Source organism: Tasmannia lanceolata, unplaced genomic scaffold (assembly GCF_043159265.1).
Source record: "Tasmannia lanceolata isolate RefF3 unplaced genomic scaffold, GAP_Taslan_0.1 ptg000003l, whole genome shotgun sequence".
NCBI classification, from domain to species: Eukaryota; Viridiplantae; Streptophyta; class Magnoliopsida; order Canellales; family Winteraceae; genus Tasmannia; species Tasmannia lanceolata.
Genome location: NW_027518680.1, coordinates 17,998,442 through 18,108,668, shown reverse-complemented (window position 1 = coordinate 18,108,668; position 110,227 = coordinate 17,998,442). Strand labels below are relative to the sequence as shown.

General features: G+C 38.8%; 2 protein-coding genes and 1 non-coding gene across 17 annotated transcripts; 1 reads left to right on the top strand and 2 right to left on the bottom strand.

Annotated features, from left to right (window-relative positions):
* Positions 1 to 3,726: 3,726 nt before the first annotated feature.
* LOC143853186 (uncharacterized) lies at positions 3,727 to 89,885 on the top strand. 15 transcript variants are annotated; one of them, XR_013237054.1, is made up of 8 exons: positions 3,727 to 3,943; positions 4,056 to 4,262; positions 4,392 to 4,500; positions 38,124 to 38,232; positions 42,116 to 42,193; positions 54,647 to 54,893; positions 87,338 to 87,441; positions 89,443 to 89,885. XR_013237054.1 is itself a non-coding variant. In XM_077362927.1 (7 exons), the coding sequence occupies exon 7, from the start codon at positions 44,699 to 44,701 to the stop codon at positions 45,821 to 45,823; it is 1,125 nt and encodes a 374-aa protein (XP_077219042.1). In that variant the 5' UTR covers positions 3,727 to 3,943; positions 4,056 to 4,262; positions 4,392 to 4,500; positions 38,124 to 38,232; positions 42,116 to 42,193; positions 43,526 to 44,094; positions 44,192 to 44,698; the 3' UTR covers positions 45,824 to 46,725. The 15 variants fall into 15 exon arrangements, 1 of the variants encoding a protein (XP_077219042.1); XR_013237050.1 differs by lacking the exons at positions 54,647 to 54,893; positions 87,338 to 87,441; positions 89,443 to 89,885 and adding exons at positions 43,526 to 44,094; positions 44,192 to 46,288; positions 46,376 to 46,725 and having other exon boundaries at positions 4,141 to 4,262; XR_013237045.1 differs by lacking the exons at positions 54,647 to 54,893; positions 87,338 to 87,441; positions 89,443 to 89,885 and adding exons at positions 43,526 to 44,094; positions 44,192 to 46,288; positions 46,376 to 46,725 and having other exon boundaries at positions 38,138 to 38,232.
* TRNAS-CGA (transfer RNA serine (anticodon CGA)) lies at positions 87,652 to 87,733 on the bottom strand. Its single transcript has one exon. It is a non-coding gene; the product is annotated as a tRNA-Ser (tRNA).
* LOC143853175 (putative beta-1,4-xylosyltransferase IRX9H) lies at positions 89,293 to 99,716 on the bottom strand. Its single transcript, XM_077362914.1, has 4 exons — positions 97,850 to 99,716; positions 91,037 to 91,283; positions 90,466 to 90,648; positions 89,293 to 89,709 (listed from the first exon to the last, which is right to left on the bottom strand). Exons 1-3 carry the CDS (start codon positions 98,755 to 98,757, stop codon positions 90,478 to 90,480), a joined length of 1,326 nt encoding a protein of 441 aa, XP_077219029.1. The 5' UTR covers positions 98,758 to 99,716; the 3' UTR covers positions 89,293 to 89,709; positions 90,466 to 90,477.
* Positions 99,717 to 110,227: the final 10,511 nt, after the last annotated feature.

Here is a 110,227-nt window from a genome sequence, read left to right as displayed (position 1 = left end):
GACCGAATGCCCCCACCCCCACCCCCACCCCCTCGCTTACCTAATTGTGAAACTCATCAATTAACTCCACGAATTCTCACAGGTAAGGCCTACTACAGTCCATCCATCTATTGTTGTTTAAGGAGTCTCCCTCAACTATTAGCATGTTCAAAACATTAGTTTCATAGTAATCATGATGCCCTAAAGAACCGCTCTCACATCTGCCTTGTTAGAGTCCTTGACTCCCAGTAGGGCCGAAAAAAAAAAAAACTCCTCTAGTCACTCCCTCCTCATCTCTAAGCATGCTTCTCCCCTTTCCGGCCCAGTGTCTCCAAGACTTGAACCATCAAAATTTAACTTATGACACTTTTTGCATTGTCATGACATAATGAATTTTCAAAACCTATCGCTTAAAGTAGAGACCGTCAAATTGATTTAATTTCTCAAACTCAACAGTAGGAAGCTTCACATTGCTTGTTGCCATTGAAATTCAAAAGTCTATTGTCTTAAAATTGTTAGGGAGGCTAAGCGGTGAACGAATTTGAAAATGATCGTGATGGAAAGAATAAAATATAATAATAATAGTAATAATAATAATAGTAATAATAATAATAATAATAATAAAGAACAAGACGCATCACTTAAGTTATTGTCTTTAAGACAATTGATTCCTCTACAGTCAGATAATGCCCAAAAATAAAGTTCAGGTGACTCTCTACGCTTAGGATACAATGCTAGACACTCTTTATGAAATCAATGGCTACAATCTGTTGAATTCATAATTAATTAAGCGCCCAAAATAAGTAAAAAGAATAATAGTACAGGACAAGGTAAATCAGTGCGCTTGAAATAAGGAGAGAATTAGAGAGGTTGCACAATTATTTTTAAGTATTTTCTTCTCCTCTTTAATTATTTAAACTCTATACTGTTTATAGAGTTAGAGTGCGTCAACACCCACCAATTTCTACATCATTTTTCCAATAGATGTATCTTTTAAGACACAATTCTCTTTCTACTCTTTTCATCCAATGAATGTGTCTCTTCATGAGTTCTCTCTATCCTAATCACCTACTACCATTTACCTTTTTTGAAATTTTGTGGTGTCTCTTTTATAAGAAACGAGATGCAGCTGTTATTGTTAGTTCTAGTCTTTTGGGAGACTTATTTTCTACCATTGAATGAATTTTCTCATCGATGGTTGAGATCAACCCACAATGAGAAGACATATAAAGGAACAAAACCTTTTAGGAGCCTCAATCTCAACCATCAGATTATAAATGATTGAGATCAACCCGTAATGAGGAGACACGCAACATAAACATAAAAAAATAATGCTCTAGAGACTTGAGCCCATAATCTATTCTCAACTCAACTCAACAAAGCCTTTGTCCCAAACTAGTTGAGGTCGGCTAAATGAATTCTTCAGAAAAATTTCATGAAAAAGGTGAAAGGAATCTACCCGGCTCTAATCCTGGCTCTAGTTGGGTTCGTCTACGTGAATCATTTTCTTCTATTCTATCATATCCAAGGTCATGTTCATTGTTATGTTCCTAGCTATCAAGTCTTTCCTCACTGTTTCTACCCAAGTTGTTTTCGGTCTGCCCCTACCTCTTTTTACTCCATCAACTTGGCACGAGTCGCCTCTTCTCACTGGAGCATCCAAAGGCCTACGTTGGATGTGTTCAAACCATCTTAAGCGGTGCTCTCTCATCTTCTCCTCAATTGGTGCCACCCCCACCTTTTTATGAATGTCTTCATTTTTTATTCTATCTAACCGTGTGTGGCCACACATCCATCTAAGCATTCACATCTCCACGACACTCATCTTATGCACATGTTGCTTCTTAGTGGCCTAACATTTTGAGCCGTACAGCATTGCTAGCTTCACAGCTATCTTATAAAACTTTGCCTTCAACTTGGTAGCCCATAACCTATAATATAGAAAACCAAATTACTTATCAATATTCTCAAATGTCTTTTCATGAAAATAAACAGATACTATTAATTTTAAAATGATTGTTTTAAAATACACTAACAGAGCTTACATAGTTGATCAGAGCCTTCATGCTCTACATGTTAGTGTGTGTGCCCTAAAATCTAGTAGATTTATTGCATTGTAATTCATTTATCTATAAAAGGTTTATTTCATAACATCTACTGGGTATTTACATTTGAATGTGTATGATGTGATTACTTTGTGACACATGTTCTACCATAGGCAGCAAAGTAGGAATACCATGCTCATGGATTCACAGATCCTAAGGGCAGGGGAGATATGATATTCCAGCTCTTTGCAGGCCTTAAAAGTTCCTAGTTAGGGTTGAGATTGGACATCTCTTCCTGTACACCACTAGCATCAGATCTGCCTCCACATGCAAATTAGAGTGGCTTATCTCGGACACTGGGATAGTAGACCCTAAGCATGTAGAATGGGTGTAGTGAATGATTCATGTACTAAATGGGATCATTACAAAAAAAAATAGCTTTTGGACTGGAATAATGATAAGGCTATTCTTCCCAGAGGGGACCCTTTATATGTCCTTCGACCTGAGAGGTCATGTTGGTCTGTGGGCCCACTATATGGCTTTGGTCTATCTTATAGTTGCTCTGGGTTCGGCGTCACATTCGGGTGGTATTGGGTAATAGGGTAACCTACGACGTCAATAGGGATGACCGATATGGAATCATTTCCTCTCATCCACAGTTTCAGTCACAACAGGGGGGCTTTAAAAGTACCTGGCCAAGCAGTTTGATATATGATTTATCAAAGGTTTTCCAAAATACTTGTGTGTGTTTTTTAAAGGCTTTGCAAATGAATTTGTTGTCCCTGGCTGTAAGATTGGAAGGTATAGCTTTGGGTGGGCCTAGAGGGCAGTGTTTGACCCCCCCCCCCCTGGTAGGACCCAGCCTGGTATATGAGGATTAGAGGAAGGGCATACACATAAAATATGATCAGGGGCATTGGATGATCTGACAGTCATCTTCAAGGTTATGTACTGGTAGGGTCCACTTGCCCAATGCGACTGTAGTGTGACTACAAAGCGAGGTCAGAGTGGGGGCCCATCTTGGGCTCTATAAGATCAATTGTCGGATCCCTATGGCGATCCCACTCATAATTCGCTTGACTCATTACGATCCTTAGAGGATCAGGGTCCTGAATTTATAGATTACACGGACAGATGAGATCTGTTGTATCAGATACATGGATAGGGGCGGAGCCAAGAATTTACACTTGGCCGCAGGGGGGGGGGGGGGGGGGGGCTGGACTAATTTACACTTTGCCGACATAGGAATTGGGGGGGCGCTTACTATTACCAGCGTTCCTGAACGCCGGTAAAACCAATATGTATTGTAGGGTATTAAAGGGATTTTGCAAATCAATGGGGGGGGGGGGGGGGGGGGGGTCTCGTGGCCCCCCTCGTGCTATATGTGGCTCCGCCCCTGTACATGGAGGATTTACACCTTATATATTGTGTATGCACTATTGTGCATGTACGAAGTATACTATCTAATTAATTAGTGTGATTAATTAATTAATTAATTAGTAATAGATAATGGAGATGCTTTATTATGATTGGTTGATTTAAAGGAAGAGAGAAAATTTCCAAGGACTCTTTTCATAGATAATTATATAATCATTTTTAAATAAGGAAATAAGTGGTAGAGAAGAAAGAGGACACTTGGACGTCCAAAACTCCATATATATAAGGATTCTCAAATTCGTTTTACACAAGATTTTTACAATTAGTGCCAAAACATCCAAGAGTTATTTCTCTCTTCTCCATCTCAAAAACCCTAGAATTTCTTATCTTCCCTCTTTCATCTTCTCCATCTCCTTGTTATAGTTTTGAAGTAGAAGTTGAAGAATAGTTCTTCAATCCTCCATCTGTGGCAGTCAGTAGATGAAGCAGAAGCTAAGCAATGAGTAGATCAAGCAGAAGTTGTCAGTTCGGACAACTCTTAGGTATAATATTTGATCTTTGTGTTTTTATTTATGTATCCATCGACCATCGAGTAACTAGGATCTTGGGAAACGAATTGAAGGGACTGAAATTTTTGTTATTCGTTCCTCCTAGGCATCCTGATGTGCCTGAAAAATCCCTCTGATCCACCTAATAACCAACACTACATGCTTGGGCTAACTCTTCTACATAACACTAGGAGTTCGACCAACTACTCTCTACGAGTAGGGTGGCATTAGTTTTATGGGCCTTTATGCTGCCATGGACTAGATTTTCTGAGGGCATGTTGCTAGTCTTTGTAGCATCTGACCTATCTAGGAGGTACACACTTTTTTCTCTCTTTGCTCCATTTTTTTGCCTTTGAATTTCTTATTTCTACTTTCTTATTCTTTGGGCAAGTTTGGGTCATTTTGTATTTTAGCTTTAGAGATCCCTCTTTGAAAAATCTAGGACAACGTCCTTTTATGTGGATGAATCGATGTGGTCCCCAACGGATGATCCGTGAAGTATGTATGAATCTTGAAGATAAGCGATGGGCATCGATCAACTAACCGAGAAGGTATGTTTCTTTTGCCTTTTGCTTCTTTTGTTTTATGATCACAATTAATGTGCTTTATTGATCTAGAATGGTTGCTTTCTCATATATTGAGATTGGTTCTCTCATGGAGATCTCCATTCATGGCCTTTCTTGTGTGACTATCTCGTCATTAAACCTCCAAGGATAGTGAGAGGTTGAATTTCCTAGGCCTATGATCTCATGATTTCCTTTTCCTCCCAATGTTCATTATACTAGTTGCAGACCTGTGTGATGCACGGGGCGGCCCAAAAAATAATGCTTTCTTATTTTTAGAAAAAGAAAAAAAAGAAAAAGAAGAAACATTCATAAGGAAGATTTATTTGTAAATATAGATATTAGAAATCAAGGAAAACTTGGTAAACTGAGTAGTGATTCAAGAGGGAAAAAGAGAGGTGGCCACCAAACATACACATACTAAATGGGCACCCAAAACTAATCCTATGAAGAAAAATGAAAAAACCCAATTTAGGAAAAAAATTACCCGTTTCAGAAAAACCAAAGCCCAACAGAAGAAGTTGTCCGTCTAAAGCCCTTCTTTTTAATAATAAATCTAGCTCCAATAATAAAACTCATCTTTTCCAAAGATTTCGTGACTCTTGAAAAGTGGGGAAAGATGAAGAGACACGTTTTTAGAAAAAGTGAAGATCGTTGAGGGCGTGTTTTAAGTACTTAGAATGTGGAGGTGGCTTGGATTTTGTCATTATCGGTTTGGAAGGTGCTATTTTCTCTAGAGGGTACAGTTGTCAGTTACGTTTTTTAAATAAGGCAATACAAACGTTTTGGAAAACTAAAATATGGGAATAAATGGTGGAAAGATGGGTGCCACGTGGCACAACCCCAGAGTCCCACATTCTGTTATATATATATATATATATATATATATATATATATATATATATATATATATATACTAGTTGCAGTCCCGTGCGATGCACGGGGCGAAGAAAAAATTATGATCTTACGGATTTGTACAAATCAATTTAGAAACGTTCCTATTTTTATGGGATTCTTTATTGGGAAACTTTATTGCGTTAAATATTTATTGGAAAACTTTATTGCGTTAAATGTTTATTGGAAAAAGATACTTTATTAAGGTTTTGTGTGATAGAGGAATACGTATAGATATTTTGCTGGAAAGAAATTTTGGAATTCCAAAAGTGTAAAACGGTGTTCAACAACCCCTTCAAGCGTTTTTAAATTTCGGAATGCAGTGGGGGTGCCACGTGGCACCACTCCAGCTTACCACATTCAGCTTTATATATATATATATATATATATATATATATATACACACACACACACACACTAGTAAAAAAACCTTGTCCGATGCACGGGCCAACAAAGAACTGTACGGACCACATCATAGGAACCGTCCATGTGATGGAACATAATATAAATAGGTTGTGCCCCAAAAATCATTTCCATAAGCTGATCCTAGCCCTCCAATCTATAGAGGTTTCCATAATATGTTGTTCCTCTTAAATCGGATAGTTAAGATCACCCTATAGATTTTTTATTAAAAAAGCATAAAGGAGGGGGGGGGGGGGTAAGATTGAAATTATGTGGCTTTAATGGGTGCCTTTGTAAAAAAGTATAAAGGAGGGGCTATGATTGAAAATATGTGGGTTAAATGGGTGCCTTTGTAAAAAAAAGTCAAAAAAAGTGATGTGTAATTTCTCGTAGAATTTTCAAATAATTCAAAAAATCCTTTCTTTTCTCTTCTCATATATATATATATATATATATATATATATATATATATATATATATATATTAGCAAAAAACCCCGTGCGATGCACGGGCCCACAAAGAATTGTACAGACCACATCATAGGTTGATCTAAACCGTCCATGTGATGGAATACAACATAAATAGGTTGTGCCCGTAAAATAATTTCCATAGGCTGATCCTAGCGCTCCAATCTATAGAGGTTTCGATAATTGTTGTTCCTCTTATGCTGCCCAGAATTTGTCAATATTTTTCCAGGTGTCCTACATTCGTAATATCAAACTTTCCGTAATTTGACGCGCACATAGTGAATAAGGAAAAATAGTTCCCGATTCCCAGCCTGACTGGGTTCAACCCGACCCAACCCGATTTGCAATTTCCTCAACCCGACCCAAATTTCCAATTCGGGTTGGGTTGGGTCGGGTTGACCCGATTTGATATGGTACCAATTGTTGGCCACCAGAACTCAAGCCGGGTTGTTTTGGATTTTGAGAACCAATAGTGAGTCACCAATAATCAGTTTTTAACTCACAATCGGTTCTCAAAATCCAAACCAAACAGGGACTAACAATTAACAAAGGGAAATGTTATCCGCACTACTATATTTTGATAATCACACTCCTCACTTTATTAAAGTACGGTATGGCCCGCACCATAGGATTATCCAAACCGTCCATTGTGGACTGTGGAGACTATTTCAGTGTTGAAAAAGAAAAGCACATATACAGAAGTTCTTCATATGGAACCCAAATTCGGGTTTCGGTTCGGGTCAGGTTGCCCGACAGCCCAAGCCGACCCGACTCGTTTTCTAATTCGGGTTGATTTTTCCCAACCCAACCCAACCCGATTTGCAAAAAAGCTTAACCCAACCCAAATTCGGGTTGAACCACCTGACCCGCGTGGGAACATCCAAGTAACAACGATGGTTTCAAATTATATAGAGTGCTAATGTCCTCACTACCATATTTTAACTACTCACCGTATTTTGATGATCGCACTCCTCACTTTATTAAAATGTACGGTATGGCCCGTACCATAGGATGATCCAAATCATCCATTAGATGGGCCACTGCCTACATAGGTTGTGCCCCAAAAATAATTTTCATAGGTTGATCCGAACCCTCCGATCTATAGCGAGTTATATGTTGATCCAAACCGTCCATGTGATGGAACACAACATCAATCGGTTGTGCCCAACCTGATTTGCGAAAAAGATTTAACTCGACCCAACCCAAATTCGGGTTGAACTTGACCTGCGTGGGAACATCCAAGTAACAACGATGGTTTCAAATTAAATATAGTGCTAATGTCCTCACTACCATATTTTATAATGGCACTACTCACACCGTATTTTGATGATAGCACTCCTCACTTTATTAAAATGTACAGTATGGCCCGTACCATAGGATGATCCAAACCGTCCATTAGATGGGCCACTGCCTACATAGGTTGTGTCCGAAAAATAATTTTCATAGGTGGATCCGAACCCTCCGATCTATAGCGGGTTATAGGTTGATCCAAACCGTCCATGTGATGGAATACAACATCAATCGGTTGTGCTTGTAAATTCATTTCCATAGGTTGATCCTAGCCCTCCAATCGATATAGGCTGATCCTAGCCCTCCAATCGATAGAGGTTTCCATAATTATTGTTCCTCTTCAGGTGCCCGAAATCCGTCAATATTTTGCAAGTGTCCTGCATGAGTAATATAAAGTAGTTCTTTCGTCATTGTCATATGTCTTTACCTCTTCTTAGTAGTTGTTTTTCGTAATTGTCATAGACAGGTACCCTGGGTCGGTACTTTTAGTATGTAGATTACGATTTTACCCTCAAATAATTTCTCATAGAGATAGATGTTAGATATCAGCAAAGGGGTTGGTAAAAGAGTAATGCTGATGTGTAAATCTCACATAAAAAGAAAAGAAATTCCTTTTTTCTCTAGCTATATATATATATATATATATATATATATATATATATATATATATATATATACTAGTAAAAAACACCATGCGATGCACGGGCCGACAAAGAACTGTATGGACCACATCATAGGTTGATCCAAACCGTCCATGTGATGGAACACAACAACAATACGTTGTGCCCGTAAAATCATTTCCATAGGCTGATCCGAGCCCTCCAATTTAAAGAGGTTACCATAATATGTTGTTCCTCTTAAGGTGCCCAGAATTCGTAAATATTTTTAAAGATGTGCCGAATTGGTAATATCCTAAAAAATTACTAAGGAAAAGTAGTTTTTTCGGATTGTCATATTTAGATACATCTTCTTTGTAGTTTTTTCGTAATTATCATATACAGGTACCCGTTGTCCGTAATTTCCCTCCAAAACTTTACTACGTAATGATTATTATTGATAGCTTCTTTCGGTACTTATTATTGCTAGCCACCTTTCAAGAAAAAGTATTTCCGTGCAGTTTTTCACCATGTCTTAATAAGACAAATCTTTGAACACATACAATTGCAAAGGATGGGCGAGACGTAACCATTGGAGAAGGTGGCTAGAAAATAATGATTTGCTTTTTCAAATAATTCTGAAAATTTGTAGGATTGAAATTATGTGGCTCTAATGGGTGCCTTTGTTAAAAAGCATAAAGGAGCGGGTAGGATTGAAAATATGTGGGTTGAATGGCTGCCTTTGTTAAAAATAGTCAAAAAAGTGATGTGTAATTCTCATAGAATTTTGGGAGAAATTCAAATAATTCTCTCCTTTTCTCTTATGCTATATATATATATATATATATATATATATATATATATATATATTAGGAAACTGTTGGTGCGCTTAAGCTCACCAAACTTATGGTGAGCTTAAGCGCCCAATCACATGGGGGCCCACTTTGTTAGGATGATCCAAAGCATTCATTTGAAAGTCCCTTACATAGATGGGGGGTGTACCAAAAATCAGCTCCATAGGATCATCCTAACCCCTCCATTTGTGGAGGACAAAAATGGACAGACACAAATCTGCCCCATTTTTGTCCTCCACAAATGGAGGGGTTAGGATGATCCTATGGAGCTGATTTTTGGTACACCTCCTATCTATGATAAGGCCTTGCAAATGAATGGTTTGGATCACTCCCCAAAATGTGGGACCCATGTGATTGGAAAGCTTAAGCGCACCATAAGTTTGGTGCGCTTAAGCTCACCAACAGTTTCCTCTCTCTCTCTCTCTCTCTCTCTCTCTATATATATATATATATATATATATATATATATATATAATAGTAAAAAACCCTGTGCGATGCACGGGCCGACAAAGAACTGTACGGACCACATCATAGGTTGATCCAAACCGTCGATGTGATGGAACACAACATCAATAGGTTGTGCGCGTAAAATCATTTTCATAGGCTATCTTAGCCCTCCAATCTATAGAGGTTTCCATAATCTGTTGTTCGTCTGAAGGTGCCCGGAATTTGTAAATATTTTTACAGGTGTGCGGAATTTGTAATATCCTCAAAAAATTAATAAGGAAAAGTAGTTTTTCGTAATTGTCATATTTTGATACCTCTTCTTTGTAGTTTTTCCGTAATTGTCATATCCAAGTACCCGTTGTCCGTAACTTCCCTCCCAAACTTTACTACGTAATGATTATTATTGCTAGTTTCTTTCTTTACGTATTACTCCTAGCAACCTTTCAAGAAATAGTATTTCCGTGCAGTTTTTCATCACATCTAATAAGATAAATCTCTGAATACATACAATTGCAAAGGATGGGCGAGACATAGTGTTTGGAGAAGGTAGCTATTAAATCAAGATTCGAAATTACCAGCAAGGTGTTAATGCCACAAATTTTGCAAATAATTTCAAACATTCATACCTTTTTTACCCTCACATAGATAGTAGGTACAGATATGTGGGGAGGGCAAAAAAAGGTAAAAATCAGCCACATTGACGTGTTAAATGGACAAAATTCTCTCATTTTCTCTTCTGCTATATATATATATATATATATATATATATATATATATATATATATATATTTGAATGGGTGCCTTCCAAATGAATGCTTTGGATCACCCCAAAAAATGTGGGACCGATGTGTTTGTGGAACTCTAGCTCATATAAGCTTTGTGAGCTCAAGCTCACGAACCATTTTCCTATATATATATACACACATACATACTAGTAAAAAACCCCGTGCGATGCACGGGCCGACAAAGAACTGTACGGACCACATCATAGGTTGATCCAAACCGTCCTTGTGATGGAACACAACATCAATACATTGTGCCTATAAAATCATTTCCATAGGCTGATCCTAGCCCTCCAATCTATAGAGGTTTCCATAATATGTTGTTCCTCTTACGGTGCCCAAAATTCGTAAATATTTTTAAAGGTGTGCGGAATTCGTAATATTCTCAAAAAATTACTAAGGAAAAGTAGTCTTTTCGTAATTGTCATATTTCGATACCTCTTCTTTGTAGTTTTTCCCGTAATTGTCATATTCAAGTACTCGTTGTCCGTAATTTCCCTCCAAAACTATACTACGTAATGATTATTATTGCTAGCTTCTTTGGGTACTTATTATTGCTAGCCACCTTTCAAGAAATAGTATTTCCGTGCAGTTTTTCACCATGTCTAATAAGACAAATCTCTGAACACATACAATTGCAAAGGATGGGCGAGACGTAGCCTTTGGAGAAGGTGGCTAGCAAATCATGATTTGCTTATTCAAATAATCCCAAATGGGTAGGATTGAAATTATGTGGCTTTCAAGGGTACCTTTGTTAAAAAGCATAAAGGAGGGGGTAGGATTGAAAATATGTGGGTCGAATGGGTGCCTCTGTTAAAAAAGTCAAAAAAAGTGATGTGTAATTCTCATAGAATTTAGGGAGAAATTCAAATAATTCTCTCATTTTCTCTTCTGCTATATCTACTACTAGTAAGACCCGACGTGCGATGCACGACATGACAAGAAAAAGGAATATGATACAAAAAAAATAGTTAAAAATATGTACAAACAATAAGCAAAAAAAGTATCCATAACCACTTACCAAGTAGTGGAAAAAATACAAAAGAAACAGTTTTCTAGGCCGATAAAGAACTGTACGGACCACAATATAGGTTGATCCAAACTGTCGATGTGATGGAACAAAACATCAATCGGTTGTGCCCGTGAAATCATTTACATAGGTTGATCCTAGCCCTCCAATCGATGAACATGCCAACAAATAACTGTACGGACCACATTATAGGTTGATCCAAACCGTCCATGTGATGGAATACAACATCAATCGATTGTGCCAGTAAAATCATTTCTATAGGCTGATCCTAGCCCTCCAATCGATAGAGGTTTCCATAATTGTTGTTCCTCTTCAGGTGCTCGGAATCCGTCAATATTTTGCAAGTTGTGCAGCATGCGTAATATGAAGTAGCTTTTTGGTCATTGTCATATGTCTATACCTCTTCTTGGTAGTTTGTCCCGTAATTGTCATATACAGGCACCCTGTGTTGGTACTTTTCATATTGAATGACAAAGCAATTGACGAATTTACCCTCAAATAATTTCTCACAGATATAGATGTTAGATAGCAGCAAAGGGGTTAATGGTAAAAGAGTAATGCTGACGTGTAAAGGTAATAAGGATTTGAGGGCAGAGGGGGTATTTGAAACTTAGAGGCTTCGAGGCATGGGAATGTGAGGGCATATGAGGCATTTCTGTATTTTGGCTGAGGTGTAAATTCGACAGAATTTTGAGAAAATTCAAAAAGCCTTGGCTTTTCCTCCCAGCTTATTATAGTAGACTAGTATAGCACCCCGCGCGATGCGCGGGCTAGACAAAAAAATACTTAATGGTAAAAGGATGCCTTAATAGTTTTTTAAATTTTTTAAAAAGAAGAGTACTCCATAGGCACATGATCACAGCATAACAAAGCCTCTAAAATGGTAATACAAAACTAAGAAAATGAGTGGGATTGGAAATATCCCTCTAAATCTTGGAAAGAAAATTTTTTCCCATGAAATGTTTTTCCATCAGAAATGCTTTTCTTGCAATCCAAACAGGGCTGGAAAAGTTTGAAAAAGGAAAAAAAAGTTCATCAACAATTTCTCGGAAATTTATTTCGTGGCTGGCTTTTGCATGTGAGAACAACCACCTCAAATGAATTGAAAAAATTTGCCAAAAGGTCAACCTCTGTGTTTGTTCTCACATGCAAAAGCTAGCGGTGAAATAACCTGACAAATCCCTTTTTATACAAAAAAAAACATATATAACGTAACCATCCCTATTTACATAGTAGTTAGAGGGGCATTCAATTGAGGAAAATTTCATTCCAAATTAATCATAATCCTATCATTTTCCTTTGAATTTTGGAAAGAAGAAAATTTTCCAACATATTTTTTTTCATAAAAAATGTTTTTCTTGCGATCCAAAGGAAAACTAATTTCCTTGAACCATTCTTTCTTTAGCATTTTAGAGCAATTATAATTTTGGAAGAAAATTTTGCCATCAGAAATGTTTTTCTTGCAATCCAAACAGGGCTGGAAAAGTTTGGGGCAAAAAATTATTAAATTTTTTACTTTTTTACCCGCACAAAATTATAACCTGAACCACCCCTATTTACATATTAGTTAGAGGGATATTCAATTGAGGAAAATATCACTAATATACTCCACATTAATCATAATCTGATAATTTTCCTTTGAATTGTGGAAGGAAGAAAATTTTCAAAGAAAAATGTTTCAGCCGAAATGTTTTTCTTGCAATCTAGAAAGGAAAACTCATTTCCCCACAACCATTTTTACTTTAGCATTTTAAAGTAAATAGAGCATCTGGTTAACTATGTTTAAAGAAATAAAGGGAGATACTTTTTTCAGAAAATTGGAATCAATAACCAACATCTTACCTTTTTATTTCTTTTATGTAGCTTGTGACATGTGTTATGTCCTTTTAAGCATGCTTGGCACATGTTAATCCCTAACTCCCTCCATCTTCATCAAAGATAAACCGGATGATAGGTAAAGCTGCACATTCGAATGACCCCACCTACCTACTGCCATATGAAAAAACAAAAGAAGAAACAGAGGGATAATATCTCTTTTTAGGATTGAAACAGATGTGTAGAGCTTTCAGGGAGAAATTGAGCAACAAATCCTGTAAGAAAAAAAGATAAAGGGGATGGGCGAGAGTGATTTGGTAATAAAGAACCGGTGGAGTTTGGAAAGGGGGAAAAAGAAACCGGCAGAGAAAAGAGCGACGGAGGTAGAAGAAATCATCTCATAGAACGATCAAAATCGTCCATCTGATGAAAAGTGCATATATGGAAATCTATATAGATTGGAGGTCTACCATCATCGTATGGAAATTTTTTTGAAGGAGAACCTATTTATATTGTCAGTCATTATATGAACGGTTTGGATCATCCTATGATATGGTCCAATGGAATTCTTTTTGAAGAACACCCTATTTACATTGTCAGTCATTAGATGAACGGTTTGGATCATCCTATGATATGGTCCGTGTAAGATTTTTTTGGGAAATACGGTACTATAAGGGCTTACATCATCGCATTAGCGGGGATAGAGTCCAAATATCTGGAGAGAGAGAGAGAGAGATGTGTGCGTGTGGGACCCACCTTTTTTTTTTTTTTTGATGATTAAGCTGGGGTTAGGCAAGACCCCCACCAGATATATTAAAGAAATAGGAACCAATAAGTACAAGAGGTCCCCAGGGCACAGAATTAAACCCTTGGGTAGGGCTCGGAGAGCTTATAGAGACAGAAAAAAGCAAAATACAACAATAAATCAGTCCATTCTAAGAATACCCTGATAAACTACAGCCTTTGATAAATCTCGCCGGCTTGATCTCTGTATAGATTATCCATCAGAGGCAAAGGGATGGAATGGATGGGAATATTTTTGCCTTTGCATGGACAACTTCTTTTTGATAGATAGTCGGCTGCGGAGTTTCCTTCTCTCCAAATATGCGAGATCCTCCAATCAATACTATCGAGATAGCTCCATGCTTTCTTGATGTCCGGGAGATTTTTCCAAGGTGGATGGGATGATTTATCCATAGAAGCAACAACAAAGGTGGAGTCAGCTTCAATCCACAGTTTTGTGATCCCCAAAGCCATACAGCAGCGACCCCAGTACATATAGCATGAATTTCCAGAGAATAAATTTCGCCTTTTGGAATTGACAGGGAGAAACAGTAGATCGCATCCCCGTTTGAGTCCCTGATGATTCCTCCTATGCCACCTCCTTCGTCGGACAGAGATGCATCAGAATTGAGCTTAAATTCTCCCGGGATTGGCGGAATCCATCTGCAGAATCTGTCAATTTTACAATTCAGGAGAAATTTGCACCCGAAATTGTTAGCCATTAGAATATTTTTGTTAGCATGATCATCAGAGATATTGAGATTTCTCAATTTTATCTTGATATCACCCAGAATTTGATTGAGGACCTGTCTTTTGTGCGAAGCCTTTCCTTCAAAAATTCTGAGATTCCACTCTTTCCATATTCTGTAAATAGAGGCAGCAAATGCTACCTTAATGGCAAGAGTACTCTGTCTCTTTCTCTTCCAATTGTTCCTTATCCATTCTTCTTCGGTAGAGAGAGAACATTTGAGGGATCTTCGAGTTCCACAACGCCAAAGAATAGATTTCCAAATCCAAGCAGAATATTCACAGCGGAAAAATAAATGATTTATATTTTCCTTACCAGATTTACATAGTGGGCATCTGTCATCAATTGAAGAGTTGATGAATATTGGGTGATCTCTAGTGACGAGTTTGCTGTGAAGAGCTTTCCATACCGTGATTGCATGTCTTGGAACATGCCCAGGAAACCAGACAGTGGAGAACCAAGGTTTAACAAGATACTTAGCTTTAAGAAAATTCCAGGCACTTTTGACAGTAAACTTGCCATCCACAGAGGGCTTCCACACCACAGAGTTCATTGGTTCATCATGGAACAATGCTTTTTGTAAGATAATTTTTACATCACGGAAAGAAGGCTTGTCGAGGATGGGGTGCCAGGAGTCCCTGAGGCAGATTTCATTCAGAGTTTTGATGGGTGCCAGGGAGTAGTCCACCCTCGATTTCGAGATCAGTTTGTCAAAAGGACCCTCAGGGTGCCAAGGCTGACCCCACACATCAATCTCAGCTTCGGCACCAATAATGTAGCATATATTTCCTCTGATCATCTCTCTGGCTTTTAGAATACTTTTGAAAGCCCACGATGGTTTAGACGGAATGGGTATGGTCCAAATATTCTTATTTTTCAAATACTTAGCACAAACCAAAGAAGCCCATAGCGAATCATTCGGCTGAAGGAGCCTCCAAATGAGCTTACATTGGAGTGCATTGTTAATGTTGCTAAGATTGCGGATACCCAGACCTCCTTCTCTTTTTGATCTGCAGATGGTATCCTAGGCCACTGTATGCAACTTCTTTTTATTAACAGATCCAGCCCAGATGAAATCTCTGCACAACCTTTCAATTTTTTCCAAAGGGACTTTAGGAATATTGAAGGATGATGACCAATAAATCTGATAAGCATGAATAACCGATTTCACTAGTTTGATTCTGCCAGCATTTGAAAGGAAACGATTGTTCCAGGTGCTGATTCTCTTATTCACCTTGGAAATGATAGGAGAACAGTCGTTCAATGTGAGCCTGGAGGATGTGAGAGGGAGCCCAAGATATTTTATGGGGAGAGATCCTTCAGCTATATTCAACTTCTCAAGAATTCTTCTCCTATCAGCTTGCTTCTTTCCGGAAAAAAAACTTATCATTTGGCCAAATTAGCCTGGAGACCAGTGCATCGATGGAATCTTTTAAGACATGAAACAATTTCTTTAGCAGAGGAGAGCTTGCTTCAGTGAAGACCATAAGGTCATCAGCAAATAGAAGATGAGTGATTTCAACACCTCTATGTTTAAAAGGGGTTTTAATTTTATCTTTCTACAAAGCTCTATCAAAAATTCTGGATAACATTTCCATTGCTAAACAGAATAGAAGAGGAGAGATCGGGTCCCCTTGCCTAATACCATTGGAGGATGAGAAGTGGCCTTGAGGAGTCCCATTGACAAGGACTGAAAATGTTGGAGTTTCAATACACTCAGCGATCCAGTTGCACCATTTTAGATTAAACCCCTGTTTCTGCATAAAAGAGATTAAAGCACTTCTATTGACATTATCAAATGCCTTGGCAAGGTCAATTTTGAGGCACATGGAAGGGGGCGGTGACTGGTGATGGAAATTATGCAGGATTTCATGCGAAAGAAGAATATTGTCTTGGATTAATCTCCCTGAAATGAAGGCAGATTGCGCCGGATTTACTATTTTATTGATCACAGTTTTAAGTCTTGCTGTCAAAATTTTTGTAATGGTTTTGTAGATAAAAGAGCAGAGTGAAATTGGCCTGAATTTGCTAGGGGTAGAAGCATCGGGTCCCTTGGGCATGAGAGATATGAAGATGATGTTAACCTCTTTAAGTAGCTTACCTCTTGACAAGAAATTTTGGATGGCAGCAGTGAAGTCATCACCTACCAGATACCAATTTTTTTTGAAAAAGTTTCCATTGAAGCCGGCAAGACCAGGAGCTTTATTCCCATCAACAGAGAAGACTGCTTGCCCAAGTTCCTCCCTAGAGACCTCTCTGGTCAAGAACTCAGCTTCCTCCGGCGATAGCCTTTTATCAGGATTCCGAACAGTGAATTCAGGGGGGAGTCTTTTGTTCAGTAGGTACTGATAAAAATTAACAAGAATACTCGAAATCTCATTTGTATCATAAGTGATAGTGCCATCTTCTCGTTCCATCGCCATGATTTGATTCCGATGATATCTCGCCTTAATCGCCGCATGAAAGAATTTAGAATTAGTATCCCCTTCACATAGCTAGTCTACTCTTAATTTTTGCTGCATCATAGATTCCTCTTTTCGAGAAACATTCAGGAATTCCTCCCTCACCGCAATTTCTTCATTTCTAATATCTTGATCCGCAGCATTAATAGCCAGTCTGTTCTGCACATCCTGAAGACTTCTTCTTGCAATAGGAAGCATGATATCACCACGACCGAATATATCTTTATTCCAAATGCCAATAGCTCTTCTGACTTCTTTAAGCTTCTGAACTATTCTATACATGGGGTTGCCCACAATTTGGTAGCCCAAGCTCTCTCAACTTTAGGGCATAAGGAAGAATCAGCGAACCACATGTCCATAAATCAGAAGGGCTTAGGCCCAAGGCTGCTTTGTTCCTTGAGGCTAACAACGATAGGGCTGTGATCTGAAATTCCAGGAGCTCAGTATTTTGCAAATGCAAGGGGATAATCCTGAAGCCATAAATCATTGATGAGAGCTCAATCAATTCTAGCATACTTCCTTTCAGAGAGGGAGGCTCTATTACTCCAAGACAAGGGATGTCCAATAGAGCGGAGATTGGCCAAAGAGCAATTGTTGATGCGGCAATGAAAGTCGTCCATGTCACTCTGATTGATAATCATCCCTTTAGATTTCTCAGAGTGGTAACGGACCGCATTGAAGTCCCCTATCAGAATCCAAGGTTCTTGAATAGTACTGCTTAAGGTCTCCATGACTTGCCAGAGGATGTTATGATCGCCCCCCTAATTCCTCCCGTAGACATTAGTGAGAAGGAATGTCTGGTGAGTTTGAAGAAGAGTGACTCTAGCATGAATGAATTGACTAGAGTCATTAAGGATATCTAATTGCACACGATCCGGATCCCAGAGAGTCCAAACACGCTCTTTAATAACATGATTGTAGTTGCCAAAAAATTCCCAGGAGCTACATATATCATAGACATGATCTCTCATCATCTGTCTTCTGGCTTTAGTTTCCTAGAGACAGCAGATAGGAGCATTTGAGTTCATAATCAGGTTGTACACTTCACCTTTCTTACTCGCCGAGCAGATCCCTCTAATATTCCAGGAGGCAATAATCTTCATTAAGAACTGATGTTGAGGGAGGATACTGGGGCTATCAAAGGAGCATTTTCTTCAGTATCAGAAATCAGTGTTTCTTCCGGATAGTTTTGGCTGATTCCTTCTACTCTAGTATAAGAGAGCATACCTGACATAACTTCAATTTTGCTTCTTCGGGTTTGGATACCAGGAGACCACTTCTTCTTTAATACCAGGACCCACCTCTTTTATTCAACACGTTAAGAGATAAGAGTGAATAAGATAGACACGTAAAGCGATAAGAGTGAATAATATATATATATATATATATATATAATGAGAGAGAGAGATAGAGAGAGAGAGAGAGAGAGAGAGAGAGAGAGAGAGAGAGAGAGAGAGATGAACGTGCACAGCCAAGATACGTCATCATAGAAGTGGGACCCACAGGATGGAAACCATGGAAATTAAAACACGTATATAATCTATGATATATGCTAAGCACTTGTCTCAGGATGCAGGAAACCGTCAAAGGAGAGAGGAAAAATCCCATTTTGTCCAGCCACGTGTAAATACCAGTAGATGGGAATTTCTAAACTTCAGCGGGAGTCAATGCTCCCTTTTGACTCGAGAGTACACTCGGCTTACAACAAATCAGGATTAGACTATTTTACCCTTGTATATAGAGATAGATAGATTAGACAAAGTATAACATTACAGGGCTAAGAGGTAAAAAAATCAAACAAAGATGTGTAAATCTGAGAAAAATTTGCCTTTAGGCTAATCCTAGCCCTCCAATCTATAGAGGTTTCGACAATATGTTGTTCCTCCTAAATCCGATGGTTAAGATCACCCTTTAGATTATTTTTACCCGACCCGATTTCCAATTCAGGTTGATTTTTCCCAACCGTACCCAACCCGATTTGCAAAAAAGCTTAAACTGTATTTTGATGATCGCACTCCTCACTCTATTAAAATGTACGGTATGACCCATACTATAGGATGATCCAAACCGTCCATTAGATGGGCCACTGCCTACAGAGGTTGTGCCCCAAAAATAATTTACATAGGTTGATCCGAACCCTCCGATCTATAGAGGATTATAGGTTGATCTAAACCGTCCATGTGATGGAACACAACATCAATCAATTTGTGCCAGTAAAATGATTTCAATAGGTTGATCGTAGCCCTCCAAGATAGAGGTTTCCATAATTGTTGTTCCTCTTCAGGTGCCCGGAATCTGTCAATATTTTGCAAGTGTCCTTGTAGACACTCCATTTTGACCGTGCCCTACACCTCGATGTTTTTGTGCATAACCTTTTCAAATCAGTGTGTTAGGACCCCAAATTACACACTAGGCTAGCTTAGGGTCCCACCAAGGTCCCTGTGAAATTTTGTAAAGATCTGTGCACATTTGCCTAGCGAATGAGCTAAGACAGTGTCATTGTGCAAGTTCAGAAGGGGGGGGGGGGTGAAATACGTCATTTCCCATGTAAAAGAGGGCATTCCTGGGAATTCATGTTGCTTCTTTCACAAGCAATCTCTAAGAACCATTGGATTAAATCAGAAGGGTAGGATTGTGCAAAGCCAAAGGAATCTTTACCCCATTTTCTGCTTAGACCCCCCCTGCTAGCATAAAAAAATAGTTATATATACACTAAGGGGGGGTATCTTGGAAAAAGAGAGGGGGGCGAATTTATCATTTCCCCTTTTAAAATTCGACCGATTAGGGTTTTGAAGGAAAAACCCTCATTTTACAGAGAGGGAGAGATAGAGAGAGAGATGAAAAAAAAGAAAAAAAGATCTCTCTGCAGCCCACCATATCCATCTTCTTCTTCTTCTTCCGCACCTTCGACCATCATCTCCAACCTCCATTAAATCCGGCTTCCCAAGCTTCATTTCCACCCATTTCATTAACCCTAAACCCCATTCTCACTAGATCTAACCTAAACCCCATCTCTCATTTCTACAGGCCCTTTTCTCATTTACCCAAAACCCAAATCCATTGATTTCGAAAATCTTGCCGGAATCCGACCGATTGCCATTAAAACCGACCGGATACTCCTCCATTCATCTCAAGCCCACCTCTCATCACCACCATCTTCAATCTCCACCACCATTGACAGCCACCTCCACCACCATCACCATCCCTTTCTCTCCTCTAACCCACCTTCTTTAATGCCCTAACCCATCTCCTTAACCTAAGTCCTAATTCACCCAAACCCATCTCAGCCATTACAAACCCCAACCCCTTCCACCTTCTTCTCCACAATCTCAGCCATCTCCGACCACCACCACCATGTATTCCGACAAACCCCACCGGAATCTGAGCCACCATCTCTCTCCCTCCATCTTCATTTTCTTCCACCTTCACCACTACCATGCCTTTGCTCCATTAAATCCGACCCTCTACAACCATCTCCACCTTCTTCTTCATTTTCACCTTTCAAAACCCACCTCATCTTCAAACCCTACTCTATTTCCTCATCTCCGACCACTATCTCCACGGAATCCAACCATTTTCCCCTACAAACCCATCATCACCATCTGCCATTTCTTTACCCATTGGATCTAATACTCATAACCCATTTATCTTCTTTATCTTCATTGACGGCGGATCATCAGAAAGCGGTTCTGACGTGAAGGTGCCGGGAAATACCCTATAATTGCAACAGTCCACCTTCAAGTACAACACCAAATTCAGAAATTGAAGCATACTCACCTTTAGTTGGAATCCAGGTAAAATCCCCTCCTGTTATCTAGTGTCGCGTGAAATACAAAAATGATTCAATTGCAAAATTTTAGTGTCGTAGCCATTGATGATTTCACTTGCTGGTTAGTTTTCTTTTAAACATGGAAAATTGAAGCTAATCTGTCTGCATTTTCACTCATTTGTTCTTCTCTTCATTACTACTACTTTTGAGATATTTGATCTTCAAATTCTTAGGCTCCATGGCCTAATTTTCCAGATTTATGCTTGCTTCTGGGCTGATGATAAGCTTTTGATAAAAGCATAATTTTCTAGCTTGATTGTATTTTAGGGATTTGTAATCTCTGTTGTGGATATCAGACGGAAGGACAAATAAATTTCCGGATTTTTATTTGGATTTTGATTAGTGTCTTATAAGCTTGCTCATAATACAGGGTACTTTGATCTCTTCCTCTAGTCATTTGATTTGCATGTCGCACTTAGTTTCTGTAGACCCATTTCCTTCCCCGCGACATCTTTGTTTTCATCTTCATACATGTTTGGGTCATTTTCCCCAAGATAGCATTCGAATTTTGATGAGGGGTCGTGCCAGCATATGAAGATCAGGGCAAGATGTGAAAATCATTCTTACTAGGGTAGTACCCATACCAGTGCCTTGCTTCTCTTGCGCTCAAATTTAACATGAATGACTTCTAATTGCATTCGACACCAATTTTGTGCAGCTAGTCCTTATTCTTCGTGAAAATGATCTCTTCATCTCATTGTTTTCATGGTGGACTCAAAATCAGCCTAATTAATGATCTGTGACATTGGTGTCATTTGATCTTGGCATTGTTATAGGGTTGTGGACTGGGAAAGACACCTGGCATAGTTGATTTGGATTTGAATGTATTTTACTTTCTCGGATTTTTTGTTAACCCCTTTTCATGGTTGTGAAGAGGAATGCGTTTGTAAGTTGTTCCTGAATTTTAGCTTCCAGGTTTTGGATATGAATGCTTTTTGTTTGGCTTAGAGACCCATTTCATACCCAGCTCATTGTCGAAGGGAAAAGAGAATATTTGGAATTTTAGGTTCCTTTTGAAACTTTAAATGCTTTTCTCTTCTTTTTTTATGTTATTCTATGATTATTTGAGAAACCCAGTTCGTTCTTGCTGAGGAATAAGTGGTTTTGAGTTCTAGGACCTTGGTTTTGAATTTGGATCCTACACATTGAGATTTTGAAGAAAATTTTTAATGGGTATAGAGGAGGCTTAGATGGTTTTCAGTCCCATATCCTAGGTTTTGAATCTGAGTGTTTGGCATTGTCTAGAATTTTTTCTAAAGTGCTTCTTACAAAGATGGCAGTTTTTAGAGTTAGAAGGGTTGAGCACAGTTTTCACCCACGAATCAGCCCCAGTTTTGGCACGAATCTGTCCATAAATCAGTCCCTGTTTTGGCACAAGTTATACACACAAACCTGTCCCTGTTTTAAGCATAAATCTGTCCCTATTTTTAAGCACAAATCTGTCCCTGTTTGGCACAGTTCATGCACACAAACCCGTCCCTGTTTTGGCACAAAATACGTCCACAAATCTGTCCCTATTTTGGATTAAAATCTGTCCCTGTTTGGCACGAGTTCTGTCCACCAAATCTGTTCCTGTTTTGGATTAAAATCTGTTCCTGTTTTAGCACAAAATATGCACACAAACATGTCCCTGTTTTGGCACAAAATACGTCCACAAATATGTCCCTATTTTGGATTAAAATCTGTCCCTATTTTGGCACAAAATATGTCCACAAATCTGTCCCTGTTTTGGCACAAGTTCTACGCACAAATCTGTCCTCGTTTTAAGCACAAATCTGTCCCTGTTTTGGCACAAGTTCTATGCACAAACCTGTCCCTGTTTGGCACAAGTTCTGTCCGCAAAATCTACCCCTGTTTTGTATCTCCCCGGTTTGATAAGATAGATTTAAGTTGTCTCGATGTGTGGGCGATGAAGGCGTTAGCCCAAGCCCATCCTTATGGGACTTACTCAGTCCAAGTAGTGTTCCCCTCCTTTGTATAGTAGACTTGCCTAATCTTTTAGACGCCCTTTTAGATAGTTAGCTCCCTCATTGCTAGGGCAATGAAGAGCCATCTAGAGCTCCCATTATGAGACATACCTTGTCTCGTGAGGCAGTTCTTTTTGGGAGACAAGCCTCATTTAGAGCCCACTTTTGTGTCTATAAGGCATGCCTTGCCTCATTTGTAGATTCCCTCATTTAGGAGGCTTACCTAGCCGCATACTCCCCCCTCTCATAGAGTTGTTAGACACCATTTGTCTTGTCAGTACCTTTTTTTCAGCGTCATTGGATAGAAGTCTGCCATTGGGGTTAGAAGCTTTTCATCTGTCTTTTGTTTAGGGGGGAGACTGGCTAAGTCTCGTCAGCTTTTGGTCATCTCTTTGAGATTGTTTGCTCGCATCGAAATTTTAGTTCCCTCATTTGTTTTCTTTCCCCCTAGGTTTTAGAGATCCTGTTTCTCTCTTTAATACCCTACCGTGATATGGTGGGTATAGAGGCTCTTCTATCGGATTTCCTTTAGCTGAATGGTGTTAACACGCTTTTAAACACCAAAAATATAAAAACACTTCAAAACAACAATAAAACATCAAAAGCATCGGAAAAACTTCAAAGCATCTGAAAAGTTAAATTTTTAAGACCGTGGTAGGAAAGTTTGTTTCCGAACTACGTTGGCTTGATTCTCTTCCACGAGGTACGTAGTGCAGCTTGGGATCTTTATCCCAAGTCCAGCCAAACTTTTGTAAATAGCATTTTAAATCTTTTTTTTGAATAAACAACTTTAAAATCTTATTTTCAAAAAGTTATTCCTCTAGAGTTAGGAGTTTGTTCTAGAGTTAGGTGTTTGTCCTTGATTTGTTGTGTGCTTGTTGTGTGTTTGTGTTAGAGTTAGGAGTTTGTCCTAGCTAGGAGCGCCTCCATTTGGTCAATTGGCGATTCACATCGCCGACTGATGACTAGGTCTATGATGCATTAGTGATTCCATTGTTTTCCTTAGGACACACAGCCTGGTTACACATAGGTTGTAGGAACCACCTGCATTAGCTTAAGGCTAGCCTGCATTTAGTTTGGGCATATAGGGTGTCCTAAAATTCACAATCCACTGGGATTTAAATAATCGCATAAGAAGCTTTACTAACTAGTCTGGTCTTTTAGGTCGGGTCTAGGATAGAGGTCTAGATGTCTTAGGCATCATAGCTTAGAATAGGTGCGAAGAACTACGTTGCCTTGATTCTCGTTGAGGCGGGGATACATTGGCTTCTTTGGATGAACATCAGATCATCTAAAGACTCGGGCTTAAGCATTAGAGTCTTAGGGTCTGTTGTTAGTACTTTAGGGCTTGTATTTGTATATTGATGATGGTTTTTGCATAGGATCATGATAACATGTGTTCATTTCTTGGCTTTCGTACATGCTTATTCCTTTATCTGCCCGTATTTCTGTTTATTCTTTATTTCATTTACTGTATCTTAATCCATTTCGTGATTACTGCTAATTTTAGATTTCTCATCCTGTGCAGACCTTATACCTTTAGCTGTAGCATGCATATGTTTGCCTATCAGAATTTAGACACCTATTAGGAATGACACTCACAACCATGCGTAGGTGACACACTTCTTTTATTATTATGTATGTGCTTATTATCCCCGAGTCATGCATGTTTAGGTAGACATTTTTCTCGGGGATATTCATTCCCATTTCACATGATTTTCACCCAAAACTCTTCAAAGTTAATAAATAAATGGCATGCGAGACCAAGTGTTCGCACTCGGGCGAATTGGGGGTGCTCTTCGAACCTTCTCCATTCGTCACCAGACACGGACCTTTTGTATCTCTGGTTATCCATTGCAAACAGAGCATTTATTTTTTGTTCCATGGTGTATCCATGGATGGCGACTCTGAGTTATTTCAGGTACGTCTTGGTTTCGAGCCTTGGCTCTGGATCGAGAAGTATCTCATTCATTTTGTATCGCCACTCATGCTATGCTGTGAGGGTGACATCATTTCGAGAGTTACTTGGTAGAGCTCTCATTCACATTGTGGAGATCTTAGAGGATTGCAGGGGGATCTCGCATCCCTCAGCACCGATTCTCTCAGATCGGGGTCCACAGTCCTGCATGAGTAATATAAAGTAGCTTTGTCGTCATTGTCATATGTCGTTACCTGTTCTTGGTAGTTTTTTCCCATAATTGCCATAGATACGCACCCTGTGTCGGTACTTTTCGTACGTAGAATAGGATTTTACCCTCCTCGTAGAGATAGATGTTAGATATCAACGAGGAGTTAATGGTAAAAGAGTAATGGTGAAGTGTAAATCCTAGATAAAAAGAAAAGAAATTTCTTTTTCCTCATGCTGCCACCTAAGCAGCTAACAATAAACACCCCTCCCTCCTTATTATATTAGATAGATTAGATAGATATTAGATAGACTATATAGCAGAAGAGAAAAGGAGAGAATTTTGTCCATTTAACACGTCAATGTGGATGCTTTTACCCTTTTTTGCCCTCTCCACATATCTGTACATACTATCTATATGACGGTAAAAAAGGTATTTGCAGAGAGGTATGAATGTTCGGAATTATTTGCAAAATCTGTGGCATTAACACCTCGCTGGTAATTTTGAATCTTGATTTGCTAGCCACCTTCTCCAAACGCTATGTTTTGCCCATCCTTTGCAATTGTATGTATTCAGAGATTTGTCTTATTAGATGTGATGAAAAACTGCACGAAAATACTATTTCTTGAAAGGTTGTTAGCAATAATACATAAAGAAAGAAGCTAGCAATAATAATCATTACTTAGTAAAGTTTGGGAGGAAAATTACGGACAATGGGTACCTGGATATGACAAATTACGGACAATGGGTACCTGGATATGACAATTACGGAAAAAACTACAAAGAAATGTATCAAAATATGATAATTACGAAAAAACTATTTTTTCTTATTAATTTTTTGAGGATATTACGAATTCAGCACACCTGTAAAAATATTTACAAATTCCGGGCACCTTCAGACGAACAACAGATTATGGAAACCTCTATAGATTGGAGGGCTAGGATCAGCCTATGGAAATGATTTTACGGGCACAACCTATTGATGTTGTGTTCCATCACATGGACGGTTTGGATCAACCTATGATGTGGTCCGTACAGTTCTTTGTCGGCCCATGCATCGCATGGGGTTTTTTTGCTATATATATAGTAGAAGAGAAAATAAGGGAATTTTTTTGTAGAATTACACATCACTCTTTTTGACTTTTTTTAACAAAGGCACCCATTCAACACACATATTTTCAATCATACCCCCTCCTCTATGCTTTTTAACAAAGGCAACCATTAAAGCCAAATAATTTCAATCCTACCCCAGTCCTTTATGCCTTTTTAATAAAAAATCTATAGGGTGATCTTAACCATCTGATTTAAGAGGAACAACATATTATGGAAACCTCTATAGATTGGATGGCTAGGATCAGCCTATGGAAATGAGTTTTGGGGCACAACCTATTTATGTTGTGTTCCATCACATGGACGGTTTGGATCAACCTATGATGTGGTCCGTACAGTTCTTTGACGGCCCATGCATCGCACGGGGTTTTTTACTAGTATATATATATATATATATATAAAGCTGAATGTGGTACGTTGAGGGTGTGCCACGTGGCACGCCCTCTGTATGCACGAATTCCAAAAGTGTTTTACTTCCGTGTGATATTAGAGTTTCATTGGTGCAAAGAAGTGGGTCCAGCCAATATACATATTGAGAGATAAAGATGAATCTTGATTTGGTCTTTGCTCTAAATGTATCCAAAGACCTCGGATATTAATTTTGATTGAATCTAGCTGCTTATAACATTTTTTTAATGCTATTTAAAGCCGAAACATCAGTTTTAGACATGTCCTTTCTATTTCTCTCGAGTAACATACTATTCAATAAATTTGCTATAATTATCACAAAAACACAACTTCGTCCATAATTAGAAATCTCAAATATTCATTTCCACACCTTAATTAGAAGGGCATTGATAAATCGACTCCCAAATATCTTAAATTGACCCCCAGGTGTCTTTCTCTCTCTTGTTTCTCTCTCTAACCCATAAGAGAGAGAAAGATACAAGGGAAGTCGATTTAAGATATATGGGAGTTGATTTATCACTGCCCTAATTAGAATTATAACCTATTCATTTCCAGAAGACATAAGTCTCTCTCTCTCTCCCCCCTTAATATAAAAAAAGAACGTTTTATATTCTCTTTCCTTTTCCATCTATCACACTAACCTCTTTCACCTTCCTATTTATTCTAAAGAGATAGATACAAATCCTATTTATTAGGTAGCAAAGCCTTTAATAAGAGACGCTGAGAGTGTGCCACGTGGCACCCCTCTTTATCCAAGAGGAATTAGAAAAGTCGGATTTCCAAGAGTCATTTCCATTTGGAATTTCAAAAGCCTATGACTGTAGGATTTTTTCCATATATTAGTTCTCTCTCTCTACTACGCAGAATTTTCCTTCATTCACATATTTTCTACAACGTGGGTCTCTCTCATGTTGGGTATATAATATAACCCATGTATGTTCTAATATAAGCCCAATAAGACAATGGACCAGTATAGTGGGCCTATTTGGGCTAGAGCCCACTAACCTATTAAAACCCTAGTGTATCTAATATATATAGGGGCTGGAGGCAACAACCATGGTATTCCAAATTAGATACCTTGGGTGTAATGCTTCAAGCAACCTCTTGCTTGACCTAAGTACTCTAACAATCTTGAAGCAGCAACCCATAGAGGACGTCTCCTCTTCTCTCTCGATTTATTTTTATTGGATTCTCATATTCCATCGTTCTTGATTTGCGTGATCAAAGAATACTCGATTGCAGGCCTTTGGGTTTCTTGATCGAATTGCCCTTTGCTTTTCTTGCCTTGATTTTGGCCCTTGTCGGTGCAGTCATATTGGCCGAATCTTTTAGGCCTTCACCCCTGTAATCATCGTTGATGCCGATGACATCAAGCTGTTGCAATCCGAGCGGAATTGTAGCCCTTGAATTGGCGACGGGGTCTTATCAGCTCTCTTGTTCTTGAACCACATCATCTGTTCCTCTACCATCATCACAGAAGTAGAATTGAAGAAACATACTGCCTCTTTCATACCCAATCTGAAAGCATACCCAATCATGGGTTTAATTTCACACAGAAATTCTGTTTACTTATTTGAGCGTGGGTTTTGACTCCCTTAAAACCTTATTTTGGGTGTGAGTTTTCTTCACCCACAGAAATCGAGTGGCACTACTCAGGAGACATCTGTCTCTTTCTCTCTCTTCTACCTGGTGGTGGTTCTTGCTCAACACCATCTTGGTTGGTGCAAATTTTGGGCTTTCGGATATTTTTATCCCTTCACCTCTCTCACGCCGACTTTGGTACCCTTCTCACCCTTGTTCTTAGCAGCCGGTGGGTGCTATTTGGAGGTTAGGTGTTATTTGCATATGGAATTTGGTGGAATTTGGTGGCCGAATGCTAGCTTAGTCCCAGCAACTCTTGGTGGCCTAGAATATTTCTTGGTGGAGACCGAAACTTTGGAGAAATACTTGGTGCCGAATCTTGTTGGTGACATATATTGTGGCGAATTCTCTCCAATCAGGTGCACACTTCCCAATTTTTAATTTCATTTGACATACAATGGGAAAGAATTCTATTTTGTTTGAGAGGGTCAAACTTCAGTTCTTTGGTGGGTCTGAGTTTAATCCATGGAAGTGAAAGACTCAATTTGGTTTACAATATATGAATTATTTTACACCGTTTTGAGTACCTTTGCTGACTCGACTGAAGAAATTGATGAATCTCAATGGCATTCTTTTAAAACTGGAATGTATAGAAAAAAGGTGCAAGTGGGACTGAATGATCTTAGAAGATTCATTTGAATCTAAGATGAGCATCGAGCCAGGAATAACTTGGAGATGGTTAGACAGCAACAGACTGCTGATAACGCGGTATCAAATCCCAAGAAATTTCTGAAGAAATCCAAGTCACCTAAAAGTGACTATCCCAAGTTGGCGGCCAAAAAGACTATCTTTCAGAAAAAGAAGGGCAAGTGCCACAACTGTAGGAAATTTGGTCACTTTGCAACAGACTGTCGGCTACCTAAGAAGCCTAAATCTAACACACCATAGAAGGAAGCTCATATGATGGTGGGCAATGCTGAGCCTAAGAGTTTTGTTGCTATGTTGGGCAACGGTAAGGCCAATACTTCTTCAGATTGGTGGTTAGATTCAGGAGCCACGTGTCAAGTTTGCAACTCCAAGAAACTTTTAGTTGATGTTGCTGCCGCGAAAGAGACCGTTACAATTGCTAGTGCAGCTGAGGAGGAGGTGACTCACACTGGAACTGCGAACTTGGTCATTTCTTCAGATTAAATACTAACTTTAAAAAAATGTTAAAGTAGTTCCTGTTATTCAAAAGAATTTAATTTCTATTAGTCTTTTAGACAATGCTGGCATGTGTTCTTCTTTTCTGGGTGGTAGAGTAACTTTACTGTTAACTCTTTTTATTTTGGCTGTGCATTCTTGATCGATGGTATGTATAGATTGAGTATAGCAAATGATACATTTAGTCAGGTTAGTTCAACTTTGATTGATCCTAAGTTGTTACACAATAGATTGGGACATGTGAACTATAGGAAAATGGTTCAACTTGCTAAAACTTATAATATACCTTTAGATACATCGACTAGATTTGACAGATGTGAAGTATGTGCACAAACCAAGATCACTAGAAAACCTTTTCGTTCAGTTTCTAGGAGCATACAATTTCTCGAGTTAATACATTCTGACCTCTGTGACTTTAAAAGTTTCACTACTAGAGGTGGTCGGAAGTATTTAATCACTTCTATAGACGATTTTTCAAGATATTGTCATACTTATTTGTTAAAATCAAAAGATGAAGCTTTTGATAAGTTTAAAGTTTTCAAGAATCGAGTTGAATTGCAACTAAACTTGAAAATTAAGAGATTTAGGAGTGATAGAGAAGGAGAATACACAACGATAGGGTTCAAGGAATTCTGTGCCTCTCAGGGTGTAATCCTTGTAACTACTGCTCCTTACTTGCCTCAATCTAATAGTATAGCTGAACGTAGGAACATGTCGTTAACAGAAATATTAAACTCTATGTTATTGACCGCTAGCATGCCTAGATGTTATTGGGGAGAAGCAGTTTTGACTGCAAATCACATTCTGAATAGAGTGCCAAACTAAAAAATGCTCCTCTGCTTCTTATGTGTTATGGCATAAGTATCCTTGTAGATATGAAACTCTTAAGACTTGGGGTAGTATTGCTTATGTTAGGATACAAGACCCTAGGAGACCTAAAGTGGGAACTAGAATAAACACTTGTGTTTATCTAGAAGGTACAGAAGATAGTTCTACTGATCGATTTTTGGATCTATCAACCAATATGATTATAGAATCTCGAGATGCAGTTTTCTTTGAGAATAAATTTCTCAGAGATCAGGGTTTGACCATACCAGGCGATACAGAATTGCTGGTTGAGTCTGAACTAGTTACTTCTAACACTAGTCCCAATATGATTTCTGAATCAGTTCCTTTAAGGTATCTGCAAGAGATAGAGTACCCCAAAATTTTGGTAAGGACTTTGTGACCCACTGTGGGACCCGATCCCGCGAGAGGGGAATGGCCCGCGAGCCGCCACGCTCTCTCCTTTTCTCTCGTACCCACGCGATTGGCGTGTCTCTTTTATTATTATTGATTTTAATTACCCAATCAAGCAAGGAGCAACCAGGCCATAGGGTGCAAACAAACGTGCAACCCAATACCCATAAGGGCAGGGGTAAGCCGCCGAGCCTAGCAATGTGTGATTTAACTCATCCTTTCCATGAACTTGGGATCACTAAGGCAATCCGAATTCCACGCAAAAGAGAGTGACAGAGTCGCCACCTAGATGAGGGATCTAGGACCCATAATTGACCAAAAATCTAGACTCGTTACCTGATTACGAGAATGGAAGGTATGGGGAGTTACCACCACATGCACCATTCTTGCCCGATAATCGATCTTCAATTCCAAAAGTTAACTCTTTTGAATTTTTTTTAAATGGCTCACTTAACTCAATATTAATATGCGAACTATGCGACATGCATCCTAAAATTTAATTTTAATGTAATTCCTATATGTGTATCTTGATTTTCTTAATTTGTTTGAATTCAATCTAAGTGAAAGTTCTCATAAAATTCTAATTTCTTGGCTAGTCCTAAGTGATTTAATTACTTTTAATTTAAGGATTAATATACAAAACCTCACCGCTTATGTGTGGAGCCGACTCGGGCTTGGTATGCCACTCAAGTATCCAAGTTGCCTATGTATCCCGGCCTCACTGGAATAAGAGTCGATCTTAGTTCGATGCACTTAAACTAAGCTACTTATGCCTAACTCATCTAGGATACCGATCTAGACTGGGTTGACTGTTTCAACAGTTTTAAGAGAAATTATTTAGTTCAAGTTGAAGATTTTATTATCCTAGGACTTCATCTAAGATGCTATATGGTCCTAGCTAAGTGCAAGACGTCCCTTTGACTAATGCAGATGAACCTACATCCTAGGTAACTAGGCCTGTCTTATGGGAAAATTGGGTTACTAGTGTAACTAGATCTATGGCACGGTTGCTATCCATAGCAAACGGCCGTGATGAGGCTGGACTCCTAACTCGAGGCCTCTCTAAAACTTAGGACACAACATGATGTAAGTGTTCCTAAGGGGCCCTAAAGGTTCTTACGATGGGAAACCACAATCCAACGGTCCCAAGGACAAGGATTAAATCAATTCAGTTTGCCGAAGTTAATGATTTTTAATTCTTAAATTTTTTTCGATTCCTAAGCTCTATGGAATACCAAAGGCTCTAGGGCTTGATTAGTTTCAACCTTAGATTGCATCCATGGAAGGGAATCGTGCTCTCTACCCTTGCATAATTTAGCACATAAGTTATAGTATATTATTGACTGGCATGTTCTCAGGATTTTCGTGGACAGGAGACCTTGGAGCCAACAACATACCATAATTTAAATGCTCAAATTATCCAGGATCGATTGCAATTAGTATACGATTATGAATGCGATCTCGGCAGTTAAACTATCACAGTATAGCAAATTTACAAAGGAAATCTATGACCCCTAAGGTTTCTGTTTCAAACGGCTTAAAGATTGAATTCATGATGAAAAGTTAGAGTTTTTTGAAAGTTTTCAATGATTTTTATATTAATTTGCTATTAAGTTCTGATTTAATCATATTAAGACCAAATTGTTAGAATTGAAAAGAAACCCTTAGCAATCGAACTCCAAATTATTTGAAAGTTTTACAGTAATAAGATATGGATGATTGTAACTTACTGAGAAAATTTCATAAATTTTGAATACGATTTACTACCAATTTTCCATTTGTAAAGATTCAAGTCAGATTATGGATTTACACAACAACCTATAACAAAAAGATTCCAAAGTAACTCAAACTTTTACGGTATCGAGATAATCATGATAGTAAGCTATTGTAAAAATTTCATGAATTGTTATTATGATATTTTATCAATTAAAAATCACACAAAAACATGATGAATTTGAAGAATCAATCAAAAGGCATGCTTAATGATGTTCTAAAAATAAAGAGAAAATTACAGTAGGCATAATATACATCATGATATTTTTTCTACAAATTTCATAACTTGAAAATCGAAATTTCTCCATGAAACCCAATTTTCAAAGAAGAGATCACTCGTTTCCTAGAAAATCAAAATCCGCTTTATTAAAAATAAAATTAAAAACCATATTAAATCTTTATAAAAATTCATAATAATTTTTCTAAGACATACCAATATTATATATTACTGGTTTGTAATGAAAAATTTTAGAATTAATTGATTTTATCATAAGAAATAATTATGGCACGGTAAACGAAGCTTGGGTTGGAAAACCAGGAATAAAACAAATTTTTCAAAATTTTCTTTTATAACACATTCTACTTATATATAAACATAACATTTGAAAAGTTTCATGAGTTTTTAAAATGTTTTGATATTTATTAAAATAGCCGAAATTTGAAATAATTTAAAATTGGATTAAATAAATTCTAAAAAATCCGAAATATTTTGAGTGATCTGGAAATCCAAAACTCGGTTTAGAAACAAATTGGCTTCGAATGTGGACTTGATTTGACCCGTTTTCTATTTTATTCTTTAAAAATTACCCTTTGCTGAGTTATCTTTCAAAAACTAAAACGGAAAATAAAACGATCAAACCATGGTAAAAAATTATACTTTCTAGTAGTTTTTAACTTTTTATTAATCTCAAAAAATATTAGATTTTGGAAAACACAACGATTTGCTCGACTTGCTTTGAAAATCCCATTCGGAAACCCATATTGAAGAAAAACCGAAGGAGATTAATATTTTAATGAAGGAAAATCAACTTTCCAGCAAAAATATGGAAAATAAAATATCATGGTTTATATTTTATCATACTAAAATTTCATCCCAGAATTCCATCGTTTCGATCATATTTGAAAACTAAACCCTAAAACGACCTAAACATAATTTCTAAACAAAAATCGGAAAGAAAAACGAAAAAACGCTTATCGTTGATCGCGATCCTTGTCTCTAGGGTTGGTGATCCAAGATATACGCTTTGTCCAACCCTTTTATACGCTCAAAAAGATCCAAAGAACACTCCAATAATCCTTGATTGTGTGATGCCTTGGAGAAGAAGAAGGAATTTAAGAATCCCTTTTGTGAAGAACACTTGAGAGAGAGATGAACACCAAAGCAACAAAAGAGAGGAATGAATTCCAAGAAGGAAGAGAGAAAGAGATGAATTTTCTCCAAAGAGGCCAAAAGTTGTGCTTGCTTTATTTTTATAGAAAATGTTAGGGTTAGATTGGATTTGGAAGTTTCCAATGTGAGAACTCCTACCTTTAGTTAGTTTCCAATTCTCACCTATGCCTTACTTTTCTCTTATCTTCTAAATTGGATTTACTTCTAATATTGATTTCTTGCAAGCCAAGCAATGCTAAATTACACAATGGATATCCTTCAAGATCAATCTAGAAACCTTCTCACATAGAAAACTAGCTTTTATGAATGATTTTCGTCCAAAAAGGGCTACCCGACGTTTGACCTCCTTTTTGACTAATTTAGAGGCTGATTCAGGAAAATTCATAAACTAAAAAGTTGTAGATCTTTTCAAAACGTTCAAAACAAGTATAATGATAAATTTGTTAGACAAGAAGGTAAAAATTTATGGCCATTTTACTAATCTGACCTTACAAGCCCTTTCTAATTATAACTCTTCATTTCTTTATTATTTTTTCAAAACAAATATGATGTCACCAACCACCCTATCACATGTTGGACGTTTTTGGATGTGGCCTCCTCATGTGGGGCACCCACTTATGTGGCCGACCTACATGGGCGGGTCCACATGGACCCCGACCTTGTGGACTTTAGCCCATTGGGCCCTCTCACATGGGTTTTAGGTTTTTTTCATAAAAATTTAATAAAACTCTTTTAAATTCTATATTTTATGGATTGACCTAACCCATGTGACCTTTATAGTGCACCCCTAACATATGGTTGAACCATCCCCTTTAAAGAAATAAATTTTTTGGACCAAAACACCCCTATTTGACCATTACCCACCAAAATGCGACCAAAATGCCCTCAAATTGGTTTATTTTTTAAAGAGGAAAGTAAAAAATGGAAAGTTTTCGTAGTCAAACTTCAAAAATAGAAAGTTTTTAAGTTTGCTTTTTTTGGTGGGTAATATCAAACAGGATCATTTGGCATTCCCTCAAAATGCCCTCAACACTCTAAATTTCCAAATCGAGGTTTAAATTTAGCAGGCTTTTCAAAATTTATGGAATCACTCAAGATTTTTTAGACACAACCCGGGGGTGAAATGAAACACATAAAAAATTACCAAATTACCCCTGTGGTGCAAAAATTGATGAAATTAGGGAAAACCCTGAGAAATTCCAAAAATAACTGGTTTTCTTACTTGATTGGAAACTTGAATTCTAATCTTCCAGAGACTAATGGAATTCCCTAGAGACTTTCAGGATCACGAATCAACTTCAAAACTTCTATAATGAGACAAAACTTATCCTAAAAATGCAAAAATGCAGAAGACTGACTCAAGACTCAATGACACTACCGAATCGTTTGCTTTTTAAAGTGTAGCAAAATGGGGGTGTCTACACCCACCATTTAGAGAATGATCCATCATCCTATACGGAAGCGATGAGATCTAAGGACTCTTTTTTGTGGGTAGAAGCCATTGATGTTGAAATGAGCTCTCTGTTTGAAATCTAACTTGACAGCTAGTCGATTTGTAAAAAAGAGCCAAGACTATGAGCTGTAAGTAGATATTTGTATGTGATTATACAAACTTTTGTTGGGTCTTAAACAAGCACCTAAATTGTGACATTAAAATTTGACAAAGTAGTAAAGAGCTTGGGGTTTTCTGATCAATCACTCGGATAAATGCCTTTACTATCGTTTTGTGTCGAATAAGGTTATGATTATTTGCTTGTATGTAGATGTTGATTCTTGTTTCCAATCTCTCTGTGGTGAGTTATGTGAAACTAACCTTGGGTAAAGCATTCGACATGAACGGACCTGGGTGTTGTAAACACCATTCTTGGTACGAAAGTAAGTTTTTGAAAGGCAAGGAATCACCCTTGGCCTAGCTCATTATATGAAGTACTACTTTTCATTTTGAGGATGCAGTGAGTGCAAATCGATTGAGACACCATTTTGATTATACGAACAAGCTGATCTGTAAGAGACAGTGTGAGTCAGTTCAATTATTCTAAACTGATTGGTAGTCTCATGTATGTTTAGTGTTGCATTAGGCCAGACATAGCCTTTATAGTTGGCATGCTGAGTTGTTTTGCTAGCAATCCTTGCCATGAGCATAGAAATGCCCTTATGAGGCTGATGAGATACCTTTTGTGTACTCAAGAGTATGCTCTGAACTATGGTTGCCATCCACGTGTTGTGGAAGAATATTCTGATGCGTCATGGGGATCAGAATTAGGGGATAACAAATCTACTGCTGTTGTGTGAAAGTCGAATTGGAACTTTATGCTCTAACTTCAGTTGCAAATGAAGTAGAAGAGAAAAAGAATCTAATTATGGTTATGGACATTCCACTGACCCGCTTAAGGATTAGAACCTTCAGTGTGTTCTGTGATATTCAAGCTACAACTATGGTTGTGAAGAACTCACTCTTTCATGGTAAGTGGAGATATCTTGGGCTGAAAATACCATGCTGAATTATCTCAAGAACACGAGATTATCACTTTGATTGATACGAAATCAAAGGATAATATGGCCGATGTTCTTATATAGGGGCTCTAAAGATCGAATATTCAAAACTGTGGGGGAGATGCGGTTAAAGTCTGTATAGACAGGACTTAACCTACATCCATGTTATTTTGAATCTTCGAATCTCTGTTTTGGTCAAGATAGGCACTTGATATGTTTCGATGATGTTTATAGTTATTGTATGTCATTCCACATTTGATGGCATGTCCTTTTTTGGAAAAGGTTGTACATTCCAAACTTGATGATACAACTTAACTCAAATATGGATAAGATGACTGTAACATTCCAAAAAGAAACATGAAATGGTTCTTTACAAAAGAAACTATTTGGTCTTGTTCTTTATTGAAACTTGACAATTAGGAATTGTTATTTGCAAAAGAAGCTATTTAGGTCTTGTTCTTTATTGAAACTTGACAATGATGCTTATGGTGAGAGTGATACTGATACTTTTTCAGTCATTTTGGAATTGTACTAAGTTCTTCTTCAGGTAGAACTAGATACTTTAGTGTTTTACACAAATGATTGGATTCATTTTCATGAAATCCATATTTAGAAATTCACAGGGATTGGCGAAAAAGGAGGAGGTTGTCTTGATTTGGACTTTGATGAAGATGACTTACTTAAATCTTCTAAAGTCATAAAGACTATGCTTTTATTTCAGTATGTATAGAGTTCACTTTTTTGTGGAACCTTATTTTGGATCTCGATGAGAATCATACCCCATGAATGAATTCCTCTAAGATCAGTGGGGTTCACTTATATGTGAAACTACCTTTTGGTTGAGTTTAGCTTGTTGTATATCTAAAACTCTTGGTTTGTCATAAAAGGATTCGTATTTTCAGTTGGATTACAGATCTTTTATGATATAGATCATACGGTGATGGTGATGATTCAATATTTTGTTTTGAACATTACACTATCTATCTATTGGATCGTGCTATATGTAGAACATAGGAGGAGATTGTTGGGTATATAATATAACCCATGTATATTCTAATATAAGCCCAATAAGATAATGGACCGGTGTAGTGGGCCTATTTGGGCTAGAGCCCACTAACCTATTAAAACCTTAGTGTATCTAATATATATAGGGGCTGGAGGCAACAAACTTGGTATTCCAAATTAGATACCTTGGGTGTAATGCTTCAAGCAACCTTTTGCTTGACCTAAGTACTCTAACATCTCATACTTACCCACAAAAACTCTCTCTCTCTCTCTCTCTGGCCTCATACTCGCTTCACCTTTTGCAAAACCCTCTTCCAAACGCTCTCTCTCTCTCTGGCCTACTTTTGAGGTTTCCTTCGTGGAGATCAAAAGACACGTGGACAGCATAGATTGGAAGGAACATTGACACTCCGTGCTCTGTAACAGGACGAATTCGAAGAGGTATTTCCTTTCTCTTTTCTCAATTGATTATTTTAAGACCCTGTTCGTATAAGATTATGACGACCGATTGCGGCTGCTTAACCATTTAGATTTGATTCACACTCATGATCTATTGTCATAATCTTAAACTAACAAGGTCTAAGGGAAATGATGTATTCGCTTCGGTTTTACTCGCTGACTTTAATTTAATTTCATTTTCACTTTAATTTTATTTCATTTTTGAAAGATCATAAGTTTCTGCATTTTATAGGATGATCAAATCGTTATCATCTATGCTATACTTTATGGAATTGAAGAATAAAGAAAAGATAGAACTGGTAGGGAATGACTTATAAAATAGTGTTTATTTCCATTTCTCTCTTATTCTTTTTCCATATTGAATTATTTGTGGTTTGATGTAGAGAGATTTAATTAGGTCAATATATTTTGCAATTGTAGCAATCTAAAACTACATTTCCTTTTCGATACATTGTCAGTGACATCTTTGCAGAGAGCAATGGCATTCCACTGGTACAAATGATTATTTCTCTACTCTTTTTGACGTCAAATCATGTTAAAAGTGGGGGCGCCTCCCTCCTACAGCGGGTAAAAAGTCGTCGCCCTTTTTTTTTCTTTGATTCATTTTGTTGTTTTGTTACAATAGATATTTATATTTTTAGGCAAAAAAACTCTATAACAACTCCTTCCTTCTGAGGTGCTTAAATTTATGTTTTTCACGATGTGGTTTCTTGGAGTGAGGGAATAACTTCTGATTTTTTCATAGTTCGCTTCATTTGATTCTTTGTTTTTCTTTATTTTTCGTTCCCGTGCAACACAGGTTTGCAACTAGTAATTTAAGATGGCCCAAAAACTTGCCTAAATCCCCTTTGATTTTCATCCAACATCCTTTAATTTCTCAAAATTCTCTAGATTTCCTGAAGTTTCTCCCAAAATCATTGATGCAGCACTAAATAAACTCTTAAAGTCGATTTTGGCTAACACCAAAAATATGTGAGGATGATGATTTCCTCCAAAAATTTCTCCAATTCTTAGCTATAGAACTTCTTAACTTTTCTATGGTTTTGATTGGTCAAAAATCAAAGGCTTTATAGTTTTTAGAAAACTCCTTCACCTAACATTCCAATTTAAAAAAGAATTTTACAAGATTCCACCAATTAAAATCAAGATATTGATTTGGGTTAAATCCTCAGGTGCCAGTGGGACTGGTTGTCACAAAGCTTCATCTCCTTGTTCGACCATGCATTTAGGGGCCGTTTGGATACGTGGATTTTAGAATCCAGGGTTTTAGTTTGAAAACAATGTAAAAGAAGGTTTATGATCAAGCTGTTGTACGCTGTCCTGTGTCATGGGCCTAATGTTTGAGCATCAGAATAACTCGTGCAGTGCCCCAACATGCATGAATGCTAGTGCAAGCCTTTAATCGTGCAAGGCTCTGAAGGCCCTACATGCCAACACCCCTTGATGCTTCGGATGTGCACACGGTCTCTAAGTTGTTCAACATGCTACTTGGCTCGGATCTTGACATGCGCTTCTAGATAACCACTCTCATGATCAGCCTGCATCATGAGTATATCAAACATCAGGCCTTGGAGCCCAATGCAAAGTCCATCGAGTACGAGGCATGACGATGCCATGCACCAATCTGCCAAGCGCCGGGGCTTGGTCATCCAAGAAGCAAGATGCCCCATGGACTGATCTGCAAGGTATACACCTCGTGAGGGCAACCGAGGTCGCCCCGGCACGAACTCATGGGAGACCTAGAGATTGGCATGTCCACAAGACATACCGCGGTGCAGGATGCAAACAGTATAGCTAGCCCCTTGTACTGGTCCGTACGAGCAATGCATGTGGGAACCCAACCCAACATGCAATGTCTTTGGCCCCCATCCTCTACCAAATAAACTGGAGCATCCCTGTGGATAGCTCACAGTCTCCAAAGCTCCCTTAAGGCACGCCTACGAGTTGTAGTATGATTTCCTGCTGTGTGCGTCACATGCACAAGCAAGTCCTCTTGCAACCCATGAGCAAACCGCCAAGGTTCCGACCCACACCTGCTAGGCCTAACGGGGGAGGAGTCAACAGGTCATGGGGCCAACTCTCCCTATAGAGTTTGGCCAACTAACCCTCTCAACCAGGAGTGGCAACCAAAGGTGCTATAAAATACGACTTCTCAAGACGCAACGAGACGAGGTACGTTTGGATTTAAATACTGGTTGACTCCTGAACTGTTTCCCTGTGACACCTGATAGCGTTTCTTGGATTTAAGTAAGAAAACCAGGTTTTAGGAATCTCAGGAGGGGGGAGCAATTTCTAAAACCTGATTTCTTACATAAAATCCAAGAAATGCTGCCAGGACAGCATACAACAACTTGATCATGAACCATCTTTTACACTGTTTTCAAATTAAAAACCTGGATTCTAAACTCGGCGTATCCAAACGGCCCCTTAGTATCACATAAAAACGGAGAGATAGAGAAAGACCATTCTGGAAGTGTCTGAAAGCTTTTTTCTAACTCTCACTTCATTTAAAATAACTTTAATCGCCCATTTAGAGGGTTGGGATATGCTTGTAGCTTGGCATGCATTCCAGAGTAGAAGATTTGGGTGTTCAGCAAGTGCAAGTAAGAAGTTTGGAACCAGATACAAGTTTTTATGTAATTATTATGTCTGTGCTGTGTTAAATGTATCACAGTTGTTGTCATATTTTATTTTACCATTTTTTCCTGTTCCTATTTTTATCCAGTTTTTGTTTTTTTGTTTAAGGAGCATTCTCCTTTCTTCTTTTTGCGTTCCCATGCGTGGCTTATCCATATATACATAATCTTTTTGGAATTTAGACAAATTTTTTCTTTGGGTTGTCCTGTATTTCTTTTTTATTTATCTTTTTTGATGCACCAACAAACGCCAAAGTCCATCTACTCAAATCACCTACTACATCTGCAGGATCAGATTTTAGGTGCAAAATTTTAGAAATTTTTATGTATCTTTCGCTATCTTTTAGTCCTATCTATCTATATCTATAAAGCTGAACGTGGTAAGCCGGGATGTCACCACGTGGCACCCTCACGTGGGACCCCAGAATTTAAAAACGCTTGCATTCCCTTATTTAGCACCCCACGTGGCACCCCGAAATTTAAGAACGCTTGCATTCCCTTATTTTAAAAAATGTCTTTTTCTAAGGATAATACCGCAGGGAATTCAAAAAGTTACTCTTTCCAAATTACATGGCATGTTTCTTAATGCCTTAATCAATAAATTATCGATATTTATATTGTTGATAATTTATCTTTGATTGATTTGGTTAGACGACCCATCTTATTTTTCTCCATTACCGTCTCAAACACGTTTCATATTCCTAAGTAAGAGTCAAAATCCAAACGACACTTCTCTTTCTCTCTATCTCAACGAATATGCCCCGTGCATCGCACGGGACTGCAACTAGTATATATGTAAAGCTGAATGTGGTAAGCTGAGGCTGTGCCACGTGGCACCCTCTCTGTATCCACCGAATTTCAAAACTTTTTTTTTAATTTCGTGTGTATCTATTCTTTTCCATAAATAATCTCCATATATCTGCCAAATCACATCTCTTCCCTAAATAAGTGCGAGGGAATAAATAATCTCCATAAATATAGCGAAATTCCAAGAGTCAATTACGTATTCTAAAAAACTATCTATAAAGCTGAATGTGGTAAATTGATGCTGTGCCACATGGCACCCTCTCTCTATCCACGGAATTTCAAAACTTTTTTTTAATTCCATGTGTATCTATTCTCTTCCCTAAATATTCTCCATATATCTGCCAAATCACATCTCTTCCCTAAATAAGTGCGAGGGAATAAATAACCTCCATAAATATAGCGAAATTCCAAGAGTCAATTACGTATTCTAAAAACTCTATGTATTCTAATTTTAAAAAGCTGGAATTCCCAAAGTCTTCTCAACTTTCTCAAAAAAAATATTTTCGTTACGAGATCCCTAGCAAATCTTCGTCCATTTTAAAGGCAATTAAATTTGGCATTCTTAGATATTTCATCCTTTCCTTTCTCAAACGCATATCTTTTATAGATTTTAGTACTTTCCTTAATTTCTGAAACTGAGGTTACCAGATCCTTGGTTCCCATTTATTTTTCTACGTCCCATTTTTATAACCACATTCTGCTATTTGTATTAGTGATAAAAACTTCCCATCCCTTGAATTCCTCTTTAAAACGCCTCTTTCCAAAATACACCTTGGATTATTGTTGATTGGTACTACCTTTTCGTTTCGGCCTTCCTCTATAACATTTCCACCTCCAAAAGGGTTTTTGATTATCTTACTTTCTTATGGCACGAGATCGGAAGAGATGGTGAGTTTTCTATTCATTTCTCATCTATTTTATTTCTGTTCTCTGTTTTTTTTTGTTTGCTTGATTGATTTGTAGTTCACGGTTCTATTTTGTTGTTGTAAATGAGGTTTCCGCTGCAGTTTCAGATACATAAGTCATGGTGAAAGTTTAAAATCATGCAGCTATGGTTTTTATAGAAACGACAACCCCTTTGTTCGGTATGTATACCCCATCACAATTTTAAAATAGTAACTTTGGTGCCCTCCATGTATGATATTGTTATTTTACTATGACACCGATTAAATTCCTAGAAAAACATCTCGGATTAAAATGTATTCTTAAGAAAATTCTTCTTTTCAGCCCATCTCTTTTATGTTGAAAAATCCAATGCTTCTCTATTATACAAAGTAATAGAAAATCTTTTTTTGTTGGCTTATGTAAATATTGATATAAAGCCATAAAGGTTTGGTTGGGTGTACTTCCTTTTTATTTCATATTCTATACATTTACACTGCAATTTAAGAGGAAACAAATCTTTATTGAGATTTACAATTTTTTTTGGATCAATTACCAAAGGGGGACAAAAATTAGGCAGAATTATCAACTGGACCCAGGCTTTTCAGAAATTACGAATGGGGGACAAAATCTGTACGGATGGAAAAATGTGGTCCAAAATGCCCTTTTCTTTTCTTAAAGACCACGTTCCTTTTTACTTTTCTACTTTTCCCTTTTCCCTTTTCTTTACTGTTTCATTTTCTACTTTGGGGGTTTTTTAACCTAGCATTGGACGTGGGAAAACTCAACAAACACGTGAGTAGTTTTTTTGCAATGTTTTTGTTTTCTCAATATCTGTATTATCTTGTTTAGGGTTTTGTATTTTGTTCATCTCTAATGATTTCTGGTGGATAACCCTATTTTGAGAGTTGAAAACCCGATTTCAGGTGGATACCCTATTTTGAGGTTTTGTTTTGAGAGTTGGAAACCCTGTTTAGATATTTAGTAAGCCCCATTTAGATACTTGAAAACCCCTCTTTTATAGGCCTTAAAGCCTTTAACAACCCCCTTTTGGAGAGTTAAAAACCCCTCTCTTATAGATTTTAGAAGCTTTGAAAACCCCCTCCTAGAGAGTTGAAAACCCTGCTTATACATAATCCAATTTAGATAATGGATAACTCCCTTCATTGATTTGAAAAGCCCCCTTCTATAGTCTTGAAACCCATCTAGATACTTGATACCCCCAATTAATCACATGATAAGCCTTTTTGTCCTTGAAAACCCTACCTTAGATATCTGTTAACCCCAATTTAGGTACTTGATAATCCCTTTGGGACCTGAGAAGCCCTCTATAGACACTTGAAAACCCCAATTTAGTTACTTGATCAGCCCTATTTTAGACTTGAGCCGCCCTAGCCAACCATGTTTATTGACTTCATAACCCTCCTTCTTGAGACTTTAAAACCCCCATTTAGAGTGTTGACAACCCTGTTTAGAGATTTGAAAACTCCCCTTATTTCAACATTGTTCTTCTGACATCTTGTGTGTCTTTGCAGGTGTTTAAAAAAATGGCCGAAACAATGATTTCTCTTCTTTTACACTATGATGGAAAATTGAAGGATGAAGTTTCGTGGGAATATATCGGTGGAAGGAAGACATTCTTATCGATTGGACGACGAATCAATTTCCAACAATTTAAAGTTCTAATCCAGAAAAGAATCGGAACTATAGAAGGGCAGGTGATTGAATCCATAAAGTGTCGATACGTTGTTGATCCATATACATCCACTTTAATGGATGTCGATAATGATGATGCCTTCCAAACCATCATGAGGATGTTTGACAAAGATGTGTTTAATTCTATGATGATATACATATTTAAAAGCATTAGTGACAATGGTAGAAATTCATTGTATTCGTCAATGCTGCCTCCAAACAATGTTTCTATTACGGGACCCTCTAATAATGTAGCCATTCAGTCTACTTCGAATCCACCCCAAAATCTTCTTCGATAAGCAGAAAATGTCAATCGTCCCTCGCATTTTGAAGTGGATTTGCAAAGAGACTACGATGATGAACTTGATGGTACCAATATAGGAGGTGATTCAACACAACCGACTCTAAGGTATTGTACTTCTTTACCAATGGTTTTCCCCCTTCAATATTTGAAATTCAAAATTAATCAATCTACTAGCCTGATTATATATTGTTGAACTATGCAGGTCTCGCATTGTCCTAAATGAAGAATTTACACATCATTTGACGGATCATGCCACTGAAGATATCCACGACAGACAAAGTGATGGAGATTTGGAAATGCACTTCAATAATGAATTTCAAGATGATTTTTGTGTCATGAGTGGTTATTTTGAAGAAGATAGGAATGATGATGATGATGATCATAGTGACGATGACGAGGATCATCATGATGGCATTGATGATGATCATGATGTTGATGATGGAAATCTTGGTGTCCCTCATGACAATAGGCTACAAATGGAAGTAGATGATATGTTTGTTGGGAACATGAGGTAGATGCTGATAATGTTGAGCTTGAGAAGTTAACGTGTGGGGCAATGTTTGCAGATATGAAACAGTTCAAGCAGGTAGTTCGAGAGTATGCAATTCGGCAAGGATTTAAGTTTGTGAAATCAAAGTCAACACCATAAAAATATGCCGTTCGATGTAAAGAAGAAGGTTGCAAATGGCGTATATCTAACATTAATCATATGACTTATGTGTTAGTGAAGACGTTTGTTCCCGACCATACCTGCACAACTCAACTAAGGGGCAATGATCACCCTCTTGTAACATCAGCTTGGGTTGCTAAGACATGCTTATGCTTATTCGGTCGCCCAGAAGAGATCGGGACAAGGATCATAAGAGAATATATTAAGATGCATTGGGGTATAACTATAAGCTATCGAAAAGCGTACATTGCGATGAACATCATCCTTGAAATTAAGTGTGGGAATGTTGAGGACTCTTACTGCATATTGCCTGCACTTTCAGTTGAGATGATGAGAAGAAATTCTGGCTCCTATATGCGTGTTTTCCGTGGAAGAGATTTACCTCCAAGGGGAGATGATAGGTTTGTTCGCTTATTTTGGACATCTGGTCCCAGCATACGTTCCTTTAATCGAACACTCAAATCTATAGTTTTGGTCGATGGTACACATCTACGAGGAAAGTATCTAGGAATCTTATTGATTGCAGTCGGGGTTGACGGTAACAACGGATTATTTCCATTAGCGTTTGCAGTTGTCGAGACCGAGAACGAAGATAGTTGGAGGTGGTTTCTTAGGTTGGTGAGAGAAAACGTAATGTCAGCGGAGACGAACGTATTCACCATATGCTCTGATCGACAGAAGGGGTTGATGCAAGCAGTACCTATAGAATTACCTAATGCAAATCATAGTTATTGCATGCGTCACCTCGCCGCCAATTTCTATTCTGTGTTCGAAGATCTTTTACTAAAGAAATTGTTTTGGAGAGCTGCACGGGCATTAAGAGAGTGTGTTTTTAAAGAAACAATGGAGAAGATTAAGGAAATGAATGAAAATGCACACAAGTGGATAAGTGACATCCCCAAGGAACATTGGGCTAGTTTTTATTTTAAGGGGGATAGATATGATGTATTGACGACCAACAGGTCAGAGTGTTTCAATGCTGTCTTGAAGGATGCGAGAAAATTGCCGATTGCATCATTGGTAGAACACACTCGATGGAAGACTTCTTACTTCTTGCAGAAATGTCAAGAAATGGGTCAAGGTTGGGAGACAAAGTTGACCCATTACGCAGAAGAACATATGACATTGGCAAGGGAAGAAAGCCGCCAATATACAGCTTATTGAATAGGTGTTCATGATTATGAAGTAAAGTCCCTTGAAAATGTTGATGCTGTGAACCTACACCTGCAAACATGCACCTGTCATGCTTTCCAAACGATTGGACTACTGTGCGGACATGCCATGGCAGCTATTGGCATCACAGATTTTGATCTACGATTACTGCAAAGAATGGTATCATGTACAGAGGTATCGAGATACATACGATGAGGTGTTGCACCCTACACTTGATCGGACCCAATGGCAAGTTCCTCCAGAACCTTTAATGACACTATTACCACCACGTGCAAAGAGGCCACCTGGAAGGCCGCGTACGAGAAGAACAGATCGTGAATTGCAAAGCGGATTACATTACAATTGCACCACATGTGGACAACTTGGTCACAACAAAAGAAGTTGCAAAGAACCTCCCATCGTAAGACAACCTGTTGACGAAACTGCCATTGGACCTTTTGCACCTATTTTCAACAAGTACGTGGTACACATTATATGAATTATTCTTTTTCTAGAAAAAAATGTTTTTCAAGAATAATTAACTGTGGTGCTGGTATTTTTTAGGTTTGGTGTACCTTGTGAACCTCCTTTCTTCTTGTAAAGATGTGTTCCTGAGACAATGCATCGATGGCTTCACTCTCTTTTTTGAAACTCAAGTGGATTAGTTGTATATGATGGATGACTTCAGTCTATTTTTTTGGAAGACAATTGGATTAGTTGCATACGATGGATGATTTCAGTCTCTTTTTTTGGAAGACAAGTGGATTACTTTTAAATGATATGTTTTTGATGTACTTAACCAGATAAGGTGGCTACAAAAATATTTTTCTGGGTACTTAACCATTCTAATTTTTTTTGTACTAAATGAATTGGGATGTCATACATGAAGCACATTGAATGAATACAACATCCATTTCTTTGGATCCATATCTTTTATTATTCCATCATGAGTAGAATTGTAATTCCATTGGAGGATTATCAAGTTACTGGTAGAGGATTATCAAGTCTACAAAAAAGGGTTATGTGAAGCTGGGGGTTTTGAAGTCATCGGTTTTGGGGTCATCGGGTATAAAAAATGGGGTCACCAAAATCGAAATGGGATCATCAAGTCCATGTGTGTTGGCCAAAAGTTACTGGCCGATCCACATGGGGTTTTCAAGTCATGGGTTTTGGGGTCATCAGGTATAAAAAATGGGGTCACCAAAATCGAAATGGGATCATCAAGTCCATGTGTGTTGGGCAAAGTTACTGGCCGATCCACATGGGGTTTTCAAGTCATCGGTTTTGGGGTTATCGGGTATCAAAAATGGGGTCACCAAAATCGAAATAGGATCATCAAGTCCCTGTGTGTTGGCCAAAAGTTATTGGCCGATCCACATGGGGTTTTTAAGTCATCAGTTTTGGGGTCATCGGGTATCAAAAATGGGGTCACCAAAATTGAAATGGGATCATAAAGTCCATGTGTGTTGGCCAAAAGTTACTGGCCGATCCACATGGGGTTTTCAAGTCATTGGTTTTGGGGTCATGAGGTATAAAAAATGGGGTCACCAAAATCGAAATGGGATCATCAAGTCCATATGTGTTGGGCACAGTTACTGGCCCATCCACATGGGGTTTTCAAGTCATTGGTTTTGGGGTCATCAGGTATAAAAAATGGGGTCACCAAAATCAAAATGGGATCATCAAGTCCATGCGTGTTGGCCGAAGTTACTGGTCCATCCACATGGGGTTTTCAAATCCTCGATTTTGGGGTGATCAAGTATAAAAATAGGGTTACCAACTTAGAAATGAGACCATCAAGTCTGGTGAATGTGAGCGGTGTTCTGGAGTCTAAAAATAGGGTTACCAACTTAGAAACGCAGTATACAACCTGTTTACTCAACAACCTGTTTGCAGAACAACCCATTTACACAACAACCTGTTTACACAATAACCTGTTTTGAACAATAACCTGTTTACACAATCACATCATTTCTCCTATTGAAGTTCTGAACAACAAAGTATACAACCTGTTTACTCAACAAGCTGTTTGCAGAACAACACATTTACACAACAACCTGTTTACACAATAACCTGTTTTGAACAACAACCTGTTTACACAATCACATCATTTCTCCTATTGAAGTTCTGAACAACACAGTATACAACCTGTTTACAGAACAACCCATTTACACAATAACCTGTTTACACAATAACCTGTTTTGAACAACAACCTGTTTTGAACAACAACCTGTTTACACAATCACATCATTTCTCCTATTGAAGTTCTGAACAACACATACACATCATTTTAAGTTTTGAACAACGCAACAACTCAAACACAACAATCACATCCGTCCACAACATTTCTCCTATTGAAGTTCACATTTCCCAAACTCTCCTCGTATAAATCGTTGACATAGTTCCAGTCGCATCTGAGGAATGTCATCTGGACCAAAATTGAAAGCGACCCCACTATACATATGCTCGATCCCTTTGATCACAAATAGTCCAAAGTCAAATCTACAAAACAATAGGTAGTGTAAATGGAATAGGATTAAACTCTGAATGACATAAAAGCATTCACATCTAAAAGGTTTATAGGCTGCCTTACCCATTATCTTGTTGTGGGAAGTCTGCCACTTGGGCATATGGAAAGTGGTCTATGTCACAACCATGGGACTTGAAATATTCTTTTATCAAGGCTACCTGGAGATAAAATCAGAAATGAAATATAACTGTTTGACATATCTAAGAATCTTATACTATCACTGAAAATGTTAATGTAATTACCGTATGCCTTGCTAGTTCGTCGAATTTAAGCTATTTTGAGGAGTTGCACTCGAAGAAGGATTTTTTAACAATGTCAAGCACAAGCAGAACCTAGTGGTTGTTTTGACATAATGGGATCAAGACCATATTAATCTCTTCACACGGGATATCTATAAGTTTAGCATTCAATATCCCTTTCGCAAGTTCTAATATTTGAGCTTTGTTTTCTCATCCGTGGTCTCATCCATGGTACGAAGTCTAGAAATAAGATTTCCCTGTTCAAGGAAAGTCCTCGATTGTAAAAAAATGCTTCAACCACCAATGAAGGAAAACTAGCATTCTTAACGTAGAAAAATTTACTCACATGTACCAATGAAGGAACAAATATAATTTTGCCATGAGGACTTGTTGATCTGTCCTTGTAGGAGTTCTGAAGAAACTTTCTGTATACATCCAATACCTTCAATAAAAAAAAGTTCAAGAGAAGATTATTCCTATCGTTATTGACTTGCATATATTTTCTTAATCACCCTTAAACAAAAGTCACTTACATTATTACTGAGGTATCTTCTGCGCCTCCACAGGCATACCAAGTCGTCAACAAATATCGTTATACCTTCTTCCTTCATGATACAACGACTACAAAATGATATAATTGTTAGAAAATGACACAACTATAAGCAAAACAAGGTTATACATTTAGCATCTACTTGCCTTGTCTCATTCTTTAACAATTTTTTAATCAATTCAGTCCTCCTATCCTTCCCATTCTCCTCCTCTTCTTTCTCTTCTTTTTCCTCCTCTTTCTTCTCTTGTTTATTCTCCTCCATCTCCTTAACTTTCTCCTCATCTTTGTCCTCCTCTCTCACCTCCTCTTTCTTCCCATTCTTCTTCTTCCTTAGTAGCTTCCTCTTTTGGGGTAAAAGTGGTATGTAGGGGCTGATCACATTGTAGCTTGGTTTCCTATTGCGTTCCTCCATCTTCACGCATCTCTCAATGCTCCCTACTTCATTTTGTTGGTCAATGGTAACAGTACATGTTGTTTCTTTCCTCTCGTCCTCTTTTTTCTCTTCTACCTTCTTTTTCTCTTCCTCTTTGTCCTCTTCTTCCTTGTCTTTCTCCTCCACTGCCTCAAACCATTCGAAGTGCTCTGCGCCTATTTCTTCTTCGACTTCTTCAACTTTTTCGTCTTCTTCCAAAATAAGTGTTCTTACTTTTTCTAACCTTTTTCTCTATCTCTCCTTCTCCCTTTAAAAGTCCTCCCTCTCTTTTCTAAGTGCCTCCTTTGCCTTTCTTATCCTCATCCACGATCTCCTCTTCCTTTCATCCTCTCCACCCTCCTCATCCTGACTATCCCCATCTCTCTCTATGTCTTCATCCATATCAAGGTTGGGCAATGTTGAGGTTGTAGGGGAGTGACCTAATATTTCTTGGCCCTCTATTGAAGCCGTTTCCGCGGGTTCCTACCATACAAATAAAGCAAACGATGATGAGTTTTTAAACATTAATCAATAACAAAAATTGATATGCTCTATTGAGATACCTAATCGTTTATATATTCTACTTCCTCCTCTCCTAGCGTCAGTGCGACCACCACCTGATGATTGAATAAGTTAATTCCCCAATAAGAAATTACAATTGATATAATAGGGTATCTAGTTTTATGTCTCACCTGAGATTCCTCTATTTTTTTACTCTCGACAAGAGCATAGTTACTCGACTCCTTTGCTTTCCAATCCCATTTTAGCATACGAGGACGAGCATTTGGATCCTTCGGAACCCATAAGTTCGTATGCTCATATAACCACACCTGCATAGACAAGAGAAAGTTTCTTAATCATCGCAAAAATTACAAAGTTTAAATTTTAATGGGTTGAATCCATCATACATGCATTGCCAACGAGCACCCTCGAAGATATGTGCCGCCATGCAAGCTGACTTTGTTAAGATATCCTATCAACCAATCATAAACAGCTTGGCTCCAGTTGTAGTTACCAATATTTTTAAATCATCCACAAAGGGCCAGAACAACTGATCGACTCGATGGGCACTCTGAGTAAATAGGACAGTGGCAAATAGGTGTAAAAGTACATATGTTACGGTTTTGTTTATGTACTCTTCCTCGATTCTCCCAACTATTGCCTTGATTTCCTGTAGAATAACAGATGCTACAACATTTGCTTTACGAAATGGCCAGCCATCAACAAGAGGAGGAGGGTTTCTCTTGTTAGTTGATATAACCCTGTTCACATTTATTGCCTCCCCTCTGACTGGTAGGCCTAACGCCAACGCTACATTGTTGGCCTTAAAAGGAACTGAAATACAGCCTAATCTGAATGATTTAGTGGCAGGATCCCACTTATCATGTAGTGCTCTGATAAGGGGCTTGTGCATCACAATTTCTTCAAGGTGGATCAGATGTTTGAGCGGGGTCTTCTCTAGTGCCTCGTAATGGGGTTGCTGCAACCCCATCTTAGCCAATGCACTCTTGAAACATGAAGGCGAACATCTTGCAGGGACATAAGGAGCCTGCAAATCAATTAACATCATCAAAACATTAAATGGCATATGAAAACTGAATATATTGAAAACATAAATATGAAATACACTTACATGTTGCTTTCTCCCTTCAAAATTTCCCTTCCCCTTCCCCTTCCCCTTTTGCATTTTGCCCCTCCTCTTAAGAATCTTCCCCCTTTGAATCTTAGCCTTGCTCCCCCCTTTTTCTGTCACCTTTGCCATTTATCAAAACAGACACAATATATAGATCTGTGAAAAAACAAACAAGGTTATCAACTACATAATAAGGTTATCAAAACTCATTATTTTAAATCAAAGGCAAGAGAGGAAAGAAGACAAGGTTATCAACTACCATGTGATGACAAGAATGAACACAATTAGAAATTTTGAATTTAAAAAAAACCTATTTTTTAAGAGGTTTGCATTTCAAAAATAATCATATCATGATTAAGTTGTATCGGGGGCTATTGCTTTTGATATGACATGTATTCACTATTCTTTCTCTTCTATGCTTGCAAGTGCTGGAGAGGTTGGCTCTTTTTCATATATAACGTAATGGCAGATTGAAGCCATTTATGACCACTGCCTCAATATAACTTTCTTTCCTTTCTTATTCTTACTCCTTTTTTTTTCAAGGTGTGTGAGCAAGATATAGTAATTTCGTGGTAATGAAGTATACAACATCAAGGACGATATGGATTCAACTAGCCAAGGCAGTACAAGAGAAATATTTGAATGGCTGTTAATTTTATTCACAGAAAAAGACCAAGATGCTCAAGACAAGAGAATTAAATTTGTAGCACCCTTGAAAATCACAAAACAGTTCTATAGTGGAGTGTCTTGACCCACATATAAAACCTCCATTGCATTAAGGTCTGCCACTTCATTTGCGCTTATTCAAATGTGCACAAAGGATACATCCGTCTCATACGTGATTTCCAAAATAGTGTTCTCCAATATCTAGAGAGGCAAACTGGTTGGCTAGAGATGGAGTAGCGAGGGTTAGGATTGAGTTTTTTGGTCTTCTCCTTTGCCTATTGTCTTTGTTTGACCATCTCAGAGCTAGCTTCATGCAATCTATTGGTGAAACCTCTAGTTGGGAACAAGAGGAAGAGAAGAAGGAATTGGTTTGAGGACAAAAACCTCAGTCATAACCGGATTAGAAAGCATCATTTCCTAGTGGTTAAAATACTCTATAAAATGCTACCATAGTTCACAACCAAATTATAAGAAAAAGGCAAGCCTTAACAGTGTAAACACTAAAACACGAGTGTGATAATACCATTATTCACAAGAGATAGAACAAAGATTGGGTTGATGCCATTTCCTATTAACCAAATAACTAAAAAAACTATACATATAACAAGATTTAAGTGATGGAATCATTTCCCAAAGTAGAACAAGAATTATATAATTGGCAGAGCACAATTAGGAATAATGCCAACTTTAAGAGACTTAGAAAATTATGCTAGAAAGAATAAGAAAGCTAGCTAAGATATACACAATAGCAAGAGTATACATGAAGTTCTTTGAACCCCTTTTTTCTTTTTCTTTTTAAAATTAATAGCAACTCACATATTCCTCTATAAGTTAGACAATCCTAACACCAAACATCATGAGGAGACAACTAAAGTATTTAACTCTAACCAACCTTGAGAGGAAATCTTCATACAAATAAGCAAAATGAACACGTAGACCATTCAAATAACTGAAATAAAAGATCCGAAAATAAACATTACAATTTAGGATAAAAAACACTCTCACAAAATATGAAAATCAATTTTCACATCAAAGATCATTCAATCACTTTCATAGTCATCATTTTCCAAAATTGCTTCTGGAAGCTAGTGTCCTGTTTCAAACCCCTTCTAATACAAACTGAAATTTCTTCTTTTTTTTTTAACATCCATCGTAATCTAGCTTTAGTCTCTATATATATTTTCATTTCACACCTCATTTTTAAATACATTCAAATCATAGTAGGGAAAGGCACACACGCACCTTTTTTTTATACTAGTTTTCACATTTTTTTTTACTAGTGTCTTATTTATACATTCGAGTATGTTCGTTACAGCTCCAACCTATCAGTTCTACACCTTAGAACCAACCTAAATCCATATAAAGGCTCTATTTACTAGCTGACTAAAGAGGGGTTTTCAAGTCTCAAAACAAAACCTCAAAATATAGTTATCCACCTGAAATAGGGTTTCTAACTCAGGGTTTTCAAGTCTCTAAACAGGGTTTCCAAGTCTCTGAATGGGGCTTACCAAATATCTAAAGAGGGGTTTTCAAGTCTCTAAATGGGGCTTACCAAATATTTAAAGAGGGGTTTTCAAGTCTCAAAACAAAACCTCAAAATAGGGTTTTCCACCTGAAATCGGGTTTTCAACTCTCTAGGAGGGGGTTTTCAAAGCTTTTCAACTCTAGGAGGGGTTTTCAAATCTCTAGAAGGGGGTTATCAAAGGTTTTAAGGTCTATAAAAGAGGGGTTTTCAAGTCTCTAGATGAGGCTTACCAAATATTTAAAGAGGGGTTTTCAAGTCTCTAAATGGGGCTTACCAAATATTTAAAGAGGGGTTTTCAAGTCTCAAAATAAAACCTCAAAATAGGATTTTCAACTCTCTAGGAGAGGGTTTTCAAAGCTTCTAAAGTCTATAAGAGAGGGGTTTTCAAATCTCTAGAAGGGGGTTGTCAAAGGTTTTAAGGTCTATAAAAGAGGGGTTTTCAAGTATCTAAATGGGGCTTACAAAATATCTAAAGAGGGTTTCCAACTCTCAAAACAAAACCTCAAAATAGGGTATCCACCTAAAATCGGGTTTTCAACTCTCAAAATAGGGTAATCCACCAGAAATCATTAGAGAGGAACAAAATGCAAAACCCTAAACAAGATAAAACAGATATTGACAAAACAAAAGCATTGCAAAACCCTAAAAAAAATGAAAAATAAAACCGAGATAGAGAAAATGGGAAAAAAATACTCACGTGTTCGTCGACTTTTTCCGCCTCTAATGGTGGCTGCAAGTGAAGGAGATGACCGGTAGGTTAAAACCCCCAAAGTAAAAAAATGGAAACAATAAAGAAGAGGGAAGAGGGAAGAGGGAAGAGGGAAGAGTAAAAAAGTAAAAAGGAAAGTCGTCATTAGGAAAAGGGCATTTTGGACCACAATTTTCCATCCGTACATATTTTGTCCCCCATTCGTAATTTCTGAAAAGCCTGGGTCCAGTTGATAATTCTGCCTAATTTCTGTCCCCCTTTGGTAATTGATCCATTTTTTTTTACTCTAACAATCTCCCATATTTAGCAACAATTGCCCAGATTTGGAGGCTGTTATGTAAAGATTGTTTGTTTGATTCTATTTGTTAGGAGAGAGATTTAGCAGTCTTTTAATAGATTTGGAAACTGATATATAATCGATTCTAGGATTGATTCTTTTTTTCATATCTAGCATATGATCCAACGTGGCATCCTTTTTTTGTATATATTAAAAAAACTCATATTGTGGGAAGTGAGCATACTATGTGATTACTCCACAAAAAAAATCAATGATGACATCTCTCTCCATCAGGTTTTAATGAGAGACCTTTCTCTTGCTTTGACTGAGGGCTTTCTCTTCCCCATGATGCATGCGATTTCCTGCCTTTGGAAATAGAAAGTACGAGAGCTTCTAAGTTTTCTGGCCTTTTCTTATACTCTTTCTTTGTTGCTTGCTGCTGCTCTTTTTTTCCTTTGTGTTTTTTGTTTCATTTTTCTTGCAGTGCCATTCTCAGATCATTCATCTACATTGCCAGCAGCAAAAGCAGATAGTTAATCAGGTACTATTCCTTGAAAGTTTTTCCATGGAATATCACTCAATCATAATCCAAAGAAGTCACTTTGGATAAATCCAATGCCCTGTTCGTTTTGGATTTTTAGTCCAAATAATAATATTTGGCACCAGCTGAATGGCTTAGACTGATCAAGGTGAAAAAAATCATTTATTTCCCTTATCTACACCATTTACTCCACACACAGGAAGGTGAAATTTTGGTTGAACCAACAAAACTATCTGTAATGAAAGGATTAAAACACCCCTGAAAATAACGATAATGTTGTTGGGATTTTGTATGGCCTTGCAAGACCATTTCATTGCCACTAATCTAATTTCAACCTGGAATCTTGGAAAATCCCCTTAACCGGTTTGGACCTATATTTCCAAGGTGAGTGGGGTGTCAGGAATGCGTACTGACCTAGTTAGTGCTGGGACAAGACACGGAATACATCGGGCAGTGGTGATAGGACCATGGGACCTGCCGATGGAATTAAGCCCTGAACACGTACATGGAATGTTCCGCTAGGGTTTGTCTGAAAAGATCAGCTCCTGAGGACTGGTGGCCCTATGTGTTTGAGGAAACACGTGGATCGTGCGTTGGTGTGTCTCACACTAGAAAGTATTCACACAACATGTGGAAATATACACATGTGCGAGGGATCGGAAAGTAATTCGACTGAATTGGGCTAATGTACGTTTTTCTGGAATACATTCGAATTACGTGCGCTATATTACGATATTGTATATGCAGCATACTTAACTAGAGAAGCCTTTGTGGTGAACTCTTTGGTATGGGACATAGGACACTACACGGGACAAAGTGACGAATGCCCATGCTGGGACTCATTGCAATGTGCCAATCGAAGTTGAGGAATTAGCTATGGAATTCCCGGTTAAGTTATATTTAATTATATTCAATTTGAGTGTGTTTAGAGGCCTCAACAGATACACGATAACTGAATATAATTACCCTGATGGTACTTGACGATAGATTGAGCCAAATTGGAATTTTTATCGGAATGTATTTGATGAAAAATTAGCAACTTAATTTTTTCAATAATTATTATATTATTAAATATTTATTTTTTTGAAATAATTATGTCTCGGGAATTTACAAAAACGATTTACAATTTGGCTGATCAAGTCGAGAAACACTTTGAATTGAGGCAACCCGGAAATATACGGAGGAATTGGAAAAATGGAAAAATCCCATATTCACACTCGATTCAAAGTGGGAGGTTTAATAAGTATGATTGACCGAGAAACTATATCAGGGTGTGCACATTTTGGCTTTGTTTAATTACCGATTGATGATGGTTATATTGGTAATTATGTATTGGTGATGGGATGACCAATTTGCCCCTCACAAATTGGGAATTAACCAGGGAGACCTAACCCTAGGTTTTGGGTTTTAGTGAGGCCTGTAAAAGCCATGAGATCCCACTCCCTGGCAACGGTTTAAAACGTACAATCTCTGGAATTTAGAGATTGGAAGAGAGCACCATCGGACTCACAGTTGAACAGGGGTTGGATCAAAATTGGTCGGTACTTCACTTTCAGCAGGTTTGGGATGTGATAATTCCAAATCCAATGATAATATCATCCGCTGCACATGAATTGAGGTACGCTTTTTTGGATTCGGAAAAATAACATTGGTATGAGAGCAGAAGGTTTTGGATTTGGAGTTTTTTTTTAGATCTTGAAATTCGTGCCCTAATGGTGCTCTTGCGGGATCAAAGATTTTTGATAGGATTCCAAGTCATCTCTTGTTTTGCTGCTGAGTTGACTGGGTTATATTTGAGCCATTCAACTAGTTTCTGTTCGTCACCATTAAAGATAAAATTAGTTGGTTGGGTAGCAGTATCTAGGAAGAAATAAACTGATGGGACATAAATACGGCGCGACCCTCGAATCTCACCATGTGTCGCCCATGCACCGATGGAATCTAATCATAATTAAGTAGGGCGTTAATGAGCGACAAGACCACGTAATTCTGCAGCGTGTCACCCTCCCGCCGCTGAAATCTCATCATCACGCTTATGGGCGGGATTACACGGCAAAGCCACGCGCGCCGTCAAAACAGGGAGGCAGCCCAATCCTACGAGTGGAGGTCTCTATCTGAAATGATGAAAGGGTCTACATGGCCCCTCTTAAAAAGGATTCGCAAGTGAGATCAAACGGGAGAAAAAAAACAAAGGTAGGGAGGAGAGAAAAATCCCATCCCTCTCAAGGCTACCCAAAGGGAGGGGCAACTCTCTGAAAAACGAGGCGACGACAAAGGAAGTAGGGAGATTAATCTCGGGGAGAAAGGAGAAAGGTGCTGGACGCCCGGATTCCTTTCCCTCACTTTCCTTTTCTTCCTCTTCCCGCTCGATGCCTCCGACCCGTCCACTCATGCACCAAGAGAAGAACCCGCGTCTTGGCCTTGGTAAACCTGGTTGCACCTCAACCTTTTCTTGCTGTTCTTTATATTGTTGGTCCAGAATCTGACTTGGGTGTCGAAGTGGTCGTCTGGGACCTACTCCGGACCTCCCTGACCCCTCTGTTTGTGATCGCAGATCCCCGCGGCGGCTCTTTACCCACCACGCGGTCGCAGACCCGGATTCCAACGCCATCATATTGGCGCCATCTGTGGGACTCGTTGAGTTTGAACGCCTCGTGACGATGAGAAACCATGCCCAATAGCAGGAAACAGGGGTAGTGAGCAGGAGCCGGCCCAGCATGCACAAACCCATGCCTCAAATTCTCAGGAGCCGAACTCGCCGCTCTCGGGCTAGCATCGGCCCGCCTCCAGCACACCACAAATGGTCCCTACCATGGAAATGTTCAACGAATTCCGCCAAGAGCTACTCCAACGATTGCCTCCACCACCAGAGCCTCCAGCCCCGGGGATGCCCCCGGCAACACATGATCGCAGGGAAGCTTACGACGAAGGCTACGGGGAGTCGCCAGAGGAACATCATCCCCGGCGAAGGCGAGCGCCGATCCGGCGAACGCCCTCCCCTTCGACAAATAGCCCTTTACCTCCCCCAGTTGGGAGACGCCGGCCAAATAACAGGAGATTAGCTACCCTGAGCCACGCCCCCCTACCCGGATGGCTAGATTCCAAGAATTGCCCCCAACGCTGGTAGAGGAAGTAGCAACATCGGCGCAGCTTCCCGGGCTAGACTCACTGGCCGACTTACAGAGACAAATCCGAGAAGTCAAACGAGAAATGAAGAAACCTTACGCCCATGACATCCTCGACAAATGGGAAAGAGAGACAGCATCCCCGTTCACCTCAGAGATCTTAAAAACTCCTGTGGAAGCAAGAATAGATCTCTCCCGATTCGGTTTTTACGATGGAAGCACAGACCCTCTTGAGTTCCTCCAAACTTTCAGGAGGGTAATGGCGCTCTGAGGCGCGTCGGACGGATTTATGTGCAAAGCCTTTGCCTCCTTGCTAAGAAAGACCGCCAACGACTGGTACATGCGCCTGGAGCCAGACTCCATCTCATCTTTCCACGAATTTGGGAGGAAGTTCACCACAAGGTTCGCCAACAACCGCCTCCGCCACGATCCAGTGGACGCCCTCTTAGCCCTCCAACAGGGAAGAAACGAGGCCTTGAGAGACTCCATATTGAAATTCAAAGCCAAGCTGGCTCAACTTTCCAACATCGACATCCAAATAGCGGTCGCGGCACTAAAACACGCTACCATCGACCCGAATCTCAAACTACACCTCACCCTCAAGCCGCCACGGGACCTGCAGGATCTTGAATCCAAAGCTAACAAGTTCCTACGGGGAAAAAAGCGTGCGCGAGAGAGCGGAGCCGAGCTAGCCCCGAGGAAAGAAGGAAGGAAGATGACAGAGGGGCCATGAGGCCACGGGCCGAAGCAAATCGGAACCCCGTCCCCATATTTGAAAGGCTGGGAAGTGCCCCCTTGAAGGTTCCCCTCTCCCATTTCTTGTTCGCCATCAGAGATCAAGGTCTTCTGACCCCTCCCAGGAAAATGACCACAGACTCGAAGAAGCGGTCCACCGGAAAGTTCTGTGATTTCCATGGGGACCACGGCCACGAAACCGACCACTGTTTCCACCTCAGACTCCAGTTAGAGAAACTGGCCAAGGAGAGACATTTAAATCAATACCTTAAGAGCCCCGCGCCGATTGAACGCCCGCACGAAGTCCAACTCCATGTCTACGTGCCGAGAAGCAGGCACTGGTCCCGCAGCAGGCACCGGTCCCCTAGCAGGCACCGATCCCCCAGCAGGCACCGGTCCCTCAGTAGGCACCGATCCCGCAGCAAGCGCCGCTCGCGTAGCAAGCACGACACGTGCCACCTCCGATGCCCCAAAGGTGGAGAACCACCTCAATAGAATCCGACCCCCGAACAGCCGCCCACCATCGTCGGAAAAATCAACATCATCGCGGGAGGACCTGCGGCAGGAGGCCAACGACAGCCGGCTGGCGAGCATATGCGGAGCGGGTACTCTCCCTAGAAATACCCTCCTAAAGGGCCCGGACGAATCCCCACCAAGAAAACCAGATCATCACTTGCTCCTCCGAAGACCTCAACGGGCTACAAGTTCCACATGACGACGCGCTAGTAGTCAGGCTAATCATCGCCAACTTCGATATAGGAAAGATCTTGGTGGACACGGGGACCTCTCTCAATGTGTTGCACCTTCGAACCTTTGAAGAAATGAAGCTGGGCGAGGGAAGACTGGGGCCCATGGAGTACTCCATCTACGGTTTCTCTGGGGCATCATTGAGGGTCAGTGGCAAAATCGACTTACCGGTATCCTTTGGAACATACCCCTCCAAAAGACCATTATGACCACCTTCATGGTCATAGACATACCTTTCACTTACAGCGCCATCATAGGACGCCCTGCTCTGAGAGACTTGGGAGCAGTAGTTTCTACCCCCCACCTCAAAATGAAGTTCCCCACTCAAACCGGGATAGGAGAAGTCCGGGGACAACAGATGATGGCACGCCAATGCTACGCGGCAAGCTTGAGAGGAAGCAACGCCCCGGCCAAAAATTTCACGATTGGGAGAGAAGACCCCCTAGAGCGAGCCCATACAGTCAGAGGGGAGCCCACCGAGGAGCTAAACTCCATCCCTATATCCGAAGACCAGCCAGAGAAACAAGTCTGAGTTGGTTCCTTACTAAAAGGCGCCTTGCGAGACCAAATGATTAGTTTCCTCAGAGCCAACAAAGATGTATTCGCATGGTCCGCCTTGGACATGCCTGGTATACCTCCGGAAATGACCGTTCACAAGTTGAACGTAAATCCGACCCTCAAACCCGTCCGACAAAAGAAAAGGAACTTCGCGGCAGAACGACAAACTCACATCAAAGCAGAAATGGAGAAGTTGCTACAACCCGGATTTATCAGAGAAATCCGGTATCCCGAGTGGCTATCCAATGTGGTCATGGTAAAAAAAGCCAGCGGGGGTTGGCGAGCCTGTATAGATTTTACATATCTAAACCGAGCCTGCCCGAAAGACCCCTACCCCCTCCCACGCATAGACCAGCTCATCGATGCCACATTCGGGCACGAGCTCCTCACCTTCCTAGACGCCTTCTCCAGTTATAACCAGATAAAGATGCACGGGCCCGACACCGACTAGGGCATCTACGGCTACACTGTCATGCCCTTTGGGTTGAAAAATGCGGGGGCTACGTACCAGCGGCTCGTAAACAAACTATTCCAGAAGCAGATAGGCAGAAATATGGAAGTATACGTGGATGACATGCTGGTAAAGAGTTTAGAAGCCCCCGAACACATCTCCGACCTCCAAGAAACCTTTCCTGCGACAGGCCCGGATGAAACTCAATCCCGCAAAATGCGCCTTTGGGCTGACGTCCGAAAGTTCTTAGGATTCATGGTCAGCCAGAGAGGCATCGAAGCCAACCCCAAAAAAATCCAGGCCATCCTAGACATGGAGCCCCTGGCGACGGCAATAGAGGTGCAGCGACTTGCGGGGCGGATCACCGCCCTCAGCCGCTTTATGCCTAAGTCGGTGGAAAATGCCAGCCCTTCTTTAAGCAGCTAAAAAACATACGGGAGTTCGAATGGACCCCGGCCTGTCAAGAAGCTTTCGACGCCTTGAAACAGTACCTTCAAACATCACCCGTGCTGGCCAAGCCCGTGCCTGGGGAAGAATTGTTTCTGTATTTGGTCGTCAGCCCCACGACGGTAAGCGCGGTACTGGTTAAGCAGAACGACAAGCAGGAGCATCCGGTATACTACGTGAGCAGGATCCTCCATGGTGCAGAGATTCAGTACTTGGACATAGAAAAATTCGCCCATGCAGTTGTCAGCGCTTCCTAGAAGCTCTGCCCCTACTTCCAGGCCCACGCCATAATACTCTTAACTGACCAACCCCTTAGAAAAATTCTACAAAGACCGGAGACCTCGGGTAGAATGGTAAGCTGGGCCATCGAGTTAGGAGAATTCGACATACAGGTCCGTCCAAGGCCGGCCATCAAATCCCAGATCCTCGCCGATTTTATGGTGGAATTCACCGCCCCGGCCGCAGAACCAGCAGCGATGGAGGAAACCGGGGCCCCCAGTGGGCAAACGACCCACGAAGGCGAGCGCATGGGGCCCGAGTTGCTGGAAGAAGACAACGAGATCTACTGGACCTTTCACGTGGACGGATCAGCAAGTAAAGTAGGATGTGGGGCAGGAGTGGTCCTCCAGGGCCCAGATGGATTCATAGCAGAGTACGCCCTCCGACTAAACTTCAAAGCCTCCAATAACAAGGCTGAGTACGAGGCCTTATTGGCAGGGCTGAGTCTAGCCGCGGAGCTGAGCACGAGGAAGTTAAGAATCTACAGCGATTCGCAACTGGTGGTCGAGCAAGTGAACGGAGCGTATGAGAGCAAGGAACTCAGAATGAAAAGATACCTCCAGAAGGTAAGGGAAAAGCTTAAAGGAATGGGGGAAGTCGAGATTCTCCAGGTACCGCGAGGCATGAACGATCGCGCAGACGCCCTGTCCAAAATGGCCTCCGAAGAAACCCATGACTTTGGTGCTGTGCTCACGGAAATACTGCTTCACCCCAGCATCGACGAGGTACAAGTCTTGGAAATTCCACCAGGGCCTAACTGGATGGATCCAATAGTACAGTACCTGAAAGACGGAATACTGCCCGAGAACAAACTGGAAGCCCGACGCCTAACTGCGAAGGCCGCCCACTACGTGCTCAACGGACCCAAGCTGTACAAACGGTCATACACATGGCCATACCTCAGATGCCTGGTACCCTCCGAGTCGGAGTACGCACTAGGAGAGGTGCACGAGGGGATCTGCGGAGACCACGGAGGCGGGAGGACCCTAGCCCAAAAGATCGTAAGGCATGGCTATTTTTGGCCTACGATCCTCAGAGACGCCCAAGAATTTGTCAAAAAGTATAGCCCATGCCAGAAATTCGCCACCACCCCCCATCGACCGGCCACCCCCTACACCTCAGTAGAGGGGCCGCTGCCTTTCGCCATGTGGGGCATGGACCTGCTTGGGCCATTCCCGAAGGACCCGAGGGGGGGGGGCATACGATGTTATACGTCACCATCGATTATTTCACCAAGTGAGTCGAAGTTAAAGCCATAACGTGACCAAACTCTAAGGTAACAGAAAAGTTTTTCTATCATGACGTGGTTTGCTGCTTCTGCATTCCAAGAATCCTTGTAACAGACAACATACCCCAGTTCACGAGTGCTGAGTTCGGCAGGTTCTGTGATAACCTGATCATCGAGCACCGATTCGCCTCGGTAGAGCACCCCTAGGCCAACAAGCAGATGGAGGTAACTTATAGGATCTTACTCCAGAGTCTTAAGAAGCGGTTGGGAGAAGCCGGAAAGTGCTGGGTAGAAGCGCTCCCCAGCGTCCTCTGGGTGTACCGGACGACACCCCGGGCCGTAACAGGGGAGTCCCCTTTCTGTTTAACCTTCGGGGCCGAAGCGGTCATTCCAGTAGAAATCAGCCTCTCCAGCTTTCGCACGGAAAACTACGACGAACATGAAAATTCCGAGCTCCTCCGAAATGCCCTCGACCTCGAACTAGAAAAAAGAGAGCGAGCCCTCCTCCGGACCGCTGCTTACCAACAAAAGGTGGCGCTATACTACAACTCCCGCGTGAAGAAACACACGGTAAAACCCGGAGACCTAGTACTACGACGAGCGGAGGTATCCGACCCCCGAAACTCCGAAAAAGTAGCACCAAAATGGGAAGGACCCTACAAGGCCGCTCGAGCGCTCCGCCCCGGAGCCTACCAACTCGAGCACCTCGACGGGACCCCAGTCCCTCGAAGTTGGAACATGGACAACCTCCAAAAGTTTTATCAGTAAAAAGAAAGGATATGAACTGTGCTTTCTTTTAAGTTATTACGTATGTTTTGTTTGTCCTTTTTTTTGTTATTTTCAGCACAAAGCTATGTATCTCCTTTCCAATCAATGAAATAGCGTTCCCGTCTGAACTATGCTCATCTCCACTTTCCGGCCCACGACGCACTTGGGACCGAAAGAAAACAAGGAGTGGGACAGAGGTAACATCTAGGTTGATCCCCCGAAAATTACCTAAGACGCTCCCCATGAAAAAAAGACCTATCATTTCTAAAGGGCAGGCAGGGCCCATCAATTCCGAGCTGATCACTCGAGAGGAAGATGACCCTTCCACAAACAAGATGCCCTAAGGTGACGCCCTGTGTAAGCACACTAGAGGTATTCTTGCCAACGAAATAAAAGCCAACAACAATCCATCAAGAAGAAACCTGCAAAGGGGCTTGATTACCCCACTCAGTATCACATAAAAATGCAGGAAGCAGACGAGCCTTCCTTTCCAGGTTCTCAGAAAAAAAAGGAAGATAGAGTTCAAAGTTGTTATTACCGACCAGGCACCTTGGCCCCAAACAAGATCCTAAAAGAAGCAAAAGTTCTCACTGGCCCCTTGCGGAGGCCTCAGCGACGGTAGAGACATTCGGGGCAGCCACTGAATCCTCGACCGGCCCCCCGGCATCTACTTCCCCCCTGCAAAAGGTCCTCCAGAACGGCATCCTCAGCATTGTGCACCAACTTCTCCAAAGGAAAAGAGGGGTCGACATCACGAACGAGCCGCTGGCATTCGACGAAAGCCTCTATCTCGACGTCGACACTGAACACGGCCGTAGCCTTAAAAAACTCCTCAGAACCTCGCCATTCCTCTCGCGCTTTCACCAGCTTCTTAGCATGCGTCAGTCGGGCCACCAACAAGTTATTTTCCGCCTAGTTCCTCCCGTCCTCAGACATCTTAAGTTGCCCCTGAAGGTTCTGGATGGTGTCATCAAGCGCCGCCTTTTCGGCTTGAACCTTCTCAAGGTCCTCGTTCAGCTTGCGGATGCGCTCCTCGAAAGCACCGATTTCGGACTCCTCCTCGACCATGTATTGCAGCATCTTCCTGGCATAACTTTGGGCCTACAAAAGCCCCGCCACGAGCAAACTATTAGTGACCTCAAGACAAAAAAAACGAACGGAAAGCCAAACACACAATACTTACGCAAGATATGGAATGAAGGTACCGGGCCCCCAGTGCCCTGCGGGGAAAGTTTTCCAACTCAACCTCATCACCAGGAAGGGCGGTCATCAACCCCATCTCCACCCCAACCCGAGGGTTAGAGAGGACGCCATCCTCAACACCAATCTTCCAGTTCGGCTTAAACAGTTCCCCTTGCGCCTAGTAGCAACGCTGGGAGAACTCCATTTGCTCCAAGAGCAGCTTGGTCATGACCGACCCCTCCAGCCGGCTCGGCATGTCCTCTACAAAGGTAGATGAGGAACGGGCCGCTCGACCGGCTTTCCCCTGCTTGGCGCGAGGAGGAATAACCCTCTTGGCAGGAGGCTCCAACTCCTTGGGAGGAGATCTTGTCGTATCTTTCACCCTGACCGATCGGCCGGAGGAACTGGATGGCGCGGGCTCGGGAAGCCTAGCCACCGACCGGTCCTTCCTGGCCGCAGCCATAAAGCCAGAAGGAATCTTCGGGCGGACAGTTGGACCCTTCGCCGCCTCCACCATAACCCCCTTTCCCTTAGCAACATCATCAGAAGAAGACATACCTGTTGCCAAAAAAGAGAAAAACAACAGCTCAGAAAGAAGAAAAGCACCAAAGGAAGGAAAACCCAGGGGAAATCGCTAGTGAGGAGAGAGGCTCACCACGATAGCTGGAGGAACTCTCCCCCACTTCCTCGCCCGTCCGGCGGGCTCTCCTCTCCACAGCACCAAGCAGACCGTACCGTCTCAAAGCCCTCTCCCATCTGAACTCGGAAACGTTAATAGCTTCTCCGGAGGCGAGCTTCTCCAGGTCAGACTTGCTATAGTCAGACTCATTGGGGAGGAATTTCCTTCGCCACTCAACAGAGCGCCTCCAAGACCTAGAAAATCCCCATCCCACATCCGACGGAGGAATAATGAACACATAGTCCTCTTTCCACTTCTTAATAGAAGAAGGCAAGTTCGCCGCGATCTTTACCTGAGGACGCTGGGTCAGGTACAACCAGCTGTCCTCACCCTTCACCAATGGGCTAAGAACGACGCAACTCCTAAGTAGAGGAAGGGTAGGCTAAATCTTGTGAAGACCTGCCTTCGCCACGAAAGCCAAGAGAGTACACCAACTGTTGGGCTCCAGCTGAGAGGGGGCACCCGATAAAATTCGAAGGCTTCAACTATGATGCCCAAAAGCGGGAACCTAATCCCCGCCCTAAAAGCCTCCACGTAAAAAGCCACTTCTTCCTCCGTAACACCCTCACACACCCCATCCCTAAAAGAAGGAACCCTAATCCCGTACTCGTCAGGAATGTGATATTCCCTTCTAATCCTCTCCGCCGCCCCTTTCTCCAAAGAACTCCTACAGGACACCACCCGACCAGGGCGGATGACAGCACCAGACTGAATATCCCTAATCTCCGCCTCACGAGTAAAAGAAACTCGAGCGGGGGATCTAGAGGAAGCAGTCCTCGACGACAACCCAGAAACCTCAGAGCTATCCTCCAACTCTCTGGGCATCTGTTCATCTCGAGAACCGCCGCCCCTGCCTTTTACCAACCGCCTCCTTTTTCTTGGCGGAGCCCTCTCCACTACTTCTACTGACTTTATAGACGAACTCTGAGAACCGGTTGCGACAGACATCGTAAAATAATCTAATATCAGACGAAACAAAAAGCACGAAACTCACCGAGGCGAATAAGTGAAGGAGAACAAAAACTAGAGAAGAGTCGATAAAGACCAGCCATCGGACAAAATCACCGCAGAGGAAAAGAAGACAAAGAAATAGGGCAAAGCAATCCCTGAAAAAACCTCAAAAGCTAGGGTTTGGACACACGTCGATCAACCTCCCTCCCTTTCCAATCGGATGGGACATACACATGTGGCGCCGATTGGGGAACTCGAGGAAACCGCCAGAAATCGAAGCGCCATTCCCTACGACTAAAAAGACGTTCCTACCCCTACCACTAAAACTTCCCTAACAAGCCATTCCCACGACGTTCCCTCCTAAAAGCAAGGTGAGACGTCACTTAAAGCATCCCCACCGAATGAAAGAGATGGATCGAAGGTTTGAAACCTAGCAAAGGGATCCGACCTCAAAGCACCAGATGAAAAACATGCGGCACGACAGAAAAGACTCGGAACCACGGCACAAGGGCTCGGCATATGATTCCACTAGATGGAAGAAACCAAGCACGCTGGATAAAGGCTCGAGACCATGCACAAGGTCCGGCCAAGCCGCCACAATCCCTCGGAATAGGAAAAACATATACCAAGCACATTGGAAAGAGCACGGGTCCAACAACAAAGCCCGGCCTTGCTACTTCCGCTCCGCTCAAATAAATTTAGCTACCGTACAGATGGGAAAGAAAGCATAAGAAACACGTCACAAATTCAGAAAGAAGCCATCCATTCATAATCACATCCTTCTGGCCCGCAGGCCTACAAAAAGAGGGAAGGGAATAAGAAACCAAACATAGGGCACACAGGCCCGGTACAAAAGAAAAAAGAAAAAAGAGAAAAGAAATAGAGAAGCAAAGGAAGCTTGGTCCCGTAGAAACTAATCGCCCAAACGACTGGAAGAAGACTCCTCCTCCAGAGAATCCTCCTCCTCCTCCCAGGAGCTCTCCAGCAAGAGGTCCACCTCATATTCAAGCAGCTGCTTGTTAAGGGCGTGGACCCTTCTTTGGAGCTCTTCGTTTCTCCGCTTCAAGTCCTCAATCTCCTTGCCCATTTTCAAAACCCGGTCGCACAATTTCATCCCATGCCGATAGACCTTGGAGAAAAAAGATCACTCCTTAGCGACATAGGAGCTGGACGACTTGTCCTTGCTAGGCAAGGAAGAAAGGCAAAGGGGGGGAAAGCCTGGAGGAGGGTCCGGATCCCTCCTGACCCTCTTCCGATGAGCCATGAGGTCTTCCTCCGAGTCAGAATACAGATTGGGATCACTTGAGGATTCCTGGGAAAGAGGGGCTTTGCCCCTAACTCGCGTAGGAGAGCCGGACATATTATCAGAGAAGGGAAAAACGCAGAGAGGCAATCTGCCTAAGAAAGAAAACAATAATTAAAAATACCGGGGTGATCTTCCTTTATAAACCCGGAGGAAAAAACCCTTGGGTCAGGAAACGAGGCGACTCACCCTATACGTGTCTCCCTCCTATTGGGTGACCGACTAAAGCCACATAATGACACTGCAATTCCCAAGAAAGAAACCGCCGCGTCTCCTTGTACTCCGAGGCTCCCATAAATGCCCTCATCATAACATTATTTGACCAGACATTACTCCCTTGGTCCATTCAATAGACAAAAGGAGTAGGGGGTATTATGATGGGACATAAATACGGCGCGACCCTCGAATCTCACCACGTGTCGCCCATGCACCGATGGAATCTAATCATAATTAAGTAGGGCGTTAATGTGCGACAATACCACGTAATTCTGCCGCGTGTCACCCTCCCGCAGCGTAAACCTCATCATCACGATTATGGGCGGGATTACACGGCAAAGCCACACGTGCCGTCAAAACAGGAAGGCAGCCCAATCCTACGAGTGGAGGTCTCTATCTGAAATGATGAAAGGGTCCGCATGGCGCCCCTTAAAAAGGATTCGCAAGCGAGATCAAACAGGAGAAAAAACAAAAAACAAAGGCAGGGAGGAGAGAAAAATCCCATCCCTCTCAAGGCTACCCAAAGGGAGGGGCGACTCTCCGAAAAACGAGGCGACGACAAAGGAAGTAGGAAGATTAATCTCGGGGAGAAAGGAGAAAGGTGCTGGACGCCCAGATTCCTTTCCCCCGCTTTCCTTTTCTTCCTCTTCCCGCTCGATGCCTCCGACCCGTCCACCTATGCACCAAGAGAAGAACCTGCGTCTTGGCCTTGGCAAACCTGATTGCACCTTAGCCTTTTCTTGCTGTTCTTTATATTGTTGGTCCAGAATCTGACTTGGGTGTCGAAGTGGTCGTCCAGGACCTACCGCGGACGTCCCTGACCCCTCTGTTTGTGATCGTAGATTCCCGCGGTGGCTCTCTACCCACCGCGCGGTCGCAGACCCGGATTCCGACGCCATCATAAACCATTATTTTATTGGGGCCTATATTTTTTATCATCTGCTTCACGATAGAAGGTTTGTTGTGGTTGCTCATAAACTGTGGAAATATACACCGGAATCCAATTACACGGCAAATTTTTTTGCCGGAAAATTGATATATGACCTACGGCTCTTCATCGCCCGAAAAACATAGCCGCCCTAGCCCGGCCTCCTCCCGCACGGTAGCCCGCATGCGTCTCAGAGAACTTATTTGGTGTGACCACCAGTTTGGGTAGTACACTCGACAATCATATAGTTTACGTGTTCTGCTTGGAAGCTAAAAATGATGTGATGACGTACTTACTTGGGGTTACTGTTATGACTTATGAGTGGTTTTGGGAGAGGTAGTTAACTTATACCACCATAGTTTGTTTAATTGGTTTTGGTAGCCCGAGGGTCTTTTATACATAAAGGACGGACATAGAGAACAACAATTTTAATGTGGCCCACACCCCAATCACAGGCTAAAAGGGGCATGTATGGCTGGAATTTGATGCCCCTTTCTTAATGACTTTTGCCCATGGACTTATCAGCAAGTTAGTCATCTAGACCCTCCGATGCTGTTAAAAGTTAGATCGTGGATTGACAATGACGGGTCCATTTGCATCAAGTGGAACCATCATGTGATCAATTTGGATTGAGTGACCCTACAGTTGGATCAAGGATCGATCTCAACCATTCGTTTAGATTGAGTTGTTCTGTTCACGGATCAACCTGGAATTTGCACATGGGAATTAGATCGGAACTATACGGTCATACCACGGAACATCGCTCGATAGCTCTCAAAAGAAGATCATATTATTCTAACCATTGGATGGAGCTGGACTTCGCAATATGCCTCAGATTGGACGCGGGAATCAGACCAACAATATCAGATCATACCGCGCGTAAGAATGGGACCTCTCCATATTCGGTAACATTTCTTTCAAGTCGTTTATTTGAATTTAAAATGGCTTCTAAGGGTGGAATGTTAAATAAATTGAAAAACTATATATTTGACGCTTGCAGAGGACAATGATAAAGTCTTGTCTATTCATTGTCCCTCTGTGAGAAGGAAATATACTATCACTGGAAAAAGTTTGAATGTGACTTGGCTTCACTTATTAGGTTATGTGAAAGACACCCTAGCCATTGAAAATGTTATAACAATTACTCTGCAAAGAAACTAATGACTGCCCTGAAAGATATTGTTGGGGTGTGTCTGAGACTCGGACTAGAACGTTGGTAGTTAAATGCTTCAACAGGAAAGTGTCTGAGGAAACACTTGGTAAGTACCATCTTAACGAGGAATACTTTCTTGCAGAGGAATTGAAAGTGTTTAGATACACTATACCACAAAATTTCCAAGTAAAAAACATATTAAATTCACTTTCATCTTCTTGGGAAGCGTTACTGTTTCTTTTTCACACTCAAAAAGGAATTTAACTCTCCATAGTTTGAGATGTCACCTCTAATGGAAGAGGAACGAAGAAACCAGGGAAAGAAAGACAAAGACCAGGTTCACGTTTCTGAGGTTGCAAATAAGAAAAAGAGAGGCAAAAGAGAGGGGGAGTTGAATGGGAACAATGTGGAACACACTAGGAAATCTGTTGGGAAATACTTTGATGAGAACAATATAAATACCATTAACCTTGGTAATTTTGGACTCTTTTGGATTTCTGTATCCCCAAAAGAGGAAGATATATTTGAGTTTGAGCATGAAGCACAGAAAATTAGAGACCACTCTTGTGTGTACATGGAATAATTTGTAGCGCCTGAGCCAATCGATGTTTGATGGCTTGACTCAATGCGCACTCGTAACGTGTTGATGCCTAGAGAGGAAGAAGTGACCAAAGAGGAATGTATCATCTACATCGGCACGAACGCGAAAGTGGAAATGGTCGGAATTGGAATGTCCGTGCTAAGACTCCGAAAAGGAGGAAAGCTCTTACTCTTATGTTTCTTTGTATGCATTTTTTATGCGGAATCACCTCCTATCTATCCTAAAGTTGGGTGATCCTTAAGTAGATGGACTTAATGGTGTTGTTGGAATTTAAGTAGGTTGTTCTACTTATAACCCTGTGTCACGTTCTGATAATGGAAAAAAATTATGGTTTGTGCAGAAACTCTGGAATTAATGTACTAGAACTTGAATTGAATCTAATTACTTGAACTTGGAACCCTGCACTATACATGAGGAGCCTTAGATTAGGCAAACTGGGAACGCAGGATTAAAAAGACTAGTTGATGAGGGTGTTATCAAAGGTATCTCATGGAAAGACTTTGGTCAATGCGAAACCTGCGATAATGGAAAGATATTATTACCTCATTGATAGGAAATCTAAAGCCTTAGACAAGTTCGAGGAATATGAACTAGAATCTACTAAGGTTCTTAGGATTGACAGAGGTGGTGAATGCACCTTAGACTTGTTTGACTGGTTCTACAAGGAACATAGTGCTATTCATTGAATTCCCATGCTTTACACTGAATTCACCTTAGACTTGTTTGATTGGTTCTACAAGGAACATGGTGCTATTCATTGAATTCCCATGCTTTACACTGAATGCACCTTAGACTTGTTTGATTGGTTCTACAAGGAACATGGTGCTATTCATTGAATTCCCATGCTTTACACTCCTCGGTAAAACTGCATGTGTTGTTGAGAGGAGGAATAAACTAGACATTGTCAGATCAATGATGGACTATATTGATATCCCTATGGATTCCTAGGGTGTACAAGCTCTTACATTGTTAAATGAGTTCCATCAGAGACTACAGACCAAACTCTTATCGAGTTGTGGACTGGAAGGAATACACATATAATGATACAGTTTTATTAGGGTGGCTTAATCATGTATGGAAATAAACATATAGTGATTGTACTTGATAGACCTTCTTCATCAGTGGGAGGCAAATAATATCTCTTAGATGAAGTGAAAGGGAATATTGTCCCTTGGTAACTCAACTGAGGAACCTGTTTCTTACTCAGAGGAAATTGGAAGTTTAAAAGTTCACATCTTTAGATGGAAACCATGTTGGGGGAAATAAACTCCATTATGAAAAATGAAGTTTGGGAATTTTTTGAACCACTTCTAAATTAGAAACTAAAAGGTGCATTCTTTTTAATAGAGCCCTGGAAGGTCTCAGGCTTGTTATAAACAATAGCGATCATTGTATATACACAAAGGTGAGTGGGAGGAATATTATACTTCCATCACTTTATGTGGACAACAAAGTGATTGCTTAAAGGAACATGGATCTATTGTAGGAAACTAATATGTGATTATCACGGAATGGTGAAATATAGGACCTAGTTAAGGCTATGTACATCTTGGGCCTTAAACAATTATACAGATAGACCCAAATTAGTTGCCAGCACTTTCACTGAAAAAAGTACTTTGGTACTGTACTAAAGTGTTGTGCAATGGAAGAGGGAAGACCTATGAACGACTATTAGAAAGGCGGAAAAACTCAGTATGAGTTTTGTGCTAAAACTCTTGAGGAAAAGGTCCAGATGGAAAAAGTTTAAACATGCCTCAACTATGGGAAGCTTTATGTACGCTATGTATGCACACAACAAGACCTCTACTTTGTAGTGGCAATGCTTGGTAGGTACCAGCAAACACCCAAGATCGTTACATTGGAAATTTATTATAAAGGTACTTAGATACCTCAAAGGTACTAAGGAATACACACCGGTTAACAAGAGTGGAACTAAAACGATTGTAAATGGTCTTGTGGGGAATTAAAGGTCTTGGAGTCAATAGCGGAAACTATTACATTGTATTATGATGGTGTGTACTGAGACCAAAGCATGCGGAATAAGTTGGTCTTAGGAAATTAGAGGAAATTGGTCTTTTAGAGCAAGTGGGAGATGTTGGGATTTTTGGGATTTTGTATGGCCTTGCAAGACCATTTCATTGCCACTAATCTAATTTCAACATGTCGCACTCTAATGTACATCATGTTATTGATGGAATCTTGGAAAATCCCCTTAACCGGTTGGACCTATATTTCCACGGTGAGTGGGGTGTCAGGAATGTGTGTTGACCTAGTTAGTGCCGGGACAAGACCACGGAATACATCGGACAGTGGTGATAGGACCATGGGACCTGCCGATGGAATTAAGCCCTGAACGTGGTACATGGAATGTTCTGCTAGGGTCTGTTTGAAGGGATTGGCTCCTGAGGACTGGTGGCCCTATGTGTTTGAGGAAACACGCGGATCATGCGTTGGTGTGTCTCACACTAGAAAGTATTCACACAACATGTGGAAATATACACATGTGCGAGGGATCGGAAAGTAATTCGATGGAATTGGGCTAATGTATGTTTTTCTGGAATACGTTCGAATTACGTGCACTATATTACGATAGTGTATATGCAACATACTTAACTAAAGAAGCCTTTATGGTGAACTCTTTGGTATGGGACATAGGACATTACACGAGACAGAGTGACGAATGCCCATGTTGGGACTCATTGCAATGTGCCAATCGAAGTTGAGGAATTAGCTGTGGAATTCCTGGTTAAGTTATGTTTAATTATCTTCAATTTGAGTGTGTTACAGGCCGCAACAGATACACGATAACTGAATATAATTACCCTGATGGTACTTGACGATAGATTGAGCCAAATTGGAATTTTTATCGGAATGTATTTGATGAAAAATTAGCGACTTAATTTTTCTATAATTATTATATTATTAAATATTTATTTTTTTGAAATAATTATGTCGCGGGAATTTACAAAAACGATTTAAAATTTGGCTTATCAAGTCGAGGAACACTTTGAATTGAGGAAACCCGGAAATATACAGAGGAATTGGAAAAACGGAAAAATCCCATATTCACACTCGATTCAAAGTGAGGGGTTTAATAAGTATGATTGACCGAGAAACTATCTGAGGGTGTGCACATTTTGGCTTTGTTTAATTACCGATTGATGATGGTTATATTGATAATTATGTATTGGTGATGGGATGACTAATTTGCCCCTCTCAAATTGGGAATTAACCAGGGAGACCTAACCCTAGGTATTAGGTTTTAGGGAGGCCTATAAAAGCCATGAGATCCCACTCCCTGGCAATGGTTTAAAACGTACAATCTCTGGAATTTAGAGATTGGAAGAGAGCACCATCGGACTCACAGTTGAACAAGGGGTGGATCAAAATTGGTCGGTACTTCACTTTCAGCAGGTTTGGGATGTGATAATTCCAAATCCAATGACTATCATCCGCTGCACACGAATTGAGGTATGCTTTTTTGGATTCGAAAAAATAACAAATGTTTGAAACGATGTTGTGGGACCCGGTCCCGCGAGAGGAGCGCGACCCGCCTCCCTTTTCTTCTTGGTCTCTCGTACCCACACGAATGAAGTGTGCCTTTTTATTATTAATATAATTTATCTTTTCTATAAACTTGGGATCACTAAAGCAATCCGAATTTCACACAAAAGAGAATAATCAGAGTCGTCACCTAAGTAAGAGACCTAGGACCCGTAAGTGACATTGCAATGATTTGCAGTCCCAGAAGTCTAGATTCATTACCTGATTACGAGAATGGAAGGTATGGGGAGTTACCACCACATGCACCATTCTTGCCCGATAATCCAATCTTCAATTCCAAAAGTTAACTCTCTTGAATTTCTTTTAAATGGCTCATTTAACTCTATATTAATGTGCGAACTACGTGACATGCATCCTAAAATCTAATTCCAATGTAATCCCTAATGTGTCTCTTTATTTTCTTAATTTGTTTGGATTCTATCCAAGTGAATGTTCTCCTGAAATTATAATTTGAGGAAAATCCTATATATTTTAATTAATTCAATTAAGAATTTAGAAAAACTAATCTACAAAACCCCACCATTTGTGGTGGGCAGACTCGTGCTCGGTATGCCATCCAAGCATCCAAAGTTGCCTACGTATCCAAGCCTCGCTGGAATCAGAGTCGATCGTAGTTCGGTGGCCTAAACTAAGCTATATGCCTAACCTATCTAAGACACCAATCTAGATTGGACTGATTGTTTCAACAGTTTAAGAGAGATTATTTAATTTAAGTTGAGTAGATTTTATTATCCTAGGACTCCATTTAAGATGTTATATGGTCCTATCTAAGTGCAAAACATTCCCTACACTAATGCAAGTGGGCCCTACATCCTAGGTTAAATAAGCTTGTCCTATAGGGAAAAGGGGTTAACTAGTGAAACTAGTCTAAAGGTCATTTGCTAATAATAGCAACCGGCCGTGATGAGGCTAGACTCCTAACTCTAGGTCACCCTAAGACTTAGAACACAACGTGACGTAAGCGTTCCTAAATAGACTCTAATGCTCTGTTTGGATGCTGGTAGATGTTGGGAGGATTTGGAGAAGAAGAAATCAAAGGGAGATTAAAAGCAAATCAAAAGGAAATCAGTCAACGGGGAGATTGAGAGCAAATCTCAGACGTTGTTTGGTTGCGTTAGGAGATGTGAAAGAGGTTTTTTGCCGTATTTTTTAAGAATTTTTTTTTTTGGGAAATGTTATCAGCACTACTGTTTTTTTATGAGGGCACTCCTCACTTTATTAAAAGTACAGTATGGCCCGCACCATAGGATGATCCAAACCGTCCATTAGATGGGCCATAGCCAAATAGGTTATGCCCCAAAATTATTTCATTCTAACCCTCCGATCTATAGAGGATTAGGATCAACCCTCTAACATTCAGATTGGAGGGTTAGGATCTGCCTATGGAAATGATTTTTGGGGCATAACCTATTTAGGCTATGGCCCATCTAATGGACGGTTTGGATCGTCCTATAGTGTGGGCCATACCGTAGTTTTAATAAAGCAAGGAGTTCCCTCATCAAAAAACAGTAGTGCTGATAACATTTTCCTTTTTTTATATAGGAATTTGCTAGCCACCTTCGCCGAGGCCACTTGTCGACTTGTGGTCCATCCTTTGTGCAAAGATTGGCATAAGTAACATGGGTGCAAAGGTGGCTAGCAAAAACATAAAATAGCAAAAAATAGTAATCATTACGATTTGTGGCAAAGTACTAAGTTTTAAATGAAAAATTACGGAAAAGGGAAGCAAAGTAGGAAAATTACGAAAACAAATACCAACAGGATGTACTAACATATGACAATTACCGAAAAAACTACAATGAAAATTAAAAACTTATGACAATTACGGGAAAAAAGTATTTGCCTGAGAATTTCTCTCATTTTTTTTCGATTCGGAGAAATTCATCCAGCGAATTTTGAGGGTTCCACGTCACCGACAAGCACCCGACATCCCCTGCGGTCAAACTCTCCAATTTCGCTAAATTCCCTACCAAACACCCTTCAACGAATTAGTAGAATTACATTCCCTGCTATTTTTTTCAACAAAAAAGAACCAAACAGAGCATAAGGGTTCCTACGAGGTGGGACAGCAATCCAACGGCACCAAAATCGATTTCATGCTTGGGTTGAATTCATAGAAGGGAATCGTACTTTCTACCCTTACACTTTTGGCAAATAAATTATGATATATTGTCGCCTGGCATTTTTCTCAGGATTTTCAAGGGCAAAAGACCTCAGAGCCAACAATATATTTAACTTAGATGCTAAAAAGTCCAGGATTGATTGCAAAGAGGAAACGATTATGAATTCAACCCCCTCATCTAATATAACTCATAATAGCAAGTTTACAAACGAAGTTATTGATTATTAAGGTTTCTGCTTAAGTAACTTAAAGATTAGATGTGTTCTGGAAAATTAAGGTATTCTGAAATTTTTTACGATTTTCTGATTTACAATGGATTTTAAATGATTTTAACAAAATTAGGCCAGGTTGTTAGTGTTACAAAGCAACCTATAGTAAATATACTCCAATTCATGTCAAAAGTTTATAGAGATACCATCATAATAGAATAATGTTACTGTAAAAATTTCATCAATTTTTACTGTGATTTGCTAACTATTTTTAATCTAACAAAATCTGGAAGATTTGAAAGAAAAATCATAAACAAATAGCTACTATAAATCATGAAAAATTTACAGTAGATAAGATATAAATCATATTATTTTACCTCCAAATTTTAGCCTTATAAGATCAGTGTATGTTTGAAAACTTAATTTTTATTGAAAAATCAATGGTTTCTTATAAACTTTAAGCCCAAAACACCATAAAAATTCGAAATTCATATTAAAACTTTGTGAAAATTAATTAAACAATTTTTACATCATTCCAGTAACATAAATAACTGGTTTGAATAGAAAACTTTAAAAAAAATTTCAATTTTAACAAAAAAACCCTAACCACACGCAAAACAATGCTTTGGATATAAAACCATGAAGGAAATTAATTTTTTTAATTTTTATACCACAAAACCTTTAAATATATTTAAGATAATGATCTGGGAAGTTTCGTAGCTTTTCGAATTTGTTTGGTATTTTTAATGATTTAATCACTTTAAAAAATATTTTTAATGGCATTAAGTTAATCCGAAAATTCATGAAATTTTTTTGTGTGATCTAGAAATAAGAAAAAACTGCTGGAGACAAAATTTCGTCCAATTCCGAGTTATTTTGCTATATATTTGATTTTATTCTTAAAACAATTCGTCTTTTCTAGGCAACAGCTCGAAGAACGAAATCGTTGTCAAAATATATCAAACTTGGCTGGAAATTTAGGTTTCCAGAATTTTTTAATATATTTTAATTTAAAAAAAAATTAGATTCGGAAAAACCCAACGATTTAAACTACTTGGTTTGAAAATGGGTTTTAACCCATACCGTAAAAAAATTGATTTTTGATTAAAGAAAACTAATTTTTATGCAAAAATTTGGATTTTAAAACAATATGATTCATATTAGATCATATCAAAATTTCAATAAAAAAAGCATCCATATGCATTATGAATTCAAAGAAAACTCAAAATCTAACTTAGCATGCTTTCTAGTTCCTAGATTACATGAAATCAAAATACTAACCGTTGATCGCTTTCCTTATCTCTAAAGTGTGTAAATCTAAGATATACGCTTTGACACACCTTGTATACGCAATAGAAAATCCGAAGATCGTTGAAAATAATCCGATACGATATATGTCGAAGAGGAGAAGAAGAAATTCAATGGTACTTTGAAGAAGAACCAATATGGAAGATGATCAAGAACCCCACAAAAAGTGGGATGTTTTTCCAAGAGGAGAGTAAGGTGGGATGTTTTTGCATCATCTACCCTAGGGTTGTGTGTGTGTTTATATAGAAAAGTAAGAGTTTGAATTGGAAAATGAAGTTTCTATTTTGCTCTTTTTCTTTCTTTTCTTTTTCTTTCCAAATTAGAGTTGCTTCTAATTAAAATTCCTTACAAAGCAAGGATTCTAATCTTATTATGCTCAAGAGAGACCTTTCAAGATCCTTCTAGAAGCTCTCACATATGGTAAACACACCCTTTTATGAAAGATTCACATCCAAAAAGGACTACCCAATGTTGGAGCTCATTTTAGACCTATTTAGGGGCAGAATCAGGAAAAGTCGTAAACTACAAAGTTGTAGCCCTTTGAAAGATCTTTCCAATGCATATTTATACTTTAAATTTGGAAATTCGGTTTAAGCGTTATGACAGTTTTAGTGGGCTGAAATTCCGATCCAAATGGCACTACCAGATTTTAATGCTCGTTTTTTACTTGTTTTGTGGAAAAATCACGAACAGTTGTAAACTAAAAAGTTATAGCCCTTCTCGAGATGTTTCCAACAAGTATAAACATGAATTTTTTGGACAAGTGATTAAAAAGTTATGGCCGTTTTAGTGATCTGATCATATTAGCCCTTTCTCTTTCTCATCTTTTATGAAATCCAACCCATTTCAAATAATAATTCGAAATTTATAATGGTGGACCCACACCATGTTATGCATATGGTGGGTCCTACACACATGGCCTAACCTCATTTACCCTTTGGAAAAATTAAATTTTTTGGACAAGTGATTAAAAAGTTATAGCCGTTTTAGTGATCTGATCATATTAGCCCTTTTCTCTTTCTCATCTTTTATGAAATCCAACCCATTTAAAATAATAATTCGAAATTTATAATTGTGGACCCACACCATGTGATGCATATGGTGGGTCCTATACACATGGCCTAACCTCATTTACCCCTTGGAAAATCGTTTTTGCCCATCATGACCTTGTTTGATCAACACATATCAAAAAGCGACCAAAATGCCTTTAAACCGGATCGTCCTCAAAGGGGAAAGTTAAAAATAGAAAGTTTTCAAAGGTAAATCTTCAAAAATAGCAAATTTTTAAATTCGCTCCTTTTGGTGGGTGATATCAAACAAGATCACATGGAATCCCCTGAAAATGCACAAAATATTTTTATCTCACAAAATTTCCAAATCAAGTGAAACCCCTGAGAGTTCTAAATTTAGCAGGTTTTTCAAAATTCATGAAATCACTCAAGATTTCTCAGACACAACTCGAGGGTCAAATGGGACATATTGGAAATGACCAAAATACCCCTGTAGTGCAAAAATTCAGAAATTTCAAAAATAGCAAGTTTTTTCACCTGTTTGAAAACTTGAATTCTCATCTTCCGGTGATCAATGGAACCCCCTAGAGACATTCAGGATTGCGAATCAACACTAAAACACTTAAATTGAGGTGAAGTTCATCCTAAAATGCAAGAAGGCTTAGCAAAATCAGGGTGTCTACAGATGTTACCTTAGGATGATAGATAAAATTATAAGTACTCAAATCTAATGTTAGACTGAGAATCTTTCCAATTTGCTTAATATTATATGGATCGAATGCTTTACAATCATTTGCAGCTGAACTGTTGGAGTTGCTTTGTCTACCCATAAGTAGTTGGTTGGCAAATTACATATTGTACTCTATCTCAAAAAAATGAAATTTTGATATTTTAAAAATAAAGAACTAATCTATTGAGAATTATTTTTTGTTCTTCTCGCAGAAAGTGAACTTGAAAATTGATTTCAATTTAAAGAATTTTAAAATATAGCATATTTTAAAATAATTTTAAACCATATTTTGATCATCGCCCCATTATGCATAGTCTATGTCAATATTTTCAAGGAGAGATCCAAGAGAAGAGTCTAAGAGATGCTAGAATTTAAAGTTTCTCACATAAGGTTGGTGGATTTTGAGTTTATTTTAAGTTTTCTCTTGAAAATTAACCTAAAAATGACAAATTTAAGGTAAATATGCATAAAAATGGTTAGATCTAACAACGTATGGCTAAATTCCATCAAAACATGTTTAAAATCATGTCTAATAATAAGATCTAAAAGAATTCTCCACAGATTTTGAGTTTTGGTTGAATTTTGATGTAAAAATGACAAAATTACATATTGTCCAACATAGTTTTTGCTCGTTTTCATCAATGTTTGGCAAGATCTGAGTAAAATCTTTCAAGTAAGATCGTAGAGACTTCTGAGATCTTCAATTTGGTATATTATGGTTTAAAATTAGTTAAGAAACGAAGAAGTTATTCCAATTTTCAGATTTCAACTGAAAATTTGGGTTAAAATGGTGAATTCTTAAATGATTTTTTGTCAAAATCTTTAGATCTGATGTGTTATGCTTTGGAATTCAAAAATTTATGTGCTAATATGAGTGTGATGTGAATATCTAGTGAAATCTATGATAGATATAGGGTTTTAATGTGAAATGCTCTTGTAAGTGTTGAAAATATTGAAATACATGTTGTCCAGATTTGTATTTGTGCTTTTTTGCTAAATTTTGGTCAGAATTTACAAAAGTGATAAATGTAAAAGTTGTAGAGCTTTTCAAGACCTTCGATTTGACATATTTTACGCTAAAATCGGGTTAAAAATGAAAAAGTTATGTCGATTTTACTATTTCAACCATTTTCAAAGGCTCAAATGGAAAATCTCCTTGATTTTTCTTATTTCTATCATCTTAAGCTTGAAATTTCAGCCTAATATTCATTAATTTAAATCTAAAAATATATGTAATGCAAAGGTTTAGAACTAGGCTTCTTAGATGTGAATTTTGGCTTTGAAATGTCTTGAAAAATCTTAAAATTACATACTGTCCAGATTAATTTTTTTTATCATTTTTAGCTATTTTAGGTCAAATCTGAAAAGAATTGATCATATGCGGTTGGAGAGCACTCCAAGACCTTCAATTTGACATATCATGGCCCTAATTTGGCTAAGGAATGAAAAAGTTATGACATTTTTAAGATTTCAGCAAAAAATACCCTATTTCCAGCTTGCGGCTTGACCAGAGATGGTAATTTTCTGGCTACTTCCGGTCAAATCCAGCCGAAGTTGTCAACTTAGAAAGTTTTCCTCAATGAATTGCTTAAAACATTGGCGTTGAACACGTTTTCTAAAAATGTGTTTTGGTTTCTCTGTTTTTTAAAACAAAATTGAAACTTTTCAAAACAAAACTGCATAAATGAAATCTGAAATCAGCCCAAAGATGACCATTTTCTGGCCACTTCCGGCAAGAACCGTCTGAAATACGTAACTTATCAAATGTTTCCTGATGTGTCCCCTACAACTTTGATGTGTATCACATTTGCTAGTTTTGCCATTTTTATAGTGTTATTTTTAATACAAATTATCAGCTTTCATGTCGAATGCAAATGCATGCTTTTGATGCTTGATTCATGCTTAGCCTAGTTTGTGATGGGTGAGATGAAATACTTTGAATATTTTAAGTTTATTTTCTAATATTATATATGTTATAGCCTTTCACTCATGCTTACGTTAATTATTTTGAGTCTTGCTATGTTTTGATGCCTTGAATTCAATGATTTATGTAATGCTTTGTAATGCAAAAATGTTAAATGCCTGCAAGTGGAAATCAAAACTAAAATGAAAGATGTGAAAATGATTAACTAAAAGATGTTAGGAGGCAAACTCAGTTACATTAGAAAGTTACTCATAAGAGCATGCTTGACCTCATTTATAGAACCCTCTCTAAGTTGTACCCCAACTTGTACCCCCTACTAGTTGGAGACCAACTTGGTCTGTTAGTTGCCTAATCCCTTATTTATCATTGCAAGGGCAATGATGGGGATACTTGAAGCCCATCTTTGTGTCTAGGAGACTTGCTCAGTCTCACTAACACCCTTGTTTATTTTCTTCTAGTAGCAAGTCTTTGACTTATTTGCCCCCTCTTTTATAGAATTGTGAGACATGTTAGCTTATTTGCACCCCTCCTTAATGTTGTTAGTTAGGAGTTTCTCCTTTAGTGTTGTTGTCACTCCCTTTGTTAGAGACTAACCCAGTCTCATTAGAGCTTTGCTTACTTGGGATCATATCATTTTCCTGTGCTTGGGACACTAGTTTGCTTGTTCAAGGTTTCCCCATTAGCCTTAGGGTTTTGTCCTGGTTTGTTGTTGTGTTTGCTCCCTTTAAGGGTGAAATCATTTGAAAAATCTAAAAATATTGGAAATTTAAATCATCAAGAATATTGAAATCATCTTAAAATCCAAAAGCATTAGAAATTTAAAACTCAAAAACATTTAAAAATATTTTTTCAAAACTCAAAAACATTGAAATATTTTTAAAATTCAAAAACATCAGAAATTTGAAAATAAAAAACATTTGAAAAAGTTATGGTTTTTAGTAGTTAGGAAAGTATGTTTCCGAACTACATTGGCTTGATCCTCTTCCACGAGGTACGTAGGCAGCCTGGGATCTTTATCCCAAGTCCAGTCAAACCTTCCAATTCTCTATCTCTAAATCTCACTTTACAAATCTCATTTTGTACTCCAAATTTAATGTTTGGAAAAAATTAAAAATTTATGAAAAAAGGAAAGCTTTGGTCAATCGTTTTTGTTTAAGAGTCCTTTTTGTTTTGAGTTTAATGTTAGATAACTATAGTTTGAGTTTTCTATTATCTAGAGAAGTGTGTGGATAGATCTTATGTTGGGATAGAGTTTGTATATCCTAGGACTCTAGGTGATTAGTATTAAGGAAGAGTTCTATTTTATGTAGAGTAGGTTATGGTTATTAGAACCAAACAAGCAACTTCGTGTATTTAAACAGTCGAATATAAATAAAGTGAAGAGCTTTCACGTTTTATCTTTATCTCAAGTAATTGCAATTTTACAGTTCTGCAATTTTTCTCTCTCTTTTCAATATTTTGTTTCTACTTCCAAGATTATAATTATTTAATCATCTAATGAGTGATCATTTGGATAGATGGACCATGTTTACGACGTGTTCCATTTCTACTTTGTAGAGTTATTTGCAGGTTTTTATTACTTATTACATTTTATTTTTCTATTTTTTGTAGCTACTTATGGGTCTTGATTTACTTCTTTAATCTGTTTGGGTCTCTTTTTGTGTTCATTTGATTTAAATCCTGCAAATCTGTTCATTTGATGTAATGGTGATTTTGGGGTCTCCTGAGTGGTGTAAATTCTTCCTTGAGTTTAACAACACATGCATTTATGAGGAAGTTTGTCAAGTTGGCATGGCCCTTCCATTGTTTGGCTGGTTTCAATACCCTATGGTAACGCCCATGACAAATATATGGTAGCAACATTCTTGATTTTGAATAAAACACAAAAATTAATCTTAGGGTTCAATTCTTTCTTTGATTTGGTGTGCTACAATTTCTTAGTTGTTTTTTATCTGCCATTGGTTGTTGCTAACAAAAATCTTTTCTGATTTTATTTTGTTTTAAGAGATCCAGGAAATGGTTTTGATTGCACAAGAAGATACGTTTTGAGTTGCGCAAGAACATAAAATCTCAAATGGATTTTTCATATATGGAAGAATTGTAATTCAATAACTTATTGCACTCTTTATTTTTTCACTTTTTTGTTTGTTTTCGATCTAAATTAACATTGAAGCCGTGATCTTTTTAACTACTCACTGCTTTGTTAAAGAAACATTAAGGCAGCCTTGGAAGTCATTATCTATGTAAGTTTTTGCTCTCGCCTATAGAGGAAAATGATTGTGAGCTTGAAGCTCATATAGCTTATATGAGCTTGAGGGCCAAAACACATGGGTCCCACATTTTTTGTGGTGATCCAAACCATTCATTTGCAAGGCCTCATCATAGATAGGGTGTGTACCAAAAATCAGCTCCATTGGATCATCCTAACCCCTCCAAAAGCGGAGGGCAAAAATGGGCAGATTTGTGGCAAACGGTGTCTGTCCATTTTGCCCTCCACTTTTGGATGGGTTAGGATGATCCTATGGAGCTAATTTTTTGTACACACCCTATCTATGTAAGGGTCTTTCAAATGAATGCTTTGGATCATCCTAACCATGTGGGCCCACATGTGTTTGGGTCCTCAAGCTCATATAAGCTATATGAGCTTCAAGCTCACAATCATTTTCCTCATATATATATATATATATATATATATATATATATGAAGAAACTGTTGGTGAGCTTAAGCTCACCAAACTTATGGTGAGCTAGCTTGCCCAATCACATGGGTCCCACATTTTGGGGAATGATCCAAACCATTCATTTGCAAGGCCTTATCATAGATAGGGGGTGTACCAAAAATCAACTCCATAGGATCATCCTAACCCCTCCATTTGTGGAGGACAAAAATGGGGCAGATTTGTGTCTGTCCATTTTTGTCCTCCACAAATGGAGGGGTTAGGATGATCCTATGGAGCTGATTTTTGGTACACCCCCCATCTATGTAAGGGACTTTCAAATGAATGGTTTGGATCATCCTAACAAAGTGGGCCCCATGTGATTGGGCAAGCTAGCTCACCATAAGTTTGGTGAGCTTAAGCTCACCAACTGTTTCCTCTCTCTCTCTCTCTCTCTCTCTCTCTATATATATATATATATATATATATATATATATATATATATATATATATATGAGAATAGTGTTCCAGCGCAGCTGCTCAGATAGGTTATCTGAGCAACTGCTTCAAAAACTCATGTGGCCCACATTTTTTGTGTGATTCAAAGCATTCATTTGAAAGGCACTTCCATGGATAGGGTGTGTACCAAAAATCAGCCCTATAGGATCATCCTAACCCAATCAAAGGTGGAGGGGAAAATCGACAGACAATATTTTTGACCATTTTTTCCCTTCACAAATGGCAGGGTTAGGATGATCCTAAAGGGGTCATTTTTGGTACACACCCTATCCTTGGGATCACCCAAAAAATGTGGGCCACATGAGTTTTTGAAGCAGCTTCTCAGATAAGCTATCTGAGCAGCTAAGCAGGAACACTCTTCTCTCTCTCTCTCTCTCTCTCTCTATATATATATATATATATATATATATATATATATATATATATATATATATATATATATATATATATATATATATATAGATTAGTGTTTTCACTTCGGCTTCACATTCATGACAATGACCTTTTTTAGGTAGGTAAGCTTGGGTTTGGCGAGGACCCTTACCACCATGGTTTTAAATTTCGGTCGAAATATTGAAATTTCGTATTTTGGCCGGGACCAAAAATTAAAAATTTTGGCCAAAATTATAACATTTTTACTAAAATTCAAACCCAAACTGAAATTTCCACTGATATTTCGTTTTCGGCTATTAGGGGTAAAATCGGCATGTCCCTTAGATGCTTGACACCTGGCATCACCCTGGATTAGAAACCGAACCTGCCTCTTAAAGGTAGAATCCCATGAGGATTCCCCATATATCTGGAATAGTAATGTCTCTAAGGTGGAAAGCGCCACCGAAGGAAAGTCCTGTTTAGGGACGGAAACTCTCCAGAAAGATCGCTTGCCCAGGATAGAAACCAGTTCCATTAAGGAAACTTAGTACTTATCTCCCAAGGAAACCGCCCAATACGGAAGGACTCCTATTGAGCCAAGTTCCCTAAACAGTTGTGGACTCCTTCTCCATAAGTAAGACCCCCACACTCAAAGATACACATTCTATCACCTCTGTTAAGAGTTAGAATTCGCTTCAACCTCTAGCTTTGTTCTCTTGTTCTGCCGATTTCTGACTTGAGCATCGGATTGGTCCCTAGAACCACAACTCCGGGTCCCCTAACGCTTTTTCTATGAGCGTAGGTTGATCATGGGTTGGAGTTCTACCAGCCATCAATCCTAGAACCAGATTTCGGCATCATCATCTGCTGAGGCCGAAACCGAAACCGAAATTTCAATCCTTACCACTATCTATTTTTTTTATCTTTCATGACAGTGACCTACTACTATCTGTGACTCACTTTATATATTTCCATTGCTTACTCACCAGCAAGGCAAGGATATCTTGGAGAAATATGTTTGAATTAAGTCTTTCATGTAGAAGTTAGCTTTTAAGGTTTCTCATTTTCTTTTCTTTTGTCTTTTTAATGAAAATTGATTTTGGATGTTCGGGTCAGCCATAAAGAGAAAGACATGTTTCACAATACCGGAATATCTGCTTCTCAAATCGTGAAACCAGACTTTACACTAGCCCAAGATCAACAACAAAGTAGAAGAAGAACAAACATCAACAAGATGTACTCCCATCTAGGATAAAAGAGCAGAATACAAGCTAAGAACAATAGAAAGAATAAATTTTCAAAATGTGGAAAAAATATGGGGCAAGTTGGCACTTTTCTTCAATCACATGCTTGCACACAATGGAGCTTCAATGTGGGTCTTGCTAGTAGAGAATCACTACAAAAATGACTAAATAAGTTTGGCTTAGCTAGTCAATAGAAAGTGGAGAATTAGAGAAATGATAGAATGAAGGGTGCCCTTGCAAAAATCAGCTTCAAGGGCGCCAATATTGGTTAATTTCTGCAAAGTGTGGCGCCGAAAAAAGTGGATGGCGCCTAAAAAAGTGGAAACCATGTTGACTTTGCATAAATCAACCAATAATGATGCCCTTGAAGCATATTTTTGCAAGGGCGCCCTTCATTCTATCATTTCTCGGAGAATTAATGACTTGGTAAGTGTTAGTGTGTATGAAAAAGTGGAGACATAAATGATTAGGGAAGTGGTGGTGTGTTTAGAGTTTCAAGTAGAGTTTGAATTTGAAATATGAGGAAAGTAAGAAAAGATGGGGCACACATGTGCAAGCTAGGCCAATAAAGTGACAAAAATGGCCTTAGATACAAAATTACAATATTATCCTCACACATCTCTCAAAAGTAAAAATCAAATAAGAATAAAATAAAAAATATGTTAAAAAATACTTTAAAAAATCTAACAGGCTCATCCAATTAGTCCTAGGCAAGGTTTTAAATTTTGATCGAAATTTGAAATTTCGGTCCGAAAGTTCGGGTTTCGGTCGAGACCGAAATCGGATCACTATTAATCAAAACGTTAATTTATTTTGCTCAAAATTTCGCTTCTCCCGCAATTTCGTCCGAAATTTATGGGATTTCACCCAAAAATCTGGATTCTAGATAATTATTTAATATTATCCCGAAATTTCAGCCGAAATAATTGAAATTTTGATCGAAATTATGTATGCTATAAAATAAGTGTTATTTGATTTCTTTATATTTTGTCCGAAATTTCGAGTTTCGGTCGAGACCGGAATCGAATAGCTATTAATCGAAACGTTAATTTATTTCGACCGAACCTGAAATTTAAGGGATTTCACCCAAAAAACTGGATTCTAGATAATTATTTAATATTATCCTGAAATTTCGATCGAAATTATGTCCGCTATAAAATAAGCGTTTTTTGATTTCGTTAGATTTAGTCTGAAATTTCAAAATTTTGGCTGAAATTTCAGTTTCGGTGAGTACTGAAACGCACTCCGAAACCTAAATCTAAAACCTTGGTCCTAGGTCGATCAGTTGGAGCTTGGCCCGTCAATCCACACCAACAACAAGGTGCAATTATTAGGAAGTTAGAACTTAGAAGTTAGAACTAATGAAAAAAAAGTATAAATCACAACACCTCTAACTAGGTCAAGAATTCACCAAAGAAATCCTTATCTTTGTAGGTACATTAGAGAAAGGAGGACATTTGATCATCATCAGATCCTCCATCGAAGAGAATCATTGTGCATCTGGATTGCCTCCCGCCCCACCCTCCACAAATCAAAAGGTATACATAGTTTGAAAGGAGAATTTGATCCATGATCCATTGAAAGGCCATCATATAAAGGCAATTGGCCTCTATTTCTACTTCTGTTTTCCCATACTTTTTTACAAAGAAGAAAACTAAGCACATCATAAAAACTCGTAAATGGTATCCTACAAATTGTTAGTTGAAAACGGAAATGGCCTACAAAAGGATAAAATATAAAATCAAAAGCGTCGACAGCAGGATTCGAACCTGCGCAGGCAAAGCCCAACAGATTTCGAGTCTGTCTCCTTAACCACTCGGACATATCGACCTCTTATTCTATGTTTTTATTCTTCTATATAGAACAATAAAAGAGGGAGCATGAGAGAGAGAGAGAGAGAGAAAGAGAGAGACGATATCGTCTTTTTTAATCAATGTTTTTTTTAAGGGTGGAGATATTATGGTTCCATGTCCCCACAGGGACCTGACCCACCATAGTAAAACAAGTTTGGGGTGTTACTGTTGGTCCACACCACTAGATGAGATGTTGCCTCTCTCATCAAGGGCTTTGAATATCAATGATTGACATTTGTTAGCCATTGATTGGACGGTTAAGATTTCACTATTTGTATGGGCCTATCATTCAATCGAAGAAGATGGTATCATTGACATTATTTGAATTTTTCAAATATCTTGGAAAGAATGAGAATAACGAAGAATTCAAAAATAATATTTGAGTTTGGCTACTAATATTGGTACTGCTGTGTTTTGATAATTTCACTAACTCGTCTTGTCTTTTATTATTTAAACAGTTGCCAGAAGTTAATACATTTCCAAAAAAGCTCTGATATGCGAAAGACAAGCATAGTTTGTACAATTATTAAAACATTGTAGTCCCAATATCAGTAGCCTTGAGTTTTATATCTTGATTTTTTTTTCATGAGGAATTCTTGACTGAAGGGAGCCCTCGCAAAAAAGAGGTGACAGGGCTCTCCTATTGGCTACACATCACCATAATGCATTAATAACGGCTGAAAAGTCAAACATGATGGTGAAGTGCAGCCAATGGCGGAGCCCTTTCACCTCTTTTTAGGGGCTCCCTTCAGTTTAGACTTCCTCTTTTTTAATTTATTTGATTATTACTCCTTCCAAAAGAGATAAGAGCGGGTGACTACTGACTAGGTAGCCACAGGGATAGTTCAATGTGTTCATCAGCACACTTGACCCAACATGTGGATCATCCAAGGTACATTAGCACGGAGTACTTCTGTTTAACTGCTAGACCCATTCTGGAAAACAATTTTTTCTCCTTTGGACTGAATGGGGTTAGGATCATTCATTTTGCTTGTGCTTAATCGTATTTGTAATGTAGGGTCGTGGATCACCATATCAATTGTTCAGATGCATGCCAAGTCACAACAGTTCTATGTTTGTAACCCTGTCAAAACTACAATTCAATTTAACAAATTAATTAGTCAATTTAGGTATCAATCCATGGATCATGTTCATCAAACTCAATGAACCAGGCAACTATCAATCGAAGCCATGACTCAGACCAATTAGATCAGTTAAGGAAAAACATAAATCAACAGTGTGGGCTTTTTGTTAACTTGGTAATTCCTAGAGATGTTCAATGGCTGATTTTTCACTCATTTTCTTCCTTTCGACGCTTAGAGAACACCGCGACAAGACAGGTGGTGGGGTGAACTTAGTTGGGGTGATGATTTCTGAATTCCTGCATAAAAACAATCAGTTGTTGTTTGCATGATTTCAGGCAAAGAAAAATCCATCAAACCAAATCCACCCAAGAATTAAACATCCCCACAAGCATGCAATGCTACCAACTTTCAGATAACAGAACACTCACCCTCCACAGACACTGGAAAAATATAAATAAAAAGAGGTCATGTATTTTACCTATAATATCAAATTGAGCAACAAAGTACAATTTTGGGATTTTTCACATTCTCCCAAATCATGTCATTTTAATTGAAGCAACAAAAAACCACCCTTAAATGCATGAATTTTGAGTTCGTGCAGGTTTTCGCCTCAACAATTCTAGATATTGCAAGTCCGCACGTTCACGGAGCATCCAGAGGAGATTGAACAGCAAACTCAAATAACTGTACATGATCATGTATTGCCTGGAAAAGAAAAAATGGCTAAAATAAAATAATCTGACAAAAACCTTCACAGGCACATCGCTTGCCTCCATTGAACAGTTGATGAATAAATTGCAGACAGTGGTCAAGATCTAGGCAGGAGGGGACGGTATTAGCAGGAAGAGCTGTATTTCTTCATAAATTCCTGTAACATGAAAAGATGACACAAATTCAGAACATGGAAAAGAGGCAAAAAACAGATCTAATGATAGCAACAGTGATGCAAATTTCTCAAAGAAAATTATAGTAGTAATTGAATACATGTGAATATCAACAGAGCTAAACCAGTGGTATGAAAGTTTGATTAATGATTTGATTTTATGTTTCAATTTGAATGCCACTGAAAATGACGATTCATAATTCAAGTTGGATTCATTTTTTTTTTATTTGAAATGGATCAAGTTGGATTCAATTAGGAAAAAAGGCAAATACATAAACGATAGGATACACTAAAATGGAATGGAACTGCAGGTTACATACCAATACTGACTTCTTCCCCACATCTGATGGATTTGGGAGATACAAATAGTTCAGTACTATTTTAAAGTGCTACGAAATGTGGTATATTAGAACTTCATGTGGAATGTTAAAATATGGATGATTTGGAAATGTCTTGGTTTCTTCAAGTGTTATGCAGTTTGATGTTTACCTTTCAAAAAAAGTGATCTGCTTTTTATTGTCTTTATAAAAATATTTAACCCTTTTGGTTTAAGAGCCAACTTTATGATTAGAATCGATCCAGTCTTCTTATCAAGGCTTTAGATTCTAAAACAGTTTTTAAAAGGATGCTAAATAGATAATAAAATCTAGTTAGAAAAGTCCATTTTGAAAATTCATATAAAGCGACATGCAAAAGATAATTATCAGACTAAGACATTTTTATGTTCAATAAATGGCTCACCAAGAGCTGGTTTCACAGCAAGGGGACAACAACATCCAAATTCTTTTGCATTGACCGGCCTTGAGGATAGGAAAGTTGAGGAGCTTCAAGATGCAAATGCCAAACCATGATTCTTAAGCAGTCCTTTGGTAAGCCTTCCATTTGGCTTTCATCTTCCACAACTTGCTCTATGAATGTACTCGCCTGCAAAGGCGTGCCCAATTTAGTAGTTAGGATCAACATTATTGTTCTAGGATGGATGAGATTATTGAACAGCAAAGAAACACAAGCAATGCCAGCGGTTACATATTTGCAAGGTTTAAATTTCGGCTCCGGTATCGGTTTCGGCCTCAGCCGAAATACCAAAATTTCGTAAAAAACCAAATTTTTAGCCAAAATTTTGGCCCAAATTTCAGCCAAAATTTGAAATTCCGAAAAAAATTAAAAATTACATTTGGCCAAAATTTCGGCCGAAATCTGGAACCGACACCAATTCAAGGTACTTTTGGTCGGTCCCGGCCGATATCCTAAACTTCAGCCAAAATTTCGGCCGAAATTTCAAACCATGCATATTTGAGGAGAAACAACTTACTTGGAGTCCTTCCTTGACGTCTAGCTGCCTAATAGATTCGGGAGTGGGCCGATGCCATCTCTTAGAGTCCCAAAGTATGGTACTATTGAAGGCAAATCCTGACATGTCGACATGGAATCTCCGACTTCTCTTACTTCTTTCATTTGTGTACCATCCAATAACTTGGCTGCTGTTGCACACAGGACCCTCCAATACTACTCTGTTCTTGCTTCTTATATGCATGACAACTGGCCACGTTCCAAAACGTCTACGAGTCAAAAAAAAAAAAAACAAACTAGTCATGGCAATGCTACAACATATACCCTGATGGACAAATCTCAAAATTAATAAAGAAAATAATAAATTCATGAGGCAGAGAGCATTGTGTTTAAACTATGAATGATCAAAGGATCAGAGAGAACATAAAAAAGCGCTTCACTAAGCATTAATGTCCATTTACACCAAATTTGCTTTCCAAAAGAACAATTAAAATGTTATCCTCACAAAAAATGAAAGGAATTCATGTGTGCATCATTATTAATTACTATAGCAAAAGAAGGATAAAAGGGATTAACAAACACAAATGTTAATCAAACTTCTTCCATTGATGAAGATGAGGGAATTAGAAACAAAAAGGAATATCTTACATCACTTGTTTAGCAGGGTAAATGGATCAGTTAAAAAAGTAACCATATTATGAAAATTTTAAGAAAATGGGTTTGTACCTCCAAGAAATAACCAAATAAGGCTCCCTTATAGTATTACCAGAACAGCCCAACTTCTTGATAAGAATGCATCCTTCTTACCATTCAAAAAAAAAAAAAATGCATCGTTTTCTTGTGGTTTTTTTTTATTTCTTTTCTTTTGTGTGTGTAAATGGACCCCACTTAGCTCTAAACAAAAGTTCCACATTGGTCGAAATTGACATGTCAACAGATGTTTTGGTCGACATGAACGAAATGTTACCAAAATCAAAACATGTAAACTAAAGGATTTCGTTTCGGTGGAGATGAAAAAAGAACATGTCAGTTATTTCGTCTTGGTTTCGGACGGCATCTAAAACCATGCCTGCAACCAAGTTGTGCAAGTCATGGAGATTTTAAAAAGAAAAAGAAAACACCTTAGTCGACAAGAAATTGTTGAAGCTGCTTTAATCACATTCCTTACTTTTTTTCAATTACACATATCTTGAACTCATCTTCAGATAAGATGTTAGGTACGTTTCTTTTATAGTAAGATGTAAGGTACATTAAACTAAAAACAAACAAAAATTGAATTAAACTAAAAACAAACAAAATTGAACAAGTTCACAAATATAGATACCGACTTCAAGAAGTACTTGTGATTTGGATAGAAAAATGACTTAACCAATATCTACAACACTGAAATGAATTATCACTACTTGTTCCTGGTTTCTTTGAATATGGAATTCTCAATAAGTGCATTTGCTATTGTAAATTGCCTCAGAGGATTCAGGTTTCTGAAATTCACAAATTAACATAAAATAAAAAATATGCTAGAATTGCATCTGATTCCATCTCCTCAAGTACTCTACCTTCGTACTGCAAAAATTGGATACACAGTGGCATGGTAAAATTTAAATCATCATAATAAATCACTGGAAGGTTAAGTTAGTGTCAAGTGGCAATACGAGTCTTCTTCTTATTCAGAAACCTTGCATCATCCCAGATACAAGTTTACAAGGAGCTTCAATTTTAAAACTTGTTAAATTAGGCCAACATGTCAGATTCACATGTCTGACACACAGCAACAGATCTATCAGGATGAAACATTTATCTTATCTTTCTAGTTTTTAATATAACATATGCAATGTTGTCCTCAATATGATCCAGAATTTCCTCACGAGCATCGGAGAATCTCCAAGGAAAGCCCATCCAATCCTTAACCCATCGAATAGCATTAAGTGAGTCTCCCTCAACCAACAAAGAATCAAGGGCATCAAGTAGATGAGAATGATGCCCTTCCAAGGACAAGCACTCTCCCCTCATGTAGGCCTTCCAGTCTATTCAGACTCAAGAACACCCATTAAACCTCCCTGCTAGATCCACAAGGATTCCCCCAATAAAGGCTGGACAAGGGTTCCCTAAGCTTGAATCATACATATTTGTATTTATCTAGATACATTTTCTCTCGTTAATGCGTATATGAAGTGATACTCTCCAATATCATTGCATACTTGTACAAATGCATTGGACTTCATAATGCTGTCAGGTGTAACACTTTGCAATCCACATGTGGCCCCAACATCTACTTAGCCAATATCACATTCATTTATGATCATAATTTATAGCACGAGCATGGACATGTACATGTTTGTATTTCCTTTAGAATTGTTATATGACCCTTAGAATTGTTGCTTGATGAGTGTTCTGTTTGGGTCTTCTGGCTCACAAGGATATTTCCTATATATACAAATAATATTTGGAGTAGTAGATCTCAATAGAGTTCTTTTTGCACTTTCTCTTTATTTAGGTCATTCCATGAAATTTAAGAGCTCCCTTGAGAAGATACTAATGCCATAGATGAGGATATATAGATGTTACTATTGAAAGAAAAGTTGCTATAAATAGCCACAAAGAGTATCTTGATGGTCTTTATATCTAGAAAAGTGATACAAATCGAAAACGTTTGAAGAAGGGAATCCATACAAAGATAACAACGAATTCCACTCTTAGAAACTCCAATGGAAAGCTCTCCTATTTTCTTGAAGATGGCATAGTACATCTCTTCACATCTACATACTAATCACACTAGGACTCAATTACCCATTAGAAGCAAAACATAAAAATATTATACGTATAAAACCATGAGTTATCTTTGATGGGGACCATCCTTCACAAAAATCCGAAAGGGAGCCAAACATGATGATGGGGCCCATCATAAGTGTTTTAGGGTCTGTCTTTTTTTAATGGAATTTTAGGGTCAGTCTTTTATTTTCATGGGGGTATATTGGTCTTATTAGGGATTTTAATGTATTTGGGATGAATTAGTACTTTGTTTTAAATTAGCTTTGTCTATTCATGCCAATATGAACCCACATGTTATTATTATTATTATTATTTTTTTCCGAAGAGCTTTACTCAATCCCTCTGTAGCAGTCTTGAACCCTACACCTCATGGCAACCCTACACCTCATTCACCCACATGTTATTAGTTTTTGTTTTTATGAGTTTTAAGTGAAAACTAAAGTTTGGACTTTCGTCATAAGTGGGCCCACATTTTCTAAGGTTTTGAGTCAGGAGAAGAATCTAAAAGCTATAGGATAGATCTATCTATATAAATATTACACACACACAAACACACACACGTGTGTAAACCTTAATGACAAGTGTAGAGAGGATTATGAATAGAATTTCAGTTTGATATTTGCAGCCTATAAATGTGGTGTCCTTTCGTCTTGGTATAATGCCTGGACTGCTCTACGGTGTGATTCCATAGGAAGAACATCGGTGTGAGACTTTTTTGATAGAGAGTTGGACTCCTTGTGGTTCTTACAATTGCTCGAGGGTTGTTACATCAGTATGGCTGGTCATGATAAAAGAATATGGTCATGGAATTCTTCTGATTCTCTCTCTGCTAAATCCGTTTACCATTGTTTAGTGCCCTGTGGTGCTCCCTCCTTATCACCTAGAGTGTGGAAAATCCAGGTGCCACCCAGAGTATCCATATTTGGGTGGGCTGCTATTCGGGAGTGCATACAAAAGATCAATTTTCTCCAGAAACGAGGTATGTGACTAATAGATCATTGCCCGTTGTGTGTGGAAGATGGTGAATCCACAGGTCATCTGTTCATCCATTGCGGGGTGGCGAGGGAGATATGGGGATATATTCTATCCAGATTTGGTATACGCTGGGTGTGCCCTTCATCCTTACTAGAGGTTATTCGGTGTTGGAGTGCGGTGCCATGGAAAAGGAAAGGCAAGACCTTATGGCATACATGTCTGCTAGCAAAATGGTGGGTTATTTGGAAGGAGAGGAATTCGAGAGTATTTGAGGGGAAATCGAGGTCATCGTATTGCTTATATATTAAGGTGATAGCTTTGACTATTGCCTGGGCCAGAAACTTACCTTCTTTTCGATTTGTGTCGGCTTTTGACTTATGAGAAGGGTGGCAGGAGGTATGCCATTGCAGGAAGGCAAGGTCCCCAACTGTTTTAGGATGGGAAAACCCACCTGTCGGATTGTTTAAACTGAATTTTGATGGTTCGAGCTTGGGTAATCCAGGTCCATCGGGGGGGGGGGGGGGGGGGGGGGGGGGGGGGTATGCCAGGGCATTAAGCGGATTGATAGAAATATGCTTGATGTGTGCATTTAGATTCAAAGAATGTGATGTGGCTTGGTGGTTCCTCGGCCCATCCTTGGAGATTCCTTGGTTTTTTTTTATGAGAACTCATATATTATTTCTGGTTCCTCCATTGTTTTTAGGCATGTGGAGAGGGGGCGAATAGGGAAGCAGATGCCCTTGCTAGATCCGGGGTTGGGAAGGTGGGCTTGGAGTGGTTTGATTATTTACTTCCATGACTATCTTGTACTAGTTTCTTTCGTTCCTTGTATTATTTTCGTGGACTTTCTCGGTCTGCCCTTATTTATTGAATCTTATTTTGCCCCTTCAAAAAAAACACATCGGTGTGATGCCCTTGGTATTCCTTCTTCTTCTTCTTCTTCTTGCATCCTTCTTCTTATTCTATCAACCCCTAATAAAAAGAATGCTCAAAAGAACAGACTACATAAGCATTTTAATCTTCATTGAGCACAAGTGGACTTGGACCTAGGTTCTAATCGAGTCCCAAACAAGTTTCAGGTTGTCAAAACCCTGGTTCAAGAAGATGGATGTGAGGAGAGTTGCAACTTGCAGGAAGCATCAAATTGGTAAGAGAGCTATCCTGTGAGACTCTTGACTATGAGGGCAAGACAAGGAACAAGGTTAAGACTTTGGAAGCTATATACCCTCATATGGTCCTGAAAAGCTATGTCACCATCTCTTCTACAATAATTATTTGAAGGGCGTAATCAGTATAAAGTAAGGATTTACACACAACTTACAAGATGTTAAAAAATATAGACACTGGCATTCTAAATACAAGTTATTTAAGCACTATATTAGTTATCATTAATTGAATCGTAGCACTGCCTGAACAGAAAATTCAATGAACCATCAACATGATCATTCAATAGTAAATGGCTTAACGAAAATGATATTATGTAAAATGTAAGAACCCACTAAAAGGATAACTGCATTCACTTAAACAGTTATGTAGCTTTACTTAATAGTAAATTTTACAAAAGTAACTGTGCAAAAGATTTTATCATATATTTAACAATAAGATGAAGACATCCAATGGAAAAACATATTCGAAGGGGAAAATTACCAAAATGAAACAGTGAGACATAGCAGAAAAGTTCAATACCGTGTCATGCTTAAGAGAAGTTTTCCTTCCTAGAGAGTGCATGTGCCATTTGTGAAAAGGAGGAAAAGCTGAATCATTTATTTCTCCACTGTGAGGCCTTTAGAATTTGGAGGTGACCAATTGATGTAGGCTAGGGAGAGAGAACAAAAAGAAGAAGAAGAGAACTAGATTAGGAAATTAGGATTGGTGGCTGTTTGGCTCTTGGATCTTTGCTCTGATACCAATTTGATGTAGGCTAGGGACAGAGAAGAAGAAGAAGAAAAGAAATAGAATTAGAGAGGGAGAAGAATTCAATTAAGCTGTAAATCAATCAATAATCATCCAAAAGTCATAATCTGGCCTATATATAGGTAACCAACAATCATAAAAGACTGAAATACCCCTAAAATCCCTACAAAACCAAAATAACCCTGATAATGCCAAATAATCCCCAAAATATCCCTACGAATCATAAAATACCCCTACGAACAATAAAATATAAGAAATATCCCTATGGGGCCCCTTGAGTGTGGCCCCGCCTAGAATAAGTCTGCAACGGACGCCTACAATCCTTACCACCATAATCAATAGTAAGATTGATTATGGACAATAAAATTTCAACCATTTGTTGAACGAGTATAGGAAGGAGATTTTCAAGGAAACCGAGTAAGGAATTTTCCAGAGAATTGGAAATAAATGGCCGTGAGCAAGGTACCAAAGGCAAGAGTTGAAGCAAGTTGGCGACCACACCCTCCTAAGTCCTAATTCCATCAAACTGTGGGATGCAGTAAAATTTTTCTCTGGTCCTTTGGGGAGAACAATATCTAATGAGGAAAAAGTGAGAGATTTCCTAGCAGCCTTGCACATCTTCAAGGAAGAATTATCCTAATTGTATGAGATTCAAAGGACGTAACCTCATGGGCTAAAGAATCAACTTTGAGCCCATGGCAACTAGTGAGATCTATCATGGAGATGCTTATCATTTCTTCTTATGTATGTATTTCAAGAATGGCAGAAGAAATGGTGGATGGACTTCCCAGAGAGGGAATAGAAAGGGTCACTTTGGAGATTGTAGAATTGCTACCTTTCTGATTTTGTTAGAAAATATTTTCAGTGCGTGTAATCTTTTTTTACTGCGGCACAGCCCGTCCCTTCCTGTTGTATTGGTTTTATCATCTAATGAACTTTTTATGTTATCGCTAAAACAAATGCAGTAAGGTTTCCTAACCAAACAAAGGTAGTAATTAAGGAGTAGTGGAAAAGATGTTTAAGAGAAGAAAATATGGCTTATCCTGTTGGTTATGTTTTTGCAGGTTCAACGGGCAAAATCCTTTGAATCACAGTCACAATTTGTGGTATAAAAACATCATAAAGCTCCAAAAATAATAAAACGTGTAAGGATAAATTTCAAACAGAAGAGGAATACCTGATCTCTCTCATTTGCTCAAAAAGAACAACTGAGTACACATTATGGTCATCTGCAAAGTACACAATGCCATTGAGACGGTGCTTTTCAATGTGAGAAAGGGCCAGATTTCTTTGGTGAACATGTCTATCTTTTATGCTGGTCAGATTTGCCTCGCACACAAGATGCCTGTACATAATCCCAGATTTTCTTAAGATTTCCGCAGTTTCAGTAGATTGGGAAGACATCTCCACAACTGTCCAAAGTAAAGGAGGCGGAACGAGTCTTAAAGTGTGAGCAAAACGATTCAAATAATACGTTTGAAATGGTCGAGGGTTCGTCGCAGTCACAATTATCAAAAGCTTCTGATACGCAAAATCTGAAAACTGAACAGGATATGGCGCGGAAAAGGTATCAGAAATCTCATTTCTTGGCTCATTTATGGCCTCCTTTTCCGATCTAATGTTTTCCATGACATCTGAATTCTCAGGGGAAAAACCACTATTTCCCACCATATCAACATGATGGCCTGCTTTTGGAGGGGTCACCATGAAGGAAAAAGCATGTTTCTTGGATACAAGATCTATGGAGAAATCCACAAAGGTGAAGGGAGTGAAACCAATTAAAATCCCAGCCATAAAACAAACGAAGAAATGTAAGAAAGCCCTCTTCCAGAGCTGTCCCTTTGATTTTGACCTCTCCAAATGGAAAGATGATCTCTGTGAGAAAATACCAAGAACCACAGCGCGAGTCCTATGCAGAGCCTCAGGAAAATCCATTGAACTAAACAATGCAGCTAGCCCTCCAGACGACGAGTAATTCTGTGTGTAAGACCACTTTTGAGAGGTAGAAGAGACTGAAAATGCTTCCCCATTTGATACAGATCCATCTCGCTGCACTATAGACATAGTTCTTCTAAATGAAACCATTTTTACTAGAAAACATGGAATTGCTTCTCAGAAATCAATCTACTATCCGTGAAAAAGGAAACCCTTTTTCCAATTGTGCAGAAAAGCTAATCAAATAAACCATCACAGCCAAAAACCCAGATCAAAAACATCCTCCACTCACCTTTTGGGCTTTTGAAAGCACAAACATCCAAAATGAATTACAAAATACACATCAAATTGTACTTCATGCTGGCCACTTCTTGAATTAAAAAGCACCTAGACACCCAAAAGCGCGAATCCCATGTCCTATAGATAAAATCTTCAATTTCTCATCACAAAACACACACTCATCTGAAACTAGACCCATTCCAAAGTAATGCAAATAAGAACATCTGTTATTGCAACAATGGAAAAGGAGCAAAAATTGAATTTCATTTTGATACCTTCTCAAAACACAGAGAGCAAAGAGAAACAAAATCTGATATCCTTAAGAGAAAATATCCAATCTCTCTTTAGTCCTTACTAAGAGACCTCTATAGAAACAAAATCAACATACTAATCAAAACCCCAATGCAACAAAATAGACACATCTAATCGAATCCCATATCACAACCCTCATTTTAAGTTTCCTTCTGCTCCAACAACCAGTACTCTAAAACTAGTTCCACTTGAACACTCATCAAACACTCCACAAATCAACAACCATATAAAACCCTTCATTTCTTTCCCAATCCTAAAAATATGCAAAAACTCTGCTATAAATTTTCTGATCTACAATCAATAAAAAATTACCAAAAAATAAAAAAGAAAAACAAATACCCATTAACAAAACCAACCAAACTCCATCATTCCAAATCTGAGACTACTCAAATAAACCCCAAACACTTAATAGTATAAAATGCACTTTACCGGATTCGACTGATTAATGGAGAAATGATTTCATTGCTCGTAGATCTTTTGATAGAGTTTTTGGTATTTTTTCTCTATGATTGGTTAAAAGAGCTTTCTGAAACAAAGGAAAAAGAGGGAAAATGAAAGGGTTTAGGCTCTGTTCACTTGTTTTCCTGGAAAAGGAAAAGAAAATGTTTCCCGGGTATCTTACGTCGCATTAGCAAAAGAAATCCAGAGAATCTGTGCAGAAAAAAGTTTTCCTAGATTGTTTACTTGCGTTGGAAAAGGTTTCCAGGAAAACTGCTTGCCCTTCTTTTTGCACTAGTTTTTCAGGAAAACGAAATCCGTGTGTTTTTATTAGGAAATAAAATCCCTAAAGGGTGGGAAAATGGGCTTTTCCATATCAGTTTTTGCTTTTTTGCAAATATTCCACATTTGTAATTCTATTTTCCTTAGAAAGCAAGTGAACACCAGAATTCTGCCTTATCAAGATCTTGTCAGAGAAAAAATAAGCTGTTTTCCAGAGATTTGCTTTCCTGGGAACGCAAGTGAACAGAGCCTAGAGAATTTGGGGAGTGGGGACAAAAAAGCGACAAACTCTCCTTTTTGTTCTGTTTTTCACGGTGAGCGGGAAATTCCTCGCAGCAAAATCTCCGGAAATTCCTCGTCCATTTGATCGGCTGGGAATTCCTTGGAGATCTGAAAATGATTTTTTCGCCCTTTGTAGGATTATGCGCTCCCCTGTTAGCGTGGTTTGACGTCAAAAAAGTTAAAAGTCTGACAACAATTCACGTTTAAGGGGGGCGCATAATCTTAAAGTGGGGCGAAAATTAAATAACCGGATTTTTGTAATACAAAAAGACATGGCATTAAGATCAGTAATAAATCCGAAAGAGTAAGCTAAAATACAGCTCACACGGGCACAGACAATGGCACGTGCGGACATGTGGAAATAGTTGGCTGTTTCGTATGTATTTTAACACAAAGATTTTACAAAGTTCAAACTTGGATTTTACAATTCTTAAATGTACAATCCAGAGGTTTTAGCTGATAAAATCCAGATTTTAGCTTACAAAATTCAGGATTTAGTTTGCAAAATTCAGGATTTTACAATCCTGGATTATAAATTCCATGTATCCAAACGGTTAAGAGCGGGGCAGAGAGATTTGTATGTGTATGTGTATGTGTATGATGCTTGGATATAAATTTTCTTGGAAAACACTTCCTGTACCCCGTTTGGTAAATAAAGACTATGGTGGTTAATGACCAAACCACCCTTCTTTTGGGGATAAATTTTCAATTAAAATGTCATCTTAATTAAGGTACGGATTTGCTAGCCAATTTTGCCCGAAGCCATTTCACGGCTGGATTTTGCATGTGAGAACAGCCACCTCAGAGTATGTCAAAAAGTCATCCTGTGTGGCTGTTCTCACATGCAAAAGCCAGCCGCGAAATGGCTTTCTGCGAAATTGCCTAGCAAATCCCTACAAGCAGGTGTATATTTTGCAAAATACTCATTTTAGGTGTAATTCATATTCAGTAGTGGTGAATTTAGCATTAAATTCAATGAAAAAATAATGAGAAGAAAATCACAATCACTCTCTCTAATATCATCCCTCCATCTCCACATTCTAGGTGGGGAAGATAATTAATAATTAATTAATAAATAAATGCAAAAAATAAAATATAAATTAAGCAGTCAACTCTTTATTTACATTTTTAATATGAGATAAGCACTCCTTGCAGCTATCATTCCACTCTATTTTCACTCTCTTTTTCAATTTACAACCTGCTCGAATAGTGTCATCTCTCCCTCTCTACTCTTTCGTTGTCTCTGCACCATCTCTCTCAATGAGCAATATATTTTTCTTAGTCAAACAACACCCCCATTGTACGTAGATTATCAACACCCAAAATTATTTTCCCCAAAAAATACGGCCATCTCTCATCAATGGCTTACAAATGGATTAGTTAAACTTAAAAATGCTTTTTGGATCATAGGATCAAAAGTTAAGTTAGTAGCATGGTCAAATTGTGTTAGCACAAGGATTCAACCCTATGTTTATTTTGACGATCAACAACCCATATTGATTAAAATTAACGAATAATGGCTTTGCTGCATGATGTATGTTAGACAGGTACATTTGAATTCGTCAACTTGCACAAAAGCCTAAATTCAAAGCTTGGAGATGAACTAATGGCGGTGTCACATGAACCAATTCAAGTCAAGCATTCATTGAAGCAAACGAAGCTTAAGAAGACCCTTGAAGACCATTGCAATCCAAGCATCAAAGTTTCTTAATCTTTAGATTGTATTAGAGATAAACCTCGAAATGGTTTTACCATTTTCAAAGTGTTTTCAAACTATTTTTCAAAACCACCCATGACCTTTTAGAATTTCATGGAAAAGCATTCAAAAAGGTCCCATAGGTACTTAACAAACCGTATATTTAGCCATAAGAACCCCCAAGAAGTTCGGACCACAAAAGACTGAATTTGGAAATCAATAAGTGCCAAAATCGATTGACCTTAGACTTTGTTCTAGAAATAATGACCCTAAAATATTTTTAACATATTCCTCTCGTTCTTCTGGTATCCATAGAGTTCAAGAATGTTGAAATCTGATAAGAAATGAGGGAGATATGAATTTTACAAGTTTGTAGTGCAAAATCGGATGGAATTTGTGCCCTCTCTTATGTGGCTTCTAGACGTCTGGAATTCAACAACGTGCAAAAAAATATATATATATATATCAGGTCCAAAGCAAACGTTTGCCCCAGTGGAAATATAGCCGTTGGGCTGTCACTGCTAGTTCATTTTTCTATCTTTTAGAGTTGCAAAAGGACCAAAATCCCGCAAACGATCATATCTTGAGTTGGGCAATGGATATGAGTCCTCAAAACACATTTACAATATTTTGGAATACTTGAAAATCAAATTTTAGCTAAAACTTTTGAAGTCACTAGTTTTTCTTGAAAATCCTCCCCTCCCTACACTTTGAATTTGCAAACTTTCTTCAGCAAGATCTCACTAGGCACATCTTGTATTCATTCTTTGAAGAAAATTGTGAGCTACAATCATTGTATCAAGCCTATTAAAGAGGCCAAGTGTGTTTGCTTTTCCTTTCCCATTGTATTGGAAGATTGTAGGAAGAAGATATCACTTCCCTATTTGGAAGATTGTAAGACGCCCTCCAATCCAGGCTTAGTGTGGTGTAGATATAGTGAAGAAAATCCCAAGGATAACCAACTTGGGGAGTAGAGTAGGCCTCTTGGTAGAGGATCGAACCATAATAAATCTTGGTGTCGTCTCTTGCTTGGTCTTTCCCTTCTTTGCATTGCTTGGGTGATTGGTAACATCTACACTTTTTTTTTTCAACCTCTTAATTAAAACAAGGCCGGGTTAGATAATATTTACAAACTTTAATTTGATTTTAAATTTTTAATTACCCAATTCACCCCCCCGCCCCTCGGGCTGCCTTTGGGATTTCAAACTGCATTATGTCTAGACAATGAGGTTTCCTTGTTTCCATACCAAAAGTACACAAACTCAATTTTCTTAGGATTGTCTAGTTGTTGTATTTATTTAGAAATAATTCACCAATAATGGGAGACACGTAATAGATGCTTTAGAAATAGGGATTTGCCATCCCACTTGTCTAATATGCATTTCTCTAAACAGTCATTAAGTTCAACAATGTAGGGTGCCAGACTCATTCACATATTGAATAAACCATTTCCCTTGTATCTATTGGGAAATTTACCTTGTTTCCTAGGCAGATGAAATTTGGCTGGGAACATAAATTAGAAACAAGTAATTTCATGTGTTTTTAATAGGTTTTAATAGGAAAACCTAGGTTTATATACCAGAGACAAAATGTAACATGTCTCTTGGGTGTGGCACTCTCTTTGTATAGCGGTTGCAAAGAGGGTGCGTGCAGAGAGAGGAAGGGGAGAGAGTGAGTTATCTCTAGGGTTTCTTCTCGCATTTTTTTTCTGTGGTTTTTCTCTAAGGTTTCTCTTATGTATGTTCTTGGTTGAGAAGGAAGGCAAAGGGTTGCATGTCTGTGGGTTTCAGATCATTCCATTGTAATATTTGTAGCTTTACTTTCTCATAGTGGAAAAACATTTTCTGACCCACGGATGTAGGCATCTTGGGCGAACAACATAAAATCTCAGTGTTCATCTTGTGGCTTGTGTTTATTTTCTACTATTCTTGATCCTTTGGGTTTTTCTCAAGTACAGTGTTGATCGCTCTCACCCCTATCTCTCTTAAAAGCCCCTCCCCGAGAGTACCTTTGCTACCACTCTCCATTACTCATCTAGAGGGCACCTGGCCTGCCTTATGACTCAAAGCTGGGAAAGCTAAGATTTCAGTCCTATTTTCCTAAGTTTATATACCAGAGAAAAAATGTAACGTGTCTCTTAGGTGTGGCAGTCTCTTTTATGTCGGTTGCAAAGAGGAGGCATGCAGTGAGAGGGGGAGAGAGATTCGATTATCTGTAGGGTTTCTTCTCGCATTTTTTCTTGGGGTTTTTCTCTAAGGTTTCTCTTCTGTGTGGTCTTGGTTGAGAAGGAAGGGAAAGTGTTGAATGTCAGTAGGTTTCGGATCAATCCATCGTAATATTTGTAGTTTTACTTTCTCATAGTGTAAAATCATTTTCTCACCCACAAATGTAGGCATCTTGGCCGAACAACATAAAATGTCAGTGTTCATCTTGTGGCTTGTGTTTATTTTCTACTTTTCCTGATCTTTTGGGTGTTCCTCAGGTACAGTTTTGATCGTTCTCATCCCTATCTCTCTTAAAAGCCTCTCCCCGAGAGTTCCTTTGCTACCACTCTCCATTACTCATCTATAGGGCACCTGGCCTGCCTTATGACTCAAAGCTGGGAAAGCTAAGATTTCAGTTCTATTTTCCTAGATTTATATACTAGAGACAAAATGTAACGTGTCTCTTGGGTGTGGCAGTCTTTTTGTATGGCGGTTGCAAAGAGGAGGCATGAAGAGAGAGGGGGAGAGAGATTGGATTATCTCTAGGGTTTCTTCTCGCATTTTTTCTTGGGGTTTTTCTCTAAGGTTTCTCTTCTGTGTGGTCTTGGTTGAGAAGGAAGGGAAAGTGTTGAATGTCTGTAGGTTTCGGATCAATCCATCGTAATATTTGTAGTTTTACTTTCTCATAGTATAAAATCATTTTCTCACCCACAGATGTAGGCATCTTGGCCGAACAACATAAAATCTCGGTGTTCATCTTGTGGCTTGTGTTTATTTTCTACTTTTCTCGATCCTTTGGGTTTTCCTGAGGTACAATGTTGATTGCTCTCACCCCCTATCTCTCTTAAAAGCTTCTCCCCGAGAGTACCTTTCCTACCGTTCTCCATTACTCATCTATAGGGCACCTGGACACCCCATTTTGACCGAACCCTAATTGACTTTGTCTAAATAAAAAAACTTCCAAATAGATGAATTAGAATCCCAAATTCTATCATAAGGTAGGTTAGGATCCCAGGTAGGTCCCTGTAAAATTTTAGAAAAATCTGCCAAAGTTTGCTTAATAAGACGAGCTTAGTTCATAATGTGGTGTAACATAGTGTAAAAAGCGGGGAGTGGTTTATCCATTTTGGTGTGTGTTCTAATCAATGTAATTCGCAGTAAAGGGTTTTCCTAGGTAACCAAGAGGGGCTAAGCTTTTCCTAATTTTCATTAAAGTTCTTTTTCTATAGACCACCACTATCCAACCAAAAACAAGTTAGAATATACCAAAAGGGGGTTGTCCAAGTAACTTGCTAGGGAGAAAATTAGGCAGAAATCCTATAAATAGATGAGGGGAGGCTTCTTTTAGAAGCTACAAAAAAAAATTAGGGCTTTCATCTCTAACCCTAGCAGAGAGAGTGAACGAGAGAGGAAGAAATCCATCACCAAAACCCTAGCATTTTCTGAACTTTTCTCTAATCAGGCACCCTTTTTTTTCAGACGAAACTCCGGCCAGCTTCTGATATTATCTCTATTGCTTTTTCTTTCAATCCCTACTAAAGATCCGCTCTGACATTTTGTTTTCTTCATCTTCCCCTACAAAGCTGTCATTTCCTCTTTTGTTTCTCTACCTGAAACCCTAATTCAGAGCTGTGACTGAAGGAGCAAGATCTGATATGTTTCTATTTGTTTTGAGAGCTATTAAACTTCAAATCTGCTAGTTCTAGTTGAAATTAGTGAATCTTTTTTGTTCAATTGACAAAGACTCTTGAAATTCAGCAAGATCTGGAGCTTTCTAGAGCATTTTAAAGTAATTTCAGAGGAAGCAACAAGAAGAAGAAGAAGAAGAAGAGTAGATCGAGGCTTGGGCGTCGCTGATTTGATCATTGTCTGTATCTTGCAATTATCACCGATTCATCTCAGGTAAGCTCCATTTCATTTGGATACCATTGTCCGACACATCTTGAGCAACAAATCAGGTTATTCTCTTTTCCCGATCTAATTTTTTTAGCTGCAATTTTTGTTGGGATTTCTATAAATCTTATGCTTTTTGTGTTCTTTTTGCGTGATATAAGTTTGAATGGGGAGATTTTATTGATCACTATCTCTTTTTTTCATTTAATATACCTTATATTAAGGGTTCCTTACAATTGACTCTGCTGAAATTGGATATTAACCTCGGTAGCAGGCAAATTGAGAGTTTCTTTGATGTTCTTGTGTACTGGAAGTTCGTTTAGATAGATCAGATATATATCTTAAGAAAACTTTCTGAGAATAATAATTTGTTGTGTTTAAGGTCAGCTAATGTAGATTAAGTGCTTGATTTTATAGAGGTTTTGATGTAGGTTTAAAATATATTGTGGACTGTGAAGATTTTGGTGAAAGATGGAGGTTTCTAGTGAAAATAGTTGTAGAGTTGCTTTGGAAAAAAGAGGATATGAAGAATTAGGGTTACAAGACTCGAAATTTGAATTTTAGGGATGTAGAATCACGCAGCGCGGGTATAGATTAATGTTTTATTTAATGAATAAACCTGAGATCATGAGAGAAGCTATTAGGATCCTTTAGTTTCATTCTATAAGTTTAAAGGTGATATTAACAGTGCTTATTTGTCTCATGTCTGCAATTCTCCTTTCACATGTCCCTGTCAATCAGTTCCTTATGAAGAGATTATCCGTTAGGTTTTGTTTATCGTTAGGTTGAGTGAATTTTCTTTGGATCATATAATCAAGCAGTTCTGTTAAGTGTCTATCTGAGATGTTTATTTCCTACATATTTTGTTTCCCTTTATTTTTCTCATTCTTTCTGGTATTAGATGGTATGATTGTCAACTCAGTAGCTTGCACGTATGCTGATAGAAAGATTGTTACTCTCAAGTTCTTTGTTGTTGTTAGCCTAATATGGAACCAAGAAGTTATTCTTTAAGATACAATTTTGCAGTAGTTTATGTTGTATTTGGATCCTCTTTTCCTATCTTCATTGAAATTGAGCATTTAAAAATTTGGGTTGTTATCTTTGATGAAGTATTCTTTAAATTAGTGCTAAAATTTTAGGGGTTTTAAAGTGAATTATCCTTTTGTACGCCTGTTGTTTGGTGAAATGAGTGTAAAGATTTTTTTTTTTTATGTTTTATGTGTAGAAAAGGATTTCCATATGAGAATCTTATTGTAGACACCCCATTTTGACCGAACACCAAATAACTTGGTTTGAGTAGAAACTTTAGTAAACTAGTGTTTTAGTGTCCCAAATTTGTGCCTCAAGGTCGGTTAGGATCACAGTTAGGTCCCTTTGAAATTTCGTCAAGATCCATTGAGGTTTGCCCATTAAACGAGTATAGTTCTTAGTGTAGTGTAGTGTAATGTAATAAGGGGGTGAGTTATTCTGCAGGGGTGTGTCAATACCAACCAGTGAATGCAAAGAAAAGACCAAAATATTCACTCCTTATTTCTATCCCAGACCACGGCTTTGTTTATAAGAGTAACCAAATTACACCATAAAGGGGGTTGTCCCAAGAGAGAGAAAGGGGGTACTTGTACATACTTTTCCATTACAAAGCCCACCCCTAAGAGCAAAAAGTGTAGTCATAAGTACACATGAGGGCGCTGTCCAGGTGAGATAGGGGGGGTCAAAAATATCATTTTTATATACGTATACTATCAACCAAAGGTGAAACGGGGGGCGCATTAACAAGTCCGAACCCGAACCCATTTGGCGCGCCCATCAAATGGGTAGTGCCAATATCAGTGACCATATTTATGTATAAAAAAAACAACGAATGAAAAAGAGGAGGCATTTCATTTTCGCTGGGAATTTTGAGAGGAAGAGAGAGAGAGGGAGAGAGAGAGAAAACCTAAATTCCAAACCCTAACTCGGTTCTTTCTTCTCCGGTGGATTTTTGTTCAATTCCGGCCGGATTCCGGCAAATCTCCGGTGGCAAGTTTCCATTCCTTCTTCTCTGATAGATCTTGGCCACTATCTCCATCATCAATCTTTGTTTTCTGTCTTAGCTTTTTCACCATCTTTTCTTAGATCCGAGTTACAAAACTCCAACTCATTTTTTTTCTTTCTTTTTTTCGATCAAATATCTTCTTCTCTTATGAGATTCCGACGGAACTCCAACCGAATCGTCATCTCCGGCAAGCTCAATTTGCAAAACCATAGATCCGAGTTCCATTATAAAAAATTTAAGCTAGAAGCCCTAAGATCTGGAGCAAAATTTTCTTTTCTAAACACCTACTCTGATCATTTTCCCTAACTAGTTCTTCATCTTCTTCGGCAAGAATCCGGCCAGATTCTGATCGTAAATTTTAGTTGCAATTTTGATGGACATTTCCTTCATCCTTTTTGATCGCATCTGAATTGGATCTATCAGGAAGCATTTTCTTCTCTGCTTTGTTCCAGACCGGGTAATTTGGTGAGTGTTTTGATTTCGATGTTCTCAATATGATGCTATTGTGTTACATATATATATATATATATATATATATATATATATATATATATATATATATATAGAGAGAGAGAGAGAGAGTGAGAGAGAGAGAGAGAGAGGATAGTATTCATGCGCAGCTACTCAGATAGCTTATCTGAGTAGCTGCTTCAAAAACTCATGTGGCCCACATTTTTTTGGTGATCCAAAGCATTCATTTGAAAGGCCCTTCCATGGATAGGGTGTGTACCAAAAATCAGCCCTATAGGATCATCCTAACCCAATCAAAGGTGGAGGGTAAAATGGACAGACACTGTTTCTGACCATTTTCCCCTCCACAAATGGCAGGGTTAGGATGATCCTAAAGGGCTCATTTTTTGTACACACCCTATCCATGGAAGGGCCTTCCAAATGAATGCTTTGGATGACCCCAAAAATGTGGGGCCACATGAGTTTTTGAAGCACCTGCTCTCAGATAAGCTATATGAGCAGCTGCGCAGGAACACTTATATATATATATATATATATATATATATATATATATATATATATATTGGCATTCGATCTGTTATCTATAGCATTTTATATGAGGATAGATGTTTGATTAGTTATATGTATCATTTTAGATAAGACCTAGTATTTTATCTAAAATTTATATCATGTTGAATAGGATTTGGTACCTGATTTATTTCTTTTTATGTATGATTTGGTGTTGTATTAAGTGGTTGATCTAATGTATGCATTATTGGATAACAAAATTGGAGGTTCGTTGATCTGAATCAGTTCTGGTGTCTTCTCGATTCTGATGTGTCCTGGATAACCATTTGATCTCTCTGATATGATGTCTGATGTACATGGTTCAGTTAGCTCCATCTTGATGGTGCAAGTATTTACTTGTACAGTATGGATGTTTGCTATTAACCTGTTAGGACACTAAAATCTGCTTGGTTGGCTCATGTTTTGGTTACAATTTCACACGGACTTAATAATAATATTAAATTCTATTTGTCTGGCTTGTGTTTTGACTTTCATTTGTCTAAATTTGATGATAACATTGCATTTGTCGGAATGGCATATGACATGATATATTTTCTAAGATGCCTGGCCTGAATTATCTTGTGTTATAAGTGGAGCTAGGTTGATCATGTAAATGTTTTTATCACAAGAAGTTTAAGTAGGTAAGATGTTATAATGTGCTTTCATAGAATATTCTCCAAGTTAGTGAATGATTAGACCTTTGAGTTGTTAGATCAATGTTCTTGGTTCTTAGTAATTGTGCTAATGAGAGGGACATTGGACAAACTCTGTCCTAGTGTGGAAATGGAACAGTACATATGGTAGTCACTTCTTTTCATGTTCTTTGGGTACATAACCTGAAGATCATTTCTTTCATGGCTATTGGTGTGTGAAGTTGATAGTGCAAAAGTTTAGAATTATTCATCTGAATTTGATTCCCTTATTCTCATTTATAACTTCTATTCCAATTTTCAAACCTTATGGTCCAGTGTCTCAATGGGAATTGGGAGGTAGTATCAACCATCATTACTGTTGGAATTGGTCTCTTTGATTTCATGGTTATTGACAGAGGGTTAAAAAGGGCGGTTATCAAATAAAAGGTTTTCACATCTTAATTCTTATCTATGTTTTGAGAAATTAGAATTTCTAGATGCATGTTCAGTTTTGTCCCCTTAGTTATTATAGCATCAATTTTTGGAAGCA

Bases quoted from the DNA above. Each gene is read 5' to 3' on its own strand.
- LOC143853186 (XM_077362927.1), top strand. From the start codon at position 44,699: ATGACTTATGTGTTAGTGAAGACGTTTGTTCCCGACCATACCTGCACA.
- LOC143853175 (XM_077362914.1), bottom strand. From the start codon at position 98,757: ATGGTTTCATTTAGAAGAACTATGTCTATAGTGCAGCGAGATGGATCT. The intron at 91,284-97,849 runs GTATTCCTCTTC...TTTGACTCGTAG, and splicing joins GAGCAAATGAGAGAGATCAG to ACGTTTTGGAACGTGGCCAG. The intron at 90,649-91,036 runs GTAAGTTGTTTC...ACGCCTTTGCAG, and splicing joins ACGTCAAGGAAGGACTCCAA to GCGAGTACATTCATAGAGCA.